A 144,179-nucleotide genomic window follows, 5' to 3' on the forward strand; every position below is an offset into this window, starting at 1 on the left:
TGGCGGGTTTTAAGCTGAACAAACAAAAAACTAAGGTGTTAGGGAAAAACTTGACAGCTACTGAAACAGAGGGGTTTCAGAAGGAAACAGAACTAAACATTGTTAAAAAAGTGAAATACCTGGGGGTCAATCTGTCTTCTAAGAATTTGAATTTATTTAAAGATAATTATGAGAAATGTTGGTCAGAAGTTAAAAAAGATCTAGAAATTTGGTCAAGACTGAAACTATCCTTGTTAGGCCGAATTGCAGCTATAAAAATGAACGTTTTGCCAAAAATGTTGTTTTTGTTTCAAGCCTTGCAGATTGTGGACAGAGTGGAATGTTTTGGAAAGTGGCAGAAGGATATTTCTAAATTTGTCTGGCAGGGCAAAAAGCCCCGAATAAAGTTTAAAATACTAACTGATGCAAAGGAGAGAGGGGGGTTTGCCCTGCCAGACTTAAGGTTATACTATGAAGCTGCGGCCTTCTGCTGGATGAAAGATTGGATTCTGTTAGAAAACACTGATGTCCTAGATCTGGAAGGCTTTAATAATTCGCTAGGTTGGCATGCGTATTTGTGGTATGACAAGGCAAAAACATATGGAATGTTTAAAAACCATATTGTCAGAAAAGCAATATTTATGGTCTGGAAAAAATACAAAGACTTATTGGAAAGCAAAACTCCGAGGTGGGTATCACCAATAGAGGCCAAGGCTCGGAAAAAGCCTAATATGGAGGCCGGCTGGCCGAAATATTGGGAAATAATAGAAAACATTGGAGATAATTGGAGGTTGCAGAGCTTTGAAAAACTAAAGGGTAAGGTGCAAGATTGGCTTCATTATGCCCAAATTAATGAGGTCTTTAAGCTAGACAAAAAAACAGGATTCCAGGTGGAAAAATCGAAACTTGAGACAGAGTTGTTAGAACCAAAGACCAAGTTATTATCGAGAATGTATAACTTGCTGCTTAAATGGAATACTCAGGATGAGACAGTTAAATCAGCCATGATAAAATGGGCTCAGGACATTGGTTATAATATCATGTCTGAAGACTGGGAGAGGTTATGGACCACCGGTATGAAGTTCACCGCATGTAATGCCCTGAAAGAAAACATTATGAAAATGGTATACAGGTGGTACATGACCCCGGTCAAGCTGGCTAAGATATACCATTTGTCCGATAATAAATGTTGGAAATGTAAGGAGGCTGAGGGGACATTCTTTCACCTTTGGTGGACTTGTCCAAGAGTGAAGGCCTTCTGGGAAATGATTTATAACGAGTAAAAAAGGTGTTTAAGTACACCTTCCCTAAGAAACCGGAGGCCTTCCTTCTGGGCATTGTCGGCCAGAAGGTGTTAAAGAAGGATAGAACTTTTTTCATGTATGCTACCACAGCAGCAAGAATCCTCATCGCTAAGCATTGGAAGACTCAAGATTTGCCCACACTGGAAGATTGGCAGACGCAATTGATGAACTACATGGAACTAGCCGAGATGACTGCCAGGATCCGAGATATGGGAGAAGAAGCAATGGAGGAGGACTGGAAAAAATTTAAGGACTATTTGCAAAAGTATTATAAATTATATGAACTTTAAGATGCCGCATGACTTGGAAGGTTAGCCCCAGCAATGAGAGTGGATTATATATGAAATTGGATAATATTTTTGAAAGAATTAAAGTTTAAATGGGTAAAAACGACAATATGCTATATTTTTAGAGTAAATGGAAAATAAGGGATTTAAACTTAAACTGTAATTGAAAGTACAAAGAAACAAATGAAACAAGGGTATAATTTGCTGATAATTTTATTGTTAAGAACGCACTATGCGGGAGATGTGGGGAAGTTCGATAGAAACTTGAAATGAGTTGCTGAAATGGTTTGATTTTCTTCTTTTTCTTTTTTTATCTTCTATGTTCTTTCTTTTTTCTGTTCTATCTGTAATTGGATAAATGTAATAAAAATTATTAAAAAATATATATATATAGTAGCCAGCTTTTTTTAAAAAAAGGAAAGAAAATACATCCTATGCTCAGTTCACCGGTGAACCAAATGAAGATAATTCCCAGCTACTTGAGATACGTAATAACCTAGATCTACTATTTCTTTAGATTTTTTTAAATTAAAAAATTTTTCAAAAGCAGATGAACATTTTAATGTATAGCAGAAGGGCTGTGCTTATTTTTAATTAACAGGACTTGGAAAACCTTATTCCTGAGACCCTAGAGAGGTCTCCCCCCATCCCCCGTCTCTTGTTCCATTAGCATTTCTTAATTGCAGTGTACATGCCGACTTATTTATTTTAATATGTGTATTTACTTAATTAGGATAGAGATTTATAACATTTTGGGATCACTCCCAATCAAGTACCATAATGTACATCATCCTCCCCCACTTCCTTCTTTTCTAACCAAATAATACATAATGGAAAAGGGCCTTGAAAACAGCATGTTCCTGGGAAGTAACATACTTTAAAAAATATTATTTTACAATTGCAAGCAGTTTTGTTCTGATGTCCTAAGAAGATAGGCTGATCAAAATTTTTAAACATTTACTGTACTTGCTTGTGCCCATGTATTGTGCCAGAAAGTAAATTAGATTATTTTAAAAAGGGTAAAATATTCATCTGTTTTAAGTCCATCTTTGATTTAAAGTACAGTAATGGCAAATTCCCCAAAGATATAATAAGATTATTTGTAGTTGTTATTTATAAATGCCAGTAATTTGAGTGGGTCTAATGGGGAAACTTGTATCCATGAATTTCTCCATGGCATTTTACCCACTATTTTGGTCACTGCAATTTCAGCTTGTTTTTCTGTTAACATGATGCTCTATATTGTTCTGTCAAAATTCTGTGTTGGTCAGGCCTCCTTTAAATGAAGGCACCACAGGAGCACAACCCAAACTACTGGATGCCACAGCATAAAGCAGAAATAGGCAATGCACTAATGCACTTAGTGCAAGAGGACTATAATGTCACGACCCTGTTCCAGCCAGGGGCTGCAAGAGGACAGACATAAGCATGAAGACATCTGTAGGGCCATAACTGGAAGAGGAATATAGTGGTACCTCGGGTTAAGTACTTAATTCGTTCCAGAGGTCCGTTCTTAACCTGAAACTGTTCTTAACCTGAAGCACCACTTTAGCTAATGGGGCCTCCCATTGTAGTCCAACTCCCTGCAGTGCAGGAAACTCAGCACACAGCCCCCCCTCTATTCTTGCATTGCAGGGGCTGGACTGCATGACCCCCCCCGGGGGTCCCTTCCAACTCTAAGATTCTATTATTCTAGATGCCTTTGGCTCTTTTCAACAACTCATCTCTACAAATTTGCTACAGCTCACCACTCTTTTAATTTTGTTAGGGGACAGAGAAATGATCTGTAGGAGATTTAGTTTTAAAAAGATCCCAGAAAATTCATTCCGATCTTATTCCATATTGTGAGGAAGTTACCCCATCAGCGACCTTTCAGAGACGCATTGGGCTACTGCATAGCTTGGCAATGACTTTTATCTTCATAGTATCAGGAACCCACTGGGTAAGGGATGGGTGAAAGGTCAGTGGTTAAAGGTAGGACCAGAGGAAGCACATGGGCGCTCTAGCTGCCAGGATCCAGAGGCATGCAAGTTCTAGCCCCACAGGTGTGTTTGTGTGAAACTGAGGGGGAACCTTATCTGAGGACAAAGCCTCCAGCAATCTCTATGTGAGCACAAAGCCTCATCCCCTCATGTGCCACAGAAAAGGAGCATCTTCAGCAGCTGCCCACTTCGGGATGCTTCGTTTCTTAACACATTCGTTGCCCACTTTGTGACATTTAGTGTGTGGTAGTTAATCAGAAAATGATTAACTTGCATTTGTGGTTCTGATCCCGGTCTCTCTCTCTCTCTCTCTCTCTCTCTCTCTCTCTCTCACACACACACACACAGACTTTATTGAATGGGCACTGAGGTTGTAAAGGTGAGAATTTGCTAGAAAATTTCTCAGATAGACACCTTAGCTTTTCTTAAGCCGGCTGAAGTTCCCAAGGCCAGATTAAAACCTCTAAGCACTTAAAAGATGTTGGTGCCCCCATATATATCTAATTCAAAATATAAACATTAATAAACCATAAAATAAAATTTTATTTTTTGAAATAAAAAAAACCCTTCAGTAAGATGGAAAATAATGTTTATTTTTGTATAAAGGTAAAGGTAAAGGTACCCCTGCCCGAGCGGGCCAGTCTTGACAGACTCTGGGGTTTGTGTGCCCATCTCACATCTATAGGCCGAGGGCCAGCGCTGTCCGGAGACACTTCCGGGTCACGTGGCCAGCGTGACAAAGCTGCATCTGGCGAGCCAGCGCAGCACACGGAATGCCGTTTACCTTCCCGCTGGTAAGCGGTACCTATTTATCTACTTGCACCCGGGGGTGCTTTCGAACTGCTAGGTTGGCAGGCGCTGGGACCGAGCAGCGGGAGCGCACCCCGCCGCGGGGATTCGAACCGCCGACCTTTCGATCGGCAAGCCCTAGGCGCTGAGGCTTTAACCCACAGCGCCACCCGCTATACTTCCACTTTATTTATATTTGGATAACAAAAATAAAACAAAGCTAGTATCTAAAAAGAACAAAAGGGGGGAAAGGAAAAGAAAAGAGGGGGGGAACAGCCCCCCCCAACCCAATCTTAATCTTCTATCTTAATCTTCCACATCTTCCCAGCTCCTACCTGGGACAGCTCCCATCTTTCTCAGCCTGAGAAAAAGCACTCTATTCTGTCTCTCACACAGATCTCTCTTATCAATCTTGTCTCTATATGAATCTTCATATCACATCATTCATATCATACTTATAAGTAATATTATTTATTATTAATTTATATTTATTTATATCCTACTTTTTAAATTGCAAAGTCTTTCATCAGATCCTCAAAACGAATCTTACATAACACATTTGTTTCTATACTTAGTAGAGATGAGGCATTCAGCCTGCCTGTTACATGGTTGTTCTGTTGGGATTTTTAATATACAGTTGTACCTTGGATCTCAAATGTCTTGGCTCCCAAACAAATCGGCTCCTGAATGATTGGAACCCAGAAGTGACTGTTCTGGTTTTCGAACGATTTTCAGAAACCCAACGTCTGGCACAGCTTCCTGCAGCCAATCGGAAGCTGCACTTTGGTTTCTGAACATTTTGGAAGTCAAACAGACTTTCAGAACAGATTCCGTTTGACTTCCAAAGTATGACTGTACTTCAATTGAGACAATGAACACTCAGTTGAGCAATTTGTGACAATTAATGTTAAAAATCTGGCAATGAAATTTTTTTGTAGCGCCCCTCCCTCCCTTATTTTGCTTAGTGGTTAACCCAGCTCTGTTGGAACACCTCTTCTGGATTCCTCTTTCTCTTGTACTTCTGAAGGCCCCAAGAGTGTCAAACAACACAGGGTATACCTAATCTTAGTCTATCTGAGATTGTGGCCTTCAGATTTTAATCCAGCTCCGTGAAGCCCCCCCCCCAGCTTGGCCTCCATAGATTAAGGGTGTCACGATCCGGTCTATGGGCGATCAAAGTCCCATCTGAGGACGTCAGGACCGGGGGCAAGATGGCGGGGTGGGAGCAGGAACGAGAGTCCAGAAGCCAGGAATCAAAGGGTCAGGAAGCAGGGAATAACGAATTCAAGGGTCCGAGGGTCGAGAAGCAAGGAGTCACAAAGCCGAGGTCCGAGGATCAGGAAGCAAGAAGCCAAACACAGCAAGGCAGGAAACGTGTTGCTGGGTCAAAGAGCCACAGGGAAATGCTGACCTTATATCCCTTCCCAGCTCTTGCCACCAGGTGCAGTGAGTTACCAAGTGGCCTCACCTGTGCAGCCGTGCCTTGCCTCTCCAGAACAAACTCAGGAAGGCCCCAGTCCTGCAAAGCCCTACTGGTCCCAGGGCCTGGCTCCTGCACGCACTCCTGACAAAGAGTATGAACTTATCATGGCTGTGTTCCTTCATCTACCAGAAAAGGTCTTTCATGGTTGGCAGTTTAATCAATGCTGCAGATGTCCTGATAGTTGCTGGTGTCCCACAGCTGGACGTCCTGGCTTGGGATGTTTCTTTTTATGAATGACAACACTGCTACTTATGTACTGTAGACAAATGTGTTCCTCACCCTTTCATTCATTGATCCAGCCAGCCTATGAGCTATGACTCAAGACATATGATCTCAGAGACTCATCATACTCCATTGGTCAAATGTGGAACAATCGGTAGATTTCCCCGCCCTATCACTGACCTCAGGGCTGATCTGAAAGACCACCCTGTCCTCGGATAAGGGGTGACTTCAAATTATATATTGCAGTTGAATTGTTTTGTGACTGCCAGAGTTTGGGGGCAGAAGCAGTAATAATGATAAAAAGGCATCAGTGTAATGGATATCCTCATAACTCCATAACTGCACTTTAGGCTTTGGAAATTACTGATATGTGCTTTAAGGAAGGCTAACCAGAAAGTATTAGATGGTGTCTTAACTGTTGCCAGCTGTGTAGCATTTAGAAATTAGAATGGAATGTTTTGCCATTCCTATGTGGCGAAATGCTGGCCCTGAATATATGATAAGCCCTCCAAATCTACAGTGTCTTTCACTGAATGTGCATAATTTTTGTTCAGGTTAAAAATGACAGTGGAACTTACAATAAATATTCCTTTCCACTTGATGCTCCAAATGCTTACAGTGAAATGTTAAAGATCAGTGAAGGAAGAAACCTAGTGCGTAGAAACAATGGCACTGAAAGGGCAGAAACCAGCAGCTCAGCCTTCCCCACTCTGTCTTTGGCCCAAAGATGAAAGTATTCAAGAAATGATGCTCCAGATGAGAAAGCAAATAAAGCAAAAGATGGACAAATTTCCGACAGAGAGGAGGGGAAAATGAGGGGCAAGGCTTAATCTGAAGATTTAAAAGCAACAGTAATAGACAAACCAAGGAGAGTCATAAAGATCCTGCCAAATTGTTTTGGAATGAGGAAAGTGAATTCCACATATAGAATCATAGAATCATAGAGTTGGAAGAGACCACAAGGGCCATCGAGTCCAACCCCCTGCCAAGCAGGAAACACCATCAGAGCACTCCTGACATATGGTTGTCAAGCCTCTGCTTAAAGACCTCCAAAGTAGGAGACTCCACCACACTCCTTGGCAGCAAATTCCACTGTCAAACAGCTCTTACTGTCAGGAAGTTCTTCCTAAAGTTTAGGTGGAATCTTCTTTCTAGATAGATAGATAGATATATCTTTATTGTCATTGTCCCATGCAGGACAATGAAATTGCAAAACTACATAAAACTACATAAAAACTACATAAAACTACCACAAAACTACATAAAACTACGTAAAAACTACATAAAACATTCAAAACCCCCTAAGAACTCTAAAACCCTATTTTAAAATACACTATACTGTAGAAACCCCTTATGCTGCCTTTAGAACCAGAATTGCATTTGCATAACGACACTCTTCTGCAAATAAGTTCATGTGCAGGAAAGTATGCACAAAACAAGTACAGCCTAGTTTCATGATCCATGCACACTGCGCACCTCCCATGGGGTATGTCTGGACGTCCTCAAATTTATTAACATTATTATTTCACTATAGAATCATAGAGTTGAGTCACCTAGTTCAACTCACTGCAATGCAGGAATCTCAACATGTGTTGATCCCCCATCCATATACCACCCTTCCTGAAGGTGCCAAACTATTACTGCTAAAAACATTTCTGTCTCATATTTATGCTGCCTATAGTAACACTCAAAGTGGCAACCACAAGTTATAAACCAATAAAATCTAGAGCCAGAAGAAAAAGAGAGATGTTGGGGGACAGCAATCCATCAATCAACTATGACCATGAGTAAATTAACTCATCCAAATGTTTTAACTAATGGAGGTTCTGGGAGTGAAACTCCAGGTAAACCTCAACTGCAAGGTTTCAAGGTACAATCCACCTACACAGCAGAACCATTAATCAGTACTTTAGTACTGTCACGGCCTGCAAAGTAAACACTGCCAATTTATCCTTTCAGCACCAACAAACTGTCATCATCATTTTATATTTTGGGGGCCCTGAGGCATTTGCAACATTGGCCAATAATGAGTCATACTGTATCACCACCCCTAGTTACAGTTGTTTATTAGAAACCAATAGGCAGGAATGTACTGTTCAACTATGGAGAGGCCATAGATGGAAAGAAAAGCAAACCTATTTGGGGGATGGAAAAACAAGGATTTGCAGAATGCATTTGAGTTATCTGGATTAATGGCAAATGGTGACTGATGTATTGGTCTGTATAGTAACATGTATTCTTTCTTTCAGATCTCCCACTAATTGCACAAGTTGGTGGATCATTTTGGACAATCCTTCCCGACTTTGGCCTAGAACTAGATTATGGTTTATCTCCCCCACTCCTCAAAGGCTAAGATTGACAGGTGGACAGAGCTGCCCACCTGCCAATCACCAGACGTCAGGTGACCTATTCTGCCTTCAGATGTGGTATCTTGCCTGTGGTTTAATAGCTCCATAGAAGAAGATATTTCAGCAGCTGTAGCTTGAATGACAAGCATTAGTGTTTGTGCAGCGTTTTACTGATCTGTAAGTAGTAGTAGTAGTAGTAATAGTAATGGGATGAGGGTTGTGCTGTGGTCTAAACCAGTGAGCCTCTTGGGCTTGCCGATCGGAAGGTCAGTGGTTCAAATCCCCTTAACGGGGTGAGCTCCCGTTGCTCTGTCCTAGCTCCTGCCAACCTAGCAGTTTGAAAGCACATCAGTGTAAGGAGATAAATAGGTACCGCTCTGGTGGGAAGGTAAACAAGCGTTTCCGTGTGCTCTGGTTTCTGTCATGGTGTTCCGTTGTGCCAGAAGCAATTAATCATGTTGGTCACATGACCCAGAAAGCTGTCTGTGGACAAATGCCAACTCCCTCGGCCTGAAAGCGAGATGAGCACCACAACCTGATAATCACCTTGGACTGGACTTAACCGTCCATGGGTCCTTTACCTTTACATAATAATAATAATAATAATAATAATAATAATAATAATAATAATAATTTTATTATCTATATCCCACCCATCTGGCTAGGTTTCCCTAGCCATTCTGGGTTGCATTAGTGTGGTTGCAATGCACTAATGAAACACTCCAAAAAAAGCACTTTTTTCATATATGCCGGTGCATCAATACGTAGTGCTGCTGCACAAACACACGGGTGCACTGATAAAAATACAGCATGGTAAATTTTTTTTGAGATTATCCCAGTTATACTGGTATTCATGAGTAGTGGAATTGCTGTTGTACAAAAGGTACAATAAACTGAGTGCAAAGAAGGGAAGATTAGGATCCCTTTCCAAATGCATAGCCATTCTTTCCTCTTGCTTCCAAAAAGGTGAATTAGGTTCACATTTAAAAGCAAATGTCTCTCCAACCCTCAACTAGCTAGCAAGTTTTGAGAAACCACTAGTTTGTTTTGTAGTGCTTTGCTTATCTGCTCCAAAATTGTTTGGGGCTTGTTTTGAGCCCCAAGAAGGCACTTCTGTGCAAGGACTTAGGTGCATATGAATGCTCCAAAGGAAGATTAAGCATGGGAAAATATCTGCAGCCAATGTCAAAAGAGCGACCTGCAAAAGCTGGTTTCTAGCACAAAGATTAGTCCTGCAAGTGAGAATGTATTGCTGCTAAAAAACCAGCTTTATCAGCTTTCTGTCAGCAGCTATCACCAGCACTTCCTTTCCCAATCAACGTGAGCTGTGACCTCATCATTGCAAAGGTGAAACTGTGACAGGGATTAGAGGCTAATAAAGAGCAACAAGTTAGTGGGACTGAACAAAGATGAGATTGTTGCACAAAACAACACTTACTCAGAAAGTTACAAGTGAAATGTGAGTAGAAAGGCCATAGGCAACACTGCCCCACCAATGAAAGCGAGGTCTCCAATGCATAAAAGCACCCTGCCAACTTTTTTTTTTTTAAAGTAGGGTTACGCTGGCTTTGTGATTTGTGGGTATTCTTCAGGGATTTATTTATTTATTTTATTATTTATTTTCACCCTGCCTTTCCTTAAAATACTTTGAGAGGGCCCATAGTCAATTTAAACAATGCCACACCACAGGAGCTACGAATACCTAAAAACAGCAGAGGTTAAACCCACAATCAAAATCAGAAGGCAGTTGAACCAGCTTCCAACAAATTCCCAGTGTTTAACAAAAGTCGTCTTCTGAAAAGGAAGAGAAGCCGGGGCAGCTGTTTCAGCAGGGAAGTTTCCTCTCCCCAATCCGCACACTCCATTGAACAAGCTGGCGGCTGCTGTGAGTCACACTAAATCAAGTTTCTGGACGCTCTTCAGAAGCAGGGCCCATATCAGCAAAAAGAGAGAGATGTTGATTTAAGTTATCAATTTAAATAATTTCCTACTGATCCCTATTTCTGTATTTTCTAAACAATGGTGCAAATCTGACCATTAAACAAACTCCTCGCTATACTGCTAAAACTATTTTTCATTTCAGCAAGTAGTCCCAGACATATGACTTAGTTATGCATTCTCAGGTTTTTTCATGTTGCTGATTTTATCTGCATATTATATAATAATAATATAATATAATATAATATAATATAATATAATATAATATAATATAATATAATATAATAATATGACTATTATTTTAGAAATGGGGCTAACAAACACAGCAAATGTGCAGAAACTCTAATAATGGTTGGGCTGCCTTTCCTTATGGTGAAGGAAAAAGGAGAGGGCAGTCCGGGAACCAGCAAAATACACCAGATTTGAGTTTACTGAATGGAAAAAGATGACTCAAAACACTTCCTTGGATACCTAAGGCATTCATTATAGTGTTTGGAATGGATTGTTGGTTTAACTTCTTGTGCTGGAAGATTTTCGCTCTCGCTGTTATCTTCGGGGGTTTACCCAAATTGATCCACCATCCACAGCTTGTGTGCTATTTTGTTACTTGTAAGGATAATGATGAACCGCTACAGTAGAGACTTGGCTGTTTTAACTTTTTCCTGATTTTGGTCTCTCCAAGAGGTGGAGCTAGAGGAGTAGATTTCAGCCTCTCCCTAAGGTTCACCCTCCCCCATTTAATGCGTTTGCTGAACAGCTTTTAAACCAAGCAGAGATAATCATCAATCCCACAGAGCAATCACTGAAGATAGAAACTTTGTAATTTTGATAAGAGTCATGGTATGCTGCCAGATTTGCACTGATGTTTCTAATATTGCCACACAGCAGCAAATTTTCGAGCCTTTGTAAAATTTGGAGACTTTCTAGTCTGACAGTTTTGGAATTCCTAGAAACAATTAGTAATTGATTTTCCCATCCCCACAGCTCCACCAAAAACCGGTTTCAGATACACTACTGGGTAGTAATTGATATTGGATTGGAAATATAGGAAAGCCAAAGTAAAAGTAAATTATGCGAACAGATTTCCCTCTCCCTGCAATAAAACTAAAAGTATTGAATCCAGGGGCAGGGGAAGAAGGAAACAGCATTTTGGGAATGGACGGCACAGTTCCCCAGTGTTCTCCATACTCTCCAGCTTCTCTTGGGGAGGATCTAGTGTGCGTTCCAGAGCTGGCACAATACCTTTTGGCACCTGAGTTGAAAAACAGAATGGCCCTCTCTTCCTGCTAGGGAAGAAGGGGTGAGTGAAGATCTGCATCAGGAATGGGGGGGGGGAGAGATAAAGATCTACATTGGGAGCAAGGAGGGGGAGACCAGCAGCACCTCGTATTCACCCTATTCACCTCCTCTTCACCCCCTCTTAGAGAGGGCTCTGGGAGGGCTGCCAAGAAGGCGGCAGATCAGACCTCTGTTGTTGCTGCCACCTGGGCAGTGAACATGCATTCCTTGGAGGCTGGATCTGCTGCCCCGTGGATCCTGACGCCTGAGGCAGTTGCCGCACCTTGCCTCATATGTGCCTCTGTAAGCCAGGGTGTATATAACCACTTGGCAAACTGCTCATGTGTATTATACCATTAAAGGGCAATGAGCACTCTACCTCATGTCAGGAGCAAATGCGTTGTAAAATCATAACCTGTAACCAACCCGGCTGAATGTAAAATTTACATAGCTTGGTCTCCTATTGATAATGGAGTTCAGAAGCCAAATGCATTTGCATTTTAGCTAGGAGCACTAGCTCATGTAAGCTATGGCAAATGGTTCTTGGTCCAGGAATTGATCTGGAGAGCCCACCACGAACTGTATCTTCACACAGTAATGGAAGAAGTTGCTTTCTCTCCACCTCCACCTCCCAGCCTGCTACTTCCCAAGACCCTTTCCTCCACACTTGCTGTTAGGCAGAAATTATTAACATTCCCGGGCTTCAACAGACAAGAGAAGTGGATCACCAACAGGACCCAGGAACAGGGCAGAAGGCGGCACTAACTCCTTCCCCATCAAAGTGGTGCCAGTAGGTTTATTGGACAACATTGTGTTCTGTGCTGTTTCTAAACAAGAAAGGCGCATTTTCTACTCATTTTGGTGTGTACATAAAGTACAAAGTGGTGGAAATAAAAAACAAATCTCTTAAGAGAGTGGAGTACAAACAGCAATCATTTTTTCTAGTTTCACAAAAATTGTCTGTAAGACACTAGGGCTGCAATCCGACACCCAATTATCTAGGAAAAAGCCCCAGAGCCACGTACGCCATTCTAGAGTTTTCTGAAGCATCCAGAAAACAAGTGTTGGAAGTTAGATATTGTTTGGGGGCGGGGGAGGAAAAGATAAAAAATGGTCCATTAAAGAGAAGCCAATTCATTATTTCTTCCTTCACAAACAAAGAAAACAAGGAAAAGTGTTCTCAAGAGAAACTGTATGCCTTTCTTTAAGAGGGTGCACTTTAGATCAAGGATAGACTAAAATCTGTATGAAGTTGGAGTTACTAAGGTAACGATGCATTTTTATGAATACCAAAGCAAACAGATGAATAAACCTTGGGTCAATCATTAATTCATATTACTATTTTTTAAACTTTGCTAGAGTGATTTAGGTACCATGCTTCCTCTTTATTTGATATTACATATGGTATTATTTGATTTAAAAGCAAACACTTAACACTGCCTTTAAATAAACACTGTTGTCTTTCTTCCCATATTACACTTCTTTTGAAATGTTAAGTTACTGATCATAGTGTGTATGTGTTTTAAGCTACAAAAACGGTTTCTGATTCAATAAGGTAAAGAATTGATGATTGAGACGAGGGTTGAAAATGCTAAGCTTTTACCAAAAAAGAAAAGAAAAAGAAAAAAAGGCAGTGTATTAAGCACCAGGTCAAAGTAAAAGATTTGGGTAGACAATAATGAAATAGAAAATGCAGAGAATTTGCATTCATCTGACATTAAATGTGGTTATTAGATCTTTAAAAGCATAATGTGTACTTGGAAAGAAGTTCTTAAGGCTACTATGTTAAGCACATACTTACTGGAGAGTAAGACCTGTTCAACTCAATAAGACTTACTTCTCAGCAAGTTCATATAGGATTGCACTGCATACAACCCTCTTTTGATTTCTAAACACTGTTGGTAAATAACAGATAACTTGAATCTTAACAATTTGTATGTGGTGCATGTTGAAGATCAAAGATATATTCACATGGACCATGATTGTCTTTTGTTAGAGCTGTTAGAATCATTTGTGAATGAGGTGAGGCAGGATATGTACTAAAGTTACTATGAGAGCGCCATCAAATAGTGGAAAATACAACTTCTTCCTTTTGAGTTTATCTACCAAATCCCTTGTTGTTTTGTCTCTACTTATTCACGTATTAGCTATGTCTAGTGACTTATTTAAAAGTTCCATAACACCATTTCAGTAAACAGCAAGGCAATACAAACTCTCAACATTATCATGAACAGTCTTAACAATAAGAACCATTTCCCTACAACTCTGCCTGCCCTCTAACTCAGTTGTTTAGAGTGTGGTGCTGATAACCCCAAGGTTGCAGGTTTCATCCCGTCTGGGACAGCTGTATAGCCCTGCATTGCAGGGGGGCTGGACTAGATGACCCTCAGGGTCCCTTCCAACTCTGCAATTCTATGATTCTAGATCGTTCACAAGAAACACTGATCAAGATCAACCTGGAAGTTGGAGTGAGGTGCTGTTGATATGCTGATGACACCCAACTCTTATCCCTTTCATTAAATTCAGGTGAAGTTATTGACATGGCATTGGTAATGGACTAGATGAACCTTAAATCTGACTGTTGGCGGGTGGTTTGTCTGTCCTGCTTAAAATATAAAAGACAACAGATCCTTAAAAAATAGTGGGATGAAGACAATCATGTAAAAATAAAACAGCTCTATGAAGAAAAGACCTAAAGAGACCTTGGTATCCCCAGTCCTAGTCTAACTCTAATTACTAACACCACACTGGCACCATTAGCCACTAAAAGCTGGCAGCTGGCAGTCCAGAACAAACCAAATGTTTTTCCCCCCTGAGGTGAGCATTTCACAACCAGGGTACTGGGTCACTAGCCAGCTGATTTTAGAAGATTGGAGAACTCAGCATCTGAGAAGGTCTGAACCTCCTCAGCAACAACCAAGAAGACCTGCTGCCTGGCCACTATGTGCTCCTCCTCAGGTGGCAGGAGGGCCCAACAATTAGACATGTTTGTGGGGGCAGGTCCTAAACTGTACAGGGTTTCATGGTTAAAAACAGAACTTGAAGTGTGCCCAGAAATAGAGGGGAAGATGTTTTAACATTGCTGGGATGTGCTCTGACCAATTCACATGGAGAGGAGAGAATCCATGTTTCAGAGGGGATAATTCTGACCTCCCTCATGTAAAAGCTCCACAATCCTACAGGATATATTTGCCAGTTCCCTGAACAGATTCTTTCAATGAGTAATTAGCTTCAAGCAGCATGAATGGGCTAGTTTTCTATCAAGAGAGTAAATTTTAGCTGACAAATTAGACAGATTCCCTAAGGCAACAGCTCTGCAGCTTTGCCATCTGCACTTAAAAACATGATTTATAATGGAGTCCTGTTTTCTGGGCACTCCTTTCTTCAGGAATGAAGCCTACACTGCATCTTAGATTTCTAGGTAGGGTGATCATATAATCCTACATTTTCCATTTCCTTTGGTTTACACCAGGAGCCAGCAAACGTTTTCAGCAGGGGGCCAGTCCACTGTCCCTCAGACCTTGTGGGGGGCCGGACTATCTTTTGAAAAGAAGAAGAAAAAAGGAGCGAGTTCCTGTGCCCCACAAGTAACCCAGAGATGAATTTTAAATAAAAGCACACATTCTACTCATGTAAAAACACGCTGATTCCCAGACGGTCCGCAGGATTTAGAAGGTGATTGGGCCAGATCCAGCCCCCGGGCCTTAGTTCGCCTACTCATGGTTAACACAAAATATAATGGCCACATTACCCAATTTAACATGCTCTTTTAAGATCCATCAGCATATTCTTGGGGGGGGGGGGGAGATTCCCCCTGCTATTTTCTGCTTGTGCATGGATGGTATGGTTTTGGACACAGGAATGTGTCCAATTGAGGGATCACTCAGTTGGTAGAGCATGAGACTCTTAATCTCAGGGTTGTGGGTTTGAGCCCCATGTTGGGTGAAAGATTCCTGCATCGCAGGAGGTTGGACGATGAACCTGAGGGTCCCTTCCAACTCTATGATGCTATGTGGAGCCTTGGATATTCCTCTTACCATATATGATGATGAGAAACAGGGTTGGGGCTGACTGGAGCTGATGGAAGTCCACAACATCTGGAGGGCTCTGAAGGTGAGGCTGATAGATATGGGAGTGAAGCTAGCATTGAAAAATGCGTGCCTCCCGCTCTCCCCCGCCCACCCCATTGCAATCTTGTGTCCTAGAAAAGCACCCTAGCCTACTTTCTTCTCCCTGTCTCCTTTGCTCAGCACCCTTTCCCTCACTTGCTTGGCATCTGTGTACAACCTTCATTTACTAAAAGAGCAAGATTGTCCTTTTCATTATCTTCTGCATCCCACTCATGATCTGATCCAGACAGTAACCACAGTCCACAATTTTTCTCCCCTTATTTCCCACTGCAGAGAAACCGCACATCCTACATCCACGCAGCAGCAATCCCATTCTTTTCATACTCACAACACATCAAATCCCACAATAACTCTGCGTCTCACAGCAACTCCTCTTTTTAAAGCCATGCCACAAAAAGAACTGTTTGTGTGTGTTTTGGTAAGAGTGCACTGGGAAGGAGGAATGGGGCTGCTGTCAACTTCTGGGCGTGATCCACTATAAAGTACAGATGGACTAGTTTTCAAATACATTTTATTGTGTAGACGGTTCCCTAATGGAAGTGAAACCCTATCTCCATTGTGAAGATGTACTCTTGCATCAAGCTGGCATGTATGGGGATTAAATGCAGCAAAGTCCCATCCTGGGCCAATGTTTGATCCTTATCAGTCTTTGACAGCAACATGAGCTTTTGGTCTTGTTTACACCTTGGCAACACCTGAATGTCTTCTTGTGTTAATAAAATATGACTGAATTTAATTTTATGGAACAAATGGGGAGGGCATTTACGATGTGGAAGGGTTTGAGGGAAAGAAGATGGAAAAAGAGCAGGGCGAGGCATGCATATGTGAAAATCCAGTGATGAAGTCATCATGGATTCAAGTTGAAGCAGCAAAGTTATTTTCAGCTTGGGTGCGGGAGCGGCAGCAGTTGTGAAATGTGTAGAATGTAACACACTAGAGAGGTGTGGGTGGGCAGAGCTATGCATAAGAATCGGCAGTACAACCTCATAGCTGTACATGTGGAACTGCCTTATAGTGAGCCACACCACTGCTCCCCCGGCCCAAAATGGTCCCTGACACCTTTTCCAGCCCTGCTACCCGAAACCATTTTGCCTGGGATGGAACTTGGCACCTTCCTCATCACAAGTATGTTCTCTGCCATTAAGCTATGCTCCTCTAGGCTGCCCTGTAAGGTAGCGGCTACAAAACCCACAAAGCTCCACACACCTAAAAGGCCAGGGTGGGAGCACAAAGCTCCTCCTGCCATTAGCAATCCTCACACATCAAGATGATTATATTTCCAGTAATTAAGGTGGCTTAATAGTAAAACACTTTTGGACAAATGCCATATTGACATACCGTACTTAGCAAATTTAAGGCTACATCAGTTTTCAAACAGAAAAGAAACAAGTGGCCAGTACAAACAGCTGCCGTGGGCGGCAGAATCCCATGGGGAAGCATGGACCTGCTGGCATTGTGTGGCTGTGGTTTCATGTGAGATCTTGTGAGAGCTCTGAGAGATCTCACTGGAAGTCACCACTGCTGCAAGACCCAGGCAGGCAAGGTTTGGGAGGGGGGCACACTCCCATTTTGTCTCATGCTGCCCCTGACAAGTGGGGCCCTGCAATAAAAAGCTGTGGTGGGGAGGCTCGCAGCCACTCTTCCAATTCAGCTTTCCCCTGGATTTTTGCCCTTTCAAGCCAGTATTTCATGATGAGGATGCTCAGTCTTCAATGGACTCTTTTATGGTGGGGGTGGGGTAGGGTGGGCACATTTGTGCTCAAGGGTGTTTTAAGAGTGCACAGTGAACACTTGTGCTTGAATTGTTTAATTTATCCATTTTTTTGTTCACGGGCAGCCTGGCCCTCAGTTTCTCAGTGTGAACCCCAGTCACCTAAGCAGAAGGAGATGGTTCTTTCCAGGTATGTGTGTCCTTCTCTTTGGCCTCTGCATTCAAGCCCATCCTCTACCTATTGGTGGTGTCGTCCCGCCACCTGCAGCCATTACCCTGAGTTGATAGGGGGAACTCACAAGGGTTTTCAACCCCATGGCAGCTGGCTTCAAAATATGTATTTTTTGTGCACCTACAAACCTTAGATTTCAGCAAGACATAGCGGTGGTGAAGCTCCCTGAGCATAGGAAGAATCAGATCGATATTAGTATTTATGATATCTTACAGTAAATAGTTTTCATAGTTGCTGGAAATACATGTGCAAATTAAAATAAACACACCCTGTCCTAGGAGAGCAGCCACAGAAGGAAATCTAAACTGGTTACATGTAAAAACGCAGAATACATTTTTAAAACCTTCTTGGCGTTCAAACTCTTGAATTCCTGTTTTTCTGTCCTGCTCAGGAGCATCTATGGAAGAAGCGCTGAATTTGAAGGGAACTCGTCTTCTTCCATTGCCAGGGAAGTGGGGAGAGTCTCCTGCGGAGGGTCTGGAGCAGGAGCAGCGGCGCAGGGTCTGCGCCCCCTTCTCCCGGGGTGGGGGGTGGGGGGAGCCCCGCCAAAAATAAGCCTTGGGGGCGAGCGGGGAGCCGCGTCGCGCGGGGGGGGGGGTGTCAAAAGCTGCGCTGGTTGGGAAGCGCCGCGCCGAGGCCACGAGGCCCCCGCCTCCCGCGAGCAGCAGGCAGGAAAGGGCGGGGATTGCTGCCTGGCGAGGCCGCGGAGGGCGAGCGGCTGAGGCCCAGGCCTGCGGGGCGGAGCGAGGCCTCGAGCCGGGCGGCCATGGCGTCTTGGGAGGCGCCGCCCGGGGAAGAAGAAGCAGCAGCGGCGCTGATGGCCGCCCTGGCCGCGCGGCTGACGGGGAGCGCCGAGGAGCAGGAGGAGCAGGCCGCGGCGCCCGGTCGCCTGGCAACCCTCGGGCAGCTCGCGGCCCTCCTTCGCGACCCGGCGGGCAGGTGAGGGTCGCGGGGGGCTGGGGCCGGGCTCCGTCACGTGTGGACGCGCTGCCGCGTGTCTTCCTGCCGCCGCGGGTGTGGTTTGGCGGGGGGGGGGGCTGGCTTCCTCCTCCTCTAATTCCTCGTGACGATTTTGTAAGGAAGCCTCCCGAAATTTCAAGTCCCCCATTTCTCCCTGCAGTTGTGTTTATATATCTCTGTCTGTCTAGAAATACAAGGCGTCAAAAGCTCCTGCTGTTTCTCTTCTTCTCCTGGCTGGATGCTGTGGTGGCTTTTTGTAGGCAGAAGGTGCTTGGTGGGGTATAAATACTGCTACTGCTACTACTACTAATAACAACAGTAGCACTAATAGGATTAGTTATACCCCACCCATCCGGCCGCATTCAGCCACTCTGGGCCGGTTCCAACACGTATGAAAACACAATAAAACGTCAAACATTAATAATAACAATCAGATCCAATACAGAAAAGTCACAATAACTTTAAAATAAGTAACTTATATCAAATAAAGCAGTATTCAATAATCGATTAGAATATAATGGCAAATATTAAAATTAAATATCAGCAAATAATAAACAGTTTCCACTTGGGAATTACAATAAACAATTACTAAAGTGTAATTAATAAAAATCACAATGCATAAAATATCAGAAAACATACAAAACCATGTATTTTAAAATATATCTGAATTTCTTTCCAGTGAAAAATAATAATATAATATAATATAGCTTTATTATATTATTATTATTATTATTATGTAATAATAATAAAGCTACGATTCTTATGTAGAAGATGCTGCTTTTCAGCATCTTGCAGTTTTTGTGTACATTCCTCACCCTAGTTCAGACAGTTTAAGAAGAAGCATACTAAGAACCAGTTCTTTGACTCCAAGAGGAGCTTTTTCTTTTTTGGTAACATAGTTTCTATTCATTCTCCTATTTAAAGCGTTTAACATTAAAGTGTATGACATGCAACATTTACATGAAATTAAAAATAAAGCAGCAAGAAACACAGAGTTAAATGTTTCTGAGTGTATTAGCAAAATTGTGTCAAAGTGTATCTATCAAAATTATTACAATTACGGATATGAAATGATGCATAGTAACATGTAATGACCATAACTAACATGTATTTTGTATTAATAACAATTAGAATTTATAGGAAGGGGCGAGGGAGAGGAGCAGGGAAAAAAAATAAAAGATGTAGTAATAAAACTGCTGGGACGCAGGTGGCGCTGTGGGTTAAACCCCACTTGCCTGACTTGCCAATCAGAAGGTTGGCGGTTCGAATCCCCATGACGGGGTGAGCTCCTGTTGTTCGGTCCCTGCTCCTGCCAACCTAGCAGTTCGAAAGCACGTCAAAGTGCAAGTAGATAAATAGGTACTGCTCCGGTGGGAAGGTAAACGGCGTTTCCGTGCGCTGCTCTGGTTCACCAGAAGCGGCTTAGTCCTGCTGGCCACATGACCCGGAAGCTGTACACCGGCTCCCTCGGCCAGTAAAACGAGATGAGCACCACAACCCCAGAGTCGGCCGTGACTGGACCTAATGGTCAGGGGTCCCCTTACCCTTACTGCTAGCCCATTTGCACATGCCTGCCCAGGTCTTTGGATACTGGGAGCAATGGAAGTGTCCTTACACTGAGGCGGACTGGCTACACGGAGTGGCAGTGGCTCTGCCAGCCCTGCCTGGAGACGGAACCGGGGACCTTCTGCATGCAGAACAGAAGCTCTGCCCCTGGGCTGTGCCATGCAAGGAAGTGTGTCTGCAGCTCCACTTTAGGAAAAAAGTCTGTGGGAAATACTGAAATACACATCAGTCCTGGCTTAATCTTTTAAAATTTCACATCTTGTCTTCGTTCCATGGCTCCACAGGAAGGAATGTAGCTCAGTGATAGAGGCAGTTCTGCATGGAACTTCAGTCCTGTTATCTCCAGGTAGTGCTAAGAAAAAATCCTCTCTGAAACGTTGGAGAGTTCCTGTCTTCCCTGTGGGTAATCCTGAGCTAGCTGGATCAGTGGTCTGAAGTCAGCTCCTTATATTCCAGTTCAGGCATCCATCGTCCCCAGAGCTGCTGTGTTTCAGCAAGATGGCTTCATCATATTCTGAAGGCAAGCGATGCAGCCGCCTTGGTGAAGCTAAGCAGCTCTGGGTATAGTCAAAGCCTGATGGGATACTGTCTAGAAGCTCTACTTAACTTGAAAAGTGGGTGTAATAAACAAACAGAATAATTCACCTTTTGACTTGCCCTGGGAACTTAAGTTCAGAATTTAGAAAAACTCAAATTTTTATGAATTTTCTTCACAATTTTATGAAGCTTGTAGAACCTGGAGAAAATACGTGAGTTTGTGGTTACCTATAGTAAATATTTCAAAGCCAGGGCAACCCTTTATTTGCTATATTTTTTCTATCCCTATCAAGTACAAAATATGCAAAACAGCTTGAATTGGCTTTTTTAAAAAAATTGCATGGTACAAATGATATCCTTCTTTTATGTATATTTTTTAATGTACTGTTGATGCTGTCTACTTTACATTTCTTTTTCTTTTCAGGGAAAAAGCAACAGAAAGCCTATTCCAAGATCTCCTGCAAATTTTGAGGAAAGCATCTTATGAAATTGATGTAACCTACAAGCAAAAGAATACACTGGAACACACTGATTCATTGTTCCTGTTGGTATCAGAATGTTTCAGATGCCTTCGGAATGCTTGTGTTCAGTGTACCAAGAATCAGAACGTTATGAGGTATGATTATTGCCCCCATACTTGCATAGTTTTTAAATGTTAAATTACAGTAACTTGTTTCACCCAACTGAGTTCATAGCTGATTTAACTTTTGAAGCAGGCTCTCTTTGAAATACATTTCACTCCTCACTAGTTCACTTCACTTTCTTGGCGTTTGAGTGGAAACCTTGTGAGTGAATTGTCCACATTTGTTAAATTGTGTGGCTCAGACTAACTGACCAGTGTGTAATCATTATATATCTACATATTCTCTGAAAGTAAATTAATCTGCAAGAGAATCAAGGGTGCATGAACACAAGATTTATTCTGACAACTTTTTTTCTTTGATTTGCTCTTTTTAAAATACTCGTGAAGTGAGATTTCATAGACATTATCTTCACCAAGTCTTGTGATTATTTAAGATCTGATTTTTTTTGTTAGTCTTGCATCTGGATTACTTAATATTTGTTGTGCATTTTATTTGCCCCTGAGGTCAGGTGAATTCTGGGGTGTTCTTCATGTGTTCTAAAGTGCACTGCAGCAGGGAGCGTTGTGTATCCATGAAGGTTCCCTGCACAGTTGAAAACCCGGATTTTCTAGAATTGTCAGTTGTGCAGGGAGCATTCATGGCTGGACAAGGATCCTCAGTGCAGAAGTGCACTTTAATCATGTGAGGGGTCAGAATGAGTTGTTAGTTATTTTGAATCTTTATGTGAATGTTTATCTCTTGCCAGCTCCTCTTTTCTCTCCTGGTGTGCCTTGCCACCTTAGGACTTTTAATTTTCATTCCTTTTCATAATTGCCCAGTATGACCTCCCTTTCATAGACTTCTCTGGGCCTGTTGTTTTTTAAGCTACAGTCTGTGCTTTCCTAGTATTTTTAAAATAAAAAAATATCTGTAACTAGTATTTTTAAAACCATCTTCCTTCCCTTGGCTTTTCTTCCTACTCAGTCTCTTTCTGCCACTCTTACCTTACTCAGTCAATTACTCCTAGGGGAGTTCACCACCACAGAATTCATTTATTACATTACAATATGTATTACAAATTTAGGACTTTATATTATGATACAGCTTTGTATAAAACACTGGCTTCTCTACTTTTTTTGATTTGAGAGAATTTTAAATTTAAAACTGTTCTTTTATAACAGAAACCTGGGGCTAATTGAGGCATCTGTACACTTGATCCAATTACTTCACAAATTAGAAACTACTCTGGAGTCATTATTGACAGGTAAGATATTGCGGGGGCTACGTACATAAGCCCACATAGCTACTAACCTACAAACATGTTTACTTGCCTGTGTGCTCACACATACCGTATTTTTCGCTCTATAACACGCACCTGACCATAACACACACGTAGTTTTTAGAGGAGGAAAACAAGAAAAAAATATTCTAAATGAAACAGTAGATGTATGATTTTTGTGGTTCATGCTGTGGCCACAGACATGTGATCTGATGGTGAGTTTGGGGTGACCCAGTGCAAAAATCCTGAGGATCCATGTGGATCCGTGCTTTGTAACCACGTTTTAAGTGGGGAGGGAAGGAAAAGCACTCAAGGGATAAGGAGCACGCGTGGGGTGGGTGGAGAAGCAGCTTTTCTGCGAGCTGAGCAGGGAGGGAAAGAGCACTGTTGTTTTAAAGGTATACTTAAGGTATTTGCCCTGTGCCTGGGGTTTTTTCCATTTAACAGTTTGCAGCCTTTTTCTTCTGCTCCTTGTTTTGAGGCAGAATAGATTTGAGCAAGTGAGGAGGACTTGGATTGCAGGGGATTTGCCATTAGCTGTGTAAAAGCTCTCCTCCTTGCAGCCTTCTACTTTGTTTGTACAGGTGGCTACTGGTATCAGGTTCAGTTTGAGTGATAAGCAGCCACCAGCAGCAATAGAACGGAGCACAAAAAGCAGTAGGGGCACTAGGACCCAGACAATGCTCAAATCTATCATGCCTGAAAACAGCTGAGAAGCGGGGGGGGGGGGGATAGCCTTTTCTTTTACTTCCTGGTTTTCACTGCGCTCGTGGCTCAGAGCTCCAGGTTGGTTTTGGGTTTTTTTTGCTGCTGGTTGCTTAAACTTTATCCTTCCTGATCCAAGCCCTCCTGTCCCTCTGCAGCCTCATTGCTCCATTTAGAGAGCGCTGGGACCTTTGCTAGCTGAGGCTGCAGCAGCTGTTACCGGCTACTTTAAAAGCGCCTGCTGGCTTTGAACTGCCTGCCTTCTCCCGGCTTGCTATGGCTCCCGTCTGTCCCTCCTCGCGTGTAAGCGGCTGCTGCCCGCTTTGCTGGCATGGCTCTCCTTCCCTCCCTCCTCCTCAGCTCCTCCCCCTCCTCCTGGCTGTAAAGCAAGCAAAGCTAGAGCCGTGCAAAGCCCTGCAAGCGGCTCCGCTTTGCTTGACTGACGGCAGCCATGGCTCCGGTCGAGTGCATTCGCTCCGTAACACGCACAGGCATTTTCCCTTACTTTCTAGGAGCAAAAAACTGCGTGTTATGGAGCGAAAATTACGGTACCTAAGAAAGGACAACACTATTCCAGTTGAACAAAAAGACTTTACATGTCCAGCCTCCATCTCCATGTTGTAGAACTCTTAGAACTGTGGAACTGTCCTGATTCCCCCCCCCCCAAGCTCTGTGGCTTTCTTGTACAGTGGTACATCGGGTTAAGAACTTAATTCATTCTGGAGGTCCATTCTTAACCTGAAACTGTTCTTAACCTGAAGCACCTCTTTAGCTAATGGGGCCTCCCGCTGCCGCCGCGCCAATGGAGCCCTATTTCTGTTCTCATCCTGAAGCAAAGTTCTTAACCCAAGGTGCTATTTCTGGGTTAGCAGAGTCTGTAACCTGAAGCATCTGTAACCTGAAGCGTATGTAACCCGAGGTACCACTGTAACTTGAAGCCATTGGTTTGCGTCCTACCCTTTGGAGCAGCTTGCTCCATCTTTCATGTGACAGCCCTTAAGATATCTGAAGATGGCTATCGTATCTCTCAGTAGCCTCTTTTCCAGGCTAACCATACCAACTCCCTCAAGGCTTGGTTACCAGACCTTTGATTATCTTGGTTGCCCTCCTCCGCACACATTCCAGCTTGCCAATGTCTTTAAATTGTGGTACCCAGAACTGGACACATTATTGCAGGTGTAGTCTGGCCAAGGCAGACTAGATGATACTTTTACTTCCTTCAATCTGGAGCAGTATGCTCTTTATGAGAGAGAGAGTTATTTCTTTATTCTGTTACAAAGCCAGACCATCTTGCTAGCTAATTGCCGCCGTGGCAGTGTAAGGCCTTGGGGTGCTGTTGCACTCCCTCCAAATGCTGTGGGACTGCTAGTGCTGCCCTCAGCAACTCTGTACAATGAGGTCATGCTATGGGAGTGCCGGCTGACCTCCAAATTAGCATGTTGTGGCACTTATTAGTGCCAGATGTGCTGATGATGGATACTGTTACAGGTCTCTAGACCAACAGACTAAAATCAAAAGACTTTTCTTTGAGAGCAGGTGTTCTTTAATTTTGCAAGCTTGAAACTGAGTGGTATAGCTCAGTGTTAGATAATGTGTTCTGCACACAGACAACCCCAAGTTCAATCCCAGTCAAAAGGATGGGGTTAAGGGAAGACATTAACTGTCAAGGTCCCTCAAAGTTGGAGAAGCTGATTTTGTTGTTGTTGCCATATTTATTAAATTAAATTATCATTTTACCCTGTTCAGGGAGGTGCACATCAGCATTCATTAATGAAATATGAAACCTGAGTAAACAGATAAAACAGCAATGGAATTAAATGATAGGTGAAGGTAGAATAATTCCAAACTATTTCTCACCAAGAGTTCATGTAATCAAAACAAGGTTTAACTTGATGTGAAAAGACAAGATTAGGTGCCAAGCCAACCTGGATGTTGACACAGAAAAGGCTTTGTATCTTAGTCACCACCTTCTGTTATCAGGTTCATACAGAAGAAAGCACCCTGTTTTACTTAAGTGCTTTAGGGCTTTACAGGCCATCACCAGCACTTTGAATTCTACCTGGAAATACAGCGAAGCTCTTCAAGTGCTGGAGTAATACATAACATAAGGCAAGAAAATTTTTTTATTTCGTAAAATTTATAACCAACTTGATTGGAAAAAAATACCCTCAAAGCAGTTTACAAAAAGATAAGACAATAAAACTGAGGAAAAAAATACAACCTTGCTTTTTTTTAAAAAATAAAAAATAAAATAAAAACAGATTAAAATAAATGACATGACTGTCATATGCAGATCCAGGTGAGGTTTTTGAGGCTGCTTTTCAGAGGCAGTCTGACACAACATATGGAGAGGTTTCCAAGGTGTTTATGGTTATGACAAAGTCACCACAGAAGGAAACCTGGCATACTAATTGAAAGGAGCAAAAAAGTATCCCTGGCCACAGATATATTTGCACCCACAAGCTATGAATCTTGCTTTAAGGGGAACATGATCTCGTTTGTTATGGGCCAACATCACTTCAAAGTCTATTAAATCACCAACCACCAGGAGAACACCTCCATTTGTCTGGATTGAATTTTAGTTCCCTAGAGCCTACTCTAGAGCCTGTGTTGGTGGTGATGGTGAAGAGAATGTTATTTCTGCATCTGCACAATGCAGTTTCAAGTGGTAAAGGGACTGCTTCATCCTGAGCCCCAATATAATAAATTGATAGCTCTGGAGGCATTCATCCAGCTCATTTCTGACTCAAGGAACATTCACATCACATTTGAATTAGAGAAAAAAGGAGGAAACAAAACTGGATGCCATTGGCCTTCTTATGATGCCTCACCTAAAAATTTCAAGTAAGCTCAGCGAGTGGCTTCATTTCATTGTTAAATAGCATGAGAGGCAGACTAGATCCCCAAGGCACTCCACTGCAGAGTTGTCCCCTGGAAGCACTGGGATTCCTTTCCAGGGCTTTCAGTCCAGACTGATCTTGTGATGGGTGCTATTGAAAGCTGAGAGGTCCAAGACAACCTGTGGGGTCACTTTTCCTCTGCCCATTTCCTGATGTAGCTTGTTTCACAAAAGTAACAAAGGCACTTTCTGTCCCAAAATTAGTGCGTAGCTGCAAGCTCCCTCAGGAGAACTTTTTACTCAAATGTGTTTGTGGGAAAGGGGATTAACGAGTCCCAAAATGGGGGTAATTTTGGTGATGGCAGAAATCATTCAAAAAGTGTTTGTGCGTATCTTACCATTTGTGATGGCAGCGGTGTAGTGGTTCCTTTTTAAGCTTCTGAAAGCCTGTTTCAGTGCTGCAATCACACACACTCCTTTCCCCCAAAGTGCCTGGATGTAGCTTTGTTGTGGAGCATTCTGTCACAACAATTCTGGGCCTCTTAAAGCAGAGAGATGATGTTAGGGAGAATACAGGTGAAACTCGAAAAATTAGAATATCATGGAAAAGTTCATTTATTTCAGTAATTCAACTTAAAAGGTGAAACTAATATATGAGATAGACTCATGACATGCACAGCGAGATATGTCAAGCCTTTATTTCTTATAATTGTGATGATTATGGCGTACAGCTGATGAAAACCCCAAATTAACTATCTCAGAAAACTAGAATATTAAATGAAATCAGCAAAACAAGGATTGCAAATAGAGCAATATTGGACCTCTGAGAAGTAGAAGCATGCATATGTACTCAGTACTTGGTTTGGGCCCCTTTTGCATCATTTACTGTCTCAATGCGGCATGGCATGGATGCTATTAGCCTGTGGCACTGCTGAGGTGTTATGGAAGACCAGGATGCTTCAATAGCAGCCTTCAGCTCTTCTGCATTGCTCGGTCTCATGTCTCTCATCTGTCTCTTGGCAATGCCCCATAGATTCTCTATTGGGTTCAGGTCAGGCAAGTTTGCTGGCCAGTCAAGCACAGTAATCCCATGGGCATTGAACCAGGTTTTGGTACTTTTGGCAGTGTGGGCAGATGCCAAGTCCTGCTGGAAAATAACGTCAGCATCCCCATAAAGCTCTGCGGAAGAAGCATGAAGTGCTCCAAAATCTTCTGGTAGACAGCTGTGTTGACCCTGGACTTAATGAAGCACAGTGGACCAACACCAGCTGATGTCATGGCTCCCCAGATCAACACAGACTGTGGAAACTTCACACTGGACTTCAAGCATCTGGCATTGTGTGCCTCCCCATTCTTCCTCCTGACTCTGGGTCCTTGGTTTCCAAATGAGATGCAAAAGCTGCTCTCATCAGAAAAGAGGACTTGGGACCGCTGAGCAACAGACCAGTTCTTTTTTTCTTTAGCCCAGGTAAGACGCTTCTGCTGTTGTTTCTTGTTCAGGAGCGGCTTGACAAGAGGAATACGACATTTGAAGCCCATCTCCAGGATCCGTCTGTGTGTGGTGGCTCTTGATGCACTAACTCCAGCCTCAGTCCACTCCTTGTGAAAGTCCCCAACACGTTTGAATGGTCTTTTCCTGACAATCCTCTCCAGGCTGCGGACATCCCTGCTGCTTGTCACCTTTTTCTTTCACACTTTCCCCTTCCGCATAACTTTCCATTAATGTGCTTTGATACAGTACTTTGGGAACATCCAACTTCTTCTGCAATTACCTTTTGAGACCTTCCCTCCTTATGGAGGGTCTCAATGATGGATTTCTGCACAACTGTCAGGTCAGCAGCCTTCCCCATGATTGTGCTTCCTACTGAACCAGACTGAGAGACCATTTCAAGGCTCAGGAACCCATTGCAGGTGTTATGAATTGAATAGCTACTGCACCTTTACACAATATTCTAATTTTCTGAGATAGTTAATTTGGGGTTTTCATCAGCTGTACACCATAATCATCACAATTATAACAAATAAAGGCTTGACATATCTCGCTTTGCATGTCATGAGTCTATCTCATATATTAGTTTCACCTTTTAAGTTAAATTACTGAAATTAATGAACTTTTCCACAATATTCTAATTTTTCTAGTTTCACCTGTAATTCAAGCATGTCTGAATGTACCTTACCTATATTTAAGTGGCATAATTTGGGACCTGAGAATTTTTCTCGCTCTCCTAAGGCAACGATTCCTTGCAATGTCATCTAGTGCAGTGTTTCCCAACCTTTTTTGGGCAAAGGCACACTTGTTTCATGAAAAAAATCTCGAGGCACACCACCATTAGAAAATGTTTAAAAAATTAACTCTGTGCCTATATTGACTATATATAAAGTATATATAAAGTATATATAAAGTATATATAAAGTGTATATATATATATATATATATATATATATATATATATATATATATATATTATATATTATATAGTATATATAAAGACTATATATAAAGTATATATAAAGACTACGGATTTGTGTGTCACTGCCCATTTCCATGAAAGATTTATTCATGCATTTTGCACAATGCCACAATCCCACATGCAACTTTAAAAAAGGATAATAAAGGATGATCTGCATGACTGCCTTGGCAAGCGCAATACCTGCCAGGCTCAACGGCCGGTCTCGCGCTGCCGCTTCCCGCACTCTCAAGGCCCCGGGAGGAGGAAGGCGTGAAGGGAATCCCGAAGGCGTGAAAACCTCGTGCATGCGCAGGCCTTCCGCCTGCGACAGCCCAGTAGGCCGGCCGAAGCGAGCTAGCGTGCGGCAGAGCGGCGATGGGATGTGGGAGCTCGCTCGCTCGCCGCCCCGCGTGTGCCTATGTGGGGCACGTTACAGCCCCGTGACGTCAGCACCACGCAGGCAGGCAGACGGCGAGAGCCCTGCGCTGGGCGGCCTCTCCTCGCCGCCGCCGCCCCGCCTCTCGTCGCCCGCCTCCCTCCCACGGCACACCAGGCAACATCTCGCGGCACACTAGTGTGCCGCGGAACAGCGGTTGAAAAACACTGATCTAGTGGACTCAAGGGACAGCCCATGATATCACGTGCTGTATTCACCACCCTCTGTAGAGATTTTCTGTCTGTGTCTGTCAAGCCAGCATACCACACTGTGATACAATATGAAAGGACACTTTCTATTGTGGACTGGTAAAAGGAGTTCATCAATTGTTGCTTAACATTATTCTTTCGCAAGACCCTGAGGAAATGGAGTCTCTGTTGGGAAAGAATACAGTAAAATCTTTTAAGTTAATTACCTTGATGGCTTTGTGTTTCTCTCTCATCCAGTAACATCTATTTTAAGTTTTTATTGTGGTGTTCATAATGTGGGTAGGAAAGTCCAGAGTGTCCCAACAGTTTGGAATCGGTAATACACACACTGAAGTGGTATGCCTTATGTGCCTGGCAGATGCTTTTACCACTGCGGCTGACTTGTGGGGAGGAGTTTATTTTTAACGATGTATTAATGAATAAAGCAGCAGAAAAGGAAATACCGTGCAAAGCGCTGTGACTTAAATAACTGCTGTCTAATATCTGGTTAGGTCAAACTGCAATTTGCAATTTGCCATGAGAGCAAGACATTTTTATATAAGGGAACAGCCAAGTCCCTGCTCTCTTCCTGCTTTCATGTTTACTTAGATCTAGCAATCATAATTTAGAAGCTGTTCAATTAACAGCTTCTATATTATGACCAATTTGCATACGACCAATATGCAATTATATATAAAGAAGTTTAAATCACATTTTTTATATTGTTCTAGAATATTTATTCAGTTAATGGATTGAGTTAGGAGTATTGTTGACTTTGTGAATTGTATTATCATTTTGTACACTTTAAAACCAAACTGTATGTGATGTAAACTGTATCATTACATCCATTAGGCAGGTTTTTTTTTAAAAAAAGAAAATTGCATCAGCTGAGGAGGAAGCTGGTAATTAATCAGTTTGTAGCAAGTATGAAATGGGAACATAATCCTTTTGTCCCCTGCTGCATTCCTGAGGAAAATCCCTTTTCTAATACAGTGGTACCTCGGGTTAAGTACTTAATTCGTTCTTAACCTGAAACTGTTCTTAACCTGAAGCACCACTTTAGCTAATGGGGCTTCCTGCTGCCGCTGTACCGCCGCTGCATGATTTCTGTTCTCACCCTGAAGCAAAGTTCTTAACCTGAGGTACTATTTCTAGGTTAGCGGAGTCTGTAACCTGAAGCATATGTAATCTGAAGCGTATGTAACCTGAGGTACCACTGTACTAATAATTATATTGTGAGAAAATCCCCCAATTGCACCAGTTAAATACCCCAAGAAAAATTTCATTTTTTTGCAATTAACTATTACTCTTTTAATTCTCTTAATTTTTATTTTGAAATTGGAATTTCCTTTTGCAAGTTTCACTATATAGTTAGACTGTAATATTCACAACAGAGTGAATATTCTATTCCACTCACCCAGAAGCCTCTGCATTTGGGATCCTAAGGTGTACTGACCACCCTTCAATAGAAAGGCCTCCCTCGGAAGGTGGTGGACTCTCCTTCTTTGCAGGTTTTTAAACTGAGGTTGGATGACCACCTGTCAGGGATTATTTAGCTGTGATTGCTATATTGCAGGGGGTTGGACTAGATGACCCTTCCAACTCTACAAGTCTATTACGTATCCCACGAAGACAGCATTGCTGGCCAAGCTGGTGGAAGTGGTATGGTGGAACCCAAGACTTTGGTTCTGTGTGACTTCAGTGTCTATGCCAAGGCCTCTTCCATGACAGCTTTGGAGCTATCACAGCTCATCAGCGGCCCAACCCACAGGGCAGGACAGATTTAGCCTGGAGTGTGTGGTCCGACAATAGATGGGATTCAAACAAGCTAGACCACTTCCTGGTGAGGTTTGGTCTCATGGTGATTATCTCCCCATGCAGGGGTTCAGGACCTATTCAGATGGTCCATTCCAGAGACTTATGGAATCTAATGGAGAGAACTGGCAATGGTACTGAGGCCCCTATAACAGTGAAATGTGTAGGGCTATCCACACTTTCTCTCCTGACTGCCCTCTCCTCTGTTGTGGAGCTTGAAACACACCTTGGTGCTCTAGGGAGCTATGAGTTATGAAGCAAGATGGACAATGGCTACAGCTCTCTTGGCACAAAACCCATTGCAAAGGTGACCCAACACACCTTAGAGTACACAATAATGCCTACTATGTTGCAATGAGGGGCAAAAAGGGCTATTTTGTCTCTGCCATTGCATCCTGAACTAGACATCCAGTAGATGACATACCGTCTCAACCCTTGTCCCTCATAGCTAATTATAGCTTGTTAGGTGTGCTTGTGTGTGTGATTGGTTATGTACTGTATATGTGTAAAAGTTCTGAACCAGTGCCTGGATGCAGTAATGGGCTTGGTGAGGGCTAATAAACTGAAGCTGAATCCCCGAAAGACTCAAACCCTGTTGGTAAGCATCTGGAAACTTGGGTCAAGTACCATCTCTGGATGGGGTTGATCCATCATTGTCATTGGAAAGCCTAGCATCCTCAGTGGCTAGGAATTTCTTTAACCAGCTTTGGCTTGTGTGCCAGATGCCTTTCCTGGACTGAGATAATCTGGCCATGGAGCTTTCTGCCCTGGTAACCTCAAGGCTAGACTGTGGCAATGTGCTATATGCCCTAGAGATTAATCTGGAAGCTGCACTTGGTGGATGTTAGGTTGCTCTGTGTAATGACTTAACACCAACAAGCTACACCATTGTTAAACTTTTGCTCTGGTTGCCAATAAGCTACTCAGCTAAGTTTAAGGTTATGGTATTGGCATACGGTTCTGAACAGCTCAGAACCTGATTATCTGAGATATACCTGATTAATATAATATAATATACCTGACTGTCTGCTCTGGTCTGCTGTGGGGTTTGTTTGTTTGTTTTAAATACCATGTGCATCAGTGGGCCAGTTGTTTGTTACTCACCACTGAACACTTAGTTGTGTAGTCCCCTTTCTGTCCCTTAATATTTTAGACAAACACCAAATTGGTATATTCTTGAACGCTTATTGAACAGATCTTCCCAGACTAAGACTAGACTGTATTTTATCTCCACACAATGTTTATTCAGTTACATAGTTGTGCTTGTGTTTTGTAGCTATAATTATATTTTATTGTATTTTGTATAGTTGTTGTTTTAAGGGAATCACTTAGATATTTTGGTTTGAAGTGACAAATAAGTAATAGCAGTAATGACTATGATGCTAATCTGTGCTGACTTTTCTTTAATTACATAAGAAAAATAGCTTAAAAGCTACTTATTTACATCTTTGCTTTGTCTTTCTGCACTTCCAGGACAGGGAATTGAGGCCAGTATTTTGCTACTGTGGTTGAAGCAGAAACTGTAATTACATTGTCAGAGTAATATATATAGCACTGTATTACTTTCTCAAAATAATTGCAGGCATATGACAAATACATTACACTCATCAAAATTTTATGTAAACACATGCACAAGTTTTTATTTGACTTATTGATGGTGTGTGTGAGTTTCATGCCTTGCAATCTGTTGACCAGCCAACCAAACAAGCAAAAAGCAATCTTTGTGGCCTTTTAACTGCTAACACTATAAATATCTGCTGTAAAATAAACTGTCACTTCTACTGTGGGCAATATTTGTTCTGTCATACTTGCTATGCAACTCTCATATCATGCTTTGAAGTGAGACATTTAATCTTTTTGTTCCTGGGATGTTATTGGATGAATTTGCTCTTGAAACAATTATTAAATTGACAATTTTTTAAATATGAGAGTTGAAAGTGATCTTTAGGGCTCATAGGGTCCTAAAAACTTGGTTGTCTTGTAAGCAAATGAACCAACAACAGCAAGAAGACCTGAAAGCAAAGGCAGGCTTTTGCACAAACGATTCATGACAGGTGCACGGGATTCCCACAGAAATGGCTTGATGTGTCTTTTGATGTTGATATAGGTAATTTGCAGCTTTAAGCTGATTTCACTTATGCTAAAATAAATAAGTGGAAAGAGCTTTCTGAACTCTTGCTTACTGGCCTCTGGGAAGACCATGTGAGGCCCCTCGATGCTCCCAGAGCCCTTTCACATCCTTTCCAGAGATTGGTAAGCAGCCCCGTCTGTCTTACTGGGCTTGGGGAGTGGATTCACAGGCGGGGGCATCATTCCACACAAACCTGGGTGCTGTAGATTTTACCTGTTGGCCTTGAGTGTGAAATTCACTATACGATTCAATTTTTCATTGCAAAATGAATATTTTAGCTGATTTAATTTCTAATTGCCTTATCTTCTATAATAAGATGCAATATAAAAAGAGTACTGGTTACATTATAAAACTAATTCAAAATAGCTTTTTAAAAATACATTAGTAGTTTTAAAACAGCTAGTAGGGAGGACCACAAACTTTTTTCCTGTTAAGTAAACACTGCTTTTTTTTTAATTATTCAGAATATTTATATCCTACTTTTTCCGGAATATTGCTCATGCTGGCTAATAATAAAAATGAAATTCATAAACTTAGCAAAAGGACCCCATAGTAATAAGATGCATATCAAACAGGCTGGTCCGGCTTGCTGAGGTCTGAGGTCTGCAGTGTGGCACCCATAGACATCCTGGCACCTCAGGTGGTCCCCTGCCCCTCCCAATTTTTAAATTTGACTTAAACAAGCTTTGCAGGTTTGCTTATTTGGTCAGGAGTGCATGATTTTATTTGGACAGAGAAGGTGATAAATCACCAGTTTTCCTTCTGAAAAATTAGTATGATATGGAGCTCACAACAGTTTCTTCGATTTCCCAATGTGGTCCTGGGCTCAAAAAGATTGGGAACCCTGTTCTAAAATTCTCAATTGTGCTTTCTTCTGTTCAGAGTGCAATACAATGAAATGCAGCATAAGAAATAAAAGAAGCAATAAAGATACGCTAGCTCAGTGGGAGAACACATGCTGTCCACACAGAAAGTCCAGGTTCAATCCCTGGCACCTCCAGCTGAGAAGCAAAATAAACAGTGCTAGGAGAAAAGAGCGTTCAGATAGCAGATGATGTGAGACATCCCTGCCTGAGAGTGTGCCAACTTGAATATTTTTTTCGGGTGGGAGCCAGGTAAGCCCTGTCCCGCATACACTCTTTGAATGGCCATGCCCATCAGCTGGGGGGCAGCACCCTCAAAAAAAAATTGGGGGGGGGGAAAATACCCCACGGCCCCTAGGAGTTGGCTCCTTACACCAGAGTAAACAATAAATGGCTCGATGACGGTTAGTCTGACTGCGAACTCCTCCTCCGCCTTCCTTCCTATTTCTTGCTATCCTGTCCTGGAAGTGGAGTTCTGGGCCTATTTGTGTCAACAAAACAGCCTGTCTTTTAAAATGCATAGTTCCCAACTCCAGAGATGCAATCTTGGAGTTTGATAAGCAAAGCTAGGATCCCTCATTTTCACAGAAGACTGACATTCTTTGAAATTAAATGAAGCAGCTTGTCCATCCAGACATCTCTGTAAATCTAAGTGTGCAACATCTGCTACATCCTGTGAACTGGCAGGTCATATGGTCATGTAATACAGCAGCTGGACACTATGAATAACTCATAGTGGGTGGCCGGTCAGCCCTGTTCACTCTTTTTCTCGGTTACCAAGTGTGGTTGAAGTTCAGGTTAAGACTCAGACCATTCATTTTCTGCTGATTTTATGCAATTGCTCTTTGAAGGGATACTGTTGCCTGATTATATGCTTAAATGAAGGGCTAATCCCAGGATTGTGTTTGCTATGAGGTATCTGAAATGAGAACACTTGTTCTTTAACAGAAAGATTAACTGTTGTTCTAATGCATCAGGGACTGGTGAAGCCTAAAGGAACTTCAAGCAATCAATAATGTTTAATTTATTAACTACAATTTAGTCCCTCAGTTCCTCAAAGTAATTATACTTGCAGGCCCTGGGGCACTAAAAACGAACAGAGGTAAGGAAATTTCTGCATTGGTTTTTAGACCACAGAATGAATAAAACTGCCTTCTGTCCCTGTAAACAGAGGCCTTTAAAAACAAAGGGCCATATCATATGTGACCTTAAATGCAGGTTTACATTTAACTTGTAGGTTTAAAATCCAAAAAGTATCAGCTCTTAGCGCCAATAAGAGAATGCAGAAACAACCTTCAGAGGATAAATTTGTCTTAGTAGCTCAGCTGGGGAGAAAAGAGTTAACCTTCCACATGCCTGCTGCAACCCTGATAATTATCAGCACACCCCTTACCACCATTTGCATGTTTTAAAACTTGCTTTTAACACCAGGTGTCCTACACCCTCTCCAGTTTCTGTATTCTCAGGGGTTACTGTCATCTCCAAACTGTGGGCTTGGGCTGGCAATATATTCTGCCTTAAATTGGCCCTCTCACTAGTTATCCAACTTCGTAAGAAGGCTGGTGCCCTTTAGCGTTGTTGCACAGCTCAGAAAAGCATGGCATACAAGTGTGCAAGTCCATTAAAAATCCAAAATTAAAGTTTACTGTTAAATTATGAAATCTCTCTAACAACTTGAAAATACTATTTTATTCTTTGCCTACAGTTTCATTCACAGAAAAAACCTTTTGTATTACCTTGCTTAAATCATTGTAGAGTGTGTCTGTGTGTGTGTGTGTGTGGGGGGGGAATCATTTAAACCTGAAGTGTAAAATCAACTGTAAATTAGAAATCAGGGATGGACTGAAAAGAAGCTTTTCTCCTTCAAATAGAGGAAACCATGTGAAAGACTGCTTCCAAGGCTGAGAAGACAGACTCCTGATTCAAATTCCAGAGGACACATAGTCTTCCCAGGTCCCTAAATAACTTCTTGCCTTTGCCGAGGGTGAAAGGCTCCCTCTCCAGCAGTTCCTAAGGCATAATAGAATGGAAATGTAGCTCACAATTTGACTAAAGGAGCTATTTATTTCATGTGTAGACAGCCAGCTAATTTTGTGTGTGTGTGTGTTCAGGGCTACCACCTTTCCTGCTACAGATGCAGCCCCCCCTTTTTTTTTACTTTACAGTGTCTGGTTTCCATCCCAAAGCTGGTGGGCATTCTTTGTGTTCAGTTCTCTCACAGGAAGTGACATCGTCTGGTGGTCTTCCCATCATTTGTCGTAGACCCAGGGGTAGCTTAACCTGTGGGCCTCTAGATGTTAATGGCCTAAAGCTCCCACCATGGCTGGGCTGATGGAAGTTGGACCCCAACAACATAGGGAGGGTCAAAGGTTGCTCGTCCCTGCTTTAAACAAACAAGTGTGATTTCTCTGTGTGCCATGTTCTCCCATGGGAATATGTAGGTCATGCAGCTGCCATGACTTGTAGAATTGCAGCCTTTTAAAAAGGTCCACTGTGACCATGCAGAATTTAGAGGTCATGTGTTTACTTCCTATGTGGAAGAACCAGTTATTACCTGGTTTTGTATGCACATCCCTGCCAGGTTGCAAGCCTGCCAGTGGTCAGCTCTATATGATTGCTCTTTGATATTTAGGATCTATAATAGGCATAGGCCTTCTTTTTGTGCAATTTAGATAAAAAAATCTAGCCTTAACTTTTAAGTGGTTTGTGGCTGAATTCAATCAAATATTGATGTGAGATGAACTTGTGGCCAATCAATATTCCTTTTACTGTTCAGATGGCCACATAGCCTGATATAAATTGGTGTCCTAAATTGTAGCATATTGTGCTAAAAATCCTTTAAGCCCGAGATCCACTATGACCTAGCATTTGTGAATCTTAAGCTGCAGACTCCTTGATCAGGGTACATATCCTTCTTTGGTAATTTTCGAAGAAAGGAATATAGAGAAAATTATTCTCCTCTTGGAAGCAAAGTGGAAAGCTGAAGTTACTGTTCTTCATACTTCACTGGCAATAAAATGGGGGCATGTTCTACGTTTCAGCAAATACAGAACAGTAAGGCCTTTAAATTGTGTGTAAAATGATCTATTGCCATGGTCGCCAACCTTTCTGGGCACATTAGCAATCTGGAGAAGCTCTTGTGGTCACTAAGCATATACCACCACCTGTTCTTTGTATTGGCTACAGTAGAATCCTCCTTTCAAGCCCAGTTTCATCAGAGTGAGGGGAGAAGACCCTGTGGGTGCCAGGGAAGGCTTCTGCAGGCGCCTCGTTGGTAACCTCTATTCTGGTGTTCTAAAACTAAGTTGCAGTGACCATACACATCAAGTGCACATTTTGTTCTACCTAGATTACCCTAGACTAGCTATCCCAAGCAAGTTTTGTTTTTGTATTCTTTCTTTGTGGTGAGGTGGAAGCAAACTGGATGGCCAAGAAGATCTGTCCCAATGGATCATGCAGAAATAAGAAATAGCCTTCTGGCACCTTAAAGATTAACAAAAAAATATTTTAACATAAGCTTTCATTGTCTGGAGTCCATTTCATTGCATGCAAGTGGACTCTAGTCCAACAAAGCTTCTGCCACAATAAATTTGTTAGATTTTAAGGTGCCACAAAACTCTTTGTCAACAGACTAACACAGCTGCCCCTCTGGAAATACTCTTAGAAAACCCGAAGTTAGGTTGTGGCACATAAGGGCTGGGAATATACCGTATTATATAATTCTTGTTAACGCTGTATCTGCATGGGCCAGAATGCCTCTGCTACTCAAAGACCAAGTCACATACAGCTATTGTCTGCTGCTAACAGTTGGATTGCTGGCAAATTAAATATGTATTACCTTGGTAAGACAAACCTGAACATGCTTGCCCTGTGTTTTGCTTTGGGGAATTGAAAACTTCCTCTAGAAATGGCTCAATTTTAGGTAGGTTTTATTAGGAGCAGCTCGTATGGAAGAGTCTGCCATGACATCTTATTCCCTGTGGTGTGTTGCTGCATCACTTTGTGTCCTTGGATATTAGAAAGGGAGCATTCCTGCTAATACTTCCCTGAGTGCCATGCTACACATTCTGTAAGGATAGAGATGAACTCTGGTTTCTTAAAGGTAAAGGTAAAGAGACCCCTGACCATCAGGTCCAGTCATGGCGACTCTGGGGTTGCGGCGCTCATCTCGCTTTATTGGCCGAGGGAGCCGGCGTCCAGCTTCCGGGTCATGTGGCCAGCAGGACTAAGCCGCTTCTGGCGAACCAGAGCAGCGCATGGAAATGCCGTTTACCTTCCTGCCAGAGCGGTACCTATTTATCTACTTGCACTTTGACGTGCTTTCGAACTGCTAGGTGCAAGGAACAATTGCTTATTTCTATGGATGTCCTTCAACAAAGTAAGGAATTGCCTGCCATGGTATCTAGTGCCAAGAGTTTAAATTTAGAAACAATGTCTTGCTTTTTTATTTATTTTCTTCAGGTCTGGGGAAATTGAAATAGGCTTCTATTATCACACACTGATTCCATTTATATATATTTTTGTTCAAAAGGACTGAAACAGAATGTCAGCCTCTTATGGGAGTTTGCGGGGCAATGCAACTAGGGATTGTCAATTTCAATTCCTCTCAGGTGAGAGGCTGAGCGGGAGTTTGTGTAGGTAGAGGGTGGGCCCATGAGGAGGAGAGCTGGGAGTGAGAGTTAACGCGGGACACAAGCAGGGGGTGGGGTGGGGCCAGGGGGTGATGTTGTGGTGACGAAAAGGGGTCTGACTTAAAGGTTGAAAGGGGGCCAGAGAGCCGGACGTTTCCTTTCTCTCTTGTATTTGAGCTCAGCTGGGGAGAAAAAGGAGTCATTTAAGTGTCAGGATCATGTATGAATCAGTCCCAGGGCAAGTTTGCAGGGAGGTAAGATACCGGAGGGATTAAGCTTCAGCACCCATTTGCTTCAAAAATTGGATGTATATCACCTGCTTTATAACTGATTTTAAAAACACGGATTGGTGCTAACAGCTTGGTTTAACTGGAGGGATTTGCCGCTAGAGGGAGCTGTAATACGTTCTGTGACAACTGGTTAGACAAGATTGTGGCCTTTGCCCAGAGATGTCCCCAGAGCCACAACTCTGCCACAGTTTCTTGAAGTCTAAACTGGCCAAGCACACATGTGGCTTTAAATCCATTCAGTCTTAAGTTTAAATCGGTGTCTCTCTATCTATATAATGTGAACTGGAGGATTTCTTCCCATCCTGCTTCTCCCCCCCCCCCCCGCCCCCAAAGCTGGAGTGCAAAGCTGTGACTTTTTTTGGCGTTTGGAACATTTGTCTTTCTATGCTTGTTTTATAAGTTAAGAGTAAAAATGATCTTACTGTTGCATTATTTCATGATGCTTTTGACTCATTAGCCAAGTATCTGAACTCCTAGTAGTAAATATAGATTCTTAACATCAGTCTTCCATTTGAGATGAATCTTAATTTATATCACAGAATAATAGAATCATCATACCTTTCAAATTTTAAAAGCATGATGGTTATGTTTTGGTGATTTTTAACTTCAGTTAGAATTTTGGAGTTGATCCATCCACATAATGATTTGATTTTTGTGAAGTTGTAAGCTATTTTGTAAGGGACACGGGTGGCGCTGTGGATTAAACCACAGAGCCTAGGACTTGCTGATCAGAAGGTCAGCGGTTCAAATCTCCGCAATGGGGTGAGCTCCCGTTGCTCGGTCCCTGCTCCTGCCAACATAGCAATTTGAAAGCACGTCAAAGTGCAAGTAGATAAATAGGTACTGCTCCGGAGGGAAGGTAAACGGCGTTTCCGTGCGCTGCTCTGGTTCGCCAGAAGCGGCTTAGTCATGCTGGCCACATGACCTGGAAGCTGTACGCCAGCTCCCTTGGCCAATAAAACGAGATGAGCGCTGCAACCCCAGAGTCGGCCACGACTGGACCTAATGGTCAGGGGTCCCTTTACCTTTCAGCTATTTTTAAGTATGTGGAATTGCCTAGTTTTTTGGGGGGGGGTAAGGGGGTGTTAAACGGGAAAAAAAATGCAGGCTAAAATATGATTGGGAACAAAATACAGTTGAGCAAAGAAGAATAAGCAGAACTTTAAGACATGATTGAGAACTGATAGTTGTTGGTTAAGGATAGAACCGACATAGCAGTTAAATGATGTGCTGTGGACTTTTGGCTCAAGAGACTCTGGATTACTTAATTTTGCTAAAAGTAAGCATAACTTTAGAGAGGGCATAAGTGGGAAAAATCTAAAGGCAAAACTTACTAATTTCTGCAATGGAACTTGATGCAGACATGTCATTCAAGTTTTTGTTCATACTTGTATCTCTTATCTCTTCCCACTCCCTTTTGTTTCAAAGCACTCAATAAAATGTACTAATAGGTTATCATAATGCAGTAATAGGCTGTCAGCGTTTAAGATCTATCTCATATAATTTTGATTTCTTATAGTTACGATAATTGTTGTAAATTCCTGCAGGTGTATGTATGTATGTATGTATGTATGTATGTATGTTGTGGTTTCTGTATGTAGAAGCATTTGCTCACATAGGTCTCCTGTTACCTTTGCCTTTCTCTTTCTTCTTATCTCTTCTCCTAGCACTGACATTTAAATTGTAAGCTTCTTGAGACAGAGTTGTTTTGATTCTCTTACATGAGTGCTATGTACAGTGTTGGTTCCACGTCCCCTTTTGTATAAAGATAGGCAACATTATGCTAATTTAAACAGTTTTTCTTAAATCTTTGAGATTTGAAGAAAAATCAGTTTTAAAAAGTTAAGCAAGTAAAAGTCAGAGGTTGCTTTGTGCCTAACCCCAAGTGACCTTATTTCAAGTTTTCTTTATGTGTGTTCCAAAGGAGCAATGTTCCCAGGCCCTTCTCACAACTTTGGTTGCCAGCTGGCTCCGTCCCTTTCAAGCGGATACTCCTTTGCTATTTCCAGGGCCTGGCAAAGGACGCTTCCATTTGCAATGGGCTGCCTTTTAGTAATATCTGTTTAACTATATTTTAATATGTAATAGTATGTTTATAAGCCAGCCTGTAAACAACTGAAGAAATTGAGAACTTGCAAGTCTTGCCCAGAGTGTCCTGTATGCTAATGTTTAGACTTTTATAGACTGGAATTATTTTATTATTCTTACTTAAATTTACTGGCCTTCTTCTTTTGGAGTCCTAACTACAAACTTGACTAATATTTCATTGCAAATCAATAGTTTTCTTTAACTGAAAATAATCCTGGGGTGAAGATTTACATAGCTTGCATTACTAGCATACTTGGTGCATTTACATTACCGTACAAAAATTGGCTTTTACGATATTGCTGCTGAAGCAGACATACGATAAAAGGGAATGGGTGTGAGTGCCTGTGGAATTTGAAGGGAGCGGCTTATATTTGGGTATTGTCTCTCCCCCCCCCCCCCGAATTTTAAAGGTGTGGCTAATATTCGGGTGCAGCTTATATTCGGGCCAATATGGTAAGAAAGCAAAATACTCTGGCTTCAGTCTTCTGGAAGGGAGATTTTAGGGTGTTGTGTTCCCTGACTGCAAATTGCAGTGGTTTGCCAAGCTGCCTAAAAATAAAGTTAGTAGTGAGTGACTTCAACATTTCCCCTTTGAAATATTGCTATTTTACACCCTACAGCCTGCAATAATATTTTTTCCTCCATTAGATTGTATTTTTGCTCTATAGTCGCTCCTGTTTACTTCTTTGAGTCACTATAAAATGTAACTTTTCTGTTATGTGACAGGTTGAAAAATACTTTAAGTACTTGAGGCAAAGCAGACGAAAATAGTGGTAAAAGGTAAAGTACATTGATCCTGTTGTTGCCCCTGCAGAACTCCAGGGAAATAATCTTTGCGTTTCTACCAGGTTCCTTTCCAGCCCGAGTGCAGTAGCAAGCAGATGTTGTACCTCTACAGTGATCAAAGTACCGCAACCTAGTTTTGAATTTCAAACAAGATATTTATTAAGGGAAATCTACAATCATTAGGCATGCAGAAGATGAAGCTGTCTAGTATTATTTATTTTATAGATGGGAAAAAGGAGTTTCATTTACATGCTCTTGAAGGCTTTGTCTCCGCAGCATGCCTGGAGCTAGCAGTGCTGTAGTGCCACAGGGGCAGGCTGGCATGTTAGATTGTTTTGAAGTATAACAGTTGGATTCATTCTGCAGTGCCAATTAATCCTCCCCTTTTGTCATGCTAAGATTTAAAATGGAGTTGTTTATGCATCAGCTTTATTCCGTATAGAAGACCATATATGTAACCAAGCTCTATTTTTTATTTATTTTTGAACCCCTTTTCACCCCTCTCTGCAAAGTTCTCCTTCCCTCCCAGTTGCAGTGGGGACAGTCTTGTGATTGCCTTCAGTATCCTATACCAGAGACGGCACTCAGAGCCCTCTCTGTGGGCACGCGCACAGTCGCCCCACTGTGCTGGAGGTGGGAGGCGAAGGAGGGCTCACACACACGTCCACAGCCTGCAACCCGAGTGCCGTAGCTTCCGTGCCGGGGGTAGGGGAGGAGTGAGGAGGAGAGAAGGGCTGGGTTAGGGTAAGGAGAGGGGGGCCGCTGTGGAAGCAGCGGTCTCCCCTGACAAAGGGAGGCGACTTGAGTGCAAAAAAACTAACAACCCCAAGACGGGAGGTGATCTGGTGTGGGGAATTTGCATGTGGGGGCCTTAGAAACCTCCTGCGCTTTCTCGGGAAGGAAGCGTTGCCGAGGTCGGCGGGGTTTACTCCCGAGTAAGGGTGTGCAGAATAAGGAGGAGGGAAGCCTGGTGGGGACTCAAAGGGGGCCATGTGTAGGCAAGGGAATTAAGAGCAAGATGGTGGGCAACACTGGGGTGTGAGGGATGGGCGTCCTCTCTGGAGGGTTGTTTCCCATTATAAAGAGTATCTGAGGGGGGATCAACAGGACTTCAGCCAGCCGACTTCCCGTGGGGCTGATAGGGGGGCATGTAGACACGCTTGTGCAGGTTGCATTTTGCAACAAACAGGTGCTTAATTGTTGGCAGGCAGAAGGGTGATCCTTTTCGGGTCATGCGGTTTCTGTTTAGCCTTTTATCTTGTGAATGTTGATGTTTACATATGGGAAAAGTATTGGAAGGGAGGAGGGTTATTGGTTTTCATTATGTATTTTGTGTATTTTATCTTCTATTTTTATGCTGTGAACTGCCCTGAGACTTGCACATGAAGGGCGGTATGCAAATTCAGTAAATGAATAAATAGAAGGATTTGGATCTGAATGGAGAAAAAAGGCACTGAGTTATACCATAAAATTATATATCAATGGAAAGATAATTTAATGAAGAATGCAATGCAATAACTTTCATGAAGGATTATTTATTACAACAGCAGTCATAAAGAAGAAATGTGAAACACACAGAAAAATATACAGGTGAAATTGCCATGTTGGCACTTTGCAATAAATACTGTATTTTTCGCTCCATAAGACGCACCTGACCATAAGGCACACCTAGTTTTTAGAGGGGGAATGCAAGAAAAAAATATTATTTAAAGGGAGCGCTGAGCAGAGCCTGTATGCATCCCAGGCTCTGCTCAGCGCTCCATTTCATGAGTCGTGTGGAGCGTGTGCGCGGCACTTGCAGGCTTTTCCCCGAGGAGGGAGAAGGGCAGCCCATCACTGACGGGCTGCCCTTCTCCCTCCTCGGGGAAAAGCCCTCAAGAGCCACACACACACTCCATGTGGCTCTTTAAAGGGAACGCGGCTATCCCTGGCTTTCGCAGGAGGTGGGGGAAGTGTTCTGGCTTTTGGGATAGCCGCGCAGCCTGCATTCGCTCCATAAGATGCACACACATTTCCCCTTACTTTTTAGGAGGGAAAAAGTGCGTCTTATAGAACGAAAAATACGGTAAGTGGGTTTTGGGTTGCAGTTTGGGCACTCGGTCTCTAAAAGGTTTGCCATCACTGTCCTATAGCATTCGTCTAATTAGTGTTTTGAGACCCACAGCCTGGGTCACATACCCATTGAAGGTGGATTGTGTGCCACCACTATTTTTCTTTTGGATGGTTTTTTTCTCTTTTAGGGAGGAGAGTGAAGAGTAGGCAAAAGAGAGAGCATGGGAAACCAGATTCAAAAAGGCCATCTTGTAAGAGAGACATTTAAAAGTCACCCCCGTGTTTCAGGCTCTTTGATGAACATAGGCCCTGGGTTTGAAAAAGTAAAGATGACGGGCAGCAAACCCGGGATGGATGTTGCTCTTGCCCGTAGCTGCACTGCCGCCTCCCAGCACCGTCACGGAGGGCTCATGGCCATTTGAATGAGGCAGTGGCGACATCCTGCTGCAGATGTGGAAGGCTTTCGTCCCTGCCATCAGGGTGGCTGTCTGTAGCAGAGCTGCAAAAAAAGGGAGGGAGAGGTGGGAAGCAGGGGGACCAGGCAGCCCTGAGAAGGCCCTTTTGCACCTGCAAGGCTGCCAAATGCTGCTTGTCCTTCACCCCCCAGAGGTGTGCTCACCTGGCAGGGAACCCACACCTTTCCCATTTATGCTGTAAGAATTAAGTCTGTATTCTTTCGTGTCCCTGTGATATCACTGCTAGTATTTCTCTCTCTAACTTTATAGCCATGTTCCTGCCTCCTTCAGATAACATTCCATGCATCTGATTAGATGGACTCGAGTCCATTAAAGCTTATAAAATGATCAATTTGTTAGTCTTTCAGGTGCCAGAAGACTTTGCTGTAACAGACTAACATAGTCACCACTCTAGATTTTTTTCTAAATAGGTGATCAGGGGTCAGCAAACCTTTTCAGCAGGGGGCCACTCCACTGTCCCTCAGACCTTGTGGGGCCAGACTGTGTTTTTTTGGGAAAAAATTAAACGAATTCCTATGCTCCACAAATAACCCAGAGATGCATTTTAAATAAAAGGACACATTCTACTCAAGTAAAAACACGCTGATTCCTGGACCATCCATGAGCTGGATTTAGAAAGTGATTGGGCCGGATCCAGCCCCCGGGCCTTAGGTTGCCTACCCATGGTGTAGATCTAGTAATTTGTGAATACGTAGCAAGCTTGTAGATTGTGAACATGTTAATCCTATACATGTTTCCTCAGAGTAAGTCTCCTAGATTTAAATTGCAATTAGTTCCAACCACATGTGCATAGCTTTGCAACACTAATGTGCTGCTGGACTAGATTATTGTGGCTTTTTTGGATAGCTTTGATATGTTGTAAGGTGCTTTGGCTGGGTAATTAAATGTTTCTCTCTTTTCCCCTTCAGCTTTTCGCTGTAGCCTCCAGTTTCTTGGAAACATTGCAGCTGGAAACAAAGCTTCTCAGCACAGGATTTGGACTCTCGCTTTCCCTTCGCTTTTCTTGTAAGCATCTTGTCCAGCCCATCAAGAAATGAAATATTATATGGCTATATTTTAAGTTACCTTATTTACCATCCCTAAAATGTATTTTTGGAGAATGAGAGAGTAGTCCTTTATTTGTGTATGCTAATCACAGGAATCAGGTTAACTGGGAAAAAAATCTTCTTCTAAATTTGACCATAGATTGGGTTGGTTTTCGACATAGACCGCAAGATCACCAGGAGGCTTAATATGCTCAATGTTTTGTGCTAAATCATATGCAGGTAGGTACAATGGGTTTTAATTCGTTAATGCTTGGCTAAGTACAAGTTTATCTTGACCAAAATATCACAAAAAATCAAGTTATGAATTTAGAACAGGTTCTTGAAATTCTTTACAGCTAGGTTTTAATAGGACTGCTATGAATTTCAAGAAAACCTGGTCAGTTGATTAATTGTTGATTAAAGCTGCATAAATTTGGGTATTAATTGCATATGAATAACTCAGTATATGCATAACTTTACTAACTTTTAGATGATTTACAAATTCCTGATGGCCCCATTTTAGAATACACATTTCCTTTTGCATGTGAGAAAAGAATAAATGGTTATATTAATATTGTACTGGCCAACTCAATTTTTGTCAGTTATGGTATTAAAATAGTTACATTTTTCAACAAGTTGCTGCCTGGTATTAATTTGGGGCCTACTTTTAGTTAATTAATTGGTTGGAGTAACTTTGATTAAATAAATGTTGCAACCCCACTTTTTAGTCTAATGTCACCTCTAAGAGGAAATGCTAAATTCAAATAAATTGCTCCAGAAATGTATAGTAGTTGTGATGGGATGATGAGCTGCTTGTGCGTAAAATCGTAGTCCCTCAGAGTTTGTTCAAGCCCACAAACCTCTGTCTGTGACGGAGCCCCTCAGCCATGGCTCCTCTAGTCACTGGCAGATTCCGACAGTGGCTGCTTTCGGAATCGCTTCCAACATAAAAGCTCCTTAACGGAAACACGTCTTCTGGACTCGCGGCGTGACAGTTTCCGGCGAGGAGTGGGTCTCCCTATGGGAGGTTCAGAAACCTCCCCACTGTTCTCGCTGGACGTGTCCCTGAGCCCTCCCTCTTGCTCGCTTTCCCTCAGAGACCCACCTCTCCCCCTGCTGGTTCCTGCTTCCGCTGCTGGGTCTCTCCCAGCCTCCGTGAGCCCTTCCACCACCTGTCCCTCCGATGGCAGTTCCCTGACAGTAGTATTTGAAACCTTAAACTCCTTTCTCAATGAAAAACTAATGACTTTGTATTACACTGCTCAGAATTTTCAAACTACTTTTTAAATTGCCCGTTGCAACATTGTCATGAGGCAACAAAGTTTTTGAACAAAGTTTGACAGAGTTTGGGGGGTTTAAATAGAAAAATCTCCATTTAAAAATCTCTACTTGGCCATAAAGAGATCTTAACTCTAACCTACTTCCCCAAACTGTGAGGGCAAGGGAGCAAACAAGGAAGTAAAAAACATCACAATTTAAACATTTCTAGTTACCATTCCATTCATATAAACAGAAGCGCTTAACTTGGTATGAATTCCCTTTCTCTTTCCAAAGAGTGTCAAAGCAATTGGTACTAAAAGGATGAGATGATAATAACACAGTTCCAGTGCTTGCTTGCTTCAGTAGCAATTCTTAGATTAGCATAACCAGACAGGAACCAGTCCTGACCTTTCTAGTTTCAGGTAAATTTTTGGATGGATGGATGTGTGGGTGAAAACACTTCTCTATAAACAGGCCTTGGGCTGATTTACATTCTATGGCTTTTTAAATGTCTTTGTGGGAGTGCGGTTATTGGTTTGTTTTCTTTGCTTTTGTTTTATTAAGTATTTTGTGTTCTTATTTTGTATTTTTATGTTGTGAACCACCCTGTGATCTTCGGATGGTATTTTATTGATTGAATGATTGATTTATTGATTGATTGCATTACACATTGAGGGATTAATTGGGGATATCCATTAGAATAAAATAACCCCCTTAGTCCCTTCCAACACTCTTACAGGTACAGGTAAAGGTACCCCTGCCCGTACGGGCCAGTCGTGTCTGACTCTAGGGTTGTGTGCCCGTCTCACTCTAGAGGCCGGGGGCCAGCGCTGTCCGGAGACACTTCCGGGTCATGTGGCCAGCGTGACGAAGCTGCTCTGGCGAGCCAGCACCAGCGCAGCACACGAAAATGCCGTTTAACTTCCCGCTATAAAGCGGTACCTATTTATCTACTTGCACTTTTGACGTGCTTTCGAACTGCTAGGTGGGCAGGAGCTTGGACCGAACAACGGGAGCTCACCCTGCCGTGGGGATTCGAACCGCCGACCATGCGATCGGCAAGTCCTAGGCACTGAGGTTTTACCCACAGCGCCACCCACGTCCCCTTTCAACACTCTTAGATTCATTAAATACCCATCACCATTTGAAGAGTTGGGTTCATTACACATTGGCTGTTGGTACATAGCCTAAACAATCCAGAACAATAAATATTCCTGCTTTTTCGTTTTGTTTTTGAGGAATTGCTTGAATCATCAAGATGAGAAAACGGTTGCCTATTGCTGTATGGTTCTTTTCACTTGTCTTAACCCTGAGAGGACAAGAGAACTACAGGAAGAAAGCAACTTGAACGTTGCCCTTGCTGTTCTGCAGGCATCCAGGAAGTACCCGGAATCGGAATGGACGTCTGTATACCTCTCCTTTTCTCCAATACATTACCTTAAGTCTGTGATAGTTGTCTTTTCTCAGATGAGATGTGCAGCTTGCTTTTAACTTCTTTTAGTAAATACATTGTAATAACTTAATATTGATTTTAATTCTAAGAGAACTTAACAATATGTAAACTTTATATTGGCCCAAAATAAGGCTGGGATTGAAAGAACTGAATGCCCAATGGTGCTCCATAGTCTCTGGTAGAAGTCACATGTTTCTAACAAGCTGGGCCATAATTACAATAATTTCACACTCTTCATCTCTTGCTAGAAGTTGTTGTGGAAGGAAGGAGAATGTGATAAACCCTTTTGGATGTGCAGGTTGTTGGGCTTTTTTTTGCAGGGCTCTTTGGACTCTAAAATAAAATGCCACTTGCAGATAGGGATGGTGAGAAATTTGAAACTCTCTTATTCACACTTTTTGAACTAATACATGAAGTGAAAAACAATTATCATTTGAATTCACACTTATTTGTGCCTCCTTCAATGTCACAATGAGGAATGAGTATCCAGACTGCTTTCTGCCTGTCAGAAACAATAAAGCGGAAAGTGAGGCGAGTGCTGTGCCCGACTTCAGCTCCTTGCTGCTTACGGTGTTAGGACCCTGAACACGAGATTCATCATTTTGATGAATTTTGTTGTATGTCCAGTTAGTAAACTGCTATAATAAATCCAGTTCAGGGAGACATTGATCCCAGCTGAGTGATGGAGATGATTCTGGGAGGAGATGAGGGGAAAAGCAATATCTAGAATGGAAAGTTTATTTTACTCTGTATCTGAAGAAGCCATTACAGAATCAGTAAGATTCCTTAGGGCATTGGAATTATCCTATTCCAGAGCTTGTATTGTTGGGAAGAATAACAGAGGTAGATTTTCAGCAACTTGACACAAGTGGAGTTTGGTACTGGTTGTGATAGCTAGATTTTGCTGTGAGAAAGCAGCTTTGGAATAATTTTGTAAATAGTGGTTAAGAGCGGTAGTCACGTAATCTGGGGAACCGGGTTCGCTTCTCCGCTCCTCCACCTGCAGCTGCTGGGTGACCTTGGGCCAGTCGCACTTCTCTGAAGTCTCTCAGCCCCACTCACCTCCCAGAGTGTTTGTTGTGGGGGAGGAAGGGAAAGGAGAATGTGAGCCGCTTTGAGACTCCTTAAAGGGAGTGAAAGGTGGGATATCAAATCCAAACTCTTCTTCTTCTTCTTCTTTTAATTTATATGCCGCCCCTCTGACTGGGTTTCCCTAGCTACTCTGGGTGGCTTCCAACAGAATATTAAAAACACAATAAAACATCAAACATTAAAAACCTCCCTGTACAGGGCTGCCTTCAGGGCACCAGCCACATTTTGTGCCTAAAGATTCTCCATTTGCGAGCACCGCAAAAAGTCTGGGTGCCATTTTTTGTGTCAGGTTGACACTCAATGGCTACTGAAATGTAGGTGCATTGAAGCCTTGTATAGTAGTGTATGTTAAGGATAGACAATATGGTAAGGAGTTTAATAATAAAGAGTAGAGTGTTTTGAAAACTGAAGTATGGTACCAATATTTTTATTGTAAACACCAAATTAAACATGTATTAATAATTTCTGCTAAAAATGTGATATTCACAATGTGTCACTTATGTGAATTGCATTTTAGTTCATGTTTATCAAAATGATAAATAAAAAGTGTTGCTGAACCCTCCTGTGGCAACTAGCCATTCTCTTTTGGCACCCACAACCCAGGTCCCAGAAGCCATTTGGCTCCTAGCTTTTCTACCCCAGTTTCTAACACTGGCTGCCATCAGATGCCTTCTAAAAGTCAGGTTGTTGTTTATTTCCTTGACATCTGATGGGAGGGCGGGTGCCACTACTGAGAAGGCCCTCTGCCTGGTTCCCTATCACTTCACTTCTTGCAGGGAGGGAACCGCCGGAAGGCCCTCAGAGCTGGACCTCAGTGTCTGGGCTGGATGATGGGGGGGAAGACGCTCCTTCAGGTACAGTGGGCCAAGGCCGTTTAGGGCTTTCAAGGTCAGCACCAACACTTTGAATTGTGCTCAGAAACAGATATTTTGATTATTAAAAAGTCTTCTGTCTCTGAGATTCTTCTCAAAGAGTTAGCCATGGTTTTATATATTTAAATGTGAAAGGCAAGATACCATCTTTACTTTGATATACTGTGGTGGTTGCCTTAGTTTCAAATTTATTAGCATATTTAGTTGTTGCCCCCCCCAAACCCCCCCAGTATACTCATTTTTGTTTTCTTACATAGAGGCCTTTCCCTCCCTAAATGATGACTGATAAAAGGCGAAAGATTTATACGATCTGAGAAGAAGCCAGGTTATACAGGTTCCTTTTTAAAACACAAAGCAATTTAACTTGGTCTCCTTAGAAGTCAGCCTGGCCAAGGGGTCTTGGGACTCAGTAGATATTGAAGAGTCATACTTGGCAACTCACTGTGGCAGAAATGTGGGCTTAGGGATGTGAGCAAATAGGATGCTGTCCACTTGGCTGTACCCTGTATTATGTGCAACCTAGGGTAGCTTTCTTGCAAGTAGATTGGTCAGAGACAAAAGGCTTCCTATACAGAAATGTTCCTGAAGCAATTCACAATATATCCAGTTAAAAGGACCTCAGGTATCAGGGGTGGAGAAAACATCTAGCTGAAATCTTGGATAGGCGCTAGATAGTAAAGGGGAGAGTTTTGTGCTAAATACACCAATGGGTGATTGATTATGAGGCAGCTTCTCTAATCCTTATATTGTAATGATTAGCATAGGCCATAATAATAATAAAAATAGAGCAAGGATCTTATGTGGATGTATTGCATTGCTGACTGAGAATGTGAGCTCTGTGCAATACATACTGTGCCAAATCATAGATATATAGTCTGTGTGTGTGTGTGTGTGTGTGTGTGTGTATATATATATATATATTCCAGTAACAAGAAGCCGAAAGCACCAGCCTGAAGATGACGAGTGAGACCTCGTCGAAACGTCGCACAGACACCCCGACTCTTACACGGGAAGACACCCGAAGACACCAAAACCTGCATTCCTGTACCCGTGAAAATCTACAAAAGCATATATATATATATATATATATATATATATATCTCCGTCGTCTTCTACCCTGTTTATTATCCCAGTCCTGTAATCATTACTGTGGTTATCTACTCATATGTTTTCTTGGGTAGAGGGAGAGGAGATAGCAGAAATAAGATGGGAATGTCATGAACTGCAATGTAAACTGATCCAACTGCTTCTCTGAGTTGCATTTCTTCCTTCCCTCCCCCTCCCCCTTTTATGTATAAAAAAACACTTCTTTACACGCAAGCAGATGAAAAGTCATGCCTTAGGCACTGGAAAATTTAAAAGTCTTCAAGAAGTCAGATAATTTTTTTCTATTTTGGTTTGCTCTAATCAACAGCAGAGAAGAGCCTTGTGTCTTTTGAAAGCTACCGCCTGTAAAAGGGAAAAGAAACAACATTGGACACCATATGTTATCTATTTTAAACATTGAACCTGCAAACACATACTGTATATCTGGGATAGGGAAAAGTGCTTCAAAGATGCATTATAATTTATCCAGTATATGTTATAAAAGCTAATTTAGAAAAACTATGGATATTCAATTGCAGACTAGATTTAGGACTGGTGCTCCAGTCAATGAGCTTCAATCAGCTACATTTGTCATATTAAAATTACTGATTTGAAGAAAAAGCATTATTTGTCTTTAGATAATTTTAGAACAAGCATTCCCTCCTGAGCACCCAAGGAGAGCCTGAGGATCACGCCAGTGGCCCGCCTAGACCAGCATCCAGACCATCACAGGGCCAAGCAGATGCCTGCGCTCTGCCTCTACGCAGTGTGTCCTCCCTTGTGGTCTTCAGAGGCAGACTGGCTCTGACAAGGGAGGTCCTAGTGCACAGCCCTCGTAGCTAGTAGTAGACGCCAAGCCTGCAAGAAGGGCGCTTTCCCCACTCGTGTTTCCCAGCAAGGGTCTTCAGAGGCATCTCACCTCTGATATGGGACGTAATACACAACCGCCGTAGTGGTAACCACTGATAGCCTAAACCTCCATGAATCTGTCTAACCCCTTTTCAAGCCATCCTGGTTGGTGGCCATCACTACATTTTGTGACGGCAAATTCCACAGTGCAGTGTGTGAAGAAGTGTTTCCCTTTCCCCATTTTGAATCTTCCGACATTCTGTTTCATCGAATGTCCCCAAATTCTAGTATTATAAGAGTGGGAGAAAAGTTTTCTCGGTCTAGTTTCTCCACACCATGCATAATTTCTATCCTATCTCTTCTTACTCACCTTCTCTCTCAACCGGTAAGTCCCCAACACTGTAACCTTTGCTTGATCATTTTGGTTTACTTTTTCTACATCTTTTCCAGTTTTGAAATACCCCTTTTGAAGTGAGGAAACAACAACTTTATTCCAAGTGTGTTTATACATGCAAAGTCCAGAAAAAAGCAGAATTCTTTGGGGAGGAACCATTTTTATCTGTTGATATAGTTGTGGTGGAGGAGAGGATAATGGGGGAGAAGAAACTAAACTGTGCCCTGCTTCGTATTTGTTCTTAACTGGAATAAGCATATATGAATACAGTGGTACCTCGGGATGCGAACGGGATCCGTTCCGGAGCCCCATTCGCATCCCACACAGAACGTAAGACGCGACAGCACGTCTGCGCGTGCACGGGTCGCGTTTTGCGGCTTCCATGCATGCGCCTGACGTCATTTTGAGCGTCTGCGCATGCTCGAGCAGCAAAACCTGGAAGTAACACGCTCTGTTACTTCCGGGTTGCCGCAGAGCGCAACCCGAAAGCGCTCAACCTGAAGCACATTCAACTTGAGGTATGACTGTATAGCTGATTCTGTACATCACTTCTACAAGTTTAAAGACCAGGAAATAGGGTTATCCTTCCCCACTTCATAGGTACTTCAAGCTTGTGGAGCTAATCATGCATGGAAAGCCAGTAGTTGAGACCAGAGGCTGTGAGGAAGAGTTTGAAAAGGGAGTCATGGAATTGTATAATCATTATGCTATAATGTGTAAAGTATTCTCTAGCTGTGTGTAAAAATATTTTTCAGCCCTGTTACGGGTTGAAAATCCTTCCTTTCTAACTTAGGGATAGTTTTATTTTTTCCCCTACAAAATTGTGTGCTCTCCAAAAGACCAAATTTGTTTTTAATTCCTGGAAAGTTGGAGTTTCCTCATGTTACAAGTTCCAAGTGCAAGTGAGGGTTTGATAGCTATTTCTCACTGGAAAAAATGTTCTTTAATTGTAGTGTTGCAACAGATACTTGACATCTGTAGAAGCAATGCTGGTATTCTACAAGAACTCTTTTAATAGTTTTCTCTCAAAGCCATGACTATATTTGACTTTTGAATGGGAATTGTGACTAATATAATCACAAACACCATGTGGAAATGATTTTTGTGCTGAAGCTGGGCAAAGCACATCTAATGGTCCTATTCTCAGCACTGAAGCTGGGCCACATTGCATAATATAAACACAATGCCTTTGTGGGTGGGGCTACAAGTGGATTTGGCCGTTTGGAGTGTCAAGGGACGCACTTTGCACACTATGAGGATGCTGCTGAAAAGGCATATTCCCCGGGTGAATTTGCCTTCTCTTATCTGTAATATTTAGGAGCACTTACGCCACGTTGTGAAGTCATTCTGTGAGTTTTCATGTCTCATTCCTTATCATAGGCTGGTGGAGAGAAGAAAACTCAGAATGCAATGGTGTCATTGCATAGGGCAAGCGTTGTGGATGATGACATTTTCGGTGGTACCCCCATTTTGCATTTAATGTGTAACTTGGTTGTGATTCTGTTTGTTTTCCAACCCCCTTCCTTAATCAGTCAGATTTATTACTCGTAAAAGGTGTAATTTTGCTTCTTAAGGAAATGCAACTATTTTGGTTTGAGATGAAATAATCCTATAATCTGGTAAATCTTCCCTTCTCCTGTTTATAGCAAAATCATAGCACATGACTTGAATGGAGCTCCTGCTCATGTAAATATATGTAGGATTGCATCCTTAGTGTTCTAACTGTCTCAAAAACCAAGTGCCTAGTTGGTTACCTGGTCACCTGAAATTCACAGTCAACAGCTAAAAAAAATTATGATTGTTTTTTCCATCTTTGTCCAAGACTGAATCCTGAAGGTTTCAAATGTTTTTACAACACTCCTTGTTACGCAGCAGTGCATGATCCATTGGACAAAGGGGCGCATGTGGAAAGAACATTAGATTGGGAATCTCCATTTTTGTAGTTTAGGAAAATCTACAGAGGAATTTGCCTACTTCTGTTATCAAAAATGTCCTGGCTTGCGTGGGACAGGGAATTTAATCCAACTATTTGTGTGCATATGAAATTCAGTATCATAATTGAGTTATCTATTTAGCATGTTTAACCTATTGTCTTCTGGACATTTACAAATGATTGTATTGTTGTTTCTCCCATTTACTTTATATTGTGTTTAAGTCTGCCTGAACAATATCCAATTCATTTATTTATTTATTTATTTATTTAAAAAAATACCATTTACTATTTAATCTTCTTAAACTGGGGTCAAAGTGCAATGGACCAACTTCTGAAGTGTTGCCAGCCAGGACAGGAACGCAGGAGGGGGGGGAACATTGGTTATATTTTGCAATGCTACCACTAAGCTAGCATACTTGAGGGGGTCTGAGGATTGGGCCACTTGGTGGAATACATGGTGTTTTGGATCAGACAGAACCAAAGCTTTGGCAACCCATTCCACCTGGATATGCCATGTTTCAGGACTTTTTGCTCTCTACTGCTGGTGATAGCTTCCACCTGACCAGATGAAGTTGTGCCTCTCCTGTGGCAGCCACCCACCCTAAGCTGGTGAAGATGATGATGATGATGATGATGGTTTTATACCCTGCCCATCTGGCTGGGTTTCCCCAGCCACTCTGGGCGGCTTCCAGCACATTTAAAAACAAAATAAAACATCAAACATTAAAAACTTCCCGATACAGTGCTGCCTTCAGATATCTTCTAAAAGTTGTGTAGTTCTTTATCTCCTTGACTTTTGATGGGAGGGCGTTCCACAGGGAGGGTGCCACTACCGAGAAGGCCCTCTGCCTGGTTCCTTGTAACTTCACTCCTCGCAGGGAGGGAACCTCCAGGAGACCCTTGGAGGTGGATGATGGGGGTGAAGACCCTCCTTCAGGTATACTGGGCTGAGGCCGTTAAGGGGTTTAAAGGTCAGCACCAAGACTTTGAATTGTGCTCAGAAATGTCCTGGGAGCCAGTGAATTTCCTTTAGGACCAGAAGAAGAAGAAGAAGAAGAGTTTGGATTTGATATCCCGCCTTTCACTCCCCTTCAGGAGTCTCAAAGCGGCTAACATTCTCCTTTCCCTTCCTCCCCCACAACAAACACTCTGTGAGGTGAGTGGGGCTGAGAGACTTCACAGAAGTGTGACTGGCCCAAGGTCACCCAGCAGCTGCATGTGGAGGAGCGGAGACACGAACCCGGTTCCCCAGATTACGTGACTACCGCTCTTAACCACTACACCATACTGGCTCTCCAGTGTTATATGGTCCCAGCAGCCACTCGCAATCACCAGTTCTGGATTAGTTGTAGTTTCTGAGTCACCTTCAAAGGTAGCCCTATATAGAGCACATTGCAATAGTCCAAGCGGGAGATAACCAAAACACGTACCACTCTGGTGAGACAGTCTGCAGGCAGGTAAGGTCTTAGCCAGATGGAGCTAGTAGACAGCTACCCTGGACACAGAATTGACCTATGCCTTCATGGACAGCTAGGAGTCTAAAATGACTCCCAGGCTGCACACATGGTCCTTCATGAATTTAGGAGGTTAGGGACTGCAGTAGCAATTAGCAAATATATTTATAGGCTAGAATTTCTAACAAGATTGCCTGTGACGCATGTCCAGGGCTGGATTTAGGTTTGATGAGGCCCTAAGCAACTGAAGGTAATGGGGCCCTTTATATGTCCAGCTGTCCTTTGTCAAAAACAAATTTTCACTGTTTTTTGTGTTGAATATATGCTATATGGTAATTTATGGACCTAATAGGTATCTAAAACCATTTGCACATAACAAAATATGCCTTTTATCAAAGTAATTGTTGACCTTATCTTATATTTTGGAAATGTACATCTAGTTTTTCCCCCATTACATTTTTTTGGGGGCCCCAAGAGAGTGGGGTCCTACGCTACAGCTTGTTTAGCTTATACGTAAATCCGGCTCTGCACATGTCCATGGTTGCAAAGAAAAAAATAGTTAAATTTGTTGGTTTTTTGACTTCTTATATAGTTTAGCAGGTACTGATAGAAATGTAACTTGATTAGTGACCAACTACTATAAAATGTGTGAACTAACTTTGCACAGTGCAAAGTAGCTAACTTTTGCAGTTTTCCTACAACCAACAACAGTTTGTCCTATTGTTTTTCCTCCTCTTTCAGGTTCTTGATTGTTACCAACCATTTGCTGAAGTGCCCCGAGTTGGTCAAAGCCATGTATGCCAAACTGAGCAATCAAGAAAGGTAACCCCAAAAACCAATGTGGGTTTCAGCATTTAGCATTCCATATAGAGTATCCTGTTCACATGATTTGAAAAAAAAAAGTGTGGTTTCATAGTTGGCACAGAATCTCTAAATACATGTTTCTATGTCAGTAATGGTTTTAAATTGGTTGGTTAACATTACAATTTAGTCACAACTGGCAGGGATTTAGATAGGGGTTGCAGAATCCAGGTTGGCGCCCTTACTCTGTAAGAAATGCACACACAGAAAGAGAAAATGAAGGCAAGATTTCATGCTTATGCCTTGATTTCATAAGTGCACCGCACCCTGTTGTATTTTATGGCTCAACTTATGCAGCCATTTAATAGCTATTTGAAAAAAACAGATTTGCACCAAATAACTTTAGATATGCTTCACTACCTTGCAAAGGAAGTGCAGAATGAATGCGACAATATATTTGTGCCGTGTTCTTTTATATCTCAATCTGCACAAACATGCACAGAAATTCTGTGTATGGAAAAGAGCAAGTGTGCTACTCTTCAAAAAGGAAATGGGTGGGGTAGAAGTTGCACATTATATAAAGTGAGGTCAGAATCTACAATATGCGTATTTTTAACACAATCAGGCAGGCCTCATTAAAAAAAATATAAGGAGATGTGGGCCAGCAACTGGCTGCACCACTATTTAGTGAACAGAAACCTTAAGTGCTGTTTAGGTTAGATTAGCACCCTGTGGATGGGATTTTTTTTCTGGGGAGCGGACACGGTATGATGATCTATTCTGCATTCCTAACCCCACTTACATGGGAGTTAGCCCTATTGATTAGACATAGTTAGGATTACAGTCTTGAGTGAGTATGTTTTTTTACTCAACTAGTTTTTACTGATTTTGAATCTGAAGCAAAAGCTGAGCTTTTAACTTGGCTTGAGGCCTGCCCTTACCATTTAGTTTATATGCTGCACTTAATCATAGAATCATAGAATCATAGAGTTGGAAGAGACCACAAGGGCCATCGAGTCCAACCCCCTGCCAAGCAGGAAACACCATCAGAGCACTCCTGACATATGGTTGTCAAGCCTCTGCTTAAAGACCTCCAAAGTAGGAGACTCCACCACACTCCTTGGCAGCAAATTCCACTGTCGAACAGCTCTTACTGTCAGGAAGTTCTTCCTAATGTTTAGGTGGAATCTTCTTTCTTGTAGTTTGGATCCATTGCTCCGTGTCCGCTTCTCCGGAGCAGCAGAAAACAACCTTTCTCCCTCCTCTATGTGACATCCTTTTATATATTTGAACATGGCTATCATATCACCCCTTAACCTCCTCTTCTCCAGGCTAAACATGCCCAGCTCCCTTAGCCGTTCCTCATAAGGCATTGTTTCCAGGCCTTTGACCATTTTGGTTGCCCTCCTCTGGACACGTTCCAGTTTGTCAGTGTCCTTCTTGAATTGTGGTGCCCAGAACTGGACACAGTACTCCAGGTGTGGTCTGACCAGAGCAGAATACAGTGGCACTATTACTTCCCTTGATCTAGATGCTATACTCCTATTGATGCAGCCCAGAATTGCATTGGCTTTTTTAGCTGCCGCGTCACACTGTTGGCTCATGTCAAGTTTGTGGTCAACCAAGACTTAACCTTAAGTCGAACCTGTGGTAAGCTTCCACTGAGGTTTTTAGACGTATAAGTTACTCTTTAGTTTTAAGATGTCAGTTTCATACCCTAAATTTGAAACTGAACTACGGTTGTAGCTGCGGTTTGCTGCAGTCCCCCAAGGCTGCCCTGCTAGAGTTAGAGCAGGAAAAAAGGTTCGACAGACTTCTCACCCCTAGGATGCCACTCCTGAGCTATAATTTTTACAGGGTTTAGATTAAACTCCTGCCGCCCATTGCCTTTCCCCTTGTTACAGTTTTAGTTGTACTTTAAGAAGATGCATGAATAAATGGTTGGTAAACACAGTACTTGCCCTTTCCATGCCCAACCCTTGCTTGTTACCTTGACAGTTTGTTCCTGGGCCCTAGACTTTACATCAGCTTCGCAAGGAACAAGCAAAGCTGTCAGTTATCACTTTTCACTAGCAGTAGAACTGTCAGCAATAGCAGGCAAAAGAAATCAAGCAGTGTATACATTTTATGATACAAACAAACAAACAAACAACAATATAAACAGTTGCCAGGGGGCTCCCTCACACAGAGCCTGCCACTTCTGGCCGCAGCCCTAGCAGCCAGAACGCAGTCGAAGGGGCAGTGGAGTGGCCTTCTCCTGCGTTTCTAGCTTGACATTTTCTTTTATTTTTACTAGTCTGCTTTTTACTCCCCAGAGGGGCTGGCAAAGAAGGGACCAAGTGCTCTGTCCAACCTCTAAAAGCCCCTCATATAAGAAATAGCAGAGAATTTCATTTTACAGGCTAGTAAGTTTTAAGACTTGGGATATAGTTTGGGAATCAGGATTCGTCTCAAGAGAGCATCTTATTAATTTAACAATAATTAGACAACTTAAATTGGGGTGGGGGTTGTTAACATTTTGTAACACAAGAATTGGGAATACTGTAACCTAAGCAGTTGACTCCATGTGAAGTTAAAGGAGTATATTCATGTATCTTATAAAAGGTTATCGTTATCGTTTGGAGAAAAGATTTAAGAACTTCTTCTTCAGAGAGGTAGGGCCAAAAATATAGGAGCCAAAAAGCACTTTTCTGCCAGTACATCATTGAAAGAGACCTAATTTAAGATAATATGTGACACATCAAAGAATGAATATATGGAATGGATATGTTTGGATGCTTGAAATGTGGAATGGTGGATGCAGTCTTATATGTTATGAAGATGTCCCACAGTTCAAAATGATTGGGCTCAAGTTATAAGGATCAGTTTGCAAATTGACATACTAACAATGGTTCTAAATTGTATAATGAATGTACCAAAGAAACCTGAGAGTTAATCTTTTGCCAGTGGCCAGCATAATGCTGTTTAATACTGACAAAAATTGTCAGCTCATTCTACTGGAGCAGCATACTCCAGCCTGGTACCCTGTTTTGGAACGCAACGTTCATCTGCCCCAGCCAGCATCTCCAATGGTCAAGGATTATGGGAGTTGTAGTCTTAAACAAGAAAGAAAAACAAAAAATGGGTCATTTCTTGAATTTGATAAAAGAACTATATCACACATCTGGTATAGACTGAAGGATAAACTGAGCGAATATTACCTCTTACTTCAGTTTAATTGTTGTAAACCACTCTGATTTTTTTTAAAAAAACGAGTAGTGGTATATAAACATTTTTATAACTAGGTAAGTAAAAATCATACTTAAGGTATGGATTGGAATTTCTTTAGTCAGAGACTCCATGAGGCATCAGGAGATCTGTGGTGGCCTAGCAACTGTGGTCTAATTTAAATATATTGATTGTGCCCTCCATTTGGTAAACTTCAATGTGAATAAGCAAGGCTTGCATTTTTATTCTAGGGTTTCGTTTTTAGAATTGATACAATCCGAAATTGGTGAAAACAATGCAGTTATCAGTGCAGAAACAGCCAAATTTCTTGTAAATTGTTTCAAGGAGAAATGTCAAGCCGTGCTCATATTGGCTTTTGCAGCAAATGATGATGACGAGGTAAGTATATTTTTATCTGATGTTGTAAACCTGGTGAAACGTGATCTGATCTAGAGCTTTGTGGCTCTCATTTGCATTTACCAGTTCAGCTCACTACAGTTACTCCATACATGTCCTGTAAGACATTGATAGGAAAGCAGACATTTAAAAAACAAATGTTAATAATCATCGGCATCCATGGATTTTTCTGCTGTCTTGAAACAAATAGGGATGTTCTGTGGGTGGGCAAACAGCGCAAGAGCCAATTTATGAGATCATGGTGATTGAGTCTGTAGTATCAAGTGCATGAAATATCAGATATGCATGTCCCAGTAATAACTTGTAATATTGCCACACAGTTGATATATTAGCTGATACAGTTCGTCCTAATACTTGTGGCTAGATCACATTGAAAATTACTTGTACTCTCTTAGGCTACAAATGGGGGATTCCTTTGTTTGAATTCTTCCCTGAGGGAAGGAAAATAGTCTTCTGATTTGAACAAAATGTCAAGGAGAAGGCTGGAAACCATATCTCTTTCTGAAATCTAGTTCTTTATAGATATTTGGAAAGGAGGAAAATATACAATCATACCATCTTCTCAAATGGATATAATCCAGGAACAGATTGATCTGCTGTTTCTGTTAACTGGTTTGTTCATGCAGTTTAGAAAATCCTGGATTTATAATGACCTTTATCCAAGCATTAACACTTCTCTATCTTAGACTGGATTTTCAGTTGCAAGGGCAATTCCTGTCTTATTCAGGAAAGCCATAATATAGCACACGGCTCTGCCACTGTAGCCCATAATTATCGCTTTCTAATCTTAAATTTTATATAATCTGTTTTCTGCATATGATGATTTGCAATTACCACAGTTGGTACAGATCAATCCAGCTGCAGTTAGACAATTCCAAGCAACAGCTCTCAGGTTGAATAAATAATATGCAAATGACAATAATTTCCCTGTCTATCTAATCACAAATACTACACATTATTTCAAATGAATATTTATTGAACTTAAATGTAAATATAATTACTTTGCCACAAACGATTTAATTCTGTTGCAGAACAATCTTATATTGAAAATAATGTAGCTAGAGACTTTCTATATTTCTATATTTCTTTATTTCAAGTTTGTGTTTAGTTTTTAGAGTATCACCCTTACAGCAGTATTTCTGTTCTTGATTATGTATTTGTGATTCTGAGGTTTATTGGATATTTGTAGTACAATATGCTCATTTTTATGGAGGTTTGCATTTGACTATGCTACAAGGCTTTTGAATTAGAAAAAAATCAGTACAGTGGTACCTCGGGTTAAGAACTTAATTCGTTCTTGAGGTCTGTTCTTAACCTGAAACTGTTCTTAACCTGAAGCACCACTTTAGCTAATGGGGCCTCCCGCCGCTGCCGTGTCGCCACCGCATGATTTCTGTTCTCATCCTGAAGTAAAGTTCTTAACCTGAGGTACTATTTCTGGGTTAGCAGTCTGTAACCTGAAGCATCTGTAACCTGAAGCGTATATAACCCGAGGTACCACTGTACCAAAGAAGGTTGTAAAAAATTCTGCACAAGGGTAATAAAATTTCAGTTCCAAAAAAACCTGAATTCTGCAGTCTGTACAAAACATGCAGTTTTGTTTTTTTTTGAATAATCGTGCATTTATGCTACATTGGGACAAGGAACTGTGTTTGCAAGTAAAGCTTACCCCATGACCATTTGCAATATCCTCTAATACCATCTGGCAATTTCAGTAGGCATTTGCTGCCATAGGTGCTAGAAATTTACTTCTCAAGTAGGTGAAAACTGAGATTTCAAACTGTTGCCTGTTTTTCATAGGAAGCACTAGTCACGATTCGGCTTGTTGATGTTCTTTGTGAAATGACATCAAACTCTGGACATCTGGAATGTCTGCAGGCTTGCCCTGATTTGCTTGAGGTGACTGTCAGTAAGTAAGAAGCACACACATTTTTTAAAATGTAATAATCTAAGGAGTAATGCTTTGTATTCTACTTGAAAGTAGGTTTTATAAGGAACACTTGACAGTTGTGACCAATAACTTAAAAATAGGAAGCAGAAAATTGATAGCATGTCTTCCAATATCTATATTTGGATGGAAAAGGTATTCAAAGGTTTGCTAAAGGATTACCTAACCATCAGGTAAAACGTATAAGCTTTGGTGCGATATATGTTTATTCCAAGATATTGTGTATCTTGTATTAAAAAATCACATATATGAACCAATGTTCACACACTACTTTCTGCATGCCTCTGCTCTTCACATTGTACAGAATGTGTGAAACAGAATTGAAACTTGAATGCTCCTGTGAAGTAATTTGGTAGTAAATGTTATAATACCTTGGTGTTGTGGCAGCAACTGGAGCTGGAGAGGAGCACAGCCAGAACTTTTCAGCAGTGTTCACTAGAGTTGATTCACATTAAATTGCAGTTTGTTTTTAACTCTGATTCTATGTGACATGTGGACTAGGGTTATGAATTAAAGGACTCTGTTTGATTTCTTATCTATTGTACCAGAGCAGAGGACTAAACAATAATTTCTAAAGTTGCACACTGAGCAATATTTGCTACTTTTGGTGCAAAAGAGTTTACCAGTAAGCTTAGAGATCAATAAGTACTTTTATGAATTTTCACCCAAATAGCCCAGCTGACTAATTAAACACAGGATAGCATAGAACATTGAAACCATATGTTAATGTTGAGGGTTCCCAAACATTCTCAGCCAGCAAGTTTTAAAGTATTTATGCAGCATATTTAAATATGCTGCAAAATACATTCAACTTGATGCTTGAAATGTTGGCTAACTTCAGGAAACTGCAGTAATATGACTCATTATACTAGCCTTAATTGAACCAGTGCATTTAGAACATGAGTTAGAATGTCACATACAGGAACCTGATCTTGAACAGGAATATTTTGTCTAATGTATTTTCTGTTTTTACTTTTTGGAATGATTCCCAGGATACTCTCAGGGACCTCAAATACACACACATCACCCCTCTGACCCCCCCATGCCACCTTTCCCCTTCCTGGGTCGTGCCCAGATTCTCCTTCAGCTCTCTGTCCTTGCAAAGAAGACCATCTGGTTCCCCTCCTGGGGAGACTTCTGGGACAACCTATTCCAGATTTTAGTAGTGTTTCTTTCAATAGCAGTAAGATGTAGATTGATTTCCTTTTGTAATTATATGTTAATAACCATGCAGTAAAACAAAACTTAAGTATCATGGGCATTATAAAGATAATGTTTTAAAAAATAAGACAGAATTATTTTCTCTGTTTAGAAACTTTGCAGCTTACACATCTTGCTGGGAAGCAGAGCACAAACATCTTCACAGTGACTCATTCTGGGCAAGAACAAAGCTGTCATCCAGCTGTGGGGTTTAAGTCACATCTAATTCGTTTGATTGGAAATTTATGTTACAAGAATAAGGCTAACCAAGACAAGGTAAGAAAAGCTAAAGACTGTAAGCAATTCATTGTGCAGTTCATAGTACAAAAATACATTTATATCTTTTGCAAAAAAGGTCTCAAGTAAGTAATAAATATGGTATGCTGCAAGGGTGCTTTAAGTCAGTTGTAATATTTAAAATCACTTCCATTAATTCCTGGTGTTTCATGTAGGACTGCATGTATATGCTAAAAATACCAAATTTCTACTTATTATAGGGAGGGTAATAGCTCTGACTGTGCCCCCCTGCTGACTTTTGAGATTTCATGAGGCAGTGTCTGCAAACTTTCAAGCATAGCTTCAGAGCTGTAGGAGCTAATACTTTTGAAAACAAACATTGAAACTAATTTCAAGAAACTAATTCTGCACTAAATATAAGCCACCATTTATTTTTTATTCTCCAAGGCAAATTGGGATGGAGATGATTCATCACATATCCTTTAAAATAGATTGGATCTGTCAGCAAACTCAGCCTCCATTGGGAACAAGCATTTAGTGACTCAAATTCCCCATAGTTCAAAGGTGGGTTTATAAGCCACTGGCTAGTTGATGCCTGAGAAATCTTCAGAGTGTCCTATCTCAGTTCATTAAGCAAAGAGCATAGGACACAGACCTTTTGCCCACACACACAGTCCCTTTCATCTTCCCTTTGTGACTTGCAGCAATTAAACAAGGAAGGATCTTATTAGCATATTTCCTTGTTTCATCTGAATTGGGATACTGATTAGCAGATTTGGAACAAGCCAAGGTGTTACACCACCATTTTTAGAAAGTGTTTAATTGTCCCAAACTGGTAGCCAAAGTTTCTTGCTTTAGATAAAATGGGAAACTATAAACTGTATATTTATTTCTTGCTTTAATTGCCTCTTACATGAATAATGGAGTGAAGGGGCTGTTTGTGCAAGAAAAATGATTGTGCATATCCTGGCTTAATAGGCTGAAATATTATCTGACCTGCGACAGTGTAATTTTCAATTTCACTATATAGAAAAATTATTGCCATTGTGTAGGTGTTACAGCATTTAATACATTTGTAAACCAATGAAAATAACTCACTGAGCTGAAATAAGTGCTTTTTACAGTGGTTTTTCACTTCTTGTTGACAACTTGTATGAGGTTGTTTTTGGTGAGGTTTGCTTCTTCATAGCTTCCCTTGGGGAAGAATACAGTGGTGCCTCGCAAGACGAAATTAATCCATTCCGCGAGTATCTTCGTCTAGCGGTTTTTTCGTCTTGCAAAGCAACCCTATTAGCAGCATAGCGGATTAGCGCTATTAGCGGTTTAGCGGCTATTAAAGGCTTAGCGGCTTAGCTGCTAAAAGGCTATTAAAGGCTTAGCGGCTTAGAAAAAGGGGGGGAAGCGGAAAAAAATCTCAAGACTCGCAAGACATTTTCGTCTTGCGAAGCAAGCCCATAGGGAAATTCGTCTTGCGAAGCGCATTGAAAAACGGAAAACCCTTTCGTCTAGCGGGTTTTCCGTCTTGTGAGGCATTCGTCTTGCGGGGCACCACTGTAGTCATGTTTGAAATACTTGGAATTTTGTTTGGCAATAAAAAACAGGATTTTTTTCTTACTGTGAATATCAGTCCCCATTCCTGATAGGGATGACTCCCCCTACTGGAGACAGGGAAACTTCAGCTTGCACTGTCCTCTCTAGAGGGGAGGTGTCATCCTATCTCTCCAGGCGGAGTAGCAGAGCAGAATAACACCTCAGCCCTCAAGCAACTGCCCATACACCAGCCCCACTGCTGGAGCACAGGACACTCAGACACAAAACATGTGGTTAGACAGCAATGCAAAAGTTAATGTTCCAGAACTCCTCCCCATATCAATCTACAAATCAACCACAGCAGCCAGTAAAGTCAACAAATTATGCAATGCATAGAACCAGAGGAAGATAGAGGAGGGTGGAATGTCACCCCCCCCATTACGATATATGTAGGTCTGCCTCTGAAGACAGTTAATTCAATGGCCAGGTTGCTCCCCGGGGCAAGCCAATGGCACTGGGTACCAATTAGTTTCCTGACCCAATTCAAAGTGCTGGTTTTGACCTATAAAGCCTTAAACGGCTCAGGACCACAATACCTTAAGGGGCATGAGGTTCATACCTCTGTATAAATCTACTTGGACCCTAAGATCATCCTCTGAGGCTCTTCTTCGTGTGCCTCCTCTACAGGAATTTTTTTGAACTAAGGAAGGCCTCAGAATCAGAGGGGGTTTCCCCCTTACTCATGCTCACCTGCTCTGGCAAAGAACCTGGAGAATCACCAAAGGCAGCTTGCCAGTGTGGTGTAGTGGTTAAGAGCGGTAGTCTCGTAATCTGGTGAACCGGGTTCGCGTCTCCGCTCCTCCCCATGCAGCTGCTGGGTGACCTTGGGCCAGTCACACTTCTTTGAAGTCTCTCAGCCCCACTCACCTCCCAGAGTGTTTGTTGTGGGGGAGGAAGGGAAAAGGAGATTGTTAGCCGCTTTGAGACTCCTTAAAGGGAGTGAAAGGCGGGATATCAAATCCAAACTCTTCTTCTTCTTCTTCCAAACGCATAGATATCCTCTGTGCCAACATCGCAAGGAGAAAGGCTGCCCTGCAGAGGCGCAGTCATCCTGTGCACAGACGCAGAGAAAAGGCGGGGAAAGCAATGCGACTGAGCACACTGCAGCAGCTGCTCAAACTCCCAGTTAGCACTGGGACCCAAAGGTGCAGTGATAATGCAGCCAGTCAAAACTGCTAGACCAACAGGTGCAGCAATTACGTCTCTAGGAGCTGCTGGGGCCATCCCAGAAACGCTGAGTTGCTGAAACAAAATGGCGTTCCTGCTTTTTTTTAGAAAGAGGCAGGAAATGCAAGCTCCTGGCCCTGTGTCGCCTCTGTGGACTCCTCCTGTGCCTGTTGGCAATCCAGTCAGAATCCAGCTGCTCCCTACAGTCCCCCCAGAGAGCAGGGTGGGGGAGGAAAACGAAGAGAATGAAGTTTCCTGCTTGGCAGGGGGTTGGACTCGATGGCCCTTGTGGTCTCTTCCAACTCTATGATTCTATGATTCTATGATTCTAAGTAGAAATGAATAAGCTGGGGGAGGCAGCCAACAGGAAAACAGAGTGAAAAATCTCACTCAGAAAGATGATATAGCAAACAGGACGAAGGAGAGGACTAGACAAAGGGGAAATCCACACAAAACAAGCACTCAGGCAAGTGTTTCTCTCCACACACAGAGAGACACACAAAGACCCAGCCATCCCTTGAGCAGGCAGGGTCATTAGGAGAGAAGGGGTTGACTCCTCCCCTCTGGAGAGGACCTTGCAACTGAAGACCCTGCCTGTCTCCAGTAGGCGGAATCCTCCTCTATCAGGAATAAAAGCATCCCCCTCCATCTGATGAACATTCTCTGCACCTGGCAGCTTCTCCCTTACATATATGCTTACTTTATTCTAAGGTCTTACAAGAAATGGCATGCAGTCAGTGGCTAAGTGGCTGTGCCAGTATATCCCCCTGCCTTGATCCAACATGGGAGTTGCCCAATGTGATGTGCACAAGCCACATTTTCTGTGTTTTTACCCATTGCTGCTGCTATGTGGGAGCAAATCACAAGGAAGCAGTTTTGTGGCAGCATATATAGCAATGGTAATGTGTAAATTGGTCCAAAGCTGTGTGTGTTTTAAAAAGTCTGAATATAGAATGGATGTAAGAAAAAAACGTGGATTTTTAGCCAACTAATACTTGCTTAAAAGATTCATTTGTAATTGTGAGACTAGAGAATTGGTGAGTTTTAATAAGGACAGATCTTTCGACAACTTTTAATATGTTTGAAGGGGAATCTTGCTGAATTAACAGTGATACTTTGTAGGTGAAGAGGGGATTGCTGTACAATGTCTCCATTCTTATTCAGGAAGATGCAGGGGGTTGTGATGGACACATGGTCAATTGTAAAACAAGCTGTCCAGCTAGATTTCAGTTCTCTTGCCTCATTTAATTTCTGGATGTATAAGTACTGAGGAAACTAAAGGCTGAACAAATCTTGATTTAAATTGAAACTTAGAAAGTGGAGTCTCAAAGACGTGAAGAAAATGGGCATAATTGTACTGATAATGTTGTTATAGGATCTTTTAATTTGCCACTGGGGTTTGTATTTGCCTGGAGTAATTGTTCTCAAAATCAACCTATGAAAGGGGGTGGGGGGGGAGAGGTGAAACTATGAACTCCTCTTGGATTACCTCATACAGTACTTGTTAAGTGAAAGGTTGAACTGTCAAACACACCCTGTAAACAATTTCTGTAATCACCATCATCATCTTCATTATCATCATCACAGTAAAATCCGCTTCAGCCCTCATTCTGTAGGGGTGACTTATGTGTGTAAGCATACAGATACAATGCTTATCACTGGTCCCTTTGCATAGGCTCACCTGGGTCCCTCTGAACAGGTCAGGTGTGCCTTTTTGGAAATACCCATTCCCATCCATGTCTGTTAGTAGCACACAACTGTAGCAGGATCAGGAATGATTTTCTTTTTTGTTTGTATTGCCTAATTAAGGAATCAGTGAAACCTATCACTGAAGGAACTGCTTCCCCACATGGGGTTTGCTAGCTAATGCTTTGCATGCACAGAATGATATGTTGTGGAGCAACAGGGTCTTCCTCAATGTTCAGAAATGGGTCGAATGATCTCCACCTTGATTTAGATGTCTCATGGCTTGGTGGTGGTGGAGGGCCGTGATAGGGGCAGCATTGTACATGTAAGAAGTATTTCAGGCAAGGTTTTTTTTTTCCAACTGGAACTCACTAGAACCTAGTTCCTGCACCTATCAGGTGGGTGCCATTGCCATTCTAAGAGAATGAGGGAGGCATTCATGTTGAGTTCCTCTTTTTCTAGAAAAATAGCACAGATTTCAGACATATTTCCAGCAAAGATGTGTGCAAGAGGTCACTTGGGCCATAGGGAAGAGGAGGATTGCAGTCCCCGATAAACTGTTTGGTGGTTTTTCTTTTGGTCCATTTTTGATTGGCATCCACAAACTGGGTTTAATCAGTAGAGGAGGATGCTGCTGAAGATAGCCTGCAAACACTGTATCCCCCTTGGCACCAGGGCTAGGTAGATCTGGATGTACATCTCTTGTCTCAGATGTTGTGGAGGATGCAGCACACTGCAGTCATGGCAGGGTCTTCCTCTCCTGTTTCAGAACAGGTGACAAGATTTCCATTCCCCCTACCCACCCCCAATCCCTGCTACCACCATCCATAAAGAGCCTTCTGCACCTTTTAAGGGAGAAATGCTGTGCCTCTGATCTCAGAATGATCTCAAGCGTAATGGTTTCCAATGGAATGAGCCCACACATTCTACTGTTAATCATCAAATGATTAGAAAGAAGTGTTTGTATGAATCCATAGTGCCCACATCGTAGCGCAGTATTTTTCTTTTTCTAGACCAACAGTTTGGTGGGTGTGGCAGAAAGGAAACACAATTAAAAAGTGAAATGGTTTTTAAGAAGTGAAATATTTTTAAAGGTTTCCATTAAATTGGTTTCTAGATTAGTTAGGGCAAGTAATTGGTAGAAATGTACTGTATTTCTTTCTCTGATTTTGAAAAATCAGTGCTGTTTCACACACTGCAGGGTTTTATTGTTTTGGTTTTTGCTAGGCTGCCAGGTTTCTAGAGAAAGCAAACACACCATGAAACCTGGGTAGCTTTAACTTTGACATTAAAAAGTGGCATATAATCTAGTGATAGTTTGCTTCATGTGTTGCCCTGTTCAGAAACTCTTGAGGCTCCAGTCATCTCTATACTGTAATGCTTAAGTACTACAACATTGCACCTTGGTTATTGTATATTATTTGTTGTAAATATATAGATTTCATAGATGCATAAATCACAGAAGTAAGTTACAGGTTTATACAAACATATTAAACATATTAAAGCCTGACCAACCTTAAGTAAGATCCATTCATCTTGGAGGACCAAGAAGCTATTTCCCTTCATATAGTTCAGGTCTCTCTTTTTTTGGTCCTCCTTTATGAAAACGATGGAAATGTAAAAGCAATGCAAAAATTACTAAAGTTGCAGTCCATCAGGTTTTTTATGAAAGGTTACCATCCAGCTGTCAAATAAGAGATATTTTCAGCAATGACACTGCAGTTAGTGTGTGTGTGGATCACTTGTGGAAACTGTAATAAAGTCCAATCATAATTGCAATAGGATGTAGGGTGTGTCATTCTGGGAAGTTGCCACTACTTGGGTGGTTGTGGTGCTGAGATCTCTGCTTCAGTCTGCAAGTGAATCTTGGGAATTGCAACCTCAGCATGAGATCAGCAGAGAGAGAGAGAGAGAGAGAGAGAGAGAGAGAGAGAAATCTTCTATTACATACACTCCTTACAAAGACCACTTCAACTTTTCTTATCTCAACGCTATTTTAAACAAATTAAGTAAGGTGTCTGTACTGTTGATTGCATAAGTTGACCTGATTCGTATCTAAGGTACTTAAGTACTGTATGTGCTAAACACTAAAATTAAAACTAAAGGGCAGTTGACCCATCAAAGTTAGACATTCTTTTCTCAAATATTTTATATAGAATTATATTGTTCTGCTTTATAAGTAATGATTTTTCTACATTGAAAATCTTTTGGACTTCGTAGAAGAATTATCATGTATAACAGAGAGTTCTTAGAAACTATGCTACTCAAGTTTAGGTTCAGCATAATTTTGCTTTCATGACTATATTTAAAGAACACTTTAAAGACCCTTCCCCTCTGCAGGGAGGTGGGACCAATTCGGATGGTCCGCCCCCACAACTTAGTGGATTCAAATGTTTTCCAGAGAGTGGTAGGGGATGCTTTATCCCATGTTGATGGCCTTTCAGCTGATTCTCTGGTGGTCCGCTGGAATACAGAGTTAACCAGGGCTATTGACTGTTTGGCTTCAAAGCGCCCTCTCCAATTGCATGGGGCCCGGCAGCCCCATGGTTTTCCATGGATCTGAGGGCAATGAAACAATCGCTGAGATGGCTAGAGCGCCGGTGGCGGATAACTCATTCTGAAGCTGACTGGACATGGGTTAGAGCTCAATGTCGAGCCTACCAAGTGGCGGTAGCGACGGCGAAGAAGACTTTCTTCACCGCCTCTATTGCATCTGCAGAAAACAGCAGCAGGAGATTCTTTCAGACGGTTCGCAATTTAGCGGAACCACCTACTACTACATCCTGCAGTGATTTTGATTTTTTTTTTTGCAGATAAAGTTGCTCAGATTCGGGAAGAGATAGACTCCACCGTGGGAGCAGGGCTGGGGCAGGATAGTGCTAGAGTCCTGTCTAGTCATGTTATGTGGGATCAGTTCCAATCTGTTACCTCCGAGGATGTGGACAGGCTGCTTGGATGAGTGAAACCAACCACCTGTCTCCTTGATCCTTGCCCATCCTGGCTTATAAAAGCTAGCCGGGAAGGGCTGGGCAATGGGCTTCGCACGGTGGTGAATGCTTCTCTTTGTGAGGGAGCCTTCCCAGACCCACTGAAAGAGGCGGTTATCAAACCGCTTCTTAAAAAAACCATCTTTAGATGTGGCCAATATGGCCAACTATCGCCCAGTCTCAAATCTTCCATTCTTGGGCAAGGTGATTGAGTGGGTGGTTGCTGAACAATTCCAGGCATGCCTGGAAGAAGCGGACCATTTGGATCCCTTCCAGTCGGGATTCAGGCCTCATCATGGGACTGAAACTGCCTTAGTTACACTGGTCGATGATCTCCAGCGGGCTAGGGACAAAGGTGAGAGCTGTTTCCTAGTTCTGCTGGATCTCTCAGCGGCCTTTGACACCATTGACCAAAACATCCTTTGGACCGTCTAGAGGGGTTGGGAGCTGGGAACATTGTTATACCGTAGTTCCGCTCCATCCTCCTGGGCCGTGTTCAGAAAGTGGTGGGGGGGGGATGAGTGTTCAGACCCCTGGGTTCTCACTTGTGGGGTGCCTCAGGGTTCTGTCCTCTCCCCCATGCTTTTCAACATCTACATGTATCTGCTGGGAGAGATCATCAGGGGGTTTGGTTCATCAGTATGCGGATGATACCCAGCTCTACCTCTCTTTCAAATCAGAACCAGTGAAGGCGGTGAAGGTCCTGTGTGAGTGTCTGGAGGCAGTTGGAGGATGGATGGTGGCTAACAGATTGAGGTTGAATTCTGACAAGACAGAAGTACTGTTTTTGGCGGACAGGAGGTGGGCGGGTATGGAGGACTCCCTGGTCCTGAATGGGGTAACTGTGCCCCTGAAGGACCTGGTGCACAGCTTGGGAGTCATTCTGGACTCACAGCTGTCCATGGAGGCGCAGGTCAGTTCTGTGTCCAGGGCAGCTGTTTATCAGCTCCATCTGGTACGCAGGCTGAGACCCTATCTGCCTGCGGACTGTCTCGCGAGAGTGGTGCATGCTCTAGGTATCTCTCACTTGGACTACTGCAATGCACTCAGTGTGGGGCTACCTTTGAAGGTGACCCGGAAACTACAACTAATCCAGAATGCGGCAGCTAGACTGTTCACTAGGAGCAGCTGCCGAGACCATATAACACTGGTCTTGAAAGACCTACATTGGCTCCCAGTACGTTTCCGAGCACAATTCAAAGTGTTGGTGCTGACCTTTAAAGCCCTAAACAGCCTTGGTCCAGTATATCTGAAGGAGTGTCTCCAACCCCATCATTCTGCCCAGACACTGAGGTCCCGTGCTGAGGGCCTTCTGGCGGTTCACTCGCTGCGAGAAGCCAAGTTACAGGGAACCAAGCAGAGGGCCTTCTTGGTAGTGGCACCCGCCCTGTGGAGCGCCTTCCCACCAGATGTCAAAGAGAACAACAACTATCAGACTTTCAGAAGACATCTGAAGGCAGCCCTGTTTAGGGAAACTTTTAATGTTTAATAGAGTATTGTATTTTAATATTCTGTTGGAAGCCGCCCAGAGTGGCTGGGGCGGGGTATAAATAATAAATTATTATTATTATTATTATTATTATTATTATTATTATTATTATTATTATTCATGGAATGGTAGGTTCTTACAGTCTCATTACAAAACATTTGAAGCTGTGTGAAGAGCAAGTTCTTTTTTCAAAAAAGAAAATTAAATATGAAATGATGTAAACAGAATAATACAAAACTGTAAGGGGCATATAGTTCAAGAGCACATCTTTTTTGCCTTGTTTGTGAATGCAGCCTGAGAAGTCACTTCTCCAGTCTCTTATTGCCAACATTACAGATGATAATGCTGACTCCCCCCCAAAAAAAATTGAAATGTATTTTTAATGCATGAATGTATGTATCTCATTGTATTATTTTTCATAGTATAAGAAATAACAGTTATTCCACACAGTGAAATATTATTCAGGTAGGTCTCGCTGTAACCAACAGCTGCTTTCCCCAGCTAACAGGACAGTATCTTATCCCTGCTGAACCTCAGTCCTTTAGTGGCTTAGATAACTGGAAGGCCAACACGTGCTTTGTGTCAGGGTTTGCTACCCTGTAAGCTGTGCTGCACCCCTGATTTCCAGTGTTCATGTTCAGTTACTGTGCTGCAGTAACAATGCTCATCACATTCATCTCAAATGGGGTTGGTAGTGTTTATGCAGTCAGTAAGCTGAAGCTAGTTTTCTAAATCCACACGAGTAAATTACGTTTTCAAAAATGCTTTTTCAAAGAATGAATGAGAGCAGTGTGAGAGCAAGATTAGATGTGATGTTAATTAGGTAAATGCAGTTAACACGCACATTTTCATATGCAATAGTAGCAAGCAAAAGGAAGACTAAGCAACCATATAAGCATCCTTGAGCTCCTTGATAAAAGGACAAGCAAGGTGAAAAGAAGAAGGGAGAAATTATGAATTATGCTGAAGTACATGAATAAAAATCAATAAAAATACATAGCTAACTGAGGTTCTCCCCCCCCCCAACAAAAATCCTGGCTATGCCAATGCTGAAGTAGTAGAGGGAAAGATGGGCAGTAGATTGAGATTAAGGAATGGGGGAAGTTAGTAATAAGAAAAAGAAGGGTGTCCTCAATATTCTCAATGAGTGTGAACTCATTTTCTAGCTTTGTTTTGAGGGTATTGAGCTCTGTTAAACTTAATGACGTGAATATTTTACATAAGTACAGTAAGCTTAAATTTCAGTGGGATATCTGTTGTAAGACATTAATACAATTGTGTCAGTAGACAGCCACTTTTATTGAATGACACTTTAAATGTATATAGACTTTGCAGCGAAAAGGTCAAAATTCTCGTTACATTTGCAGGAGGGAAAAAGTTTCCCCCTCATATGTATATATTTAAATGTTTCGTGGTGTCAGTAGAGCAATGCAATTTTTAAGTATGGTAGAGGCAATGATCATAGTTTTGCTTTCAATGGGTGGGCATGGGGCTTCCTGGTGTGGCTGGGAAAGAATCTCTGCTACTTACGCCATCCATCTCGTATGGGAAGTATATGTCACATCAGAGCTTTTGCCGTTCCAGCATATGTATGTCCTGGGAAAAAGAGCCACAAGTATTTCAGCAGTTTTGCAGGATGTGGTAGCTTCCAATAATAGACTTGTTTGCCACAAGCCACAGTGCCATATATTATAAGCCAGCATGCCTGTACCCTAAGCTCTGAGATCTTTAAACAGCAGGGAATAAATGCCCCATCTTTCTTTGGGTTAGACATGAATTTGCACCTTGCCTTTGTGTAGGGACAATATCCCACATATAAAGCTCTCTAAAGTCTAACAGGCTAACTGGAAGCTGCTGTGGCTCATTGGACTCCCAGGCTGGTTCACTTGGCATGAAAAACTGGAACTGAAGTTAGATCAGGGACTTCTGTCTTTGCAAAGTCCCTCCACCCCAAGCCCTCAGTTACAAGATGAGGCAACATTTGCAACAGGGATACGGCACAACACCTTTTTGTGGGGCCAAGAGGGAAGCCACAGTTTATAGTTGTCTTTGTAAACCCAGGGCAGAAATCCTTCAATTTTTGTCTCTTAAAGACACTTTTGTTTGTACACAGTTGTGTGCATGTAGAAGTGTGCCAACAAAAACAAGGCTTACCATTGCCTTGTTCCTTGTGCAAATGCTAAAAGGGGATTTGTTTTTTAATCAACAGGAGCAAGGCAGTGTAAGCCCCTGATCTAACACATTACTGTCTCTTTGCAGGTGAGCGGTGCTTCATCTATGTTGGGTGAGGCAGGTATTTTCCCTCTGGCGCAGGGCTGGGCTCCCTCTTGCCCAGGCCTCCTTTCCTCTCTCTCTAGTTTGGCACGATGTGTGACTGACCAAGGCCTGAGTCAAGCAGGGAAGCCCAAGGCTGAGAGAGAGGTGCCTGCAGAAGGTCACCCAGTGAGGGCACGGATGAAGTGACATTTAATGGAGGATTCTGGATTGGGAACTAATTCTCTAAACCACTGTAATATGTAGTGTGACTGGAAATGAGAATGGAGCAGGGAATAGTACCTATGAGTGATATGTATATTGTGGAAGGCATTTAATGACAGCCCTGCCCTGCCCCAGCCTATAGTGGGGAGGAATTGTTTTGGTTCATGATTAAGTAATAACAAGGGACGTGGGTGGCACTGTGGTTTACACCACTGTTTTGAGCCCAAGCAACCAGCAAGCCGCTTGGGCTTGCTGATCAGAAGGTCGGCAGTACGAATCTGTGCAACAGGGTAAGCTCCCGTTGCTTGGTCCCAGCTCCTGCCAACCTAGCAGTTTGAAAGCACGCCAGTGCAAGTAGATAAATAGGTAACGTTCCACGGGAAGGTAAACAGCGTTTCCGTGCGCTGCTCTGGTTCGCCACATCACCCGGAAAAACTGTCTGTGGAAGCGGACAAATGTTGGCTCCGTCAGCCAGTAAAGCGAGATGAGCGCCGCAATCCCAGAGTCGTTTGCGTCTGGACTTAACTGTCAGGGGTCCCTTTACCTTTACCTTAAGAAATAGTAATAATAATAATAATAATAATAATAATAATAATAATAATAATAAGGCCATTTCACAGTAGTGAGGGTTGGGAATGGCCTTTGTTTTTTATATTAAAACTGACAGCACTGCAGATCACATGCTGAATCCTTAGACCTGTTATATGTAATGAAACGAACCCTTGTAGTGTTCACTTATCATTGTTGCCCAACTCTCCATTAGAAATTGACTTACTTCTGATGTATACTTTCTGGAATGAAAACTGTCTGAATTGGTAATTACTGTGTCAAAGAGAGCTTTGCACCTAGAGTTGGCATGCCTAGGCATATCCAAATGTTTTAAAAGTATATTGCTATACTTTTGTTGTAGGAGACTAGTTTAAATAGTGTATTGTGATGTTTTGGACAGTTGCAAGTTTGGTTTTAGTTGTGCGTGCATTGCGATTGTTTAATCTGAAATTGAGTGATTATTTAATTTCTGAACCGCTTAATATATAAAAAAATATCTTAAGCACTGTATAGGGATAAATAAATTAAATAGGCTACAATAAAAGAACTGTTGGAATTAACATATTTTCTAGAGTGTGTATGGCAGGGGTTTGCAACAAATATGATACTTATTCCAATTCAGACTTGGCCATTTCAAAAGCAGCTTGAGTTGGCTTAGAATGCTTGAGAGGCCTCCACATCAGATCCCTTCAGAAGCGAAGAATTTAACACATGCTGTGGTAATGTTGCTATCAACGCAAGGATTTTGGCTTGGCAAACAGAACAACCCTTCTCTCCCTCCCCCCACCTTCTCCTGTGCTCTGTTCTGGGGGTTCTCCAACCTCCCCAAGCCAGGGGAGGAGAGAAACACCATTTTGTTCATGGAAGTTCTTGCATGGGATTCCACTAACAGAACTCATTAACTGAATCTGGCCTAAAGTATAGATGTAACACCTTGCCGAACCAGCTTCACATCATTAGTTTTAAATATTGGATTGTGGCCAATTGTTAGGGATTGTGTCTGAATACATACATCATAGTTACTATGGTTCTTGCTGCATAAATGTATACAAAACCTATCCATTTAGGAATGGGTTATGTTTGTGTATTTTTACCCGCCAAGGAGAAATATTTTATAAAATATTTTTTATTTTCTTTCAGGTTTATGATCTAGATGGCATCCCATTGATCCTGGATAACTGCAGCATTGATGACAATAATCCTTGTATCCTTTCAATAACTTTCTAAATTAATAAATAATTACTCCTTTTCTGACGTAATTTGAGCTGGAGGTGGGGTTGTAGATGTTAATGCTTTGGGAATAACGTGTGTTGTCCTTGTGCCTCAAAGTATCTTAAAACTCCCGTCTAGAGAAAACATTACTTCAGTTGTAAAGACTTCAGAGAGACATAGCATAATCCTAGCCCACTTCCCCTCAATTGGTGGCTTGTGGGTCGGTGGACAGTAAGAAGCAACAGCCAGTTCTTCCGCTGACAGTTCAACGTAGCATCAAAACAGGGTGTTGCAGAGCCCTGGTAGCTTGGGATCCAATATCCCATAGAAGGGTCTGCTCCTTGGGTCATTCAGCCATTCCCAGAGCTACAAACAAACAAAGAGCAAGGAAACTTCCCTTCAATCCTGGCTGTTGTGAGCTGGCAGGGTTTGGAAGGTAGTGGTGCCACTCCAATCCAGTGAGACCTTGACTTAGAATTATTCTGCCCAAAGGGCAATCCTATACATAGCAACCCAAAAGAAAGTCCCATTGAATCCAGTGGAACCTTTGTGGGAGTGTATATAGAATAAGCATTGGCCTATTTTAACTTCCTCTGGATTCTATCCCAGGTTGTCAGAGTTGACCGCTGACTCTTGTGTTCTGGTATACTCATTTGTTAACCTTTTACCACCAGTACTAAACCTACATTATAATTTCTACTGCCTATTTTAGGAAAAATTATAGCTTGCATCAGAAAAGTGTTATTGTTATATTTATTTTAATTTTTAATTTTTAACATGAAAAGAATAATTACAGTTTTATTAAAAGGCCTCAGTTTTCATTTTGCATAACATATTTTGAATCTTTTTCTGTGTGTTTTTTGACTATCTATGTTGTACTGTATTATGAGATCACAATACTATGCAAACAAGTTTGAGGGGGTAAAACACAAAACACTGAGGCTGCTTTTTTTTGGCTGGGGTAGCAAATTGACAGAGAGGTTTAAAACTTTTAACTAAATACTAAAATGGCCTCTTTTGAAGTGGAGAAACTACATTATTTTTAGTCTTAAAACAAATGGGCCTGGTTGAACATTATCTCGTGTTCTCTAACTTTCTGAATATCCCAGAATCATTGTTGTCACTTTAGATTACGGATTGTAATGGAATCTAACCAAATTTGGTCATTGTAGCTAGTCTTGAAGCTTTTGCTTCAACTGACATCTGACCAGTCAGCTGAAATGAACAGGTAGATGAGTTAGTAAGCAGCTCATCAGTTTTACATACCTTATTAAATCTGACCAGTGGAAAAAATATTTTCAACTTGTATATCTGGTATTATCTGATGAAAGAACAATAGATATTTCTGTTGTTAGGACTGGTGGAAAAATTCCAGTGGAACCACCACTAAGAAAGATGGCTGTTGGTTATTAAACTTGGTTAAAGGAGGTTGTTTTTGAAAGTGAGTATGCAGTAAATAATCTGCCTTGTAAATATTGTGTGTAATATTTAATTATTATGACTAGCCAGTAAAGCCCTCAGCCTAGCATCCATTGTATTCTTCAAAATGATATCACAAAAATTTAGGTTTAATCCCAGAATAAAAGGGAAGGGAAAATTAACAGTAAGAGACAATCGTGGGCCTGAAAGAAATGGAGGAAAGAAGGAAAATCATCCTGAGAAATCTCATGGGTCTTATTGACTTCCTTCAGAATTCTTTGGTTCTTCATCTGAATGCTCCACTTGAAATTTATCCCAAATGTTGCTTAAAGTGAAATCCGGGGACTACTCAGAAGTGAGTTTTTTTTTTCAAAATTCTTACGCAGTTCCTTGAAAAACCTTCAAATTTTTACATATGAGAGTTCCCAAAATTTGTTTTGGGTTTAGCTCTGGACAGAATTCTTGTGGCCACTTTAGAGAGGTTTAACTGCTCTTCAGATGCTACAAGGATGGAGGTATTGGTTTGTGTATTGGTTACATAGTGTGGTACTACCATTATGGCTTGTGAATAAATTCTAATGGTGGAATAAAAGGAGAAGCACCATCTTTGTATGAATTAGAATATTATTTCTTATCTCTGCCTTTCTCACACATGCACATACATATACGTATATGTATGCACCCACACACTTTTGTTAATATTTAACATTTCAAACTGATTCATAGCCCTACATCATTGTGAATTCTGTTTTTGCAATATATGCCGTAGATACCGAATATTTTTTCTATGGATAGCTTCTTTCAGATGCCCAACAGGCCTCAGCCAGAAGTCCGTGTTTAGTGCAGGCAGCAACCATTTTGCCCGCATTCAGTTGGAGGGGGCAGGGTGGAACGGGCTTATGCCTTACCACTGACATTTGCAATAACCTGGAACGCAGCCCCTTGCAAATGGGGGGTTGCCTGTACCGTCAGTCCCATGCTAGAAGCCCTCTTCTGCAGAGATATGGCAGGCATTTCTTGACTTCCAGACGTCTCTTGAATCCTTTTTTTCCTTCTAACAGGCCTATGCGGTTGTTTAAAACCTTTTGACTAGCCTGTCATTTTATTTCTATTTTTCGTGTTTTTTATATTTTATTATACACATATTGTTGTACACCACCTTGATTTTTTGTTGTTGAGAGGGTAGTGTATATAAATGCATTTATAAATAAGTAATAACAGATCTCCCAGCTTTCTACATATGGCAGCAATTGAGGCTAGTGGCTAAACTATCCAACTTTCTGACCAAAGGCACTGAGCTGAATTCAGTTTGGATACTATGAGGGCCACAAATTATATGAATTTGCCTCAGAGTGCAAAGGAAGCTTTCACTTGAGTTAGAAAGTGAGCCCTACTTTCCTGCAGTGCCGTGTTTATTCCACCAGTTCATCCCAGTCAGTCTGTTAAATGTTGGTAAAACTTTAAATGCAATGCATTTTTTAAATATTTCATTTATGTTGCAACCAGCTTATGTTGCAACCAAATGGATTACCTCTTCTAAAAAGAAAACTCCTCCAGCATTAGAAGGGAGAAACAGGGGCCATTTACTGTAGAGTAGTCCCATAGGAGTCCCTGGAACTACTTTAGAGCAGATAATTACAGGAGTGTAGTCTGAGTGATCTTGTATTCAGTTCTTGTGTTAGGTAGTGAGAAAAGGTTCTGATGATAATATGCCATTTAACGTTTGATGAAAATAAGTGGCTCTTTGACTCCAAAGACCTTTATAGTGAAGCTTCTGTGTTATGTTAACATAAGCTTGGCAAGTCTTCTTGCGACCAAAATGTCAGTAATATTTGGAGAGGAAAAAGCAGGGCTGCCTTTCTGGGTGATCATTCAACTGGCTACTTAGGAGACAAAATTGGCATCGTTTGTGAAAGGAAAACCTGTGGTTTCTCTTATGCTCTCCTATTGCAATGGCGTGGTTGATCCACACATACAGACCCTTTAGTTTGGATAAAATACTGAAAATATAAATGCGAGCTAATTTTTACATATACCCATTTGAAGAACATTTTCTGTCATTATATTCAGTCTGACAGTCATCTCAGAGGTAGATTCAAAATACTTTTGACCTCATGGCAACGGTTAGTATAATTGTGGTTTATGAAACCTCAGGTTAAATCTAGGAGAAATCAAGTTGCTATGGTCTATAACAATGGCAGTTTGTTTTGTGTCATGCCAGGAAAGACTTTCTTGGGGAAACCGATGAGCATTTCATATTTAAAAGCGTAGCTTGAGACGGGCCTCATGCTGTGAAAACAATCCATGCTGCTGAGGAGAGCAGAAAACAGGGATGTGATTACGTTCTGAAGGAGTGAACTATAGGAGCTACCACAAAACAGACAACTAATAGAATACAGTAGCTTTAAAATGGTGATCAAATATGAATTACAAGTACTTTTATTTGGCAACAGCTATGTTTTCATAGATTTGTACCCATTGGGGGAGGGAAAATATTCATTTGTTTATATTGTTTCTTACAAGTTATAATGTAAATAACAAAAATAATACATTGGATGTAATATGGTGCATCTGTAAGACACAAACTGGCTCTTTGCTGAGGAAGGCAAAATACATGGGGATAGTTTTAGCTTTCACTTTGGGATTTTAAGCCAAGCATGCACAGTTTTCAACTCTCGAAACCAAACAGAGTACACACCAGCCCCACCAGGGGCTTATGAAACCTTTTCCGTTTGCTGCCTATCTGGGATTGCAAAAGCAGCAGTGTTGCTAAGCCCCTGGCAAGCCACAATTCACTTCTATGGGCTGCATTTGGTTTGTGGGTTGGAAACCTAGTAGGCTTGTTCATAACTTAGTTGAGAACCATTCTAGTATTAATTTTTCGAATATTTGAGTACCATTGTGGTTCCCCCACCCAGAAAGTATTTTGCTGCCCCCCAGTCCCCCAATAAAAAAAATTAATGAAAAATGCTTTTACTGACTGCTCCGATAGATGTCTAACTGAGATACCGTGAAGCCAAAAGCTTTTGTGCTCCCCCAAATGTGTCCATTCTTTTTAAGAAGTTGTTGTTGTTTTTATTTTTAACAATGTGTAAAAAAAAAGAGAAGCTAATGGTATGCAGCCCCCAGAGAGATAGCTAAGGCCCTTGGCCCAGAAATGGTTGGTCACATATATTTTAAGGAATGTTTTAGCTGGTTAATCTTTTTTTTTAACTGCTTGATTCATCAAATATAACTAATTTTATGTAAATGTATGAAATAGCATGCTAATACTTATACATTAACAATATTATTTGAAATTAACTGTGCTTTCACCCAATCTATCTGTAATTAAACAATATCATTTCATTTGTTTTAATAATTAAGGTCAACAAATGCCAGAGGGTCCAATTGATTTACTACTTGCTAATGTTTATTTCTCCCTCCAAAACATATATAGATTCACTTCATTCTCTCAGTCCATTAAGATATAAACAAACTCTCATTTTAGGTAAAAGTATTAGCACTTTGTCTACTTTTCCCTGGCCCTGATTATGTTTGACGTTTCTTTCTTTTTAAAAATATAGTTTTATTAATTTCCAATACAGTGGTACCTCGGGCTGCGAACAGGATCCGTTCCAGAGCCCCGTTCGCATCCCGAATGAAACGCAAGATGTGATGGCGCATCTGCGCAGGTAACGTTTTGGCGCTTCTGCGCATGATGTCATTTTGAGAGTTTGCACATGCGTGAGCAGCAAAACCCGGAAGTAACACACTCCATTACTTCTGGGTTGCTGCGGAGCACAACTCGAACGCGCTCAACCCGAAGCGCATTTAACTTGAGGTATGACTGTATATGACAATTACAAAAAAACAAGAAAAAATACAAAAACTAAATTCCAACTCTCCCACCTTCAGGACTGACCAATCTAGTTAATTTTGCCAAAGTCCAATCTGTGATTTGGGTAGCTGCCATTCTTCAGGGTTATCAGTAAAGTATTTTATAAATGGATGCCATATTTCAACAAAATCATTTACATCATTTGTATTATACAATGCATGTAATTTCTTTCTTAATTTTTTTCTGATACAGTGGTGCCCCGCAAGACGAATGCCTCGCAAGATGGAAAACCCGCTAGACGAAAGGGTTTTCCATTTTTCAATGCGCTTCGCAGGACAAATTTCCCTATGGGCTTGCTTCGCAAGACGAAAGTGTCTTGCGAGTCTTGAGATTTTTTTCTGCTCCCCCCCTTTTTCTAAGCTGCTAAGCCTTTAATAGCCTTTTAGCAGCTAAGCCACTAAGCCTTTAATAGCCGCTAAACCGCTAATAGCGCTAATCCGCTAAGCAGCTAATAGGGTTGCTTCGCAAGACGAAAAAACCGCTAGACGAAGATACTCGCGGAACGGATTAATTTCGTCTTGCGAGGCACCTCTGTATAGCAGTAGACCATATATTCTGTTTTCAACAAGAGATACACAGATGTTCCAATTCTGTGTCACTAGTAGGCATGCTGCAAAGAAATAGTTCTGTAACACAAAGGTCAAACAGGTGGAGAGGGAATTGATTTGTGCGAATCCCTAACACTGTGGTTCTCAAAAGGTGCACCACCACCACACTGGTGCAGCAGGAGAGGATGTGGCAGGAAGATTCAAGGACAATCAAAGAAACATTAAAGCATTTCAGTGTAGTATAGTATAGTATCATATTGTATTGTATCAAAATGTGTTTTATTTATTTGCAGAATGTGGATAGATATACGGTATTTTCAAAATGAGAGCAAGAGCATGTGCTATTCTTCTTCTGTTCTCCATGACCTATTGTTGTGAACAGGAATTGTTCTTAGGTAGCTTCCTAGATGTCCCATGATCATATTCTAAGGCAGCTGTGTTCTGTGTTTTGTTTTCCAATGTATATCTTATCAATTAAAAATCATTGTGGCACGAGCAGATTTTTATTCTGAAAGTGTGGCCCAAAGGAAAAAGTTTGGAAGCCACACTCTTAACTGATCACGGCTGGCTGCCTGCAACAGGGAGCGAGGAATTGTCAGCCACATTTAAGCTGTAGGTCCCACTAGATCCGAAATGTTGTTTGTTAACAATTTTTGCCCAACTGGCATGTTTATGTAGGTGGTAGAGAGTGTCAATGACAGATAAATAAATTAAAGTGACATTTCACAACTCTGCATCACATTCAGTTATTCTGATTCCATGGATTTTCATGACAGTGTTTAAACACTGACAATTAATTGCATATGTTCCCATCTGGAGATAGATATATAATAACTCTTAAAACTGAATATCTTAGGCATGGAATGTTTTTGGCTTTACATTGTCCAAGAGTGTGATTTTTTTCCTTCTCCTTTTTTAAACCCAAAGGATTTTTAGTTGCATATAAATTATAGGTTTCTATTAAAAACGTCACTTAAAATATGGGCAGCCTCTGTAGCAAGAATGTATGTGCCACATACAAGCTAGCATTACACATTTGAATTTGGTGCCTGCTTTTATTTTACAAAAAGTTTTATTTTCTAAAAGTAGACATTTATAAATTTGAAAGACTTTCAAAGAAAGCCTAATAGGTGCCTTACTTATGAGCTTTAAAATACTTAATTGTCCTAAGGTGTAATAATGAAACTCCTTCCATTTTTTTTAAAAAATCAATAATCACAAGTCACTGCTTTGAGCTGACAGTCTGCTTTTCAAGCACATGATATAAGAGCGCCTGCCTTAGGAGACTGCGCTTCTTAGGCGCTGCCTTAGGTGAAGATGAAAAGCCTTAAAAACACTAAGGTGCTCCAAAGCACTTTTAAATGTAATGTGTCCCGCATCTCCAGTTGTACCAACTTTCAGGTTGCACTTGTGTCCCCTCCTTTACCTGTTTATATTCAATACACTTGTGGCAGCTCTACATAACTTATGATTTTGCCAAATGCTCGAATCACAGCCACCTTGTATTTCGGTGACTCTGTGATTCGAGGCAAAATGGGGTTTTTTTTTTGCTGCGGAATGAAAAAAGGAGAGAAAGAACAAGGAAACCAGGGAGGCCAACCTGCTGATGAGTTCTGAGTTTTGGGGAGGTATAAGTTTGGGGTAGTTATTTAGTGGTGAGGCAAAAGCACTCTGTGCAAGCTTGGAAGTACTTCTCTCCCTAGGCTGAGTTCTTGTAAGGTCACAACACATAATTAAGTCATAGGGAGGAAAAGACAAAGACTGGAGGGGGGAGTTATAGCAATAACAGGCACAACCTTTTATTGGGTGAAGAATTCCTGGAAGACGGAAAATAAATGAGTCATGTGGAGATCCACTCTATGTGCGCTCTGGCTGTCATTTGCTTGCAGTGGAGGTCAGTTCAGTGCCTAATTCCTTTATTTTTAAAGTGCTGGGGCTTTAATCTGTGTGGGAGACGGGCATCGCTCTGTCAGCTTTTCTTCTTAATTTTCCATGTCTGGGGAGCGTACATTCTCATTTATCAATATGCCTTCGCACTCTTCAGCCACAAAATGGAGCCCATGTCCTCTAAATAGGGAGGGATGGAGCAGTCTAATTCTGCAAGAGTTTCGGTTTCACTGGTGCTCAGAGGTCTGTTCTGTTCTCTCTCTCTCCCTCTCTCTCTCTCTCTCTCTCTCTCTCTGTGTGTGCGCGCGTGTGTGTGTGTTTAAAGAACGCATTAAAACCCTGCCTTTAAATTGTATGGATTTTACACACATTTTTTATATAAAATTTTAGTATAAAATTTTATACTATCAAGCAGCTATTACTGTCAGAAGGTTCTTCCTGGTTTTTTGTGGAAATCTCCTTTTTTATACAGTGGTACCTTGGGTTAAGAACTTAATTCGTTCTGGAGGTCTGTTCTTAACCTGAAACTGTTCTTAACCTGAAGCACCACTTTAGCTAATGGAGCCTTCTGTTCTCATCTTGAAGCAAAGTTCTTAACCCGAGGCAATATTTCTGGGTTAGCGGAGTTTGTAACCTGAAGCTTATGTAACCTGAAGCATATGTAACCCGAGGTACCACTGTAACTCCATTGGTTCAGGTCTCACACTCTGGAGCAGGAAAAAACGAGCAGTCCTTGGAGTCCAGCTGTGAGAAAAATGATTTGGGGAGCATTTCAAGGGGAACAGCAGGCAGTTAACCACCCTCTGCCAGTCTACACTTTGGTACTGGAGCCAAACTGTATCTCACACTTTTTAAATTAAAGGTATAGTTAATCCAGCTCATATTTTAAAGGAAGAGTGGCCGTGTGGGGGCCTTGGTTAAGTTTTCCACCAACCCCCTCCCTGGGTGCTATTTGTGCTCTAAGATCCTGCAGTATGAACATTGAAGAGCACAAAATTTTCAGTGGGAAACTAGCACAAGATCTCAATCTGGATGGGGGAACTGCATGTTTGCCTGATAAGCTGCAGTTCTTTTGGAAAACACAAACACTTGCACGGGCGCACACACAGAGGAGCTCTCTTTTTTCAACTGAGTGTTTAGGAAAGTGGTGATCTTTAGTGCTTTATAGGCTGAGATTGGGAATGCAATGGAAGGGTTGTGCAAAATCTGAGAGAAAATCTAATTGAAATCAGTAAGACTTGGCATCAAGTAAATGTTCATAGGATTTTACTGTAAAATATGTAAAATTGTAATTGAAGACACAGAACTGAACTAATTTATGGGGGGGGGGGCTTTCCTATATTTTTTCATAGGAGATCCAAGTGATTACCTTGTCATATGATTAACATAATTCTGCATACTGCAGTGCTATGCATTTGTATGGTTTTCTAGAAATGTAAAGCAAACCTGCAAAATTGGGTTTACTGTGATTACTGTGTTTTGTTTTATTCTGTGAGGTTTGGCAACAAATGGACCCATGCTCCTATTTGTAGTAACTATGGAAACTTTAGAAGCACTCTCTTTCTAAGGCTGATTATACAATAAAGTGCTTAAAGTGTTGGTCGGATTATCGACTTCAGAATATGTTCAATTTTCTATCTGTCTTTTGGGTAAGAACAAGAGGGTAATGTGAATATTAATTGGGAACTCGCTTTAATCTCTCGTGACACTTAAGTCTGTATAGGTCTGCATCCAGCCATCCAGAAGTCTCAGGCTCACTCCGCATGTTAAGAGCAATCATACATATTCATGGCTCTCCTTTGCGAGAGTGCGCTAGGGAAGGAGAAAGCTGTGAGCAAGCTACAGCACACAAACCTTCCCCCAAGCAGGCATTATACTGGTAGCAGGAAAAGGGGAATATGACAAACACAGAAGCCACGTGACACTTTATAATTTATATCATGGATTTGTTTTGTTTATAGTACTTGTATTGTTCAATCACACTCTACAGCAGTATATTTTAATTGTAATGTAATTTTAAGATCTCTGCCCCTGCAAATGTTTGAAGACACTCTTAATTAGCAGGCCAGATCATGAAGCTGATTTTCTCTACATGGTGGTATTTTTTTAAAAAATTAAAAGTTTATTGGCATAAACACATGCAGAATACACTAAACTTGAAAATGCTCTGTTAAAACAATGAGAATCCATACTGATGTTTATATTGATAACCTGCTTTTTTCCAACCCTTTGTTTAGTTACTGAGAGCCCCTGTTCAGGGCCCCTATGCACTGGACTGGAGCAGGGTTGCCTGACATGGGCATGTCCATCAAGAAGTGCCTCTATGTGTCTGCCATACTGCTGGTGGCATTTCTGCTGGTGTTTCAGGACGGGGCAGAACTGGGCTGGTTAGGGGTCTGCTGCCATTGTGATGGCAACAAGTCTGATCCGTCCCTTCTTCATGGCTCGTGCCCTTCCACCCCAGCCAATATGTGCGGTGGGACTGTGGATGGGACAGTGGCTCCATCGCTCTCTTAAGCCCTGCTGCTGCAAGTCTGGGTCACTCTCTTATAATTAAAACAATATTATTTGGTAAAGGTAAAGGTACCCCTGCCCATATGGGCCAGTCTTTACAGACTCTAGGGTTGTGCGCTCATCTCACTCTAGAGGCCGGGAGCCAGATGCTTCTGGGTCATGTGGCCAGTGTGACAAGCTGCATCTGGCGAGCAAGCGCAGCACACGGAACACCGTTTACCTTCCCGCTGGTAAGCGGTCCCTATTTATCTACTTGCACCCGGGGGTGCTTTCGAACTGCTAGGTTGGCAGGCGCTGGGACTGAACGACGGGAGCGCACCCCGCCGTGGGGATTCGAATTGTCGACCATGCGATCGGCAAGTCCTAGGCGCTGAGGTTTTACCCACAGCGCCACCTGCGTCCATGTTTATATTGTGGGTGCAATAAACCCTTTTGGATTGTCCTAACATGACAAATATCCTCAATGGTCTAATTTTTCATATTAAAAGCAGACAATCGTACATTGCAACCAGCTTTTAAAGAAACAACTTCCTAGCATTCTTTCTTCCAGAAAGCTATACTCAAGTCAATCAAATGCTAATAATGTGCTGCTGAGTGTCATGTGACCATAATTAGAATCTGTGACACTTGGAGATCCAATTGATCACTATCCTTTTCTGCCAAGTTGACAATATGGTACAGCTCTCTGAAAAGGTCTTCATGTTCTCTGTGCTAGTAGTGAATAAAATTGGTGGAGCTCTGCTTCAAATCTGTTCTTGAATTAACATATTGCCAAAATAGCATTAGCTTGGGTAAACTAGCACTGTGTTACTTTCCACTGCCAGACTACATGGCTGTCTTTGTTCCCCTCCTCTGCATTATATCCATCTACTTAACTTTCCTCATTTCGTTAATTAGGACAAATTTCTGGTCATAAACAGTTGTGTTTCATGCTTTGGTCTAAGGTTGTTAGAGGGAATTCACAGTAGAAATTAGTATATTAGTATACTCAAAGATCCAACTTCAAACCAGGCTTTTCTTTTTTATTACATTTACATGGGATACACAGCAGTGGTCCATGTTGACCAATGCTCCTCCATACTTTTCTAGTCTTCACTCTTTTGACTGGTATTCTTGCCACACCCAGACTCCAGACAGCTCTGCTTATGCCCTGCAGGTGAACGGCCATGTGGAACTTAGCAAGAAACTATGAAGGATCTGAGTAAATTATGCACAGCTTTCTCTTGTATGTGAAGCTACATGTAGCAAATAATTGGTGCCCTGCAGGCATTTTGTTCTTGCATGGAGAGTTGGAATTCCTTGTCTCCTCTGTAGGTGTTTTTGAGAGCAATTACATTCTGTGACATAACACCTTGCTTGCAGCATTTAAGCAAATAGTTTTAATGGAATGCTCAGGATGTAGTTTATTGATGATGATGGAAATTATTAAACCTGGATCTAACATTTGCCTGAAACTTTGCTTGAAGGGAGACCACCATGAAAGAGGAATGGATCATTGCAGGCTATCCTAGCTCTAAGTGTCTTTCCAAAACCAGTAGTTATAGTTTGGTGACTTTAAAAAGGTAATTCATTTTTCATTTTACAGAAGCAACACATGTCAAAAAATAACTTAAATATTATAAACAAAGTACAACCAATAATGCTAAAATATAAGTATACATGATAGAACGTATTAAAATATGGAAAATATGCTTGCAGGCTTCCCATTGTCATCTTATTCACCACTGGGAACAGAATTCCAGACTAGTTGGGCCTTTGGCATGACCTAACAGGCTCTGTTTATGTTTATGCTATTAAAAATATAAGGGGGGGGGGCGGAGATTTTGGTCTGGATGCATTTTTCTTACACCTAATTTCCTGCATTAAAAACTTCTTCCATACTAGGTTCGTGTTGAATATTTTGGTCACACATTTGATTTTAACTATGATTCTGATTAGGGACACGGGTGGCGCTGTGGGTAAAACCTCAGCGTCTAGGACTTGCCGATTGCATGGTCGGCGGTTCGAATCCCCGCAGCGGGGTGAGCTCCCATCTTTTGGTCCCAGCTCCTGCCCACCTAGCAGTTAGAAAGCGCCCCCGGGTGCAAGTAGATAAATAGGGACTGCTTTATAGCGGGAAGGTAAACGGCGTTTCCGTGTGCGGCTCTGGCTTGCCAGATGCAGCTTGTCACACTGGTCACGTGACCCGGAAGTGTCTGCGGACAGCGCTGGCTCCCAGCCTATAGAGTGAGATGAGCACACAACCCTAGAGTCTGGCAAGACTGGCCCGTACGGGCAGGGGTACCTTTACCTTTACGATTCTGTACATAGTCACGAGAGCTTCTACTTTGTCCTTCATAGCAGTGGCATACATGTAGCTGAGTACAGGACCATGGCCTGTTTTTCCTGATATCTGTGAACTGACATTCCCTTAACACAGACTTTTGGGTGGTTAAAGTGACTTTTGTAAATGACAATATGGATTTAATCAGTCTGTTTAATTTACTGAAATACAAGTATTTGTAACATGTGCCGCATATTATATACATTAACTGGAAATGAACATGGGATAAATTCCTTAACTCTTTTCAACAGTTGTAAGCCAGTGGGCAGTATATACAATTCGCAACCTCACGGAACAGAATGAAAGAAACCAAGAACTCATTGCACGGATGGAGCAGCAGGGACTGGCTGACAATTCTGTCCTGGAGAAGATGGGATTGAAAGTTGAGAAACGAGATCAGAAGTTGATTTTGAGATCCAGTGGAAAGACACCACATCTATAAGCAAACTGAATGGTTTTCATCTGTTTTGCTGTGGATACGATACCAATGTAGTATAAAATAGACTCTCAACCAGATTGTTGGCATTATTTCTTACCAAAATCAAAGGTTAATTTTAAACCTTCCTAGATTGAATAAAATGTTAGTACCAAATAAACTGCAAATACCAAATTATGGATACCTGGCTGATAATTTTTTCACTCTTTTGTTCCATTAATTAAAAATATAATGTATCTACCAAACTAATTCATAGCTGCTAGATGCCTGGAGGCGATTGGAGGATGGATGGCGGCTAACAGATTGAGATTGCATCCAGACACGACAGAAGTACTTTTCTTGGGGGACATGGTGTGGGTGGGTATGGGGGACTCTCCGCTCATAGCTGTCCATGGGGGTGCAGATCAATTCTGTGTCCAGGGCAGCTGTTTACCAGCTCCACCTGGTATGCAGCCTGAGACCCTACCTGCCCGCCGACTGTCTCGCCAGAGTGGTACATGCTCTGGTTATTTCCCAGTTGGACTACTGCAATGCGCTCTGTGTGGGGCTACCTTTGAAGGTGACCTGGAAACTGCAATTAATCCAGAATGCGACAGCTAGACTGGTGACTGGGAGCGGCCGCCAAAACCATATAACACCAGTCCTAAAGGATCTTCACTGGCTCCCAGTATGTTTCCGAGCACAATTCAAAGTGTTGGTGCTGACCTTTACAGCCCTAAACAGTCTCAGTCCAGTGTCTCCCCCTCCAACATTCAGCCCAGACACTGAGGTCCACTTCCAAGGGTCTTCTGGTGAGAAGTGAAGTTACAAGGAACCAGGCAGAGGGCCTCCCTGTGAAACACCCTCCCATCAGATGCCAAGGCGATAACTACATAACTCTTAGAAGACATCTGAAGGCGGGCTTGTATCAGGAAGTTTTTAAAGTTTGACATCCCCCCCCCCATATTTTGCTAGAAGCCACCCAGAGTGTCTGGGGAAATCCAGCCAGATTGGTGGGGTATAAGCAATATTATTAGTATTCATATTATTTGTATTAGTATTTTCATCTAAAGGTGCAAAAAAGGAAGCTTGCCTCCAAGTGTATGAAAAGGTGGGAGATGAATATGTCTGCCTGCAATAATGCATTTCCCCCCCTTGTGTAAACACAACATATCAGACTCTTAATCACTCATGAATTTTCTGTCCTCACTTTAGGTGAACATGAGAAGCCATCGTCTGAGGAATTACTGAAATATGCCCTCACACTATGCAACCATTAGAATTGTTTGTCACTCTTTTTTATTACAAATATCTATTTATCATCACTGCAAAAAACTGATACACTACTTACACATCAGAGTTCTTCCGTAATTTACCATTTGCAAAATGAATTTAAAAATGCAGAAGCTGCAGCAGCAGCAGCAGGTGTTAGGTTTAACTGTCACAGGGCTTGTCTCTGTTTCTAGAGAACTGGATGTTTGTTTGAGTTTTATTTGTTCCCTTGGTAAGTCAGCCCACTTACCCTTTTATTATTATTTTGCTTCTCATGAGCTTTTTCTAAACTCTGGAAGACTTAAGAGGTAGTTTCTCACTGTGATTAATTCTAGCAATTTCTTTTCACCCCGTGCCTTCCCTAAACATTGACAAAACTCATTTCCAGTTAATTAATTCAAGAGAGGCTGAAGAATGGAAAGCTCTGCCTTTCTATTTTGGATACCATTCTGTATTGTTGTTGAACTCTGCCACTGTGGAATGTGGCATGAATGAGATGGGTGGGAGAGAGACAGTGGTCAATTAACTCCCTGTGCCCCAAATTCATTTTCTCAGGTAAAAACAAAAACCAGAACAAATTAATTCTTAATATTTTAATACGCTTCCTTCAGTTTCCAAACTTTGGGCATGTGTTCCAAAAATGTGTATTATTTTAAGATAAGCTACTGCAGCTTCCCTCACATAATAACATGGTTTGCCTTAAGTTGGAATAATCAAACACATGTTATTAACACTGACCGTCTTCTCTCTCACGCAGACCCACCCCAGTAAAGCAGAAAAGGAATGTGATTTCATGAATACTCAAGCAATATATTCCCCCTTTTTTAATGGAACACATGGGAGAGAACAGAAGGAAGTTCAGCTAAGTATTTGGCATAGATGAAATATTTCCATAAGAAGACCAGGGATGCTTTCATAAGTTGAATCACACAATTCCAGTGGTGTTTTTTCCCAATGATCAGCAGCACAGCTTCAGGGCAGCAGTAACATCTCACTAGGCACAAATATGTTGACAGGCACTTCTTTCAAGTGATGTGAGCATGCTGGGGGGGGGGGGAATCTGCCATGCATTTAGCATTTCAATTGTGCTTAAACAAAAAACATAATTCCAGTGAGAAATTGGGCTACTTTTGTATAAACTACTTCTATTTCACTGGGGCTTCTCTGTAAGTACGGTAATCCATACTTTTGTTGTGGTTGTCATAGGAAATAAAAGTACAGCTGTAAGAGAATAAAATCTCAAATTATGCATAAGAACTCATGCTCTGGTAAAATAAAATTGTTCATAACTGTATTCTTTAATGTTTCTTTTCACCCCTTTCAATATTTATTTTAGTTTTAGTGGAGAATGTGAAAAAAGACAGTATTACAGATTCAACTGGAATTTTGAAACTTCAGCATTGTAATCTTATGTGTACCTGAGGCTATAATTGTGTTGAGACTTACTTCTGAATAGACAGGCAAAGTGTTGCACTGTAGATATTTGCAACTGATAGTTAATATTTAAAGCATGTTTCTGGAAAATGGTTGCTGGAAGGAAAATGCAGTTCAGAATGACAGTAAAAATTGTGTGCAACAAGTATACCCAGATGGCACGCAATATTTTTAAAAAAATATGTAACGGGTAAAATTTTAGTTCTAAGTAGAAAATGCAAGACTTTTACAGTGGAAAACATGCTGATTACTGTATTGAGGTTGATCAGCTCTTGATTTTCCAGGATGGATTAATTCTTTTGAGCACAACAGCTTCCCTGTCCTCCTCCCGTGGTCTTGTGTTTTCTGAGGGGTGTGCTTTGCAGGCTTGAGGAGTAATATAGGGTATCAACTAATGATAGGAAAATGCCTTAACAAGATTGAAAGGAAAGAGAGTAGTCAGATCAAGGCTTGTGGCAATCTTGCTAAACAAAAGAGATCAGTTTAAAAGTTAAACTGTTTAGTTTAAAAGCTTAAAAGCAAGTGAGGATTTGGGTTTTCATGATAATGGGTAACTGAATCCTAGCAGAAAGTGTGTGCTTTCTTTTACAAAAATCAGATAGAAATGTATGAATCCATTATTTAATTGACTTGTACACTGTGCCTTTTGGTAACTGTTGACTTGCTGTGGGCTTTTTAAAAATGCCATTATAAAGAAATATTTCTAAATTATTTCCCTTCACTAACAATTATTCTTTAAAAGCAAAATCAGTCTGAAGCTGACTGAAAACTGGTTTTGTTTTGTTTTGAAATATGTTAAATATTCCTTAAAATGCTTCTAATTTTGTCATTCTGGCATGGTAGGTTCCACAATATAAATGCAACTTACATGAAATTCAATATTTGGATCAAAGTGGAATATTGTAAATTCAGAATTTCATGAAGCACAATAAATGCAGAACATCTTGGGGCAAAATAAGATGAAGAGTCTCTGCAGTTGCTGTCCAAGGTTCTGATAAAATGCTTCTCTGAAGAGCATTTTTGTCCTTGATAGGCTTAAAATATTAGAAAATCTTTGGGGAAAACAATGGAGTTTTTTGGTTTGCTTTTTTGCAGTTTCTTTACATGATGGCACAAGGGTATTGCATATCTGTTTTGGTTGGCACTTTATTGGCATTAGTGCCGACCAAAACAGATATGCAGAAATTTCTATCAGACATTCAATTTACGAAAGCTTTCTTTGGGTGGCTGTGGCTTTAATTAAAATTGCTTATACAGAAGGATAATTTCCTCTTTTCCCCACATTAAATTTAAAACTAAAAAGAACTTTTGGCCTCCCACCTCCCCAAGGTATGAACTTTTAAAAAGTCAAACTCACTTTAGAATGCTGACATGATCTTCAGGGTTTTTCTTTATACTGAGAGTCCAACATTTGTACTGAACTTTTCCACGGATCTTTAGGCACTCTTATCAAAACAAGGTAAAACAACATTTTCAAGTTTACTGACATGCAATATTAGGCAAACGATTATTAAAGAGGAAATGAAAACAAACACACATTTCCCCCATGCTTACTTCTCCTTCCTCTGTTTCTCCTCTGCGAATTTCACGCTGCAAGTTCTTAGGAGCAAGGAGCTGTGCTCTTGTACAGCACTGGGCATATAGATGACGCTGTGTATTTATTCTCTCAGTTTCAATTGTGAGCCCAAAGGGACTTTTCAACGCGACAGCAAAAATGCATATCAATACATCAGTATGCTAACAGTCTAATGCTAATTCATTTCAAAGCATAATGCAACGATCCAAATAGTTTATTTTGATAATTGGGTATTTTAACATTTTTAATTCATTATAAAACAAACAGAATCAAATGTTGTATCAGAGTCCTAGGACAAGGTTGGGTGGTGGTGCAATCATCAATTATATGTCACCTTGATACTTGAGAATCTATGGAAACATATATAAATTTGCCTGATGGCATAGGGCAAGTTCTTTTTACCTTTTTATTTTATTGCCAAATATATTACAGACCAGTTCTCTCCATGTTTTTCCACAAACAACAAAAGATATTCAGTGCTCTTAAGCTACAAACATGCATAGAGTTATTTAACCATGAAATCTAGATCATTTCAGTTAAAAAAGTAAACACATTTGTTCTCTCCATGAAACACCCCCCATCTGTTCTGGGGGCTCCCAACACTTCAGAGCATATTCAGAGAGCCGGGAGGCACACAGGTAGGGGAGAGGAACGAAGTCCTGCAAATGTTTGATACAAGCCTGTGGGTGGGGAAGTTTAAGTTTTACTCAGAGTAGACCACAACTTAATTGTGTTTTTTAAATTTCAGTGGGTTGATTCTGAGCAAAATTAGCTGAATAGCACCATTGACTCTTAATTCCATGTTGGACCAACATGAAACTGTGCTGCCAAATATTCTAATACATTTCCTGATATTTTGTTTTCTGCTCTGCAGCAGATAAAGGACAGCAAAGCTACTTCCGTTATTATGAACACTAAATTGGTGTACTAAATGAGTCATACCAAGCTGGAGTTGGACAACTGTGGCAAAACTTCCTTTTCAGGAGTAGTAATTAGCGTATCAGCCTAACCTGAGGTTACCCCCTCACCATCACAATAAACCTGATCCTTCCACTGAATTAATTAATAAACACTGTTAGTAGTAACAGACATTAGCCTCCTAAAGCTAAGCATTCTTAGGTCTCATTGATTTCAGTGCCAAGGCTTAAGTAAATACTTAACTTCCCATTGGTATCACAAGAATCTGACAAAGCTTGCCTTAGGCTAGATGCCACTCAACTTTTGTGTGGGTCTCTGCCTGATACATATTTATTGCAAATGTGTGTTGTATCCTTTCACTCTAGAGTAGACTTCATGCAGCAGTCCGTGGGTTAAAACTCGTATTCTGACACAAGAACAAGCTCTCATTTAGATGTTTCCTCTCTCCCTCCGCCCCCTGTTTGGGATCTTAGGCTTTCTAGTTCAGCTTTTGTGGAGGCTGCAAAACAGGTGCTCACTCTACAGAGAAGCTTATTCTGTAGTTTCGACTGGAGCTAGTGGCCTTCTGAACTCCCCTTTGCTACCTCCTTCCCCCTCAATAATTTTTTATGAATGATAGCTTTTCAACACCCTGGGAAAAGCTGGTTGGGAAAAGCAGCTCTTCACAGGGTGCAGTCAAATCCTACACATTTCATCAAGGGGATCTTATGAAAGGAGTAATACTGTGTGCTTACAGGTATGACGTATTCTTGGGGCCCATCGCCTCCCCCCTCCTCTCCTTCTTTTATGAACACTTCTAAATATGTTCCTTTTTATTATTATTAATTCCAATCGGCTGGCTAGTTCTTTCTGTCTCTGCATGTGCTTCTCAATTAAAGTCTTGTTTGTTTAAAAACTTGAGGCTTGTTTAGCAGATCCCCTGGGGAGATTGCAGGAATAGGTGACAAAATAGAAACCCCAGAATCCAGAGGGTTGCATTGACAAGTCTGTTCTTTGGTTAGCAAAGGGCAGTGACACCTCCGAGAGGAAGTCTGGAATGCTTTGACAAGCCCTGAGCCCTCCTGGTTACTGGTCCCAGCCTGTCTTTTCTCTCTCTCTCTCTCTCTCTCTCTCTCTCTCTGCTGTAGTGGACATGTGTCTCTTTGTCTCTTTTGCCTTGTCCTTAAAAAGAAAAAAGTTGCATCTTAGAACCTTCTTGAATTACGTGTAGCAGAAAAAGACCCAACCCACCATGAAGTGCTGTGGGGGCATTTTGGTGCACAAACTGATCCAACTCTCCTCACAAAGAAGTCAGACTTTGTATTAAATATGGTGCCATGAAGCAGTAAGTACTTCAGAATTATGGAACGGAGGCCTTTGGGCCCAAGGTGGAAATTGCATGAAGAAGGGAAATTATGATGATGATTTTATTATATTGAATTTCTATACCACCCTTCATCAGAAAGGGCCATAGATCATTTAATTAGTCAAAGGCCTGGGAGATGGGGAATGTTTTTGCCTGGTGCCTAAATATATGTAACGAAGGCACCAGGGGAAATGTTTCAAGAATGTATTTATTTGTTAATTACAATAATTTAAAACAACAATACCAATTACAAATGATTGAAACTAGCAAAACAGTTAGTAGCCAGCATGAAAACTAAGATTTAGAAGGTATTGGGAAATATAAATGTCTTCACCTGGTGCAGAAAAATACCATAGTCTCCATTAGGCAAGCCTCTCTGGGGTGAGCATTTTAAAGCCTGGGTGCCACAACTGAAAAGACCCTGTGCCTAGGCAGTACCTGGTAGGTGAAACCTGGAGATGGGCCTCTAAGGATTATATTAATACAGGGAAAGGTTCACACGGGAGAAGGTGGTTCTTTAAAGTCCCAAAATGTTTGGGCATGAAAGGTGAGCTAGCAATTTCAGCTGTTCTCAGAAACTTTTTTGAGACTGGTGAAATGTGTTCCAGTTGACCAGGCCCAGTCAGTATCTACTCAGGGGCCAGATAAATTGTTTTGTGTGTTCAATCTAGACTCCAGGGCCCCCATTCCTGGCTTACACTTGTAAACAAAGGCGCTTCTTATTACATTGATTCTAATCCACTTTAGAATCTGATTCGAAAGACAATTACTTGGAAGTAAGCCCTGTGGAGGCTTTTCTGAAAGCACCAAGATTATTAGCAATTAGTTCAAATTATAGCTGCTATCTAAGATACTTCCAATGATCAACCTATTGGCACAGAGTACACTGAGTCAAACTTGGATTGGTCAAGGAATGGTTCTGGGTTTGTTCAGTTAAGAGATGTTAAAAAATTGAGGAGTACAGAGAAACTTATGTAATAGCATAAATACAAACAGCTTGTGTGGCCCCCTCCTCTGATGTTTTGGCCTCATTGCCTTGGCCTGAATTGAGCTTGTATGTGTTCATGCCTATGTGTACTTTAAAAGCAACTTCCTATTTTGAAAAAGACTACATTAGATATCTTGGAATACCCATGTTTGACTATAAGAAAGGTTAACAAATCTTGTTGCCCAAAACTTTGTTAAGGTGCTTCTGATAATTTTTATATTTTATTCTGTTAAATTTATATCCCACCCTTTCTCCAAAAGGGAGACAACAGGAACAAACACACAGTGGGTGAAAAAATTAAAACATCTAAAAACAATCTCAGTACAGATGCAAATTGGGAAGGATCTCAACTTAAAAGGCTTGTTGGTAGAGAAAGGTCTTTTGCAAGCAAATAAGCTCCAAACCCCAATAGAGACAATACCTGACTAATATGTATGGTGTAGTGGTTAAAGTGTTTGACGAGGGCCTGGGAAACCAGGGTTCAAATTCCCTGGCATGAAACTCACTGACCTTGAGCAGTCACTGCCTCTCAGCCTAACCGACCTCACAGAAGCAGTGTGAGGAGTAATTAGGGAGGAATAGAAACACGTATGTCACCTTGAGTTCCTTTGAGGAAAGGTGATATATACATGCAGTAAGTAAATACATACATACATACATACATACATACATACATACATATCCAAAGGGGGGGGGGTTCCAAAGGGTAGTTGCCACAATTCTAAAGGTCTGATTCCCATATTGTGCAGAATGCACCTCCTGATTAAGATGATATCTGCCAGAGGGTCTCACCTAAAGATTATTGTGGCTCATTAAGAATATTTTAAAAATATTTTATGGTGAATAGATCTCGAATACAAGATGTTTTCCCCCCTGTTTTTAATACCCTGAAGACAATGGGAATACAAATAATACCTTAAAATATTTGGATGTGCCACAGTATCTGATCTGTGATTGGCACTGATTAGTAAAATTTGGGGCATGTTAAAAAATAGCTTTAGACCTTTTTAATGGCCATGCTGCTGAAATTCCAGGTTGTCACTGCTCAGACAGTTCAACAGTGAGTTAGGCTCAGGAGTTGTACAAAAATCCCTGCTGCTATCTAACCAGCAGCAATCTGCTGTGGTTCACCTTTCTTCTCCTTTGCTGAATATGTTTACTGTGTTAGGCTGTAGGAACAGAGCCAATAACAAGCTGTAATGGTGCAGCTTTGTTTGCTGCACTCATTAAGCTTCTCAGCAACATCTTGATAATATGTCAGATTTTGTACTACAAAGACAATGTAATTTAACATTGATTGTAAGAGCTTTCAGTACATTACAAGGCATTTTGCTGCCTATATTCTGCCCTATTTTCCTAATGCTGCAGACATTGTTGCCAAAATCATAAATCTTTTTTTAAAAGGTGATAGAACAGACTGCAGAAATTGTCGAGGCATCTCTTTATTATTAGCTGCAGCCAGCAAACTGTTTCCTAGCTATATCTGAGGCTACCGTTCCTGAATCCCAAAATGGTTTTTGACCTTCTAGGGTGAAAGTGGATATAATTTCCACTGCTCAACAGGTTCAAGAAAAATGCAGAGAGCAAAACCAACCTCTTTATATGGCATTTATTGACCTGACCAAGGCTTTCAAAACTGTAAATTGCACTGCTCTGTGGACTGTCCTTCTGAAAATTGGCTGCCCAGATAAATTTGTGAACATCCTTTGGCTCCCCCACCATAATATGGCAGTAACAATCACGGATAACAATGGCTCTCAAAGTGAACCATTCACAGTGGGATCAAGCATTAAACAGGGTTGTGTTATCGCTCCAACTCTATGTATTATCTTCATCGCCATGAGCCTACACATTGTTGAAGGGGAACTCCCCACCAGAGTAGAAATCATATATCGAACAGATGGAAAGCTCTTCAGGCTGAGCAGGCTGAAAACAAAGAGTAATGCTACCGTAACTTCTGTCATAGAGCTTCAGTATGCTGATGACAACGTAGCGTGTGCACACTCAGAGGATGATCTCCAAACCATCCTAAACATCTTTGCAGAAGCTTACAAAAACCTTGGCCTATCACTCAACATCCCAAAAACCAAAGTGCTGCACCAGCAAGCACAAAACAACCCCTCTGTAGCACCACAAATCCAACTTAAAGGTGTACTGGAAAAAGCAAAGATCACCAGTGTCAAAGCAATGATTCTTCAACATCAACTTCATTGGACTAGTCATGGTGTTTGGATGCCTGATTGTCGTCTTCCAAAGCAACAACTCTATTCTCAAGAATGGAAAGCGAAATACCGGTGGACAACAAAAGAGGTTTAAAGATGCTCTCAAGGCAAATCTTTAAAAAATGTAGTAGAAATATTGATAACTTGGAAACACTGGTCTACAAGTGCTCCATTTGGAGAACTGCCTTTACCAAAGGTGTCATGGACTCTGAAGAAGCACAAACTCAGGGCGAAAAGGAGAAATGAGCTCAGAGGAAGGCACATTTGGCAAAACCTCACCGTGATCCACTCCTGGCCAGAAAACTATGTCCCCACTGTGGAAGGACGTGTGGATCCAGAATTGGCCTCCACTGTCAATGAAAAAGTGCAAGAGTAGACCTCAGCCCAATTTAAAAGCTTAGCAACTTAAAAACTATAAGACTAAGTTACAAAAAGGTACAAAAAGTCTGCTGAGATCTCCTCTTTCTCCCAGATTTTTTTTGATGACCTTGTGAAGTTGTTGTGTAAGTTCAATTCCACCCACTTTGAAGACTTTGGCAGGTATCCCATCAGCTTTGCTGGCTTTGTTGTTTTTCATTTGGTTAACAGCTGTACACAACTCTTCCAGATCTGGAGATACTGCAAGCTCACCTCTAATTTCTTTTTTTTGGGATTTGTGAGAGGATCTCAGCAGCTATGGGGGAGTTGCAGTTAAGGAGATGCCGGTAATGTTCTTTCCAGAGCAATGCAATAGCTTCTCTATCTTTTACAGTGGTACCTTGGTTCCCAAACTTAATCCGTTCCAGAAGTCCATTCCAAAACCAAGGCATGTTTTCAAAACAGATTAATCCATTCCAGACTTTCAAAAACAACCCCTAAAACAGCAATTTAAAATGAATTTTACTATCTAACAAGACAATTGATCCATAAAATGAAAGGAATAATCAATGTACTGTACTATAAAACAAATAAGACAGTACTGTAGATGATAAAAATTCAACTTAATTTTTTTTCTTACCTGCAATGATGATAGTCATTGTTTGGATGGGGGGCTTTTATCCATTTCCACAGTCACACAATCAATCAATCAATCAATCAATCAATCTACCTCAACTGGGTTCCAGTCACAAATACAAGTACAAAAATGAAGTCACAAGCCAGAGTCCCATAAAATGAAGAGCAAGCCACTGTCACAAAAATGAAAAAGTCACACAGACAAAAACACAAAAAATAGCAAAAACAAAAGCACCAAATATTACATCAGAACACTGCAATGGAAGCTCAGGAGCACATTGGTTTCCTAAGCAAAGTTCACAAACCGGAACACTGACTTCCGGGTTTGCCGTGTTCGATTTCCAAGTTGTTCAGGAACTAAGCTGTTTGAAAACCATGATACCACTGTAGAAGTGTGGCACGAACTATTGAGCATATGCCATGATTTTTGGCCCATTAATGACATGAGTGTTGGCTAAGTGCTGGATCTCTTGAGCTTTTTTTTTTTTTTTATCCCCCAGGAGTTCTTTATTTCTCTGGTTCTTCTTTGAACCTCAGCCTTAGTGTTGGAATAGGTTTTTTCCCTTAGTGGCGCAGTTTCTATCTCTGCCAGATCTGAAAGGCCTTCCTTTTCTTGTCGATAATGCCTTCAATCCCACTGTCATTCTCATCAAACCAGTCCTGATGCTTCTTGGTTTGGTATCCAGTAGTTTGTTCACAGACTGCAATAATGTATGTTTCTAGCTTGGTCCAGTGTTCCTTGATGTTATCAGGGAATGCTAAAAGCAGGTGGTCCTTAAGAGTCACTCGGAAGCAATCCTGCTTTATGGGATCTTGAAGGGCTTGAGTGTTCATTCTGCCCTTGGTTTCCTTCCTTGAAACCTGCGTTGAGATATAATATTGATAGCCATCATGTAACATATTAATTGGTGACCTGTCCAGCAGTCGTTTACACTTGTCATAGCTCTGCTAAGGAGGACATCATGGCGATGTTTGGCTTGGATTATTCTTGCACTTTTCTTTTAATTCATCTGCACACTTAAATCAGGATATGCTATTTTCTGTCCTCTCTTTTGTGTTGCATGGGGGACCTGATTCACATACAGGTATACTGGGTCCAGAAAATAATAGAATCATAGAATTGTTAGCGACCCTGAGGATCATTTAGTCGAACACCCTACAAGGCAAGAATATGCAGCCATCCCTTATGGGGATCAAACCTGTGACCTTGACGTTATCAGCACCATGCTCTAACCAACTGAGCTATCCAACTGGTACCATAGTAGAGAATGAATGAACATGGCATTAGTTAAGGATAAAATTGCACTGAGGAACATTAGTTTGGTTCTGAGCAAAGACAACTGAATTCTGTGAAGATTTCTGCTATAATGTCTCACAGTTAATTTGACAGCTGTCAAATTGGCCAGGATATAAAACGACCATGTCAGAAAGGAAGCCCGAATGGAACGCTTCTTTCTGATGTGCAGTTTTCTCACTGACCTCCTTACCTGCCTTATGGAATGGCACAGTCCAGCAACAACTATACTGTATTACTCTGCTTTTAATGTACCCTGGTGTCCTGAGCACACCCAGCCCCCCAGCCCCAAGGAGGACACGCAATTGGAAGTTTAGTTCTTTGTTGCCAAAGCACTCCATTACATCAGCTCCTGAGGTGCAAGAATCACATGCACCACTCCTGCAAGTTGGCTAGCTGGGCACCTCCTTCTTCCGACTTGTGCTCTGACCCCGGACAGTTGGAGCCAGAGCACAACCACACCCCCTTCAGCATGCTTAAACTCCCTCTGGTGTGGTGCATGCAAGCAACCAGCGACTTTTTCTGTGCAGCATCTCCAGCTGCTCTTGTCACTTTAAGCTCCTCCTTGTCCTTTGAGACAGTGGGAGAGAGGATGGAGGAGATTCTAAAGACTGGACTCTCTCTGGGACTGTCTCTTCCTGCACCTCTTCCTCTCTGGGTCTGCCTTCCTGCATCTCTTCCTCTGCCTGTTCCCCCATCTCTGACTGCCTGGCCTCTTCCTCTTTTCTCTGCCTCAGGGGTGGTGCAGAACCCCACAAATCACTGGCCCTAGATCATCCTCCTGCCCCTGCCTCCTCTGCTCCCCCCCCCTCAGACTCCTGCCTGTCCCTGACATCTGGCCTTCAGGGTGGGGCTAGCCATGATTACTTCCCAGTGGCATTACATATCCAGTCTCCAAAAATAAATTATTATTTTCAGTCTGGAGGACTGCCTGTCACATGGTTGCTATTGAAAAACATTTTATGACTGCAAAACTTGGTTCCTGGAGAACACATGGCTTTCCTCCGCCAGACGGAAAGTTCCTTCTGGTGGTTACACCAAAGTTGTTTCATACTCCTACGGACACCACAACTTTTTGGGTATGGGAGAAGATGATGGAACCCAGATTGGAGGAGCAAAAGGGATGCTTCAGAGAGTTTGGACATGTTGGGGGTATTTTTTTGGATGTTTTGTGTCCCTGAATTTCAATGAATGTCTTTAAGACTCAAGACATGTTTCCAATAAAGTGGTTTGGGTATTCTTTTGTTTTTGTTCCACATGTTTGTGTTGTTTAGTTTGTCTTTGTTTATGCTGAAGCTAAGTTAGGGTGACCAGATATTTTTCTTTTCAAAATGCCTTCTGCAATTTCCCTCATGACATTGTGGGGAATGCCAGAAGGCTTTACCAGCTGGAAATGTAGGTCATGCTGGGGACAGGAGTTTCTCAAGGGCGTAGGCAAGTCTGGGTAAAGAGGAGGAGGATGTGGAACCTGCTGTGGAGGCCAGGTTGGAGATGCTGGTTGGTTCACTTTCTGACCTTCCCATGGCCTTTCTTTGGTCTCCCAGACACTGCATTTATTACTTAATTTTGCACATTTACCTTTCTGTTTCAGTCCATGCAAAACAGCAGCAGCAGCAGCAGCAGCAGCAGCAGCAGCAGCAGCAGCGATACATGCCAGTTCTGAATCTATCATGGATGTGGCAGTTTACATACCATGTCTACAGGAATTCCTAAATGCACTTTCCATATTCACCTGCCATATTGCAAGGGCCTCCCAGAGGCCTGGTGGTGTGGTTACAATCCGCACGATCCAGCATTCCCACACTGGAGGAGCATTTCAACATGCAGCGCAAAGCACAGAGCTGCAAATTTCAGTGGCAGCCTTGAAGAAGATAGCTTGTCCACCCAAACAGGGCCAAAGAGCAAATTGCCTGTTGCTACCAAGTGAAAGCAGAGGAGAAATAGAAGTTCAAACCCAAGTTTCCCATCTCCAAAACCAAGATCAGGCTGCCTCTGCTCAGCTCATGGGATGGCACTGGGCACGTTGCTGTCTTTGTACCTGACACCAGTGTGGCGTAATGGTTTGACTATGACATGGGAGACCAGGATTCAAATCCCCACTGAGCCATGAAACTCAGCTTGGGCAGCCACCATCTTTTCGCCTGACCCTCCTCTCAGGGTTGTTGTGAGGCTGAAATGGGGAGGAGGAGAATCATGTCTACTACCTTGAGCTCCCTGGAAGAAAAAGGTGGTATGTAAATGTAACAACAACAAGAAGAACAAGAACAACAACAACTGAATGGTGAAGAGGTATTTCAAACAGAAGATTGGGTTGAGAGTATTGTGTTGGATCCACAGCCAGTTAGCAATTATTTTAAGTTAGCATAACAGTTCTATTGAAATTAATAGCTAACTTCCCATTGATGAAAATGTAACTAGCTTGCTCTGGCCACAACTTATTGTTATTTCCCTGGCAAATTGCCATATTGTGGCTAGAGTTTCTATCCCCCGTTTGCTGCCTGCTATTCTAGGATTGGTTTTGTTTGTTTGTTTGTTTACATAGAGGAACATTTTTTAAAAAACGATACCCCTACTTGCAATCTGAAGTGGTAACAATCCATTCTACACACATGGGGCCATCTAATTTCCATCTCCTTCTGCTGTTGGAAACTGGAGGTGAGAGCTAAGACCTGTGGCAGTTACAATATGCTATTTGGACACAGTGGATGGTGTTCAGCTAAGTTTTAATTAGACTAGAGTCATCAAAATTTGTGGATCTAACTTAGGCTACTATAAGTAAGGCACCACCCTTTCTGTCCCACATCAAACAATTTTTAAGTTCCATTTATTATTATCATGAAATATTTTCATGATGTTCTTAATCACTGAAATCAAACCAATAAGACTTAAGAATGCTTAGCTTTCACTGGATGATGCCCATAGTTTACTATGGTAGCCTCTAACTATAAAGATGCTCATGCGATAGTTTGTAAAAGATGCACAACACATTACTTCATCCCAAGCCTTTGTATCGTTCACCCAAGAGGCAATAGGTTTTCATCTGGGAAACTACAAATAATGAAAGTTATAACTCCAACCTATGCATGGGGACAGAAAATGTGACAAATCTCAGCCCATTGTACAGTGGGTATCTCAGGATAAACTACATCACATCTTTGGCGTGGCAAACACCACAATTACACAGGAATTTGCTGTTATCTTCCATCCAGGTATGCAGAGGGCATAGATTGAAATCTAAGCTCTGCAAAAAGCCTGTCTGAATGGGGGAAATGAAGTTCCTTAAGTATTGGGATCTATTGTTCTCCTTTTAAAGCAAGCCATACCATCTGGAGAAATGCGTAGCTTTAATGAAGTTCATAGAATTATAGAATTGTATAGTTGGAAGGAATCCAGAGGGATCCACAGATCATCTAGTCCACCCACTGCAATGCAGAAATCATAGATTTATATCTATGATTTACTGCATAGAGGGGATGGGGTGGGATGGGGGTCGCCCTAGGGCTCAAAGGAGCCTTCTGCTGCCTTTCTGTTTCCTTGGTTGGCCCACAGAAGAAGCAGGAAAGCAATGGCTGAAGAGGGAGATGGAAGGAAAGAGTTTGACTGAATCATGTTTGCTTGTGTGTTTAAAAATCTCACTTGTAAAAGCATTCTGCCCTCACAAACATGCGCACAAGACTTTAAAACATGAAAATACAATGACAAAACACCTGCACACAAAAGCCAAGCAGCAAGTGATTTTTCCCCCAAATACAGCACAATTCAGCCAAATGTAGACTCACATAAACATGTATTAAGAGGGTTTTTTAAGCACCCTGTGCTAATCATTTCCTATATAGTCAGTCAGGGGTGCCAACTTGAATTAAATATTGGGGGGACCCTGGTAAGCCCCACCCCACATAATTGTTCACATGACGTAGTGCACACACAACATTAGAAGGGCAATGTCCACCAACTTTTTTTGGGGGTAGCCCCTTTTAATACTTTACTGGTGGGGCTGAAGGCCCCTTGGCCCCTGGGAGTTGGCTCCTACGTACACTGTAGTGCCCACTTGGATCCGGACCAGAACACAGATTGTGCCCCAGTGGCATAGGATGGGTTGCCAGCGTCTAGGGCTGCACGGAGGGGGTGGGTTTGGAGGGAGGGAAATGGACAGAGTACGCATACTAGGCCCCCCCCCCAAACCCTCACAACAATATGTATGGTTAAACCCAATATTTAAGAAATTATGGACCATAGGAACATGCAACTTTGGCCACATTATGCAGCAATTGACATTTTTCTCCCTCAGGAGAAATGCTGAGAGGAGTGTCATCTTTTAGGAGCCCAGCCAGTGCGCCTCAGAGTTATCATTTTTATCATTTGAGGCTGCTGGTTCGTTTCTCCAGATGTGCCATCTGGCACATTAAGCAATTCTTTTCTTAGAAAAAGAACCTATGGTTTTGCCATGTAATGCAAAACACCAATGGAATCACTACACAAGCAAAATACCAGTAATGGTATAGCGGTTCAGCCACAAACGATGGCATGCTAATTTGTTTGATTTTTTCCCAGTGTGTCATCTGTAGTACTAGATTTTCTACCCAGGTTGTGGAGTTCATCATTTGGCAACAAATCTTAAAAGTACACTTTCCTACTTTTTGCGTTGCAGCTAAGGATATTGATAATGTTGTGCTAATGTTTCAGTTTCAGGATTCTGTCCACAAATAATGGCAACTACAGTGGTACCCTGGGTTACAAACACCTCGGGATACAGACTCCCCTAACCCGGAAGTAGTACCTTGGGTTAAGAACTTTACCTCAGGATGAGAACAGAAATCGTGTGGCGGCACGGCGGCAGCGGAAGGCCCCATTAGCTAAAGTTTCAGGTTAAGAATGGACCTCTGGAATGAATTAAGTTTGTAACCAGAGGTACCACTGTACATTTTTCAGATTAGGAATTTGCTTAATTTTGTTTGCTTCCTTAGTGTTTCATCCCAGATGTATCCCTTCCTAGTTTTAGCAAATGCTCTCAGCTGATGTGATGCCATGCAGTGAGACCCATCAGGTCTGGACAATGCCCAGCAGGGCCTCACATGAACTGCAAGTGTGCATCTTGGAACAAGATACAGAATCCTACAGCATGTGGAACAGATTTTCAAGCCAATGTGGAAATTGCTGTCAAAAGAAAGTATGGGAAATCAATGTTCTAAAACAGGGGTCAGCAAACTAAGGTCCGGGGGCTGGATCAGGCCCAATTGCCTTCAGGATCTGGCCCACGGACTGTCCGTGGATCGGTGTGGGGATTCTGTTCGTTCGGGCTGCACCATTTTTTCTCCTGTGCCATTCCACACACCCCCCCATCACAGACACCGCAGCGGCACCTCCTCCCTCCCTCCTCCTGGCTTCTCCCCACCCTGCCTAGAAGAGGAAGGGGGCTGGGCTGAGCTGGCTGAGCGCCATTTTACACAGCCTCTCCCCGGAGCCAGCACTTCTGCACAGCTCATCTACCCCCCCACCACCACCCTGGTGCCCCTGTGGGCCAGAGAGCAGAGCAGACAAGCTCCCTCTGCCTACCCACGAGAAGCAGCAGCAGCGGTGGTGGTGGTGGTGGCGGCAGGCCCTGGGAAGGTAAGCACAGTGGTTGGGGCTGGGGCTGGGGGGTGGGGAGGAGGACTACTTGCCCCTCTCTCCTCTTCTTCCAGCTCCCCCCCCCCGGTGCTGCTTCTCCAGCTCGCTTCTGCTGCTGCTGCTTCTTCTTCTTCTTCTTCTTCTTCTTCTTCTTCTTCTTCTTCTTCGGCAATCACTCATAGCCAAGTAAGATTGTCTTCCATAAACACGGTTTTAACAGTGAGTCTGTAAGTGACTGTGGAGGCCAATTCTGGATCCACACGTCCTTCCACAGTGGGGACACTGGTTTCCGGGCAGGAGTTGATCATGGTGTAGATTTGCCAAGCGTGCCTTCCTCTTAGCATGTTTCTCCCATGCGTACTGAGTTCGAGTGTCTTCAAAGCCCATGACACCTTTGGTAAAGGCTGTTCTCCAACTGGAGCGCTCGCAGGCCAGTGTTTCCCAGTTGTCAGTGTTTATACTACATTTTTTTAGATTTGCCTTGAGACAATCTTTAAACCTCTTTTGTTGACCACCAGCATTACGCTTTCCATTTTTAAGTTCGAAATAGAGTAGTTGCTTTGGAAGACGATCATCAGGCATCTGCACAACATGACCAGTCCAACGAAGCTGATGTTGAAGAATCATTGCTTCAACACTGGTGATCTTTGCTTCTTCCAGTACACTGATATTAGTTCGCCTGTCTTCCCAAGTGATGTGTAAAAAATTTTGGAGACACTGTTGATGGAATCTTTCGAGGAGTTGGAGATGGCGTTTATAAGTGGTCCATGTTTCACAAGCATATAGTAAGGTTGGCAGTACAATAGCTTTGTAAACAAGCAGTTTGGTTTCCCTGTGAATGTCCCAGTCCTCAAACACTCTTCAATTGGGAGAAAGCCGCATTGCAGAGCTCAGACGATGCTGGATTTCGGCATCAGTGTTGGCCCTTGTAGAAAGATAACTGCCTAGGTAGGAGAAGTGATCGGCGTTTTCCAACGTTACACCATTGAGTTGGATTTGTGGCACTGCAGAGGGGTTATTTTGTACTTGTTGGTGCAGCACTTTGGTTTTTTGGATGTTGAGTGATAGGCCAAGCTTTTTGTAAGCTTCTGCAAAGATATTTAGGATGGTGTGGAGGTCATCCTCTGAGCGTGCGCACACTACGTTGTCATCAGCATACTGAAGCTCTATGACGGAAGTTATGGCAACCTTACTCTTTGCTTTCAGCCTGCTTTCCATCTGTTCAATATATGAGAGAAGAAAGGGATGCTCCCAATGAGGGGCCTGTCCCTGTCTGTGTAAGACAAGGATTCAGATCCACCTTTGAGGGAGGGTTTTGGGTTGTCGTCACTCTTTCTTTTTTCTCTTTTGTTTTATTTTTATTTAGATGACTTTTTGTTGTATTGCATGATGAAAAGTTTAAATAAAATCTGTTGGAGTTGGGGGAAGAGCTCTTACCAAAAGAAAAAAGGGGGAAAACAAACTAGATGGTGCAATCTGCAAAGCACCTTCATGGAAAACAGGTGTGTAGGAGCCAAAATTTCTGCTTCACTGGTGTATCCATGGCTCCCTCCAGTTTGATTAGCTCTGCTGCTATGTGTTAATAATGCTGGGGTGTGGCAATGAGGTATTTGTATTTATTGAGCTGCTTTCTGTTTTCCCATGAGTTAATGGCACACAGAAGGGTGGGAGTGAGCGAGTGTGAACTCTCTCTCAGTCTCCATTATCTCATCCCAAGAGTATGGCTATGCCCATGTCTGAAACCCCAGGAGGTGAGGGACAAACACTTCATTATTTTCTCTTTGGGCCTCAAGGGTTATCAAAAAACACCAAAAAGTTCTGAAAGGAGATTAAGCCCTGTTCTTTTTCAGGCCTCCTCTGTGGAGTGAACCAAAGAGCCACTGCTGTGTCCCTTTTAATAGCAGAGAAATCAAGGACAACAGTGAGAAAATGGGGATTATGGCATACCAGAGTTCCAAGAGGAAAAAGGCACCACCATGATTGCTTACTCCCAAGAATGTAGTTGTCACAGGTCTTGCTATGCTGGCTAGCTTGTGTGGGAAAGTAGCAAAAGTTTAATGCTCATCAGTTCTGTTCTGTAAGTTGTTAAATTTTACGTGTGGACATGCTGGACATTCATTTTATTAATTGACTTTCTACCTGGAACCATTATGCATTAGTTGGCAAGAAATCTGTGCAGGTGGTGTATGATAAATTGCCCTGTTAACACTGAACACAGAAGAGATGCAAATTTATTAAGAATTATGGCTGAGTTGGCCACCCTTTTTGGTTGCCCAGCACTGGTTTTAAATACATAGTACTTAGTTGAAATGAACCTGGTGGTGGTTTCATGAGAAACTTTATTGGAATTCAAGGAGGCTGCATTCACTGATTGAGGGAAGGATTTTGAAAAGACTAAGAAATCATTGTTGTGAATTTATATAGCACAATCAGTGTGCATATTGCTTTATAGAACAGAAGACAACAGGTCTTTGTTCCAAGGAATTTACCGTCTAAACCAGGCTTCCTCAACCACGGCTCTCCAGATGTTTTGAGACTACAGTTCCCATCATCCCTGACCACTGGTCATGCTAGCTAGGGATCATGGAAGTTGTAGGCCAAAACATCTGGAGGTCTGAGGTTGAGGATGCCTGGTCTAAACCATGACAAAGGAGAAACAGAGGGAGGGGGAAAGTGAGGCAGGGACAGCAATCTGCTGTTCTTTCAGTTGCATACAGCTAGGCTGAGTTATACACTAAGGCATGGGATGAGGTAGTTGTGCCAAAGGTGATTTTTGAGAAGGGATGAAGTAAGAGAGGTGTCATCATGCAGATGGTCTGGGAGGCAGTTCCAAGTATAGAGGAGAGAGTGTGGAGTCTTTTAAGGGAACAGGAGATCTTCCCATAATAGAAGCTGATGGAGGGGAGGAATGAAGAGCTGTGTGGAGAGATGAGGAGGGAAGGCCATGGACAGGGGTGAAGGTAAGGCTATAGAGTTAGCCCTAGGACTCTATAGTGGACAGGAAGTATGGGGATTTTGTGATGGTGGTGAATCATTTCTGCAGTACAGTGAGGGATAGACATGATGAATCCCAGGTGAGATACTGGAAACTGCAAGAGAAAATTGCAGTTGTCTAAATGAGAGATGCCCAAGGCTTGAAGATGACAGAGAAGAATGGCCATGTGATTTCAGTACTGTAAAAGGAGAAGGAGCATAAGCGAATAATAAAAATACATTGACACAACATATCTGCAAAGAAAGTGACCTGTATGTCTATATGTTTCCCCCCTCCAAGGAAAGTGTTTCATTCTGCTGTAAATCGTTCTCTCAAATGGCAAGCTCTGCTTGTGCTTCACTCTGCCAGGGATGACTGTGTGTTCAATGAATCTTTAGAGGCTTCAGATGTTACAGCAGAACGTGGACGATGGCTGCACAGCTGACTTGGGCATTTTCTTCCTCTGTTTCTACTATAGCATATTGTTAAAGGAGGACCATGCACATCTTTCCTATACTAGTTGTCTCTCATTTATAAAGCTTTTCTTCCCCTTTATTGTTTAGCAAATGCCTGTGAAAATGTCTCTTGGCATCCCCTTTTGGATCTTTGGGCCAGTTTACTTGTGTAGTTATGAATATTCAGTTCCGCTCTGGTAATGAATGAAACCTCTCAAAGCAAGAGTTAAGGTAAAAGACAGTGGGAGAAGACTTGTGAAAAACATCCTAATGAACTGATTTGAGCATGCGGCTAAATTTGATTAGACACTTTTGTCCAAAGACACCCGGAGGTGTGACCTCACTAGATATTGATTCACATAAGCCAACTTGGCTGTCACTGTACAACCTCTTTTGGAATTGCTTTTTGCCTGGGTGAATGGAAACAATGCATCTCCACCACAGTAGTCCTACCACAGTCGGTCTCATTTCCTCCACATGATATACAGAGTTGTGTCTCATTTGTTGCCTTTATTTATTAATAAAGGCCAATTGAAATCCATCCAGTTGGGCTGAGACAATCCTCTACTATTTGGCATGGGGGTGGGAGTTGGCATTTCTACAACCTTAAACTGCTTAGCATTTGATCTCTGTAACAGCGTTTCCTGGAAGACAACATTTCTGCCATGCATCTAGTGCATAAATTGAATTGGGAAGAGGGTTTCTAGGAAACCAAAGCAATTTGGGAAATCATATAAAGTGAGGGAGGTGAGAATAGGCAAAAGGCCTGCGGGGGGGGGGGGGATCCTGATCTCAGGTGAATGTGAAAGCAAGTTGGAGACTTCGTTCTAATAAAAGGTTTGAATAATTTGTTTGGAGTTGTGTTTTCCCTCCTCCATCTGGAGGTTGAGCTTAATGGGACACTTCCTGATTTGTCACACTACTTTGCCATGATATTTGATCTAGCAAACTGTAGTTTGAGCAAACCAAACCAGAGTTCCAAACACAATTCCATCCTGGTTAGCAATTCTCATTTGCAGGATTGCTCAAACCACAGTTTTCTGGGGCAGGTGTCATGGCAACCTGGTTTGACAAACCAGGAAGCAACAGGGGAGGAGAACATGCACACACACTCATTCTCCATGCTTTCAACCATGGCTGAGGGTAGAACATAGCAGCCACAATACTATATATTGTAAACCTGCTGGTCAGTTTGTAAGCTGGAAAATTGTGAAATTACAATGTATCTACTGGGCAAAATTCTTCAAATTCTACCTTGTAATTCCCTTTGGCTTCCAGTGATTGGATCTAAACAAAATTAGCTAGAAGCATGTTGCATGTCACACAGAGCTGACATCCGTTTCCTTTCCCAAATTCTCCACAGCAAATTTGGTGTTAAACATTATTCTGATGCTCTCTGAACAAGTATCTTTGCATAATAGGCAGAAAATATTTTATATCTGTCTGAAATATCTTATACTGACTTTTGATATTTGATACTTGGCAGTATTTGATAGTTGGCATGGAATGATATTTGATTTACAGCATTTGTCATGCAATGATATTTAGCATCTTATGGCTTGCATCATAATGATGATTGCTTTGGCAATCAAAAAATGCTGGCAAGTCTAGAGGCCAGAAAATGAGATTTCTGAGGGAAAGTTTCATATAGCTTGGCAACATGTATAAATTGCCTGCCCATTGACAGTGTTTACAAATACTAATTTAATTTCCAACAACAAAGGTTTCCCCCCTCAAAATATAATTTATTTCTCTCTTCGTCCACCCCTTCTACATTTTCGTGGCAGGGAATTTCAGAAAACACTAAACCAATCCAGACTGCTCTTTCCCAAATGGTCACAAGGTGGTTGACACCTTTGAAGAAGTCATAAATACATGATATGAAACATTGAAACAGCAAGCGCTAAAGGAATAATGACATAAGCAAACTGGCCATGGTTCCAGCAATTGCATCCTTTACAGGAAAACCCCAGCAGAAGAGGCATTCCTTTGCCAGTCTTCTAAAGGAAGGCAATAGAAGAGCAAGATATTACTTTATTTAGAGAGATCCATGCATCAAACCTGGTGGAGGGGAATTCAAAAGTTTTTTTTTAAAAAAGTTGTTCTTAACTTTCAGCTCATTGAATCTCTAAAAAGCAAGTAACCTTAGGCTGCAATCCCATGCACACTAAACTAGGAATATATACCACTGAACTTCTGAGTAAATATTTTGCCAATCTCTAAATCCCCTTCCCATGCATGTTATTTAACGCATGTGTAAAGAAGAATGAAGACGCCTGGAGATTCTCATAGCTGCAACTTGTAAATGCCCCCCCCCCCCGGTTTTCTTTGTACTTAGGCTGTGAAGACAAGCAGTGGTTATTCAATAGCCTCTGAGATAAAGAATTTGGCCTTTAAAAAGGTCACTCTCACTAGTTTTGGCCAGGAAAACACTTCCACTTTTTGAGGCAGTTGCTGGGAAGTGCAAGCAGGGAGGGAGGGAGGGGCTGTGGCCCCCTGTCCTGCTTGCAGGCTCCTCCGTGGGGCATTTGATTGGCCATTCTGAGTACAGGATGATGGACCAGACGGGCCTTGGGCCTCATCCTGCGGGGCTCTTCTTATGTTCAGGTTAATTTAAGCAACGCATACCGAGGCAATTTTAAAAAGCCTTCCCAGAATTGTAGATAGTGACACTGTCTCCAAAGGCCTCCACCCAGTTCTAGTCCTTGCACATGGAAGCCAGTTTTCTTTGTGTTCTTGTTTGCATAGTGCAGGAAAGTGACTTTGCTTGGAGAGCTGGAAGGTGCCAGACGTGGAGAGAGAAGCTGGGGGCTTGGACTAGCCAGGGCTGCCATTCTTTCTTACTTCTTACACCGTTTACAGTCAGTGGGCAGACAGGCATGGTTACAGGCACTCAGTTTATTATTTTTCTTTTAAAACATACTGTAATAGGTATGAGTTACTTGTGCGTAAGCTGGTGCCTTTCTCAGTTAATTTGCCTTGTTAAACCTTTCTGACTGCACAGCCACTTCTCATCATGGCTGCCTCAGTCACTGGCAGAATCCGTCAGTGGGCGTTTCTTGAACCTCTTCCAACATAAAAGTTGTTTGACACCCAGTCTCCTCCTCCTCTCACTGCGCGGGAGTCTTCTGCGCAGGGAAGGCGTGGGTAGCGGAGGACCTGGGCTCTCCTCACTGATGTCCAGTGAAGAGTCCCTGAGCCCTCTCTCCAATTCCCCCGTCTGCCCCCCTTTATCCCTGGTGTTGCACTGATTGGCTTCCCCCTCTACTGAGCTGTTTCTCCCCCTGCTGCTGGGTCCTTTGCCAGCATCATCTGGGAGCCTCCCCTTCGCCTCTTCCTCCGATGTCAGTTCCCTGACACATACTATCCTTTTTCTACAGTAAAACGGTGCTTGTTGCAAAGTAAAGTGTTTAGCAGCAGGGCAGCAGGAGTCAGATCTATTGTATATCTATAATGGTGGTGCTACGATTCAAAGTGAGTTTAAAGAGCAAAACTGCACATGTTTAGAGCCAGTGTGGTGTAGTGGTTAAGAGTGGTAGACTCGTAATCTGGGGAACCGGATTCGCTTCCCCGCTCCTCCACATGCAGCTTCTGGGTGACCTTGGGCCAGTCACACTTCTGTGAAGTCTCTCAGCCCCACTCACCTCACAGAGTGTTTGTTGTGGGGGAGGAAGGGAAAGGAGAATGTTAGCCGCTTTGAGACTCCTGAAGGGGAGTGAAAGGCGGGATATCAAATCCAAACTCTTCTATTTTTAAAGAAAAAAATCAGGATTGGCAAACTATTTGTTGTTTCACACAGGAAGTAAAAGTAATCCTATTGGCATATTAGAAAAAAAATCCAAAATTCATATATATATAATAGACCAAGCACTTATTGCATGCCTCGTTTGAAAGTCTGCTACATCCAGCCCACCTTGTTCCTTAAGACTCTTAACAGATGCAGACTTATGGCCAGCCTCTCACTGGCTTTGTCTGGAGTCTAGCCCAGCCTTTCTGAACCTTGGGTCACCAGATGTTGTTGGACTACAACTCCCATCATCCCTAGCCAGCATGGCCAGTGATCAGGGGTGATCACTATAGTTCAAGAACACCTGGGATGTCTCAGCAGGGAGATATAAGGGAAATAATAACACAGAAAAGAAGGTGAGGATCTTAATTTTCAGCCACTCACACTATAGGTCAGGTGTGGGGAAACTTTGGCCCTCCATAAGTTGCAGAACTACCACTCCCATCCTCCCTGGCCATTAGCCATAATTTCTGGGGCTGATGGGAGTTGTAGACATAGGCCCCAAATACATGAAAGGCCAAATTATTCTTTGCAGACCCTCGGGGGGGGGCTAGGTTTAGCAAAGGAGGCCACTTGCTGTCTCCTCTGCCCTCAGAGAGGGTACGGCAGGATGTCATGAACTGGTTGGATGCAGAGGATTGGTGGGAGGAAGCAGCTGGGGCACCGGCAAGAGAAGAAGGCTCAGAGCCAGGGGGAAGTGGTGGTGGAACAACAATGAGTTGTCAGAGGGGAAGAGGGAGAAGACTGGGATGAAGAGGTGTCAGAAGCTGAAGAGGCAACAGGGCTTAGTGACTTGGGAGAGTCTGTGGCAGAGAGAAGCGCATAATTGGAGGCAGAAGCTGAAGCAGGAGAGGAGGGAGAAATAGGTCACACAGAGAGGATGTAAGTGGCAGGTCAAGAGCAGATGTCAAACAGGGTGACAAAACAGCAGAAGGAAATGTCCAAATCACTTATGTTGCACCAGCGAAAAGTATTTTACAATGGAACCCAGATAAAAGAATTACATTTATACAGGTGAAAGTTATATTTCCTGTAGAATGAAGGACATTCCAGTGATGAAACTAAAACAAGAAGATGATATACTTATTTCTCTACTCAAACAGCTACAAACATTTTGAAATAAAAAGCTCCTCTAAATCAAAGCAATTTCATTTCTCAGGAAGGTGTCAGACCTTGTGTGAGTGAAGTCAAAAGAATGGTACAAAGTCCCATAAGTCAGATGATATTTTATGGATCAGCTTTGCAGATGTTCTCTGGTCTCAATCCTCCCTCAAGCTTGGAGGAATACACAGGTGGAGGAATATTTACCTGGGAGGCTGTCATTTACCATTCCAAGGCCTTCCAGGTCAGAAAACATTGCTTTGCCAGATTCCTCTGACTCAGAAGAACCACTCCATGGGTGCAATGGCTCTTTATTAGTACAGGCATCTCCTTGGGGGTGGGGAGCCAATTGCAGGACCACACCAGCCAGCCTTCAAAAGGCCTTTGCACTCCTGGGAAAGACCTTGATGTTGGGAAAGGAGAAGGAGACGACAGAGGACAAGATGGTGGGACAGTGTTCTTGAAGCTACCAGCATGAGTTTGACCAAACTGCGGGAGGCAGTGGAAGACAGGAGTGCCTGGCGTGCTCTGGTCCAGGGGGTCATGATGAGTCAGACACGACTAAGCGACTAAACAAGAAGGGCAACAGTTCTTGGGTGGGTAAGAAGGCACCACCAGTGCCCTGTCCAGGGTTCTGAAATGACCCTGACTTGCCTCATGTGACCCTCTTGTTTCAGATTCACCCATGAGCCTTGGGTTGTGACAGGGCAGGGCAGGACACAGGGACTTGGAAAATGCACCCAGACATTTGCAGGATGCAAATTTGGGGTTTATATGTTAATACATATTACATATTAATACATAATACATCATTATAAGGCCGGGGAGATGAATAGCTCCCTAACCCTTCTGGAATATTGGTGAAGAACAGCCAGTAAATAGAAGCATTTCAATCAGTTGAAAGTCATTTGGAGTTAGAGAAGGGTGAGACAAAAAAGGAGGACATGGAGGGTGGGGGACACAATAGAGAACTTTCAGTCGTTTATGGTGTCAGGATTTGCAGTTAGTTAGGATCACTAAGTAACAGGGATTATTGGTAAATAAGACTTCTGTTGTCACCATTCCCCCAATAAATACAGTTTTTGAATGATGAGGAAGGGGAGAGGCCTTTAATTAAACCCACAAACCCCTCCTTTGATGTTTCCCAGTCTTAGCCAAATGACAACCCCTTCTAGACTTTTAAAAAAAGCAGCTGGGGACCCTGGCATCACTGAAGTCAAGGGGATGGACCTGAATAATTACTTTCCACACCTCTTGCAGGCTTGGAAGTCTTATTTCCCCTATGAAGCCATCTCACGTTCTTTGTTGATGTTTGGAATTCCAAGTTATGTGACAGAAAGGCGTCAGCCACATCACAAGAGCTGGTCATGAAAGGTCTGCTGGGAGGCAGGGTTGGCAGGGGATGAGAGGGGAGATCATTCAGATATGCTTGCACTGATAGAGCTATCTTCTCAGTGCTAATTTGAATTCCACCATTAGCGTCAAATCAGTGGTGTGTCACAGAGCTGATCCCATTTGCTCCAAAAATTATTTTCAAAAATCTTTGAACGCTCAAGTATTTTTCAAGCATTAGATCCCTATATTGCCTGTGATATGACCTGGCCACGTTGTCCTCTCCTGCAGCAACCCATAAATGAGAAAACACACAAGTTGATGATGTCACAACAAGGGCATGTTTTCCCACAAGTTATTGGGCAGGAGGGCAAATGAGGAAGCTGCTTTCTGCTGTTGTTCTGTGTTGATTACACAGTCCAATCCCAGAATAAAAGTGAGAAGGTGCATCTCCCTGCTCCCACTCAGAGATTTAATTTGTAGAGATTTAGACTAGAGTTGAGGAAGAGGCTGAATGGCACCTCCAGCAAACAAGCGCTAGAAACAGTTTTAAAAGGCATCTGCGAAAAGAGGACAGTGATTTAGCAGAGAGGGAGTGTTCCTGGTAAATGGAAACCATTGGAGCATATGAAGACTAGAGTTAGAGTGGGAAAGGATTCATGCAAGAGGACTGGGGGGCTAAGTAACTTGCTCACAAATTGAAACGGCCTTTCTGCTGGTGAAGGAGTGATTCAAAGTCGACACAATAGAAGAAAGGGAAAGGAACGCCAGGACTTGCCTGAGAACTCATCCGTAGGCCTGTGCTGAAAGATCTTATTCTGATGGAGGCTAAATCGTGCCGACTTTGCCAGTAAAAGCTATTCCACCAGTGTGTAGAGGGCTTATTGCTGCATTCACCATGGCCCCACACAGCTCCGCAATGAAGTCATTCTGTAGCCTGATTAAAACAACATCTTCTAATTCTCTTTTTGTTGTAATTTACAATCTCTTTCCTTTGGCTGAACCTGCTGGCCATCCTGGAGGTGAACAAAGAGAATGTGCTAAAGTTGCCAATTCAAGGGCTTCGTGTCGGAGGAAAGCTTTTGTTTCCCCAGGGTGTATTTATTTGGGAGACAGTTCATAAAGCCCTACAGAGCCTTGTAAATCTCCAGTTAAGTGCCTGATCTGTGTCCCCAGTTCTCCAAATCCTGTAGCAAAGTAACTTAATTGTAATTTACTCCAAGATCTCAGGTTGGTTTCGGCCACACTTCAAAAGATAAAATTGCATCACCCCGGACGATTTCTTTTTAAAGACTTGAATAGTGGGTTTTTTGTTTTTTGTTTTTGTTTTTAAAAGAGCATAGACTAAAGAAATATAAAACACAAACCAGACAGAGAATGTATTCTCATCTCAAAGAAAACAAAAACATAGTTAAATCAGTTATATGAAATATTCTACTTAATCACTGAAACTGCAATATGCCAGCCCCACAACCTTACATGAAAAACCTCTTATTGAATAACAGTTATTTTAACCTAATTGTTCTTCATTCTGATATTTGTAGACTGCCCAATAGCAATTTTTTCCTGGGAAGTTTACAATGAAAACCTTTAGACACAAAAAGCAGCACAAACCCAGAACCACCAAGCAGCATTTGCACGGTTGCACGCCCCCCCCCCGCCGCCGCTGTCCCATCTCTGAGTGATGTGCGATTCCAGGGGCTCCAGGCACTCACCTGGTTCAGTTTCTTTAGAATGAGATCATGGTGTCTTTATGATACGCGGTTTATTTACACATACAGTCGTACCTTGGTTTTTGAACAGCTTCATTCTTAAACGTTTTGGCTCCTGAATGCCACAAACAGTGACTGTTCCAGTTTGTGAACTATTTTTGGAAGCTGAACATCCGACGGGGCTTCCACGGCTTCTGATTGGCTGCAGGAGCTTCCTGCAGCCAATCAAAAGCTGTGCTTTGGTTTCTGAACATTTTGGAAGTTGAACGGACTTCCGGAACAGATTCCATTCGACTTCCAAGGGACGACTGTATATATAAGCTGAGCCTGCGATGGAGGAGCTCACACAGCTGTAAGGATCTTGCTTCTCCCATAGTCACAGACTTGGCTTCCAGCAGAAATCAGGCAGGGTTCTTCCCCGCCTGCTTCCGGCTTCCGGCTTCTGGCTTCTGGCTCGCACAACTCAACTCCCAGCTCAGGACAATAAAATGATCTTCATCTGGTGCGGCAAAGACCACATTGTGAACACCAGGCAAGCCTCTCTGCGGAGGCCATTCCACAATCAGGGCTCCACCGCCAAAAACCCCCAAAACTTATACCCCATCCATTTGGCCAGCCTCCCCAGCCACCCTGGGCAGCTTCCAACAGGGTATTAAAAGCACAATAAAACATGAAACATATGCAAATGTTTGCACAAAGTAATTTATACATGGATACATTTATAATTTATACATTTGATATACCCTTCCCCCTAATATATGACTATTTGGACACATCATTCGGTTAAAGAACTGCATAGCAAGAGTCAGAGAAATGCAAATTTAGGAGGATAACTATGTTTTGGGTCATGCGTTATTTAGTGCTGATTAGACAGGGTAGCATTAAAATGTGAACCAAACCAACTATCTGTCCCTAGCAGAGGGTAGACTAAGGTTACCAGATTTTTTTCAATGAATCCCGGGACACTTTTCAACTTCCTATTAAATAGATGGATTTTGTCAGGGGTCTGCTTTGTAAATCCATGGGCTGTACCTGGGAAATGGGGAAATCTGGTAACCTTGTTGTTATTTAGTCGTTTAGTCGAGTCCGACCCTTTGTGACCCCATGGCCCAGAGCACGCCAGACACTCCTGGTAACCTTAGGGTAGACCAAAGTGGGAGATGGTTGCTTCTTAGGTAGCTGCTCCCAAGCTGCTTAGGGCTTGAAATGTTAATACTAACACTGTGGATTAGGCCAAAATGTCATCCTTTCTAATTTAACTACCAAGGTTTATTTTGAATAGACTGTTTTGAAACTGAAAGAATACCTGCTGATTTCTAGCTGGAAGCTTCCACAATTTTTGCTACTGTTAAAATGTTGTTATTGCATGGGATAAGGAGGGAGCCAGAAAGGACAGCATCCTGTCAACATAGACAGGAGCATTTTTCTGCATGGTGGTGGTTGTGGTGGTGGGGCTTTATTGGAACTAATCCTGGAGTGCAGCAACTTGAAACCTGGAAGGCCCACTGTGATGATCAAATTGCCAGACACTTTGTACATAAAATTGCTCATATCCATGCCAACTTGGATGCTGTTTTGACATGGCTGGAGATAGTCATTGCCAATGCACTGTCTGGTCTTATTGTTAAAGATTTATTTCAGCTTGTGTTGCCTGGGGATAGGGACAAGCTGACAGGAGCTATGAGGCCTGTCACCTGCCCTTTGTGAACACTGAAGGGTCACTGAAGTTTATACAAAGTAAGGTAAGGGCACTTAGCCTCCAGGAACAGGAGGAATTTCCTCCAAACAAATTAACCCTCTTGTCATTTTATTTATTAACAAATGGGTTTTGTCTTTGCATTTCAAAAATCAAGCTAAATGTCAAATTTAAAATATAAATTTCAAAAATGGATCATTTGCTTTCAAAATTTGGTAAAATTGGATATGTGTCCCCGGTCTCAAATATTCATTTCAGCTCTAACTCCTGTATTCAGAGATACAGAAAAGGGTTTTATCATTTATACTTATAGCATGGATCAGGGAAGAGGCCCACTGACAATTCAATTTAATCAGAATCATTTTACTTCTATAGCCAAGTTATTGGTGGGGTTTTGAGGGACTTTGTTGTTGCTGCTGCAAAGCTTTTGAAAACTAAACTAGGGTGCAGGATGGAAATCCTTGAGGATGGTACTTCCCACAGTCCTGAAGCCTTTCCCCCCTATGATTGGCTAATGATGTCATCCGTTGTTATTTCCCTTCTTCTGCACACGATTCTCCCTGGTCTGTCTTCAATGCAACATCTCCCTGTTGCCTTTGGATTTGATTTGTGTTTTCATTGGCCAGAACTTGTAAACTTGAAAATATAAAGCTATTTCAGGCAAAAGTTCTCTTTCCCCCCACCTCAGTGTTTTTTCACGGTCTACAGCCACACCCCTGACCTTTTCCTCCAGCCATTCTATTAAACAAACAAGCAGAAGAAATGTGTTATTCTGACTGTAGTTAACAAGTGCTTTAGAGAAACTGATAGTGATTACAGTGATACCTCGGGTTAAGTACTTAATTCGTTCTGGAGGTCCGTACTTAACCTGAAACTGTTCTTAATCTGAAGCACCATGTTAGCTAATGGGGTCTCCTGCTGATGCCGCGCCGCCGGAGCACAATTTCTGTTCTCATCCTGAAGCAAAGTTCTTAACCTGAAGCACTATTTCTGGATTAGCGGAGTCTATAAACTGAAGCGTATGTAACCCGAGGTGCCACTGTACAATGGAAAGAAAGCTCCAACGATTACAAAAAGGGCACAAAAAGAAATTTCAGGAAGCCAAAGCAGTCTTATCTACAGTGTCAACACCTTTAATTAGGATGTTTGATTCCAATCAGAATAAGTGTTTCCTGCACTGCCAAGACTTCTTTGGGCCTCCATAGCACAGGACTCCTAGAAAGATGGCAGGAACCAAAGGTCTCCATGAGCAGAGAATCTAATGCCACCGAATGGGTGTAATGGTTTGGCTAGTCAAGTTTGGTGAGACCAGGTTTGGTTATTCCCCCTCAGCTGTTCAGTCTGAATGACAACCTTCACATCAACTGCATTTGTATATGCAGCGTCCCCTCCCAAGACGGCATAGAACACCTGTCACCAGGATAATAATAAACCATGATTTCAGCCCAAGCCTGATTCATCCATTCACATAAAAGTTTGGCCTGACATTTATTTACTTATTTACTTATTTTGCTCTCCCTACCTGTTCTCCCAGTGGAGACCCCTCCTAGCCAGGATGGCGCACTTGGAATAGTATATAGCCTTTAAAATAACTATCCTGGAACACCTTGGAGCGCCTTGGGGGTTTTTTGTTCAGAGTGCTTGTAAGATCTAATGATCTGCTGATGAATGCAGAATGATTCACTTTGTCTTTTCCATCTTGGGAAAGTTCCCCCACTCACCGTACTACAAAATTTACATGGCAATTGAACAGGCTGCCTCTGTCTGCATGGATATTTGAGTGCATAATTGGAGACCAAAGCTTAATACACAATTAGCAATAGGTTCTCAACTGGAATGAGAACAACGTTGCAATCATGATATTACAGGGCAGTTGCATGTTTGGATGTGGTCTTAGTATAACAACATGCAAAAACGAGATGGCATCATTATGTCCAGCTGAAACAGATTTCAGTGAATCTAAGCCCCCCCCCCCATTTCTCCCCCCTCAAAAATAAATAAAAATAAATAGCTTTTTACCACCATCTGAATTCTCTGAAATGCATTATAGGCAAATATGAAAAATGAACTGCCATTAATTAGCGCAATATAAGTAGTTTCAGCAAGAATTCCCCCCCCCAAAAAAAATATTTTGTGCTGTGCAATATTCCTCCTTCAGCCTTGTTGCCTCTCTTGCACAACATCAATGTTTACTCATGACTGGTGCCTCTTCATCGTCCTTGCCAGCAGAGCCACTCAGCTGCTGCAGATGAGGCTTTCACTTTACTCAGAAAAGACCCATTAAAAGTAATGGACATGCCCTCCTCCAGCCTGCAGGGACCTCACCTGTTCTCCTGGAATCCATCTTTGCCTCCAGACAGTGGCAGCCCCAGGGTGGCGGTGGGGGGGGGAAATATGCACAGAAGGGGCAAAATATATTTCTAGGTGGGAGAAATATGTTAAGATCTCAGACAGTATATATTAATGACAGGAGCGGGGGAGCAAGTGAATTGCACATGCCTTGTGTGAAGAAGTAGTTTCATTCTGAATTGCAGATCTAGTTCTAGTGTTATGAGAAAGGGAGAATAAATTGTCTACACCTACATTGCATACACCAGTCATTATTTTACAGGAATGCCATCAAAGACAGCAGCAGAGCAACCACTTCACACTCCTCCAGCTTTCCTTGAGTGTGGGGAAAGAGTCTTTTAGATTCTAGAAAGGAAGAGTGTGTCTTTGGCAAGTATAACGCATATCCAAGCCTCTAGATGTTAAACATAAAGATGCCAATAAGGAAGCCGGATTAGATATCTTTATCCCCTGGGTGTTAATATCCCCAAGTTACTGCCAAAGACAGTGAACTAAATGATGAAACGATCTACCCTTTTCACCCTTTCCTGCTAAGGGTCTAGCATTCTGAGAGGGGGAGATGCCTCGCCCTTACTACAATGAGGCAGCTGTCCAAGCATAATATTCCAAGATGAGTTCCTGCAGAGGGATGTTGGGTTTTGTGGTGGGGAAAAGCTGGCAGCCGTGGACTGTGATCTGTAAAAATCGTCCTTTTGCGTCTTTCCTTCTTGGCAGGCTCCCACAACTCACCCACTACTGTGTACAGTAAAAGATGCAGTATCAACTCTGCTTTTTGAAAGGCAGAGGCAAGTTTTGAGCAGGGTTTGAGAGGAGGGTGGGGGAATGAAATTACTTACTGTGATTCTAGATGTATTTTATTTTACTTTACTTTTACAGCCTCCTGCACATGCTGGCGGGACATAGCTGCTCTATAAATGGTACCACAAATGTGCTAGACTTTTCTTCCCTGGCCTGTGTTACCTCAGAGTCCATGCATCCTGTATATCTTCAGTTAGGAGTACATTAAAGGCAAAGAGAGGGGTGCTTGTGTGAACGTGTACGTGCACGCATGTACATGTACAAAATATTGCCGCAATTCTTAAACTATACATAATATTCCTTTCTAATATGGGGCATAGAACAGCTCATGGTTAACTCATTGGACCAATGCAACATCCCATTTGCCCTGGGAGAGCTGCTCTGCCTTTGCCCAGCCCCCAGAGGCTTCAGTGACGACTGGAAACAAGCACCCTGGGAGCAGACAGGTTGCTGGGCTTACTTCCTGTGCTACCATAAATCACCAGTGTGGAACCATCTTTTCTTACTTGTCCATGCAGAGCTCATTTACTCACCCTACTAGAATGAAGTAGGATTAGCCATGCCGAAACAGTCCTCACACTGCAGAGATGTCCTTTGAATCAGTCTTTTGCTGTCCTGTTTAGGACGTATTTCTTTTTTATATGTTTTATTACTGGAAGTTTTACAAAGCATACAGAACAGAAGCCAATACATCAAATTCCTCACAATGACCCTGATTATACAGCGCCTGAAACTGTAACTGCAGTACAACCTCTTCCTTTTAGGAAATTAAAGCCAAAGACCATGTTTCCGTTGGGACCACTTGCGGTTAACAAGCAAAGGCCTTTTTACTAGAGGTTCCTTACAAGAGGGATTTTATGTCTCCCTCATGCTGATGCTCAGTCATCAGAAGGTACCTCTCAAACCGTAGGAATCCTCTCTACAGGGCAAGAACACCAGTCCTCAGCCAGCCAAAATCTTAGCCAAACAGTTGGGTTATGGCACACCAGCAATCTTCCATTCTCTAAGTGCATTTGGAGGGACAGGGAGACATAAATATATCAAAGAGCACTTATTTAATAGAAGCCGCCACACTGCAAACCACAAAGGCCACTGAGCTACATCCAAAGATCTTAGCTCTTCATCAAGCACCACAACAGTCATTGCGTATTGCAGCAGCAAAGAGATTGCATTCATCGGAGACAGGTGCTAAGGAAAGAGTTTTGTTTCTGCAGCTCAACTCTTGCAAATTCTTGGCCAGGTGTTTTTTTAATGTTGCATCAAACAGTGACAATATTTTGATGGAACATAAAGAAAACAACCTGACCAAGAACTTGCAAGAGTTGAGCTGCCAGTTCAGCCCTGTGAAAATTCAGACAGTTCTAGTACCGTGCCTCTTGTCTCTGACAGGGTTCACATAGGTTGGCAGGACTGCAGCAAGATTGTTTGGCTGAAGTGCACATAGGATTCTGACCCTTAAGGGGAGTGGTCATAGTTAAGAGGTAGAACAAGTAGTTTATATGTGGACAGTCCTTGGCATCTCCAACCAAGAGATCTTAGGAATCAAGGATGGGAAAGACCTGTGACTGAGAGAACCTGCGGAACCACTGTCACTTTCACTATGGGCACCCGTCACAATTACCAAAGGACCCATCAACACTAAACACTGTAACAGGCAATGAGACACAGAACAGGGCTTTTTTTTGGGGGGGAGGGGGTTGTTAGTGCAGTTTGCCAATCATTTGTGATTCCTTTTTTAGTCAGCAGAGTCACCCAGAAAGTCTTTCAGAATCTTCTTCCTCAATTTGGATCATCTGCTGGTGAACTCCCATGTGGGTATAAGCACCTCATCCATTCCAGTTCTTAAAGTATTTATTGTACATTTTTTTAAAAAAAGATATTTATTAAAGTTTCCAGTTTTTACAGACAAAAAGAAAAAACAAACATAAAAATATTAAAAACACATAAATTTCACAACTTATTTTCTTGTGACTTATTTCCCCGACCTCCTCATACGTCCCCTTCTTGTATTCCCAGTTTAAGTTGTTTATACAGCAAATCCTTATCTCAAAGCATTACAGCTTAAGAAAGAAAAAAAGAAAAAGAAAGAAAAAAGAAACAAGTATTTATTGTACAATTAACAGTACAGCTTATATAACTACTGGTCTAAGAAAAACAAGGTAAACTATGTACAGAAAATTATTCCTCCTTTATGCTCTTCAGCCATCTGGACAGAGTGACTGCTTCCACACCAATTACACTTCTCTCCTCCAGAGTCTGCCTTCTAAAGAAGCCTGTTGCTAAGGGCAACCCTGTTGCGGGGGAGATCTGTTGCTAGCGGCACACTTGTTGCTATGGGCAAAACTTTTCAAGGATCATTTCAAGCCCATGTTTACACTAAACTAACTTATCTCAAATGAGAAGGGTTCCAAGTCTAAACACTTTAACTGACAATGGCTCATATAACTTTTTTTTTTGGGGGGGTGTCATCAGCACCCCTTAACCAAAACCTTATTCTGGTTGTCAATGATGGCAAATCTTAATCATGGGGGCAGGGAAGTAAAGTCACACTTGTTTGTTAATGAAGTCATTGATGCTTCTGCAAGATCTTCTGAGGAGACTCTGCTGACCATTCCAGGACCAGCGATTGTCACTTGGTTGCAGTGGAGAAGTGGGCCTTCTTGCTGTTGACAGCCCTCGCCCTCTGGAAAGTCCTCCCTTTAATAGTTTGTGAGGCTGAGATAGTAATGACTTTTACGTGCCTCTTAAAAGCCTGTTTTAACCAAGCTCTCTGGGACTCTCCCTCTTAACTTCTGAATCCTCAGTTTTTATATGTGGCTCAGTTTTAGGGCCTTTCCACACTTTCTATTTATAGTGGTATAGTTGCTGTTTGATCCACTTTTCAGAGTGAATTTGTAGCTAATAGTCTGCACCTTTGGTCACATATGGCTGTTATTAGAAAGCAAGTGCAGGATTTTCCTTTCCACACTAATGGTGGGCTGTGCCCGAATGGAGAAAATTTCTGTGGCTGTAGTTACACCCTTTATGTACCCTTCTGTTCCTCCAGCCCACAAATGTTGGCGTTATGAGCATGCGCCTGAGGATATCCCTTTCATGACTTTCTTCTTCTCCCTTTTTGGTTTTTAATGCCTAATATTCAGGAGTTCTGATATTATAGCAGTATAGGGAATTAGCAGAGGAACTGCCTGCCTGCCTGAGCTATGGTGAACCTGGTTATTGTGGTGAAATTTCATCTGCAGCTAATAACTGCTTTTGTGGGCAGCATTTTGACTCAGACCTGTTGTCTCTGTCCGCCATCTCTCCTATGAACTGAGCCTGCAAGCTATAAAAATATATTAAAAATTATATTATTCATTATATAGAATACATATAACAAAATAAACATTTTATAGGACAGCTCTCCTCCGATATTGTGGTATTAACTGGGATCATAGCCTAGTCTGTTCTAGTATCCTTTAAAAAAGAAGAAGGCTGGGGTTGGACCTCTCCTTTCTATAATTCTGCAGGATGAGCACTTTGGGTGAAGAATGTTGGCCTGTTCTTCTTTTAGTGATGCAGGGCAGGATTTTCTCTTTTTATACTATTGCAGGTTAAAAACTTTCGGTAAATAATTTTGTTTCATACTTTTTCATCAGTATCTTTTTATTTACAATTTGCAAATACTTTGGGGCACTTTATGTAGCAAGTGATTAATGCATATAATAAATATATAAATAATTAGTCAGTGCTGCACCATAAGCCTACTTAGGAAGGGCTAAACTTGAGAATATGCAGGACATCTAGTCAGAATGGCCATTGGTCCAAGGCCCAAGGCGTTTTGCAGAAAAGGGCTGTGGAACATCAAATACCACCCCTGCGGGAAGAAAGACAAGATATCCATCAGAAGTAGGTGGGTGCAGCAGACAGAAGGGAAATGGTTGGGCCAAAGCAGGAGGTTCTAGAATAGACGCAGGGAAGCATTCATCTCTAGGTTCAGTAAGGTCAGAGGGGATCCTTGGAACGTCTTGGAACGTGAGAGCCATGCTTGACGGAGCCTGGAGAGGATAGCCCAGCCTCCCGCCCTAGCTTCTCTTCTTTGGATTGGACACCATGGGAGCTGAGTATTTAAATTTAGTTGATTAATCACATAAACATCTTTTGATTGGTGGAAATGGTGCCTCTGATTAATTAGGGGGCAGATCAAAAATTTAAATAAACCAGGACTTCCAAAAACAGCAGATGATAGGAGAAGCATTCTGCACTCTCTCTCTTTTTTATAAAATATTTATTAAAAAAATTTAAAATATAACAGTAAAAATAAAAAATAAAAAAATACAAATACAAAATAAAAACAGTTAAAAACATACATTTTTCCTTTTACTTATTTTCTTTTAACTTATTTCCCGGACCTCCTCATACCTCCCTTTTTTGTATTCCACTTCAATTTATTGGTTCAGCAAATTCTTACCATTAGATTTTAACCCATTTATAACCCTTTTTTCATATTCCCTTAAATCATTACAGCTGGAAACCCCTTAGTTGCTATCCAACATCATTCTATCATTCATTAATTTTACAATATTTCTGTAGATAGTCTTTAAATTTCTTCCAGTCTTCTTCCACCGACTCTTCTCCCTGGTCTCGGATTCTGCCAGTCATTTCTGCCAATTCCATATAGTCCATCGCCGCATTCTGCACTCTCTCACAGATGTGGGCAGGTGTGCCTCTTTTAAGGTAGTGCCTATGCTAACAATATACATGTGCTACCTCCCAACTGGAAAGGAAGGATGCTTTCATCTTCAGAACTATTGCTTTTATTTATATCCAGAGAAAAGCAGATTTCATCAACAAATATACAGCAACCTCCCCCCTTCTCACAAGGTTGGAACTTGGAGAATGAAATTGCTGGGCAGTGAATTCAGGACAGATGAAAGAAAACCCAGCACACCCTTAAGTACGTAATTCCCTGCTATAGGCTGGTGGTCATCAGGCTGGGTTGCTTTCTAGAAAAATGAAGCGTTAGTCATATTCCTGGAGGAGGGGAGGGCTGTGAATTGCTATTATCCATGATAGTTAAATCGAACCTCCATGTTCAGAGGCATTAGACCTCTGACTGAATTACTGGGGAGTAAACAGAAGGGAAGATCTGTTGACTTTGTGACCCGCTTGTAAGCATCCTGGAAGCAGCTGGGTAGGCACTGCTCAAAACTGAATGCTGGAAGAGATGGACTGTTTTCCTGATCCAGCCAAGCTATTCTAATGCTCTTATGACTCATAATTGTCTGTCTCTATTTGCCTATTCAGGGGTTTTGTCCACCACTTGTTAATGCATTCAGCATTCCCTTGTGTAAATAGATGCAAACATTTCAAAGCCAGGTCAGTCTTCTTTCCCTTTCTGCATTGAGAGACGGTGCCAGGAGTATGGATATGGCATGAGATCACACAGGATCCCACTTGCTATGGATGGGTAGCAATGAGGTTAGCCCTATGGTGTGCCTAGATGTCTTCCAAGCCCTGATTAGTCATATGGACACACTGCAAACCCCATCTTTAAAACTGAGCCTTGCTTTTAAATCAAGTCCCTCTGTGGTGGAAGCCACAGTTGCAACTGAGATTCTGCTGATACTGTGTTAAGTTGGCTCCTCATGAAAGCAGAGAGGAGGTGAGGGGGAGGGAGATGGAAAGAGGGGTGGGCAAGGAAGAAGAGATATTAAGGAGAGGGGAGAATATGGAAAATAAGTCTTAAATAGGATTTAATGAGATGTAACAGGGATGGGCAAAATGTGGATCTATTGCTACACTTGTACACTCTCTCTCTCTCTCTTTCTCTCTCTCTCCCCCCTAAATGTTACTCCTAAGCAATTACATATACTATGAAAACTTGACCTTCTCCAGCCCCAGCCTGGCACTGGGGGGAATATGGGCTGGAAACAGAGGAAGCTGCTTTAACTGAGTCAAACCATTGGTCCACTGGCTGGCAGGAGCGCTCCAGGATTTCAGTTAGGAGTCTCTGATAATAAAACCTGGGACCTTCTTCATGCAGAGGAGTGTGGTGGAGTCTCCTTCTTTGGAGGTCTTTAAGCAGAGGCTTGACAACCATATGTCATGAGTGCTCTGATGGTGTTTCCTGCTTGGCAGGGGGTTGGACTCGATGGCCCTTGTGGTCTCTTCCAACTCTAGGATTCTATGATTCAGAGCAGATGCTCCACCACAGAGAGGACAGGGGCACAGCTGTGCCAGCTGTGGGGCAAGAAGCTGCAGGATGAGCAGGGTCAGGGCGCAAAGGACCAAAGGTCAGGGTGGAAATGGGTGGAAGAGGAGGGGGGCAGGCTGGGTCCCTAACTTGTTCTAACTGTAGTAAGGAGAGAATCATGCCAACCTGAAGGGGGAGGGGACAAGTCCTATATATAATATACCTATTCAGGACCATGGCTGCCAGCTGACATACCCCCCACCCCACATTCTATATTTTTGTCTCACATTGAGGATCAGATAGTTTGTCATAAGGAATGCTGAGCATGAGGGGCTTTAAAACATTTCCTCCATTGATCTCACAACCATGCCTTCCACCTAACATGCCAAAGCTAATCTTTTCCATTTTTCCCATTTTAGTATTGTAAACCCGAGGGCTGATTCATCAGATGTGACTCTTTCTATAGGAAGCAGACCCTGGCACTGTTATACATGGCATGTCCTGGTTACATCCAGACTAAACTATTGCAACACACTCTCTGCAGGGCTTGAGAATCAATGTCACTTTCTCTTGATTTCCAATTTTTCCATTCTGAAGTTCAGTTCACCGCATTTCCACTTGAGTTTGTGAATTAAAAAAAAAATCTTGAAAATTTACCAGAATTTTATTGTGCATTGTTCCTAACATATACGTTTCAATGCATTTTTGCCTAATATAATGCACTTTTCATTTTTTATGAGTATGAATATGCTAATGCATACTTCCCTCTAACACACACATTTTTGTTCATAGTTTTGGTTGGAAATTTGGAGGCATGAGAATTTTGAAGAACAGCTGTGCTTTGGTGACTTAGCTACACTTTGCATGAAACGGCTCTTGATTTCTCAGCCCCATTTAAAGTGCTGGTGGTGACCATTAAAACCCCTACATTTTGGGACCAAGCTATTTGACAGACTCTCTTAGAGTTGTATTTGGTGGGTCCAGATTTATGGAACTTCCTTCCCGAGGAAGAATACAGGGCCCCTATTTTGCCAGTTGTAATCAATCCATGATTTCAAAAACATGTATCGTGATGTGGCTTAATTTCTAAACATGAGATAAAGAATCCAATCTTGTCTGAAAATCTTACTTGGACCCTTTTTTCAGGGAGGAGGCAATGGTGCTCTGCACGTGTGTAAATGACACACTTTCCTAAATCAAGTCCCATTGTGTGGAAACAGCAAAGTTTAAAATGGAAGCCCTACTCACCAGTTGCCACTGCCCTAAGCAGGTGCCAATGGATCCATGATGTAATTCAACTGGTGAAGTTAAGCAGGTGTTGTCCTGGATGGGAGACTACGTGGGGATAATAAGTGAGGCACAGTCCAGTCTTGGAGTTACAGTAAGGGTGGATCCCAAACCTGACATGTTTGAAAACTACTGGTTAAAAATAATAATATCGCTTCCTGCTGTTCCAGGGATCAAGATGCCAGATGATGTTTTGCTGCAACTGACTATGGCTTTAATGAAGAGCAATTGCTTTGTCTAATCAAAAGAGAGAGAAAGCATATATTTAAAAGCCCCAAAACATTTCCCTTTAATGACGCACATGGGCAGCACATTTTAAGTGGCTAAACTTCCTCAGCAAACAGCCACAGTGCACCTGTGCCACAGCTGGATCTAATCTGTGGAGGACCGTACTTTAGAAGCCATTGCCGGATTTCAGGCTGGAAACAAAATAATGCCCCACCCAGGCATATTCCAATCCGCAAACTACTTTAACATTTCAGAGGGGAAAGAACAATCCTATTCTGTGGGTTAAAGAAATCCATAGAAGAATTATGTGTTGCTGGGGATTTCTGTGAAATTCTGACCGGGGGAGTCGGGGAAAGAGCAGGATCACACATCCGGACTTGAAAGAAAGAAAAGACTGAAGAGAGCAGCAGCAGCAGCAGAGGAGGAGCCTTATAAAGGTCAGGAGCATTTTAAGGAATTAGGATTTGGAGAAGGGGCAGTGAAGCATCTCTGTTGACTACATCCTCCAGACCCACAAGCTGAACACACAGCAACCATAGCAAAGGAACCATATCAAAGACTGCTCTGTGGATTTGACTGGATGGATAGCCTGCCCTCTCAAAAGCTAGAGACTTGGTTATCATTTGGGCAAAAGAGAGTTTTGGACCAGGTGGAGTTGTTCCTCAGAAGCACAGATATATTTCTGGCCAGCTTCCACAGTGCACAATGGTTGAGTTCAGCAAAATGGAAAACAACAATTTTTCTGCTATGTGAATGAGCCTGTATTTGTTATGGGTTCACATATTGCCCCCTCCCCCTCCCCATCTTTCATGGTCATGAGAAGAAAATGAGAAACTTCCACTCTCGGTTAAGACAAATTGCAGTTCTCAAAGACATCTCACTAACTAGGGAATGTTTTGAATATAAAACCAGGGGGTATTATTGCCATTATAATTTACTCATCCTTTACCCTAAGGTCACAGGGTCAGTTGCAACATTAAAATACAATATTAAAAATAGTTTAAAACAACTTACAATCACAAAGATAAGATGGGTCCTAAAAATATATACTTTGTGTCAAAAACCAGTATAAAGAGCTGCATTTTCAGCATTTGCAGTAAACTATAAGAATGAAGGAGTTCCAAAACTTATGGGCTTCCACAGAGAATGCCTTCTCTCAGGGCTGCATTCTCCCTGTCCCTTTGCATCCAGATTTGGATTTCACCTGCTGCTTTGGATTTGCATTGCTTCCTTTGCAAAATGTCGCCTCTGGATTTTGCCTCAGCACTAGCCTTAAGCTCCTCTGAAGGGCAGCATCAAATAGTCACACCATAAACCTCTTTCCCAAGGTCATTTCTAGCTCTCTATAATTCACTGAAGCCCATTTCTTAATGCCCTCCTTACATATATGAATTCATACTGTAATAGCCATTGGCTACAAGCAATAATGCTCAACATGACTCTTAATGGCCTGAAGCAATTCCGCCTACGATGTTCCCACTTCCCTATGTATGGCTCCTTCCAAGTGAGATACTTTCAGGCATGTGAAACAAAGCTTGCAGCTCCAAGGAGGAGATGCATTTCTGTTGAACTGCCTGGAAATTTAGGTTCAAGCATGGAAGTGCAGAAAAGGGGCCTTTCCTCTGCATGGGAGGAGTGTATGCAGCACAGTTTTGCTATCTGCCCTGTGAACTGGTTGAAGAGTGGGGTGTAAATCCATTGTTGCCCTGCTGTGAGGGCTGAAGATGGCTCCCTGCAAGGCCCATTCCACCTGGCCTAGGGGGCAGGGACCAGACCCCCTCTGCTCAACCTAAGAGACTCCTGGGAGGCCAGAGGGACGTTGCCCTCGTGCGAGTGCTGAAGAGCCCAGACTCACTGGAACAAACTCTGGGGTTGGGGCAAATGTCAAAAATGCTTTTAAATATTTATAAATGTTTTTAAATAGTTTTTAATCTGTGGCATTTTAAAGTTTGGGTTTTTTGTTTTTGTTTGGGGTGGGATAAATATTTAGTAGGGGCTGGGGATTAGTTTAATTTTAGTATGTTGTTGTTGTGTTAATTAGTTTCTACTGTTTTATTGGTTTATTGTATAGCTTGTATTCTGTTCTGAAGGGGAGAGGGTTAGGGCTGCCTGGGAGTGGGCCCCAGCCAACAGAATGGCTGGGGCAGGTTCCACGGGGGGGGGGGATTCTTTGGGATGGCTAACCCTTCATTGTTTGAAGACTATCCCTGCCAGCGGGTCTGGTCTTGACCAGAAGGATAGTAGAATTACCAAGGGAGCCCCACATGACCTTAAGGTGCTGATGTGCAATGCCAGGTCAATGATTCACAATATCTCTGCCATCCATGACTTGATCGTGGATGGAGGACTTGACCTGGCATGTGTAACAGAGACTTGGTTAGATGAAGCAGATGGACCTGTTCTTGCCACTGCTTGTCCACCAGGTTTCTCTTACGCAACCCAGGTCATGTGGGCGGGGAGGGGGTGGCAGTGATTTTTAGGAAGTTATTAGCTTACACCAGGCATCCTATTGGGAAGACCCAGTTTTCTGAGTGCATGTTCTGGAAGTTGGGCAATAGGGGCAGTACAGGATTCCTTTTGGTGTACCGACCTCCCTGCTGCACCAAGGATTCCCTGCCTGAGCTGCTTCAGGTCATGGCAGATGTTCTCCTGGAGACACCTAGCTTGGTTGTCCTTGGAGATTTTAACATCCATGCCAACAAGACCTTACAAGGGGCCGCTCAGGACTTGTGGAAAGCATGGCCTCCATGAGGCTTTCCCTGAATAAGTTTGGCTCAACTCATAGTCACAAACACACCTTAGACCTAGTGTTCACCTCTATGGATGGGTAATAATAATAATAATAATAATAATAATAATAATAATAATAAATAAAATATTATTTATACCCTGCCCTCCCCAGCCAAGACCAGGCTCAGGGCGGCTAACAACCAATAATAAAAACAAGTTGATTAAAATACAATTTAAAAGATTAAAATACAACATTAAAACATTAGGATGTTGCCTCTTCACCTGACACTAAGTAAAAGTGAAACAAAAGAAGTGCCATGGTAAGATCATTTCCTGATGCAACTGGGAGGTGGGACCTATTTGGACGGTCTGCCCCCACCATCCAAATGGTTTCCAGAGAGTGATAGGGGATGTTATATCCTATGTTGATGGCCTTTCAGCTGATTCCCTGGTGGCCCGCTGGAATGTGGAGTTAACCAGGGCTATTGACTGTTTGGCTTCAAAGCGCCCTCTCCGATTGCATGGGGCCCAGACAGCCCCATGGTTTTCCCCAGAGCTGAGGGCGATGAAACAATTGCTGAGATGGCTATAGCGCTGGTGGCAGGAAACTCAATCGAACCGGACATGGGTTAGAGCTCACCGTTGAACCTACCAAGTGGCAATAGCGACTGTGAAGAGGACCTTCTTTACCTCCTCTATTGCATCTGCAGAAAACAGCAGCAGGAGACTCTTTCAGGTGATTCGCAATCTAACAGAACCAACTTTGCCATCGGGGCCTGGTAAGGACATCAAGATCTCCTGCAATGATTTTGCACAGTTTTTTGCAGATAAAATCACTCAGATTCGGAAAGAGGTAGACTCCACCGTGGGAGCAGAGCCGGGGCGGGAGAGTGCTAGAGTCCTGTCTAGTCAAGTTGCATGGAATCAATTCCAATCTGTTATCCCTGAGGATTTGGAAAGCTGCTTGGACGAGTGAAACTGACCACCTGTCTCCTTGATCCTTGCCCACCCTGGCTAATAAAAGCAAGCCGGGAAGGGCTGGGCTCTGGGCTCTGTGGGGTGGTGAATGCTTCCCTCTGCGAGGAAGCCGTCCCAGACCTTCTGAAAGAGGCAGTCATTAAACCACTCCTTAAAAAAACCTTATTTGGACCCGGCCAATATGGCCAACTATCACACAGTCTCAAATCTTCCATTCTTGGCCAAGGTGATTGAGTGGGTGGTTGCTGAACACCTCCAAACACGCCTGGAGGATGCAGACCATTTGGATCCCTTCCAGTCGGGATTTAGGCCTCATCACGGGACTGAAACTGCCTTGGTCGCACTGGTTGATGATCTCCGGCGGGCTAGGGACAAAGGTGAGAGCTGTTTCCTAGTTCTGCTAGATCTCTCAGCGGCCTTTGATACCATTGACCATAACATCCTTCTGGACCGTCTTGAGGGGCTGGGAGCTGGGGGCAATGTCATACAGTGGTTCCGCTCCTTCCTCCTGGGTTGTGTTCAGAAAGTGGTGTTGGGGGATGAGTGGTCAGACCCCTGGGCCCTCACTTGTGGGGTGCCTCAGGGTTCCGTCCTCTCCCCCATGCTTTTTAACATCTATATGAAGCCATTGGGAGAGATAATCAGGGGGTTTGGGCTGGGTGTTTATCAGTATGCGGATACACCTCTACCTCTCTTTTAAATCAGAACCAGTGAAGGCAGTGAATGTCCTGTGTGAGTGCCTGGAGGTGGCTGGAGGATGGATGGCAGCTAACAGATTGAGGTTGAATCCTGACAAGACAGAAGTACTGTTTTGAGGGGCAGGTAGGTGTGGAGGACTCCCTGGTTCTGAACGGGGTAACTCTGCCCCTGAAAGACCAGGTGCGCAGCCTGGGAGTCATTTTGGACACTGAGATCCAGTGCCAAGGGCCTTCTGGCAGTTCCCTCATTGCGAGAAGCAAAGCTTCAGGGAACCAGGAAGAGGGCCTTCTTGGTAGTGGCGCCCGCCCTGTGGAATGCCCTCCCACGAGATGTCAAAGCGATAAACAACTATCTGACTTTTAGAAGACATCTGAAGACAGCCCTGTTTATGGAAGTTTTTAATGTTTTATGTTTTATCGTGTTTTTTATAAGCAAGCCACCCAGAGTGGCTGGGGAAACCCAGCCAGATGGGTGGAATATAAATAAATAATAATTATCATTATTATGAAAATGAAAATAAATTCCCACCAGGAATTCTGGGGCTACCAGTCGCAATCCAGTCCCTAGTAGGAAAATCCCAAAGCACCTGCAGCTACCACCTCTGGCATTTGTTTAGCCACTCATGAAGCACACACTTTTCCTCCTGCCATCTTTCTCTGCTATATCTTAACATCTCTATGCTTTGTACCAGGGATAGGTAACCGGTGGCATTACAGGTCTTGATGGACTACAGCTTCCATCAGCCGCCACCACCCTGACCAATGGCAGGAGGCTGAGGGAAGTTGTAGTAGGCCAACAAAGCTGGATGATCCCTGCTTTCTGCTTTACCTAGGGATACTTGGAAAGAAAACTTTGTACCGTTTGCGCACAAAGCTCTTGATTTTATGTCTTATTTTGCATTTCAATTGTTTTTACTTATTTATTGTAAGCTGGGCGGAAATACCTTATGTTATGGAGCAGCCTACAAATGCTGTAAATAAGATTATAAAATAAAATTTGAAAAGGCATTCTTATCATTCTGGGGAAGAACAGCATGCATACCTGGACAGCTGCTCTTGAGCCTTTCTTACTTAAGCTTCTAGACCTTTGATTATTGAACTTTTAAAAGAATGAACTCTACTCAATAAAAGCATAATTACACAGCTATATTTGTTCAGCCAACTTCCCCTGTTGATTTCGCATACCATCCGATTTCCTCATTCTTGGTGTTTAATCTGTCAGATCAGAAACCATGGCTTAATAATAGTTTGTTAGTACAGGATAGACACACAGAAAGGAGAAATTGGAGTGCCAGTAAAATAGCTTAGTGTAGTTAGTTTAACATTCAATTAACCAGTAAAACACTATAAAGCTACACCCACTGTAATTTCCAGCAGGGAAAGGTTGATCATGTTATGCTTTCCTAACCACATTTTTTTATTTTTTTTGAGGGGGGGGGTTAATGACTGGCTGGATGCCAGTGTCAGTGCTATCCTGGGCTAGAGGGATTCTAACAGTGGCCTCCTTCAGGCCAAAATGATAGATGCAGCCAAAATCATTGGCTGATTCCACTGGTTGAAATAGCCAAATAATTCCAATGTACTTGAATTCCTTTAAAAAAGGGAATGTGCTGAAGTCCTTCTTAAAAGGGGGGGGGACCCCTCATGATTCATAAAGTCTAGTATGTGTTGCATTAATGCTCTAAAAATAGGGAACCTTTTCTGTGTCATTTTTGGTGGGTGTGGAAATAATTTTATGTTTTAACAGTCTAGTGCTGAGATTAGACTTTTATTCCTGTGCTAGGAATATGGAGAGTTTCAGGAAATTACCATGAGATTGAAAAAGAACATTGCTGGTGTGCAAAAGATTTTTTCTCAGATATTTCTATAGCTGCCCCACCCCTGATGTAAAGTCTGAGAGGAGATGAGTATCACACACTGGAGAGATTCACAGGGGGCTGTTTGCCCCCCATGGCGTGTCCTTGGGTCCCTGTGGACATGTGCTTCCCTTTTAGACTTTGTGATTGTTCATCAGACCCTGATGAAAGCCTGGCAGATCCTAAGTTGTAACTTGTGTGAAGGAGGCAAGCAGGATGAAAGGGGTTGCAGAGTAGTACATTTAGCTGCCACAAGTCTTATTCCACTCCACCCCCATCCTGTGGAATCTCCAAAGCACAGAGATTCCTCTACATATGGAGGCTTTCCTTGTGATCTAGAGTCCCTGAAGGACTTCTGCTGCCAGCCTAAATGGTAAAACCCGGCTCTTTTCTCAGGCCTTTGTGGATTGTGCAGTTGTGTTCTGAATATTGTAATAATGATGTTGAATTCATCTGCTATTGGAAGATTAATATTATTATCTGTTCTGTTTTTTAATGAAACCGTTGCTTTTCATAGAATTATGTACCCAGCCCTGACATAATAATAATAATAATAATAATAATAATAATAATAATAATAATTTATTATTTATATCCCGCCCATCTGGCTGGGCCTCCCCAGCCACTCTGGGCGGCTTCGATAGAAACCAAAAATACACTAAAATACCACACGTTAAAAACTTCCCTGAACTGGGCTGCCTTAAGATGTCTTCTGAATGTCAGGTAGTTGTTTATCGCTTTGACATCTCGTGGGAGGGCGTTCCACAGGGCGGGCGCCACTACCAAGAAGGCCCTCTGCCTGGTTCCCTGTAGCTTTGCTTCTCGCAATGAAGGAACCGCCAGAAGGCCCTCGGTGCTGGACCTCAGCGTCCGGGCAGAACAATGGGGGTGGAGACGCTCCTTCAGGTATACTGGACCAAGGCCGTTTAGGGCTTTAAAGGTCAGCACCAACACTTTGAATTGTGCTTGGAAATGTACTGGGAGCCAATGTAGGTCTTTCAAGACCGGTGTTATATGGTCTCGGCGGCCGCCCCCAGTCACCAGTCTAGCTGCCGCATTCTGGATTAGTTGTAGTTTCCGAGTCACCTTCAAAGGTAGCCCCACGTAGAGCGCATTGCAGTAGTCCAAGCGGGAGATAACCAGAGCATGCACCACTCTGGTGAGACAGTCCGCAGGCAGATAGGGTCTCAGCCTACGTACCAGATGGAGCTGGTAAACAGCTGCCCTGGACACAGAATTGACCTGTGCCTCCATGGACAGCTGTAAGTCCAAAATGACTCCCAGGCTGCGCACCTGGTCCTTCAGGGGCACAGTTACCCCATTCAGGACCAGGGAATCCTCCACACCTGCCCGCCTCCTGTCCCCCCAAAACAGTACTTCTGTCTTGTCAGGATTCAACCTCACTCTGTTAGCCGCCATCCATCCTCCAACCGCCTCCAGACACTCACACAGGACCTTCACCGTCTTCACTGGTTCTGATTTAAAAGAGAGGTAGAGGTGGGTATCATCCGCATACTGATGAACACCCAGCCCAAACCTCCTGATGATCTCTCCCAGTGGCTGCATGTAAATGTTGAAAAGCATGGGGGAGAGGACAGAACCCTGAAGCACCCCACAAGTGAGAGCCCAGGGGTCTGAACACTCATCCCCCACCACCACTTTCTGAACACGACCCAGGAGGAAGGAGCGGAACCACTGTATGAAAGTGCCCCCAGCTCCCAGCCCCTCAAGACGGTCCAGAAGGATGACTTAGATGAAATACACAGCAGACTATCAATGGTTTACATGAATGAATGATTTAAATAAAACAAACCTGGATCCCCTAGGGTTCTAAATCATACAGGGATCCTCAGTGCACAGAACAGTCTCCCTGCTTCAAATGATATTCCCCAATTAGACAATGGCAGGGCTGGGAGGGCTATGCTGCTCTACATTTTCCCCCTTCATGTGAATAATGCCTAAATATGGCTCTGGATACCATGTAAAGTGGAAGCAAAAGAGCATCATAAAGAGTGACCCCAGAGCCTCACAAGTGTTGGCTTCATTTTTCTAGCCAGCCATTCTTTGTGGTTACCACCAGTCCTCAACCACACCATTGTCCGCCATTCGTGTGCAGACCAGGCTATGGAGAAGGTAAGAGACACTAGAGGCTTGGTTTCTCCCGCTGCTCCAAAGGGATTCCTGCTCACTTGCTTGGAAACGGGATCTGTGTGCTGCCAGATGTTCTGCTCACCCGACAGCTGGGTGCACTCTCCCATGGAAAGCTGCGAGTGGATTTGTGGATGTCTAAGTGACACAACAGAGTATTCAAGTAAAAAATTAGACTTAGCAGCAGAGGGGACACAATGCGTATCCGTGCAGAGGTCCGCAGCACCTCCCACTGGCTTTTGCAGGATATTGGCCCTATTTTTGTTGTGTCTCTGACATAACATGCTACTGCATATTAGGAGTAAAGCTGCCTGGAGCCATATATGAGAACTGAACAGGGCTGAGCAGTGTATGAGAATACAAATAAAAAATGATGGTTTGCATAATGCTAGTCAAATATATATATATATATGGTGCTCAAGAGCAAAGTGTTGCTTCCATGGGTCTTTTAAGATTTACACCAAAGATGTGGGAACTTGGACTGGCTGCTGCTCCCCATTGTGCGTGTACTTGATGGAAAACCTGTTTTTGATCTCTGCAATGTGAAAAACGGCCTGCAAAGGCTTGGGTGTATGTTAACTTTCTGAACTCGTGTATCATGGCTTGTGAAATGCTTATGAAAGCCAATCTGGGCGTATTCCTAGAACAGTGCACAGGAACACCAATGTCAGTTCCTGGTGCATAAAGTCTGAAGCTCATTAGAGCTGTGTAACATGTTCAGTGTGAAACCAGAAACCACGTGAAGCATGCCTGGCTCACAGAATGTGCTTATAAAATCAGAAGAACAAAGACTGTGTTCATCCAAAGAGTTTCTTAGGCTTGCAGAAAACTTTTTCAGCTGACCTTGGGAAACATTTCAAAATGCATCTGGGCTGATTTATAGAGTTGTAGCGAAAGTTGGGTTTTTAAAATGTGTGGTTTCCACATTGTGCTGCTGCATTCAATGAAGTAAACATCAACGCTTTCCATCTGAGGTTTGGGCTGCTTCTATGCGGGGGCTCCTTTGAAAGGGTTCCCTTCCGTGACCTGCCTGGAAGGAAGACAAGGACAAAGGTAAATGGCAGTGTTTTCACCAGATTGGTTTAAAAGGGAAGGGATTCCTTTCCAGTTTTAGGAATGATTTCAGCTTTGATGCTGCTTAGCATAAGGATTAGTTGTTAGTGGGGGGGGGGGATCCTGGTAGACTGAGATCAAGATGTCTGCTCAGATGTGTGCAATTTGCAATGCATCTGCATTGCCCTTTAATTCCTGTTGCATTTATCTTTCTCTTAAAAATGAGCATGGGGTTTTAACTATATTTGAATTCAGAGGATTTGAGGTATAAAGCATTATTATTATAGTTATTAATTTTCTATAGTGTTATCAATTTACATAGTGCCTTACAGAATAAGTACAAAAGGATAGCTCTCTGCCCTGAAGAGCTTACAAGATAAACTGCAACAGTGGGAGGGATAAGAGGGGCAGAGGGGTGGGCAGGGGAGAGAAGCAAGAATTATACAGATTGGCTCCATCCAAATTAAATTCATTTTGCATAGGCTTAGTTTTCATTTTGAGCGAGGACTGGAAATGTCAGTCAAAAACTTCATGGGAAAGATGGATGCTGTGAAGGAAGAGAAGTGGCAACTTTCAGCCATTCTCTGGCTAGGAATGGGGGGAAAGGAGGAAGAAAGTGGGGGTGGATGAGGGGGTGCTTAAGACAACAGAAGAGTGGTAGAACTGGAGGAGTGAAGGTAATGAGCAGAGTGATCGTGGCAAAAAGGACAGAATCATAAGGTTGAGCAAGGTTGTGCTGGACTCAGAAAGGCGATAAGAACTTTGTGAAGAGACTTAAGAAAAGGCTTGTCATCATCCTCATGGAAATCTACACTTCTCTGGCTTCAGACGGAATTTGCAAGGATACCGGTGGGAAGTGTGAGTCGGCATATTATCTGATCTCTGTTGAGCTGAGAGGAGAGAGGCCCATTCTGGCCCCTGCCACTGTCCAAGGGACCAAGGGCCAAGAGAAGGCCAGCCAACAGACTTGCAGCTGCTCCCGTGCTTTACTCCCCTCTTTCCTTTCCCCTCACACCAAGCAAATGGAAAGTCTAGGATTAGGGTCTGCCTTAACTGCAGTATCTCCACAGCACTTAGGAAAAAGATTAAGTGACTTGTGAGGGCTAATAAAATCTTCGCCATCTTCTCAAGACATCCAAGTGGGAATTTCGACTGCACCACTACTGATTCAATATGGGGTGTCATTTTCTTTAATGCTCTCCCTTTTGAAACATAAGTCTCCCGGCTCCCATGTAGTGAACTAGCACATCAGCAAGGTGTCCCTGGTGACTCCCAGGTATGCTGGTTTATTACATTTGTTTCTTTTATTATATTTCATTACACTAAAATTGTACCTCATCTTTAATCTGAAGTTGTGTTGCCCAGCATTCTAACACACAATTCTGCATATTTTGTATAACAGCTTTCACAACATAGGATTGTTTTTCAGATGCACCCAAAGAATGTTGAAGGACCTTATAAACACACCCCAATGTTTCTTAGTGCACTGGATTAGAGTAGGTAAGTATCATAGATATCATTAGAGAAGCAGCAGGTTCTGTGGCAACACCCCTTCACCTTCTTCAGCCTGTTTTTTTCTTTTTATTTGGAAAGCAGACATGTTGTCCCCAGGGAGAATTAAAGGAGAAGCATTAGCTTGCAAAATGTATGCCAAATGAGCTAATGCTTCTGACACTTCCACAATGCAAGCTTTACAAGAAGGCATGCAGACAGTGAGGCCTGTTTTTCTATGTCATATTTTTTTTTAATGGCTAAATGTTTGTAGGAAACAAAATGGATTTATTTTTTGCTCAATCCAGGCATAATATCAGGACTTATCCGGTTCCGGGCCCCAGGGCTTCAGACAACTAACAAAACACATCTTACTTCTGCTCTGGTAGTTCCCTGTTATGTCTTTCACGCGCAGGAAGAAAGAGGAAAAGCAGAACCCAGCCGATTAAAGCACCACGACCCTGTGATTCTTTTCTTATGAACAAGCACATGACAAGCCCTGGGGTAAGGACTCCGCAGCCCCTGCTACCACGTGTGACGCTGATGGAAGCCTTCGACTCTCCAAACCAAGCGTGCACAGCCTGGGACTCACCAGGCAAAATACAGACCACCAGCCCTGAACTGCAGACAGTCAGGTGGTAAGCAACCCTTTGTCCCCACCTCCACCCTATTTTGAAGCTCTAGGCAGCCAGCCAAAAGAGAAGGGATTCAAAGAATCTCGCAGTGCCTTAAATCATAGCAAATGTATTGAGGCATGCAGTCACAGACTTCACTAGATCCTGAGAAATGCTGAGCATGTGGTGGGCTGCCTTTGGCTTGGTGGGTCGCAAAATTGCACGTGCCCTGTGACTCAGTCGAGTTTCTAGAGGTATACAAAGATGAAATTTCGAGGCAAGTTCCTGCGTTGGGTAAACATCTGAAGGATACTGAGCAAAGCAAAAAGCATTTGAACAAAACTAGCCTTTCCATTCAGCATCGGTTTGTTATTACATACACCGGTGAAAAACTGCTGGCTATTTTTTGTAATTTTGGTTTCATTTCATTTTAAAATTTTGAAAGTGAATCACCTTGAGGATGCTTAGGTAAAAACAACAACTCTTACTTGAAGCAAAAATAGGAACAAAATATGAACCATGATTTACCAGTTACCAAAAACAGAGACTCTCCCTTGTAAAAGAGAACAGTTGGGGCACAGAACCATTAACAGGAGGCATTCAACACCTTGGCTGGATGACAACACAAGGGAAACAGAGGCTGTAGGAACAGAAGATCAGTCAAATTAAGGGGCCACTTAGGTCTGAAGGGAGGCTATAGTTTGGGGCATCTTGGGTCTGGAGTGTCAGTATATGGCCCCTAGTGAAATTAAGGAGGTGGGGCTGGGTTTTGTTGTTGTTGTTTTTTTTGCAGGGACCTATGTTTCAAAAGAGAGACGCGGCTGGCGCTGTGGGTTAAAGCCTCAGCGCCTAGGGCTTGCCGATCGCATGGTCGGCGGTTTGAATCCCCGTGGCAGGGTGCGCTCCCGCTGCTCGGTCCCAGCGCCTGCCAACCTAGCAGTTCGAAAGCACCTCCGGGTGCAAGTAGATAAATAGGTACCGCTTACCAGCGGGAAGGTACACGGCGTTCCGTGTGCTGCGCTGGTTCACCAGATGCAGCTTTGTCACGCTGGCCACGTGACCCGGAAGTGTCTCCGGACAGCGCTGGCCCCCGGCCTCTTGAGTGAGATGGGCGCACAAACCCCAGAGTCTGTCAAGACTGGCCCGTTCGGGCAGGGGTACCTTTACCTTTACCTTTATGTTTCAAAAAGCCATTTACAACAATAAATTACAGGAATGGAAATCAACAAAACATCAACATTAAAATCCATAAAACACAATAATTGTAAATGCAGGAAGCCAAATCTACAGTGCTGGAATCCCAGGAGCCTAGGATAAGGCCTGGTGAAAGAGAAAGATTTCTAACAACTTTCCTAAAATGT

The 144,179-nt window shown here is 42.3% G+C and overlaps 1 protein-coding gene and 2 long non-coding RNA genes across 5 annotated transcripts in view; 2 read left to right on the forward strand and 1 right to left on the reverse strand.

Annotated features, from left to right (window-relative positions):
- Window positions 1-18,434: 18,434 nt before the first annotated feature.
- ATXN10 (ataxin 10) lies at window positions 18,435-89,908 on the forward strand. The gene is made up of 11 exons (XM_082223183.1): window positions 18,435-18,622; window positions 21,171-21,362; window positions 22,491-22,573; window positions 45,247-45,343; window positions 47,862-48,026; window positions 56,498-56,578; window positions 60,016-60,163; window positions 61,982-62,090; window positions 63,442-63,605; window positions 76,653-76,716; window positions 89,547-89,908. The coding sequence occupies exons 1-11, from the start codon at window positions 18,450-18,452 to the stop codon at window positions 89,735-89,737; spliced, it is 1,467 nt and encodes a 488-aa protein (XP_082079309.1). The 5' UTR covers window positions 18,435-18,449; the 3' UTR covers window positions 89,738-89,908.
- A 44,602-nt stretch (window positions 89,909-134,510) lies between these two features.
- The window catches only part of LOC309532721, a 12,235-nt gene continuing 2,566 nt past the window's right edge, over window positions 134,511-144,179 (forward strand). The window contains exons 1-2 of one of the 3 annotated variants that reach the window (XR_014219973.1): window positions 134,511-134,759; window positions 142,513-142,842. This is a non-coding gene — a long non-coding RNA (uncharacterized lncRNA). Of the gene's footprint in view, window positions 134,760-140,380; window positions 140,724-141,142; window positions 142,843-144,179 lie in introns of those variants that run through there. The other 2 variants (XR_014219974.1, XR_014219975.1) reach the window with 2 other exon arrangements.
- Window positions 142,929-144,179, reverse strand: part of LOC309532723 — a 1,838-nt gene continuing 587 nt past the window's right edge. The window contains exon 2 of the long non-coding RNA XR_014219977.1: window positions 142,929-143,066. This is a non-coding gene — a long non-coding RNA (uncharacterized lncRNA). The remainder of the gene's footprint in view (window positions 143,067-144,179) is intronic.

This window comes from Podarcis vaucheri (genome assembly GCF_965113315.1).
Source record: "Podarcis vaucheri genome assembly, chromosome: 5".
NCBI lineage: Eukaryota > Metazoa > Chordata > Lepidosauria > Squamata > Lacertidae > Podarcis > Podarcis vaucheri.

What these genes read in the sequence shown, in the direction of transcription:
- ATXN10 (XM_082223183.1), top strand. Translation starts at nt 18,450, where the DNA reads ATGGCGTCTTGGGAGGCGCCGCCCGGGGAAGAAGAAGCAGCAGCGGCG. An exon ending in GCTTTCCCTTCGCTTTTCTT is followed by an intron (nt 45,344 to 47,861) that starts GTAAGCATCTTG and finishes TTTGTTTTTGAG; the next exon opens with GAATTGCTTGAATCATCAAG. An exon ending in ATAAGGCTAACCAAGACAAG is followed by an intron (nt 63,606 to 76,652) that starts GTAAGAAAAGCT and finishes ATTTTCTTTCAG; the next exon opens with GTTTATGATCTAGATGGCAT.